Source organism: Notamacropus eugenii, chromosome 4, assembly GCF_028372415.1.
Source record: "Notamacropus eugenii isolate mMacEug1 chromosome 4, mMacEug1.pri_v2, whole genome shotgun sequence".
Lineage (NCBI taxonomy): Eukaryota > Metazoa > Chordata > Mammalia > Diprotodontia > Macropodidae > Notamacropus > Notamacropus eugenii.
The window spans coordinates 78,656,786-78,797,371 of NC_092875.1; the positions used below are offsets into that span (position 1 = coordinate 78,656,786).

At 46.6% G+C, this 140,586-nt stretch overlaps 5 protein-coding genes across 16 annotated transcripts in view; 3 read left to right on the forward strand and 2 right to left on the reverse strand.

The window, feature by feature from the left end:
* Positions 1-6,137: 6,137 nt before the first annotated feature.
* Positions 6,138-58,665, forward strand: DOCK6 (dedicator of cytokinesis 6). 8 transcript variants are annotated; one of them, XM_072602303.1, is made up of 50 exons: positions 6,138-6,297; positions 19,320-19,407; positions 21,380-21,555; positions 21,649-21,717; positions 22,429-22,558; positions 23,240-23,452; positions 23,752-23,837; positions 25,232-25,298; positions 26,068-26,217; positions 27,352-27,432; positions 27,761-27,917; positions 30,582-30,706; positions 30,895-30,988; positions 32,063-32,225; positions 37,856-37,973; positions 38,541-38,611; positions 38,886-39,024; positions 39,238-39,339; positions 39,725-39,811; positions 40,491-40,722; positions 40,862-41,023; positions 41,305-41,468; positions 42,154-42,258; positions 45,300-45,380; positions 45,883-45,978; positions 46,587-46,727; positions 47,588-47,701; positions 47,887-48,057; positions 48,195-48,334; positions 48,485-48,654; positions 49,487-49,641; positions 49,937-50,119; positions 50,380-50,506; positions 50,683-50,767; positions 51,028-51,124; positions 51,325-51,459; positions 51,760-51,912; positions 52,043-52,201; positions 52,305-52,405; positions 52,556-52,748; positions 52,853-52,996; positions 53,186-53,317; positions 53,665-53,679; positions 55,294-55,419; positions 56,057-56,146; positions 56,367-56,603; positions 56,740-56,883; positions 57,150-57,256; positions 57,395-57,562; positions 58,379-58,665. In XM_072602303.1, the coding sequence occupies exons 1-50, from the start codon at positions 6,254-6,256 to the stop codon at positions 58,419-58,421; spliced, it is 6,330 nt and encodes a 2,109-aa protein (XP_072458404.1). In that variant the 5' UTR covers positions 6,138-6,253; the 3' UTR covers positions 58,422-58,665. The 8 variants fall into 8 exon arrangements, with proteins under 8 accessions (XP_072458404.1, XP_072458407.1, XP_072458410.1 ...); XM_072602302.1 differs by having other exon boundaries at positions 6,155-6,297; positions 19,320-19,410; XM_072602306.1 differs by lacking the exon at positions 45,300-45,380.
* On the reverse strand, positions 32,460-34,495 carry ANGPTL8 (angiopoietin like 8). Its single transcript, XM_072602317.1, has 4 exons — positions 34,117-34,495; positions 33,720-33,881; positions 33,060-33,169; positions 32,460-32,930 (listed from the first exon to the last, which is right to left on the reverse strand). Exons 1-4 carry the CDS (start codon positions 34,405-34,407, stop codon positions 32,903-32,905), a joined length of 591 nt encoding a protein of 196 aa, XP_072458418.1. The 5' UTR covers positions 34,408-34,495; the 3' UTR covers positions 32,460-32,902.
* An 816-nt stretch (positions 58,666-59,481) lies between the features above and the next one.
* On the forward strand, positions 59,482-86,856 carry KANK2 (KN motif and ankyrin repeat domains 2). 5 transcript variants are annotated; one of them, XM_072602314.1, is made up of 13 exons: positions 59,482-59,642; positions 61,807-61,963; positions 64,286-64,450; positions 64,939-66,480; positions 71,545-71,700; positions 72,015-72,120; positions 73,812-74,048; positions 75,329-75,416; positions 76,375-76,594; positions 77,235-77,377; positions 82,134-82,334; positions 82,503-82,595; positions 84,504-86,856. In XM_072602314.1, the coding sequence occupies exons 3-13, from the start codon at positions 64,414-64,416 to the stop codon at positions 84,561-84,563; spliced, it is 2,883 nt and encodes a 960-aa protein (XP_072458415.1). In that variant the 5' UTR covers positions 59,482-59,642; positions 61,807-61,963; positions 64,286-64,413; the 3' UTR covers positions 84,564-86,856. The 5 variants fall into 5 exon arrangements, with proteins under 5 accessions (XP_072458415.1, XP_072458416.1, XP_072458413.1 ...); XM_072602315.1 differs by having other exon boundaries at positions 64,341-64,450; XM_072602311.1 differs by having other exon boundaries at positions 59,601-59,690; positions 64,341-64,450.
* A 7,166-nt stretch (positions 86,857-94,022) lies between these two features.
* On the forward strand, positions 94,023-106,321 carry SPC24 (SPC24 component of NDC80 kinetochore complex). The gene is made up of 5 exons (XM_072602316.1): positions 94,023-94,716; positions 103,754-103,898; positions 105,219-105,323; positions 105,815-105,891; positions 105,980-106,321. The coding sequence occupies exons 1-5, from the start codon at positions 94,557-94,559 to the stop codon at positions 106,084-106,086; spliced, it is 594 nt and encodes a 197-aa protein (XP_072458417.1). The 5' UTR covers positions 94,023-94,556; the 3' UTR covers positions 106,087-106,321.
* A 12,940-nt stretch (positions 106,322-119,261) lies between these two features.
* LDLR (low density lipoprotein receptor) overlaps positions 119,262-140,586 on the reverse strand; it is a 37,203-nt gene continuing 15,878 nt past the window's right edge. The window contains exons 3-18 of the mRNA XM_072602319.1: positions 139,524-139,646; positions 138,239-138,616; positions 134,722-134,844; positions 134,151-134,273; positions 133,525-133,644; positions 132,296-132,421; positions 130,957-131,128; positions 130,550-130,777; positions 128,252-128,370; positions 126,667-126,806; positions 125,387-125,528; positions 124,931-125,083; positions 124,423-124,590; positions 123,696-123,773; positions 122,658-122,815; positions 119,262-121,483 (exon numbers count right to left, since the gene is read on the reverse strand). Coding sequence (XP_072458420.1) covers positions 121,448-121,483; positions 122,658-122,815; positions 123,696-123,773; positions 124,423-124,590; positions 124,931-125,083; positions 125,387-125,528; positions 126,667-126,806; positions 128,252-128,370; positions 130,550-130,777; positions 130,957-131,128; positions 132,296-132,421; positions 133,525-133,644; positions 134,151-134,273; positions 134,722-134,844; positions 138,239-138,616; positions 139,524-139,646 — 2,387 coding nt within the window. The 3' untranslated portion in view covers positions 119,262-121,447. The remainder of the gene's footprint in view (positions 121,484-122,657; positions 122,816-123,695; positions 123,774-124,422; positions 124,591-124,930; positions 125,084-125,386; positions 125,529-126,666; positions 126,807-128,251; positions 128,371-130,549; positions 130,778-130,956; positions 131,129-132,295; positions 132,422-133,524; positions 133,645-134,150; positions 134,274-134,721; positions 134,845-138,238; positions 138,617-139,523; positions 139,647-140,586) is intronic.

Below are 140,586 nucleotides of genomic sequence, written 5' to 3' on the forward strand. Positions count from 1 at the left end.
CTCTTGTTGATGGAGATGAGAGAAGTGTGTTTCATCCACTATCTCTTGAAATCAACATTGGTCTGACTTTCATCTGAGTTCAGCTTTGATTGTCTTCACCCACTTCTGCTTTCTTTGCTCTGTATCAATTCATACACATACCCATATTTCTCACAATTCCTCTTATAGAGCTATGACACTTTGTGTTTACTAATATTTAGAGTATTATAGTAATGGCAACAACCCACATTGGTTCCTGTATTGCCATCCCTGTTAGGGCAGCTAGGTGGTGTGATGGATAGAGTACTGGATCTGGAGTCAGGAAGACCTGAATTCAAATCTGACCTCAGACACTAGCTATGTGACCCTGAGCAAGTCACTTAACGCTGTTTGCCTCAGTTTCCTTATCTGTAAAATGAGCTGGAGAAGGAAATGGCAAACCACTCCAGTATCTTTGACAAGGAAACCTCAAATGGAGTCACAGAGAGTTGGATACAACTAAAACAAGTGAATAACAACATGTCAAGGAATTGAAAAACATTAATAGCATCCCTTCTAAGAAATGGTATCCAATGTACAAAACTGATACTAGATAAAGCATAGCTATATATTTCCTTTCACCACATAAGAAATGCTTAAAATGACAGATTCATAAGTGCAAATTAACAGATACTTAAAACATAAAAAAGGAATTTATCATCCTATTACAGTTATCCCTTCTACATCATGACTTTCCCCACCACAGTTTTGATGTATCTAGAGTTTGCATAAGAAATTAAATAGGAATTTGAGGGGAGTTTTGTGATAACAGCAGATGACATACAAAGGCCAGCAGGCAACACAGAACTTATGACCAAATACTTAACAATTTTACAATAAGATACTGTAAACATCCCATAAAAGAACAAGAAAAAATTCAGGCTTCTTCTCTCACGTGAAAGGAGGGCCAAAAAATTTCACACAGATTTTCCAGATCCCAGGGGTGCCATACCCCTAACTCCCATTATGTGGAAGTGATAACTGTATATTGTTCTAGAAGGAAAAGACAGCTCTGTGGAACCTGCACTCAGCCCTTCACTGTCTGAGCAACTGACTATCATCTATATCTATAAGTCAGCCTGGTATGATACTCCTATTGGTGGTCATACATTAGGAAGTAGGATACATCAGGAAGCATCTCAATAATCACCTCAGGAACCCAGGAACCCTCAAACTCATGAGGCTGAATGGAAGCGTCCAATCTATGCAGTGTTAATGTTCAGCAACTTGTACACAGAGAAAGCAACACAAAACAGCAGAGGCAGCCAGGGTCTTAAGGGAAGTCATAGAGCATTCCTTAACGGCCTACTATGTGTTAGGCACTGTGCCAAGCTCTGGGGATACAAAGGAAAGCAAAAGACAGACCCTGCTCTCAATGATCTTCACCGTCTAATGGGAGCCAACATGCAAATAATTATTTACAAACAACCTATATAAAGGATAAATTGGAAATAACCAATATAAAAAAAGGGGAAAGGGAACAGTTTCTTGCAGTAAGTGGGACTTTAGCTAAGACTGAAGGAAGTCAGGAGGCAGAGATGGGGAGGAAGAGAGTCCCAGCCATGGAGGCAGTCAGTGAAATGTCTTGGGATTGGGAGATGGAGTGTCTTATATGAGGAATGGCAAGGAGCCCAGAATTACTGGGAGTAAGGTATAAAATGCTGGGAAAATGAGAAGGGGCAGCTAGGTGGCACAGTGCATAGAAATCAAGGAGACTCATCTTCAAGCGTTCAAATCTGGCCTCAAACACTTAATAGTTGTGTGATCCTGAGCAAGTCACTTAAACCTCTTTGCCTCAGTTCTTCCACTGTAAAATGAGCTGGAGAAAGAAATGACAAGGCACTCCAGTATCTTTGCCAAGAAAATCCCAAATGGGATCACAAAGAGTTAAAAAAATGACTAAACAACAAAAAGAAGGAGCACGGTTATGAAGGACTTTCTAAGCCAAACCATTACTTTATATTGATCTTGTGGGCAATAGGAAACTACTGGAGCAGATTGAAATCGGGGTGGGGTGACATGGTCAGATCTGAACTTTAGGAAGATCAATTTGACAGCTGAGTGGAGGATAGAATGGAGTAGGGAGAGACTTGAGCAAGGAGATCAACCAGCAGATTAATGCAATAGTCCAGGCATGAGGTGAAGAGGGTGGTGGCGGTGCTAGAGGAGAAAAGGGGCATATAACAGAGATTTTGTGAAGGTAGAATCAACAAAACTGATTGGATGGGAGGGGGCAGATGGAGAGAGAGAGAGAGAGAGAGAGAGAGAGAGAGAGAGAGAGAGAGAGAGAGAGAGAGAGAGAGAGAATGTGTATGTGTGTGTGTGTGTGTGTGAGAGAGAGAGAGAGAGACAGACAGACAGACAGACAGACAGACAGACAGAAGAGTCAAGGATGACTACTAGGTTTCAAGCCTGAATAACTGGGAAGAGGAGGTTGCCTTTGAGAGTAATGGAGAATATTTGAGGGGAAAGAATTGAGGTCAGTTTTGGACATGGTGAGTTCAAGATGTTTTTGATATGTCTTAAGTTTCAGTCTCAGACTTACCTAGAAAGGCCCATATTCTCTAGCCGTGTGCTTGAAGCCAGTTATCATTGCTGCTGGGGGCAGATAGAAAGAAATCCTCTGACTCCCTTTAACTGAAGTCCCAGGGATATCTAGCAGAGTCCCAAAAATGACAGAAGGGTGCTCCAGAAGGGTCAATCCCCCATGATGCTCAGTGGCTAATCCTCTTTGACATGACCCCCAGTCACAGACAGGAGCACGCACTTGGCTCCAGGAGAAATCCACTCCTCAACAAATCAATCAATCAGCAAGCATTTATTAAGCACCTAGGTTTACAAAGACAAAATTGGAATAATGTCTGCCTTCAGAGAGGGTCTTCTATCAGGGAAACAACTTGTCCACATAGAAGGAGACACCTAGTCTATCCAGAGATCAGGTCATTTTTGTGTAGGAGGCACCAGCAGTGTGGGAGATGAGGAAAGGCTTCACTTCTGCTCAGCTTTGAAGGAACCTAGAAGTTCTAGAAGAGCAGGTGATGAAAAGGGAGTGTATTCCAGGTCTGTGCCAAGGCACCTGTACTGAAGATGGGATAGTGAGTAGATCCATTTGGCTGGAGTGTGTGAAGGAGAGTAATGTGTGATGAGTCTGGAAAGTCAAGCTAGACCCAGTTGTGAGTCTGAGGCACCCAGCAACCTAATGGGGTTTCTTTTTTTTTTTCTGCATAAAGCTTTATTGATTGATTGATTATTGATGTTCATATCTTTATACAAAGTCTATCACCAGAGGCAGTGAAAGAGTTATACATAAAAGGTGCTGTGAAGATAAAAATAATAAAAAACATAGTATTTAGTAACTGATTAAATATGTGGGGTGAAACTGTTTTCAGAGGTCCCCAGTGAGGTCCTAATAGCCTTTTTTTTAATTTTTTTTGACTTTTTCTTTTTATTATTATTATTTTTTTTAATGTTTTACAATCACTGCCATAAAATTAAGATTTTATCTCCCCTACACCTACCCCCCACTACCCCCCTCCCTCCCCACGACTGCATACAATTCTGTATAGGTTCTACATATACTTTCCTATTGAGTACATTTTCACTATAGTCATGCTATGTAGTCGAACTAAAATAAATGGAAGAAATCATATAACAAATCAAAACATGATACACAAAAACACACACACACACAAACATGATCTGCTACATTCTGCCAATGACTTCCATATTTCTTTCTCTGAGTGTGGAAGGCATTTTGCCTTAGAAATCCACCATTGGGATTTTTTTTTTTAATAAGTTCTTGGGTTATTATGAAATTCCAAGTCTACCAGAAAAAACTCTCACACTCTGTGGTCGTTCCTGTGCACAAAGTTCTCCTGGTTCTGCTCCTTTCACTCAGCATCAGATCATATAAGTCCTTCCAGGCCTCTCTGAAGTCTTCTTGTTCATCATTTCTTATGGCACAATAGTACTCCATTACATTCATATGCCATAATTTATTCAGCCATTCCCCAATTGATGGACATCCCCTTGACTTCCAGTTTTTGGCAACTACAAAGAGTGCTGCTATAAATATTTTTGTACATGTGGGACCCTTTCCCATTTTTATGATCTCTTGGGGATACAGTCCTAGTAGCGATATTTCTGGGTCAAAGGGTATGCACATTTTTGTAGCCCTTTGGGCATAGTTCCAAATTGCTCTCCAGAATGGCTGGTGGGGCTCACAGCTCCACCAGCAATGAATTAGTGTTCCAACTCTCCCACATCCTCTCCAGCATTTGTCATTTTCTTGTTCTGTCATGTTTGACAATCTTATAGGTGTGATGTGGTACCTCAGAGTTGTTTTGATTTGCATCTCTCTAATCAAAAGTGATTTAGAGCATTTTTTCATATGATTATAGATATCTTTAATTTCTTCTTCCAAAAATTGCCTGTTCATATCCTTTGACCATTTATCAATTGGGGAATGACTTGTATGATTATACATTTGAGTCAGTTCTCTATATATTCTAGAAATGAGGCCTTTATCCCCGAGCTTAGCTGTAAAAATTCTTTCCCAATTTACTACATCCCTCCAAATGTTGGTTGCATTGGGTTTGGCTGTGCAAAAACTTCTCAGTTTAATGTAATCAAAATTATCCATTTTGCATTTCATAATGCTTTCTATCTCTTCTTTAGTAAAAAATTCTTCCCTTCTCCCTAATGGGGTTTCTTAAGCAGAGAAGCAACATGGTCAGACCCGTGCATGAAGGATGTCACTGTAGTCACAGTGGGGAGGATGGAGAGACTGAAAGTACACCCTGATCTAATCATGTCACCTCCCTGTGAAGTGTGTCTTCTATGACCTCTGAGTTCCACTCCAAATTCCTCTTTTCAGCACTTGAAGTCCTTCATTTGGCTAAGCCTACTTTCCCAGGCTGATTTCCCATAACTTCCAGTCTTAGACATAGAGTTCCCATACTTGACATCCCATTCTCTGTCTCAAGGCCCCAGCCTTTGCAAATGCTGTCACCCATTCTAAAACACATTCCCTCCTCCCTTTCCTAGGTTCCTTTAATTTTTAGTTCAAAAAGACCTTTCCTGATTCTCTGGTTTGTTTGCCTTTCTTTGTATCTCTAGAGCTTAGCACAGTGCCTTGCATATAGTAGGTGCTTAATAAATGTTTGTTGATTTGGCTGGACCTGACCTTCCTCAAAGTGATCGGAATTTATGGATCTGTATCTATGCTTACTGTCAGTAAAATGCACGCAGCTAGGTGGAGCAGCGGATAGAGAGAGCTGGGACTGGAGCCTAAAAACCTAGATGGATCCTCTCTCAAACTTTTACCGGCTGTGGGACCCTGGGGAAGTCATTTAACCTTTATCTGCCTCAGTTTCTTCAACTGTAAAATGGGTATAAAAACACCACCTATCTCCCAGGGTTGTTGTGAGTCTCAAATGAGATAATATTTGTAAAGGGCTTAGCACAGTTTCTGGTTTAAAAAATGCTTTTCTTCCATTCTTGAGGCCAGAGGTTTTATCTTTGCAGTGGAGAACCACTTGAGATGGCTGGGGTGGGTGGGTGGGTGGGTGATTTGTGCTTTTGGAGTGAGTCAATCTATAAGCCTTTATTAAGAGTTTATGCTGCGCCGAGCACTGGGCTAAGTGCTTCGGATACAGAGGAAGGTCAAAACGTGGTCCTGCCCTCAAGGAGCTCCCAGGCTCATGGGGGAGAAGGCAGGGAATCTCCGAGAGAAAGGTACTGGGGGTGGGATGGGGTGGAGGGGAGACTGGGAAAAGCCTGCTCCCGGAGGCTGAGATTTGGGAGTGTCAGTTTGTCAGCCCGGTGGAAAAGGACTGGAATCGAGTAACTTCAACACACATTTATTACTGGAGGATGGACGGAAGGATGAACATTTTTGAATGAATGCCCATCGTGGGGTGGGTGGCACGTTAGAAAGACCCGTGGGCTGGGGGATCTCGACCTCGGCTCGGCCAGTTTCCTCCGCTGCAGGGGTGCTGCTCGGGGTGGCAGTCCGGGGGGCGGCGGGGCCGGAGCGCGGGTCTGCAGAGGGCAGCACGGAGCCGGCCCCAGGTACCCGGAAGGGCCCCGCCCCCGGCCCGCCCCGGCCCGCCCCGTCCAGCCCGGGCTGGCCGGCTAGGAGGCAGGCAGGCGCGGGGAGCTGTGCGGCAGCTGGAGCGGCTGAGAGCGCGGAGCTGCGGGGGGACGGGCGGACGGACGGACGGACGGCGCCCCCATGGCGGCCTCGGAGCGCCGCGCCTTCGCGCACAAGATCAACAGGTAACGGCGGCCCCCCAGAGCCCCTGCGGACGGGGGGCGGGGCGGGGGCCGAGCCCCCGCCACGTGCCTGGAGCCCCGCCTCCCTCGCGTGGGGGGCCCCGGCCGTGCGCCCCTTCTTGGCTCTGGCGGCGTGCGGGCGGCTGGAGCCGGGGGGTCGGTCCGATCGCGCCCTGTCCTTTCCTCGGCGCCGTCAGGTTCCTGGGGCCGGGAAGCCTCCGCCCTTCACCCCCAGCCGCCGCCCCCTCGGGCCCCGATTGTCCCAGAGTCGCGGGAGGAAACCGGCCAGTCCCTCTGTCCGTCCGCCGGCGCTCCGGCCTCCCCCGCTCTCCTGCTCCTGTTTCCTGCTCCCTTTCCTCCCGAGCCTGTCCTGGAGGGAGGGACGGAGGAGGGTAGCCTCTGCACCGCCCGGGGACCAGCTGCCGGTGGGGGGAAGGGAAGGCGTCTCCAGGGACTTCTTTGCCCCTCTCTGCCCCCTCCTCGGGTCAGGAGTGAGCCCCGCTGTTCCCCCAAGACTTAGAGGGGGCTTAGCCCAGAGTACTGAGGCTGGGGAGGGGCTGGGGGTCTGTGGGCCCGGGGGAGGCTGGAAGAAAGTGGAGAGAGTGACAGTTTGGGAAGTGGCTGCAGCTAGGGAAACAGGAATGGCCCCGTTCTTGGCCCTTTCCCTATCCCTCAGTGGGTCTCCCTTTCTTTTCCCTCCTTGGAATCCTGGCTTTTGCTTTCGGTCTCCAGTTGCCCGGCCCAGTTCAGAGGAGAGGGAAGGTGGAGTCTTGTGATTCCAAAAGTTGCTAAGACCTTGAGATAGTGATGGTCTAACTTCTAACCCCTGGCTGGGATGGGAAAGGCAAAACCTCCCAAACCAGACTGAATCCCTGAGCCAAGACTGCAGAGTTGCCCCACACCCTTCACCTCCAGAGATGCATCTCTTGGCTTCCCTCCACCTCCAACCAGTACTAGTAAGGGTAGAAAGGGTGATATGCCAAGGTCTCCAGCTTCTATATCTCAGTTCCGGGGATGATCTGGCAGAGAAGGAGCTACGCTAGGCCCACCCATTAGGGACTGACTTTATAGTCTGGGGGACACAGAAGAAGCAGGCACTTGATCTTACAAAACTCATAGGCTTGGGAAAACCCCAGAAACAGTTGACCTGGGTCCTGCTCCCAAGAAGCACACAAGTCAGAAGGACACAGAAGGAGCAACTTGGGTGAGCAGGGAAAGAACAAGCCTAGCTCCTCCTCATAGTCTGAGAAAAGTGACCAGCCTCTGAGACAGGATGCTGTGATCCAGCAGTCCCTAATGAGGTTCAGGCAGTGAGGGGGATGGGGAGGGAGGCTGTGTCAGGACCAGCTGGCCAATGTGGGGGATGGGGAATGGGAGGCAGGGGGGGAAGCACAGGCTACAGTCACCAGCTGCCTCCTGGGGGCTCTGGGCACCAGGCACCAAGGGGTACAATAAGCTTGCAGTGTACAGGGTGCTCATGGATACAGGGTCTCATGTCTCCAGTATCCCTGGGGGCTGAGGCAGGAAACAGATTTTAGTATAAGCACATGGAGAGTTATATTTCATGTTCTTTGACTCATCTCTGTCCCTCTTGGTCTGAAGTGCTCTCTTTCCTTTTCCTAAGAATATCCTGTTGTGGCTTAAATTAGGGTAAGAAGGAAACCTTTTCTACCTTCCTGAAACTTAATAGAAAGTGCCAATGTAAAGGTGACGGACGAAGAGCTTGGGGTCAGCTGAGATAGCAAGCCACAGAAATCAGACCCCATTGACTCTCTCCTCACTAACCTGTTGGCCTTTCCCACACTTGAGGCCTCCAGAAACGTGTTTTCCTTCAGATCCTCTAGAAGAGACTTCAAAGCTGTGTAATTTAAGCCCTGGGTTTTACAGGTGAGGAAGCAGACTCAGAGAAGTCAATTGACTTGTCTAAAGTCACACAGCTCCCTGTGCCCTGTCAGCAAACATTAAGCCCCTCCACTGTGCCAGGCAGGGGATACAAAGATAAAAATGAAGGCATCCCTGCCCTCAAGGGGCTTATGTTTTATTTGGGAAAACAAAGTGGACACATATAAGCAAATAGGATCTGGACAGAAAATAAATCTAAAGTCCTTGGGCTGCAGAAAACACTAGTAACCTTGGTGGGAAAGAAAGGGCTTGTGTAGGGAGTGATGTCTAAGCTTCAAAGGAAGCTGGGTGGTCTAAGACTGGGAGGAGGAGGTTGATTTCCGGCATGAGGGACTGACTGTCAAAATGACATAAACTGGGGGTGGAATACCGTGGATGAGAAGCACACGATAGGAGGGCTGGCTTGGCTGAAACAGGGTGTGCAAAGGGAAGTAACCTGGAACGATTAAACTGGGAGCCAGAGTGTAAAGGTCTTTAAATGCCAAACAGGAGGTTGAATGTGACCCCTAGGGATAATAGGGAGCCATTGCAGTTTATTGAGCAGGGGGGTGATGTCCTTGAAGAAGAATCACTTTGGTAGCTGGGTGGGGGAGGGATTGCAAAGGAGAGAGAGTGGAAGCAGGGAGACCTGTTACTGAAGTCCAGGGGAGAGCTGATGAGGGACTAAGCTGGGGCCAGAACCATAGATCTGGGAGTGTTCTACATAGAGATGATCGTTGAACTGAAGGGAGCTGATGAGCGGCACTGAAAGAGTGTGGAAAGAGAAGAGAGCTGGGCCCAGGACAGAGCTGGGGGGGTAGATCAGAGTGGGAACAGAGCCCATTCTGGGGGGAACGGTGCAGGGGGGGAAGACGTGTAGACGATGGCCTAGCAAAGGGGAATTGGCAAGAATTCGCCAGACATTCAGCAGGAGAACCAATCAGAAACAGTGTCACAAAAACCCAGAGAGAAAAAAGCAAGAAGTGGGAGAGATGAATGCCTAAGAGATGCCCGTAATAACAGCAATCATTTAGATGGGGCATGAAGGTTGCTGAAACGATTTATACATGTTAGCCCAATGATCCTCCCAACAACCTTGGGAAGTAAGAGCTTTTATTTCCTCCTTTTTACAAATGGGGAAACTGAGGCAAACAGGTTAAGTGACTTGGTCAGGATCACACAGCAAGGGAATGTCTGAGACAAGATTCATTCCACTTTACCACCTAGATGAAGGATGAAGGCTGAGATAAAGCCTTGGGGTTTGGCAAATGAGAGGTCATTGGTGGCTTAGGAGAGTGAGCTTCAGAGAAGCTTCAATTAAATGGTGACTTTGGAGGGTCGGGAGTGAGAGAAATGGAGGCTGGGAGTCTAGACAGTTTTTTCTTTTTTTGTTTTACAGTGAAAAGAAAGACATAGAGCTTGAGGGGATGGGAGGGTCAAACAAAGGCTGAATTTAAGGGAGAGCAGAGCTTGTGGTTGCCCTGAGAAGCTGGGGTCACAAGATCCCCAACTTTAGAGCTTGTGGGGGAGGCTTAGGGAGATGCTCTGGTCCAACACCCTTCATTTTAGAGATAAGGGAACTCAGGTTTACCGACCTGTCTTCAATTACAGATAGTGAGGAGGTCAGATTCACACACACACACACACACACACACACACACACGAAACGCTGTGGACTTACTGAATGCTAAACTGTGCCTTAGACATTTGGCAGCTGTTGGATGTACCAGGCCCTTTACAAATATAATTTCTTTTGATCCTTACAGTAACCCTGAAGGTACGTGTTATTATCTCCATTTTACAGATATAGAAACTGAGACAGGTTAAGTGACTTGCCCAGGGTCACACAGCTAATAAACTGAAGTCAGATTTGAACTCAGATCATTTTTACATAATTGATTTATTTTTAGTTTTCAACATTTACTTCCGTACAAGATTCTGAGTTTTTAATTTTCTCCCACTCCTCCCCCTCCCCCCTCCACAAGAGAGCCTGCAGTCTGATATAAGCTCCACTTTTTTAAATATATTTTCACATCAGTCATGATGTAAAGAAGAATTGGAACCAATAGGAGGAAGCACAAGAAAGAAGAAGCAAAAGAAAATAAGAGCAAATAATCTGCTTCCATCTGCATTCAGACTCTTTTGGAGTTGTCTTAGATCCGTGCATGACTGAGAAGAGCTAAGTCTGTCAAAGTTGGTCATGGCACAGAGTGGCTGTTACTATGTGCAGTGCTCTCCTGGTGGTGCTCCTTTCACTCCAGATCATGAACTTAGATCTTGCCCCCAGGCCTGGGTGTGCTCTGGGCACGCTGCCCTCTTCTCTATAATTAGCCCCCTTCCTTCTTTAAAAAAAAAAGGTTATTTTTTTTTTATTCCAAATTCAGTCATCAATAAACATGAAACAAACTTCCAGTGGTTCCCTATTGGCTCAGGGATAAAATAAATAGTCTGGCATTTTCACGCCCTCCCTGAAAAACATGGAAATTTGAATATCCAAAGAACAGAAGAAAAGATCATGGTCTCCCGACCTGTGACATACAGCTTTTTAAAGTACGCTTTAAATTTTACCTGGTGGTAATACAGTTGGGTTTCTTTCTCGCCTTTTTGGTTTCTTTTATGTATCTTTAAATATGTAATTGATGCCTTTTCCTTTCCTTCCTCCTTCCCTCTCTCTTTTCCTTCTTTCTCCTTCCTTCCTCCCTTCGTTTCCTCCCTCCTTCCTTCCCTCTTTTCTTCCTTCCTTTCTTCCCTCCCTCCTCCCTTCTCTTTTCCTTCCATCTTTCCTTCCTTCTCTTGTCCTTCCTTTCCTCCCTCCTTTCTTTTCTTTCTCTTTTCTTTCCCTCCTTCTTTCTTCCTTCCTTCCTTTCTTTCTCTCTTTCTCCTCCTCTCTCCCTTCTTTCATTCATTCTTTACCATGACTCATTACACCCCTTCTTACCACATACAAAGCTTCTCATCCTTTGCCTCCTGTGAGATCCTCCTGCTCAGTCTCCCAGTTCCCAGTCTGTCCCTTCTCTGATCCAACCTCCACATAGCTGCCAGAATTCTCTTCCTAGGGTTCACTACCATGCCATTTTCTCCTTCTCAGAAACTTCCAGTGGTTCCTCATTGGCTCAAGAATAAAGTACAAACTGCTTAGTGTGGCATTTGGAGCCTTCTGTGACCTGGCTTACACCCACCTTTCCAGCTTCACTTGGTATTCTCTCCCTCATACCCTCCCCCCGCCCCATCTTGTAAATTATTTTGTAACCATTTCCTTGAGTACATGGTGTACATCATAAACACCGACAAACTAACTGGAAAGTCACAGTTTCATGTACAATCTTCTTCTGTTCTACTGTGTTTTATTGAGTATTTAAGTTTAGATTAAAAATAAATAAATCAAATGAAGAACGTAAACTCCTTGAGAAGGGTATGGTTTTCAATTCTGTCCTTATGGAAGAAAGGATCAATGACGATCTGGCCTTGGAGCTAGTTCAGACCCTAGGCAAATCAGTGACCGCTAGGTATTCTAGCAGCTCTTTTAAGACCTAGTTGTGTAGAAGATGCATGCCTCCCTTGTCTGGAGGAGTTTCTTCTTTGGGAAGTTCTGAAGTCATTGAAATTGCAAGTAGACCTATCCCTACCACGTAGTGGGTGCTTTAATAAATGTTTGTTGAATTTTTGAACTTGTTCTTGCAGTCTAAGTGGAGTGAGTGCTCCCTATTCCCTGAAATGGAGACTCCATCTGCATTTGTATGGGTGGTCCATGTCTTGCCCCCCCCCCAACCCCCACCACCCCTACCTGGAAAGAGCTCCTGGCTCATCCCCACCCCTAGAAACCCTGTGTGCCTCTAAGGCCGAATTCAGATGCCAGTTTTCCACTGTGTATCTCCCTCTCCCCCCAGTTGCTAACACTCCCATTTGCCTCCTCCATTTTCCTTGTGTCAGTCTGATTTATTGTTCCCTCAACTCCTAGTCCAGTGTCTGGGACACTTGATAGAATATTTAATTGATTTGGTGAATTAAGAGATCAGAAAAAAAAGCCAAGGGCTGGGTTTTTTTAACTGACTGATGGGGAAGGGGAAATGCTACTGATGCAGTTTACTTGGATTCTTAAGCCCACTATTGTTAAAGTGGCCCATGCTGTTCTTATGGAGAAGATGGACAGATGGGATCCAGCTGATGAACTGGACCTGATTGGACAGCCAGACCCACAGAGTAGCTAGTAATGGTTGCAGGGCAAATTGGAAGGTCATCCTCAAGGGAATGTCTCAGGAATCGGTTTTTCACCCTGATTTTTTAATGTGGCTGTTGCTTTTTAAAATCAGTGACTTGGATAAAGGTGTAGCTGGCATGAGGCTCAGATTTACAGGTGACATAAAGCTGAGTGATGACTACCACACTGGATGAGAGTCAGGATCTAAAAAGATCAGGGTCAGATGGAAGAAGAGAAAATATAATAGAGAGAAAAGTAAAATTTGGGATGCAAAAAAAAAAAAGATTCCCCAAGTTCAAGATGTATGAATTATGGTTATACTACAAGAAGATCTGGGGGTTTTTGTGAACCAGAAGCTCACTGAAAATGTCTGTAGTATGATATGATAGCTTAAAAAAAGAAATAAAGTTCATGCTCTCTTAGGCCACATTGAGAGACTGAGCTTTCTGGAACCTGGAGATGATTGTGCTGTCCTGACGAGACCACATCTGAGATATTGTGGCCAGTTCTTTGTGCCATATGTTAGGAAGGTCATTGGTCCTCTGGAGCATGTCCAGAGGAAGGTAATCTCAATGGTGAAGGCTCTTGAGTTCAGTGAGAATCAGTTGAAGGAAATGGGAATGTTTAGCGTGGAGAAAATTCAGGCGGACCATAGATTGGCAGTCTTCAAGTATATTTGAAAGTATTTGAAAAGTGGAGGAGAAAATTGCTTTGATCCATTTGGCCCCAGAAGGTAGGGGTAGCGACAGTAGGGAAAGCCACAAAGGGGCTGATTTGGGCTTGATATCAAGGAAAACTTTTTAATCATCAGGGCCTTCCCAAAAGGGAAAAGGCTACCTCTGTCCATAGGAGTCTCCCTTTCTTTGGAGGTCTTCATGCAAAGACTTCTGGGATGCACTGGTGGAAAGATTGTTTTTCAGTGATGGGCCACTAAAGGGTTTCCTTTCAGTTCTGAAATCCTGTGTCTGTGAAATCTCTAATTAGGGAGTGGGAAGAAAATGATGACCTAGTGAAAGAGACTGAGGAGGAGGAATCAGGTAAGAGGAGAGAATTTCAAGAAAGTGTCATAGAAACCAAGAGAGGAAAGCAGGGCTAAGTACTACAGAAAGGTCAAGAAGGTTGAGGATTGGGAAAAGATCACTGGATTTAGCAATTAGGAATTCATTGGAACCTTGGAGAGACCAGTTTCAGTAAAGCAGAGCCCAGAGTATTCTCTTGCCAGTAGTAGGCCCTATTGCCTGTCTCTCAGCCAGCAGCAGACAGGAGCCATCAGTCTATCTATGGGTGAGAAGCCCCTAGGTCCACTAGCTCTGTGACTAGAGTCTGCCTAAAAGTCAACAGATAGCAGTCATCCTGGGCTGTGTCTACACTGGAGGGAAAGGGAAGGTCAGCCCTAATGGAGAAAACAAGGTGGAAAGTGTCAGCTTCTATCCTGGGGCTTTGCTGCCTCCCCCATTTGGCCCATCTCAGCCCCAGCTCTTGGGGCTGATAGGAAAAGAACTTGAAGAGCTGGGAGCAGCAGAGGGAGCTTGGAGCTTGGAGGGATAGAGGTGGGGTGAGGGGAAGGGGTCCAACCAGCAGGAGCTCACAGGTCACTAGAGAACCAGATTCTGAGGCCCTAGTGGAGGGTGGGGCAACCCAGATGTTCCCTGAAAGCCTCATTTTGGTGGTGGAATCTCTGCAAACCCCTCCCTATCCTGTCCTGTGTTTGGATAAAAACATTCGTGTGTGTGTGTGTGTGTGTGTGTGTGTGTGTGTGTGTGTGTGGGAAAAACCATACACATTCCAAATTCCTATTCATTCCTTGTCCCCTGGGTAGATAAGAGACTATATCTTTGATGAATTCACTAATTAGGAACAAGGAAATCCCTCAATCCTCCACTTGTCTTCCCCCACCACAGAGGCCTAACCTTCTAATGGGGTGTTGTAGGAAGAAGACACAGAGCCCATTTCCTTATGTGCTGGGTTCAGGACATAGTGCAGGGTTCCAGGGAGACAAGACTTTCACAGTCTGATCCCCGTGGATCTTTGGGGAGTGATACTATGCAGCAGAATAATATAACCACTCCAGACCCTGGGGGTCCAAACTGGGAGCCATTCAGAGGGAGGGAAGATTGTTTAGGCCCAGTGGAGGTGGAATTAGGGCAGGGTCTTAAAGGTTGGTTAAAGCCTGGATTCCAGGTGAATGTAAGCTTCCTCAGGGCAGGTACTGTGCTTCATGTAGTAGACCCCCAATCTATGCTTTTGTTTAATTGGAATAATTTGACAAGGTTGTTGTTTTTAGTTCATGAAGCCTGGAGGCTGCCCCATAGATAATGGCTGGACTGCTAGATCAGCTCTGAGGTCTCTTCTATTGCTGAGATTGAAGAGCTGGGTTCTCCATGGACTATGCCCATTAATTCTGTGGGAATGGGCAGAGTCCTTAGCCCCATTTGCCAGCTGGGGAGAGGGTAAGCCCAGCACAGTTGAGTTTGTCATCCCAGCTCATGCAGTCAGGCTCCTGAGGCAGGCTGAAGGGGCTCAGGAAGGAAGCCTCTTGGCTATCCATCTTGTGCTGGAGTCTGGTTTGATCTCAGCCCATGTGTGGGGTCAAAGCGGGACTCAGAGATCTCCGCATTGGGGCCGTGTTGGCTGGCGCTTCAAAGGGAGGGGTGAATAGCTGTCTGAATTGGGGATGTTTCGCCTCAGACCACCCATGGCTTAGGCCATTAACTCCTCTGGTCCTGTCCCCCTCCTCTTTTCATCATACCTCTGTTGTCATTCAGTCATGTCTGACTCCTTGTAAACCCCATTTGGGGTTTTCTTGGCAGAGATACTGAAGTGCTGGTCATTTCCTTCTCCAATTCATTTTACAGATGAGGAACTGAGGCAAACAGGGTTAAGTGATTTACCCAGGGTCACACAGCTAGTAAGTATCTGAGGACAGATTTGCCCTTAGACTCTCCGGCCTCCAGGCCAGTGCTCTGTCCACTGTGCCACCTAGCTGCCTCTTTGTCATACTTAACGGCCAACTAAAATAAAATGTCTCTTTCTGACCTTCGACTCTATTGAGAGTTCCTTGTCTAACAGCCTTTTATGTCCTTGTGTTTCCCCACCTACCCTCTGCCACACAGATGTGGCTCCATCTTCCAGGGTTCCCAGGAGCAAAGACCTCCAAAGCTAGAGCACTGTCCTCAACTTTTCTTTCCCCAGGTGTGACAGAGAGAAACCCTAGGCCCAACTAGGTTTAGGCTGTGTGTCTAGGCTGGCGAGACAGCCACCCTCAATTCAGTCATGCTGTGAGGATTCCCATGTTTCCTTCCACCCTTCTGATTCTACCTGCTTTTCTAATTCCATCTAGAATATCACCTCCTCCAAGAAGTATTCCTTGACTGATCCTAGCTCCAGGGCATCCAGATCATCCATTCAGAGTTGGAAGGGACCTGGAAGGCCATGTAGTCCAACTTTCTCATTTGACAGATGGGGAAACTGAGGCATACAGAGGGAAAAGGATTTGCCTGAGATCACATAAGTGGTAAATGGCAGAGCCGGAATTTGCACCCAGATGATCCAGCACCAGATTTGACACATTTTTGTGGTTTTTTTAAATATACCCCTGGGGAATTTCTGCTCTTTCTAAGCTGCTCCAGTCTTCAAAATCTCAGCCTTTTGTTGAGAACGTGCTGGCAAATTCTGACCCCAGTGTGAGGTCAGGGGCCTTGTTTGACCCTATCTCCCCCTCACTGTTTACCTGAGCACAAGGCTGACTGGGCCCACAGTTTGGGGGCTGAAGGACTCCACCAGAGAGTTGAAGGATCAGTTAGTGTGTATGCCCCCTCCCCCACATAGGGGCTGGTTGAATACAACATGGGGTGGTCTGAAGGGCCCCTCCTATGGCCAGGACACTGGAGACTGTCTTTGAAGCACAGAGGGCCAAGGTAGGGCCTTCCTGGAGCGCACCCCAAAGCCGGCAGCGTGGGAGAGGGCTGGCCTGACTTCCTTTCCAGCAGGACTGGTTGTTTTCTGAAGGGTCCTGTCCTTGGACCTCTTCCTGACAGCTTGGCCCTCCCCCTCTGCCCCCCAGGCTTAGCCCTTTGCCTAGGACTCCTGTGGGGAAGCAGAGCCTGGAATGCCAGAACCCCTCCCTTCCCAGCCTGGCAGCTGCTGGGGTGGGGGTGGGGGGGCGGGGGCAGGAGGAGGAAGGAGGAGGAGCCATGCTCTGTTCCCATTGTCTCAGAAGGCCTCAGCTCAGCCATTCAGCTGGGGCCCTGAAAGCCCCTGTCAGTCTCCTTCCTGCATCCTCAGAAATCTCGTAGAGTGCCTGAGGGATCCTGGTAACAGCACCTTGGGAGGGAGCTGAGCTTGGTATAACTTCATCCCTGTACCCTTAGGTGTGTGTCTTCTGATGCCCTGAGGGTGCAGGTTCAAGGCTTGATGGGGGAGGCAGAGAGAAGGGAGAAAAGAATCTCCTTAGGAGGGGCAGGCTCCGGAATGAGAGAAAAGCTTTCCAGGGTCAGCTGTGCTGGTGAGGGGTGGATGGTCCCCACGGCTGGGGAAGGAACCCTGGCTTTGAAGCTAGAGGACCCAGGCTTGAATTGTACTTCTCTTATCTCTTTCCTACAAGACACAGAGCTAGTTGAAAGAAACAAACAGAGAGACGGACAGAGAGAGAGATAGAAAGAGAGAGACAGAGAGAGAGAAACAAACAGACAGAGGTAGAGACAGAAAGAGAGAGAGAGAGGGAAGACGAAAGACAGGGGAGAGAGAGAGAGAGACAAAAAAGAAGGGAAGGAAGGGGAGAAACAGAGAGACTAGAAGAGACAAGGTAGAAGGGCCCAGAAAGCAGCATTGTTTTGCTGATGAGGCCTGCCGGACAAGGCTGGTACTCCATCCCTGTCTGTTTGCTGAGTAACTTTGGACAGCTGTTTAACTACCTATATAATTTTGGGCAGACCATGTGACCTCGCTGGCTGTTTTCTCATCTGTCAGATGAGGCGGGTGGCCCAGCTGGCCTATGAAATCTCCCAGTCTCAGAGGCTGTCAATCTGAGTCTGATTCCTGGGGGGAAGGTGCAGGGGGTGGGGGGGAGGCCACAGTAAGAATGGGAGCAGGCCCTGAGGGGGCCGAAGGACAGATCTGACCCAGAGAACCCTTTTTTGTGTGTGTGCTCCTGGGACTGCTGACCCTTTCAAAAAGTATCATCTCTTTTCTGAAGCTGGGAAGTGACTCCCCAGGGCCAAATACTATCAGATATCATACTATAGTATAGTATCAGATACTATGCTACCAGATACTATCTCCCCCCCCAAACATGGGGTCACACACATGCCTATTTGTATACATAGACAGGCACACACACACACATACATACATTTGTGCATGTGGATAGGACTGAGGATGTGAGATCCTGTGTTCAGCTCAGGCTGTCACCAGGAAACAGCCCAGGGAGAAGTCTGGGCAGCTATTGTCCTGGCTTGATCAGGCAGCCGTACTCTGTAGGGGGCTAAGGGGGGCCCAGGGTTGATTTACCACCTCCCCTGCTCTAGTGCTGGGGCCAAGGTAATGCAATTAAAAGGGGGGTGGGTTGGTTTGGCAAGTGGGGAACAAAATCCAGGGACCATGAGACCTGGGCTGGGTCTGCAGGTAACTTACTGTGTATGTTAGGACCACTCTCTCCCCCTTCAGTTTCTTAGTCTATCAAATAGGGGTAATTCCACTCTCTGCCCCTCTCCCCAGGATGCAGCTCTGAGGAGCTGAGATGTCTCTGTAGTCATCAGTCTGAGGGCTACCTGGTTAGCACTCTGGCCAGTGTTCTGATCCTGAGTGATAATTCCCCCTCGTGCCTAAGGGGTGGGGAGGTGGGCAGTTGTCCCAGAGTGTGAGTGAGCTGGGCACAACTGCCCCCAACGCCCTCCCCCATAACCCAACAATGAGCACTCAGGCCGCAGGCTGTCAATGACATATCCAAGGGGATAGCCACTCTGTTGTTTCTCTACCCCATCCCCCACCCATGGGGAGGCCATTGTGTTCATAAAGCTTTGCAGCTGGTCAAGGGTGAGGGGAGCTGTCACCCCAGGGTACTGAGGGACTCCCTGGGAGCTTGGGCCAGGTCCTGAGCCTGAGCCTGTCCCCAGGCTGAGCTCTGGGCAACACCTCTCTACACACCCCCTAAGAGGGGAGGGCTGTGTTTTACCCCTGGGAAGACTTAGACTCAGAGGCAAGAAATGACTCCTGCTCACACACACGCACATGCACAATCACACACACAATCACATTCACACACACACAATCACACTCACACTCACATACACACATTCGGTTCAGTAGAATGTAATCTCCAGGGAAAGAGCCATCTGTCTCACTTTTGTATTCGTCTGCCTGTTCCTGGTGCATAGTAAATGCTTAATAAAAACAAGATGACTGAATGAAATTACCAAGGCATGACTAGAACTCAGGGCCTCTGCTCCCAACCCTGGACTTCAGCCCACCATCCCCTGTTTCCCGTGGTCTATATAATGTTTCACCTTGGAAGGAAACAGAGGCCAGGGAATTCGAGGAGCCAAGAGCCCAAATTTCCCAGCCCACAACTCCCTGGCAAGCTGTTGTCTCAGAGGCAATACCAGTTTGGGTTGGGGCGCAGTGTGATGGTGTCCCACCTTTTCCTCTACGTGTAAGTAAACAGTGGGAATCTGGAGGCTGGGTCATTTTTTTCAGGGTTTCATGCCCCCTCATGCCTTTCCCCAACCCATCCCTGGGGAAGGAGGTGGTGGTAACTGGCATCCATTCTGGTTACTGATGAGGTACATGCAGGGGCATCTCCTCCTGGTTTTGTTCTTGACTCTCCACCCCCCACCCCACCGCAGGAGCTTGGGGTAGTCCTGAGCCTCTTATGGGAGGCCCAGTATGGAAGGAAGAGCCAGAGCCCACCCACCCCTCTGTCTTTCTGAGCCCTGCTTGTACCCTGCAGGACGGTGGCAGCGGAAGTCAGGAAGCAGGTGTCCCGAGAGTACAGCAGCTCCCCTCAACTCTGCAAGAGGAGAAGCAGTTCCCAGCAGGTTGTGAGTCGGGCCCCAGGGCTGGGGGTGGGGAGGTGACCAACAGCTGCTGTGACAGACCCTAGTCTGGGGAACTGGAGCCTGTTGCCAGGTGGGGGCAGATCTGGTTACGGCTGCAGGCTGGCCTGGGAGCCCCTCCTGCTGCTGCCTTGATTTAGTCTTACCGCAGCCAGAGAGAGGGACATGCAGGCATGCTTGTTTCATAATACACATAGGGATGTTTATGCCTGCATGGATGAGCGCCTGTGTGGCTCTGCCCCACGAGGATGCACCTGCATGCCCAGGCTTACACGGGCCACCACGGCCATCCACCAACTTGCAGAGCTGCCCTGATTCCCGACAACAGCGGATGTGGCTAGGGTTCCCACTCGCCAAGAGCTTGGACCTCAGCCAGTCATTGGAAGCTCCTCACAAACCTATGTCCTTCCCTTACCAAGTCACCGAGCCCCTGGAGGGACAGAAACCTCTCTTTTCCCCATATCACATATGGGAAGGCTGAGGCAGCTGTCTGGGACCAGGCCCTAGGCGTTCTGATTCCTGGGGAGCATAGGCTCCTGGTCTCAGCGTTCTGTCCAGCTTGGGAGGGATAGCGGTAGGATATTTGAGTCTCGGAAGAAGAGGAGGTTGGTCCAGGCTGGGAGATGTCTGGCCCAACATCAGTCCCAGAGAGTTTGTCCCATTGACCCTGTGGTGGAGGGGAGCAGTACAGAACAGACAGCTTGGGTTCGTGTGGGGGGAGGTAGCATTTTGTCATACACACACACTCTCACACACACTCACTCACATACACAGCTTTTTCTCTGCTGGGGGGTAGTCTGGGAAAGGGGAGGGGAAGGGTGGTTCACAATCTGACTGGAATAATCTAATAGAGGGCCAGGAATAGTTAGAGAAAAGGGAAAGGAGACTGGTGTTGATGTTTGATGCCTCAGCCAGGTCTGGTCTAGGGCTAAGGTCCCTTCTTTCCTTCCACTCTCCCCTGTGGTTGGTGTGGCTCTCCACCCACACTTCCTCCTGCGGTTTGGGGATCTCTGTCTGTGGGTGGGGAAAGGGAAGCCTCCTGGAGCTCCAGGGCCGCAGGCTTATTCCATTTAGTTGTCAGGCTTTGGATTTGCAGAAGAGATTGCCTTGGCTCCCATGGTCCCCTGCTCCTCATGTCTCAATAAAATGTATGTTAGTTCCAGTTGTAGGGTCTAAGGAACAATTCTCTTTCAGTCTTAAGGCCTCTTCCCATTCAGCCAGGGCTAGATTTCCTCCTTCCCTGCCCTTCCTGAGTTCCCAGACCCTCCTCCTTCCCCTTCCCCCCTTCTCCTCCTCTTCATTCATTTGTTATCAGCACTGCCCTCTGCTGGTTGGGTTGAGATTGACAAGTGGTGAGGGATAGACCTCCTCTGGGATAAGCCCCAGCCCTGGTTTTTTTGGGGAGGTGGATGACAAGGGGGACAGTGAACCACAGAATGACTGAGCTGCAAAAGGACCTTAGAGACCTGCAAGTCCAACCTCCTAATTTTACTGTTAGGGAAACTGAGACCCAGAAAGGGAAGGAGATTTGCCCCAGGTCATACATCTAGTAATTCTAGTCCCAGGCTGGCTTGAAACTCTGGGCTTGTCATGGGGAAGAATGAATCGTGTTCTCTTTTGCCCCAGAGGGCATGACTAGGGACAATAAAGGAAGTGACAGACAAGCAGATTTCTGTTTGACATGAGGAAAAGAAGTAGCCTAAGGAGCCTTGGATGGCAATTAGTTCCTTCCCTGTGACTGGGAGTCCTGAGGGAGAGACTGAATGACCCTGGTTGGCTGTAGATTAGTTGGGATCGATCCCTGCCCAGGGACAGGCTGGACGAGTTGGACTGTAAGGACCCCTCCAGCTCAGACTTTCTATATCTCTGTGTCTCTTAGGTCAGCCCTCTTCCTGCTCTGGGAAGTAGCTGACCCTCAGTTGGGGGGGGGGGGGGTGTTTGCTACTGCCCCCAGGTCCCACTGACAGAAGTGGTAGAACCTCTGGACCTGGAAGATTTCCTGCAGAATCATCCTTTGGATGCAGAGCCTGGTCCACTCCGGGACCTCATGGAGTTTCCAGCCGATGACCTGGAGCTGGTGTTGGAGGCTCGAGAGTGCCGGACCACAGAGCCAGGGATCCCTGAAGAAGGGTGGGTGGCCTCCCCCCCCCACTGTCTAGCCTTGGATCTGGGCTATCCACTCTTGGCCACTGATAATCCTGCTTCTTATATCTCTTCCAACAGGAAGCTCGATGCTCGGGTGAGGGATGCAATTGAAATCTATACCGAGGATTGGGTCATTGTCCGAAGAAAGTAAGTGATCAACTAAAAGTGGGTCTGGTGGATGGAGCTCTGGATCAGGGCTCTGGAGACCTGAGGACTAGACCTGGCCCTCCTACTGAAAAGGCATTTAATCCCTCTAGGGTTCAGTTTCCCTATCTATAAAATGGGCTAATTATTCATGACAGTTGGAAACTAAGGTGGACCTCTTCTGGGTGGATGGAGGAGAGCAGAGGCATTTTGGTGATATTTGGGAGATTTCAGCTGGTCCCCCCATGAGGGTCTGCCTCTCCAGGGGAGTAGAAGAGAAGGCCCCCACAGCCGAGCCTGTTTTGAACTGAGCTCCTGCCCTTTTGGCAGAACTCTGTTGACTTCTCTGGCTATGACCCAACGCCCCCTTCTTATCATCTCCCACCCCCAAGAACCTTCCTTCTTGTCCTTCTGCTGATCTGCCCACCAGCTCTGTAAGGGGAAGTGGATATCAGGACATGGGCAGCCTGACCTAGGTCACCCAAGGCCTCTGGCCTGAGCTGATGCCACAGTTGTATATTCACGGATGAGTTTATGAGGGGGAACCCAGTACACGTGTGATCGTCTGAGGTCAGGTCCTATCCTCCAAGCTGGATGACACGGTCTTTGTACACTGTCCTGCAAGTCCCAAGGAAGAGCTAGGGCTAAGGGACCAGAACTCCCTGCCATGGGACCCTAACCATCTCCTTTTGCCCCTACCCTCACCTCCACCAGGTACCAGTCCCTAAGTTCATCATACAGTCCCAACACCTCCGAGAGGCAGAGAGAGCGGCAGAAGGGCCTGGTCCGGCAGGTCTTCGAGCTGGATTCAGCCTCGGAGGAGAGGATGGGCTCTGAGGACTTGGTGAGGCCCAGGCTGGAACCCCCTCCCTTGACCCCTCTCCATCTAAGTTGTACATATGTACTCTGACCCTGCGGGGCTGGGCATGCCTAGTGTAAGAGGTCACTAGGTGGCCCCGTGCTAGACTTGGAATTAAGAAGACCTGAGTTCAGATCCAACCTCAGACATTTAATAGCTGTGTGACCCTTGGCAAGTCACTTAACTTCTGTTTGCCTCAGTTTTCTCATCTGTAAAATGTGGCTGATATTAACACTGAACTCCCAGGGTTGTTGTGAAGATAAAATGAGATAATATTTGTAAACCACTATATAATTCCTAGCTATTACTATTTAACCCTTTTCTGTCTGGATGAAACATGCTTACTTTGACCCTGTAGAATTAGACATGCCTACCTGGGCCAACTCCATCTTCTCTAATGCTACAGGGTCAGTGCAGCTAGTCCTGGGATCAGGATTGTTTACAATCCACCTCTAGCTATTCAGTTTGGGAATTCAGTTTAGTAAATTCTTCTCTTTCAGGGACTGTCATCCCCAGCCAGCCACATCTTCCCATAGCTAACCAGCAGAATCTCTGGGCATATAAACTTGTTTTGATATTTATCATTACATGAAGCATCTAGAGAAGTACTCATAGAGGCGTGGGTGACTCCCTCAGCATGTCTCTGCTTCCTTCTTGTCCCCCAAGGATGACCTGAAGCATTGCTCAGCCTCCCTGGATGACACACCTCGGGGGAGCTGGGCTTCCAACATCTTCGACCTGAAAAACTCTGCTGCAGACTCACTGTTGCCATCCCTGCTAGAGCACACAGCCCCTGATGAGATTGACCGGAGGAATGAGGAGCTCCGGCGGCAGAACCGATGTCGAGACCTCCTGGCCCTCTACCCTGCCCCAGATGAGGTGAGCCTTGCCAGAGTTACACTTGGTAAGTTGTAAGGCTCTGGCCTCCAGGGCAACCGGAGGAGAGTGGGGAAGAATCAGAGGAGCTGAGTGTAAATCCTGGCTTCACAGCTCTGTGACCTTGGACGTGATGCCTCACATCTCTGGTGGGTTGGCCTAGTGTTTGCAGATAGAGGCCTGGCCACAGAATCTGCCCTTTTGCCCTTTACGGAGCTCTTTGTTCTGGATCCCTCTGTTCAGACCCTGCCAATCTATGTCCCTCTGGGGTGGGCGAGGATTACTTTCTCTGTTCTTTATAGGATGAGGCCGTTGAACGTTGCAGTATTCCAGAACCTCCCAAAGAACACTTTGGACAGAGAATCCTTGTCAAGTGTCTGTCTCTCAAGTGAGTGTGGGTGGACTTTACCTTCCTTCCCCTGCCCCTCACTGCCCCCACTGCCCACTGGGGTCCCTGGGCACCTTAGTGGAAACTCAGGTGGTGGTAGCCCTTCTCTGAGGGTCTCCTGTGTGCAGGGGCCCTCAAGACAGACACAGAGACTTCTTCTAGCCCTTAGGTGACTCAGAGCCTGTGTGAGGGGAGCAGAGGAGGAATAAGAGCTAGACACATAACGCAAGGCAGAATGGGCCTTGGAGAGATACACAGAGCTGGGGAAACTCAGGAGAGGCTAAGATCACCGAGGTGGAGAGATCAGAGAGGGCTTTCCGAAGGAGGCATGTCCCCTCTAACTGTTATTAAAGGCCTGTGCAAATGTGACATGCCATCATCCTCAGTCATAATGACTCTTCAAAAAAGTTCTAGTTCTATCAGTGTGGGCACGCCTTCCTGTCCTGATCACCCACCACCACCACCATGCACTCTGTACCTGTATCATGTGGTAGGGGAGAGGGAATGTGAGATGTATCTTTCTAAGTTATAATTAGACTAGGTGGCTCAGTAGATAGACAAACCATTGGACTTCAGAATCAAAAATGCCTGAGTTCAAATCCTGTCTCCGGTGCTTACTATCTGTGTGACCCTGGGCAAGCCATTTACCTGCTATATGTCTCAGTTTCCTCATCTGCAAAATAAGGCTAACCCTATGTGCTGGCCTGGTGATGGGACTGCTGATCTGGTGAAAATTCAAGAGGATCCTTCCCACCATCCTGGCAGCCAGGAGAATGATTATGTTTTGGCCACAGAAGCTGATGCAAGATCATCCACTAGAGCAAAGGGAGGGCTGTGCACTGGCAGGTCTACAGGATACCTGTAGTGGTTAAACCCATGTCTTTAAATCATATCAAGAAATCCAGGATATTAGAAATTCAAAGGAGAAGGATGTCAGTGCTAAGAGGACTCAGGATCGGGGCAGCTAGATGGTGCAGTGGATAGAGCACCAGCCCGGGAGTCAGGGGGACCTGAGTTCAAATCTGACATCAGACACTTACTAGCTGTATGACCCTGAGCAAGTCACTTAACCCCCATTGCTTCAGCAGCAACAAAAAGACTCAGGATCCAGGCATCAGCTTTACCAGTGTGAAAGGTGGAAGGCCTTAGTTTCCTCATCCATAAAATGGGCATTGACTTTCTAACTCTTAGGACCATTATGAGGAGAGCTCTTTGTAAAGCCTTAAAAAAAGCACCCTGTAAATGTGGTGCTTAGGGAATCGTGCTAGAAATCTTCTGGAAGGGCTGCTGGGCTTGCTGGGTTATTGTCAGTGTTCAGGTGCCAGGGGGCCGAGGCTGGGGGTCTGGGGAGGGGAAGGGGCCCGAGTTTGCTCCATGTGTTTGTTGCCTTCCAGATTTGAGATAGAAATTGAGCCCATCTTTGGAATCCTTGCCTTGTATGACATCAGAGAAAAGAAGAAGGTAAGCAGCTGTCCTCCCTCTTGGGCCTAGTACCCCCTTCGACTACCCCCAGGAGGCCCTGCTGTCCTGGACCAGCTCAGTCCTGGACACCTGTTATATAGTGCCTCCCCTTGCATGGGACCCTCCCCTGATTCCTGGTCCCCAGCCCCCAGCTCAGAATACTTTGCGTTTACCAATTTCTATACATGAAGTAGAATGGAACAAGTATTGGGCCTGGAGTCAGGAAGTCCTAGCTGTGTGGCCCTGGACAAATCATCAGTTTTCTTATCTTGAAAATGGACCAGTGCCTAGAATAAAGCATATTGGCCCTACCTGATGTGGTTATTGGGAGACTCACATGAGGCTCATGTATTGTTCGTACAGCACTTTGCCAAGTTGAAAGTATTTTCTCTTATTAATTATGATCATTGTCTAGAGGCAGTGTGGTACAGTGGAGAGGGGTGGCCTTGGAGCTGGGCAGATTCTGGCATGAACTGCCTTGAAGGGAGATCTCCTTATCCCACCAAAATCACAGGTCTGGTCAAAAATTAATAATGTTAAGTAATAGTACCACCACCAGTTCCTAGGGGCTCTAGAATCTAATGTCCTAGATTGAGGCAGGGAGCCATTTCATTTCTAAGGTCACATCTCCATCGCCTAGCATAGAGCTTTGCTTGTAAGTAGGGCATTTATTAAATGTTAGGATTGAGTTGGGCCTGGGTGACAACCTGGAGGGCTCCCTGGAAACTGTGACTACAGCTGCTTCTCCCGTAATGTCTCCTACCTACAGATCTCAGAAAATTTCTACTTTGACCTGAACTCTGACCACATGAAGGGGCTGCTCCGGGCCCATGTGGCACATCCAGCTATCTCCACCCTGGCACGCTCTGCTATCTTTTCCATCACCTACCCCTCCCCAGATATTTTCCTTGTCATTAAGGTGAGTGAGTACTGGGTCCTTTTCCCTTTTCAAGGGTTGGGGGCCCTCAGGAGCTGTGGTATACCTTCTCCCAGGCACTTCAGGCCATGGGATACTCACAGAATGAAGGGTAGGAGCAAAGGATTGGATGTGACTAAGGAGCAGGCTGTGCAGCCCAGACTCTGGGAAGGAGGCAGTCACTCTGAAGAGGGGCACCTTCGGCTGAGTCTTGAGGGAATGCCCAAGACTTGGATAGGTGGAGAGCAGTAGAGACGCCATTTGGGGCTAGGATGATGGTATAGAGGAAGGAAGGAGATTTGCATATTTGGGGATGGTGAGGACCCTGGCCTGGTTGGACTCATGTTGGGAGGTGTGCTCTGTTGAGAATGGTGGGTAAGGCCAGGCCATGCAGAGTTTTGAATGGGTAATATGGTAGGAAGCCTGTCACTCAGTCAGTGGGCATTTATTAAGCACATATTATGTATGTGCCAGGCATTATACTGAGCACTGGGCAGGGTTAGTGGAAAGGAGACATAGATAGGAGCGGCTGTGAAGGTAGAAATGATGAGATTAGATCTATGAGATGAGGGTTAATGCTGGCGTTTGAGTCAAAGGGCCCAAGTTCAGATCTCAGTTCTGTTGCTTACTGTTGTAAGTTTGTAGGGCAAGTCATTAACCTGTCTAGACCTTGGTTTCCTTATTGGTAAAATGGAGCTAGATTTCATTCTCTTTGAGGTCCCTTCCAACTCTAAATTCTGTGATTCCTATGGTTTCTAATCTTACCACTCCAGAAGTCTACCACCTGGTTCACTACTATGTCTCTATGGGCCAGGGAGCCATGGTCACCCTCCCCAGCAGTGTCCCCCCAGGTGAGGGACATCCCCAGGCTCCTCCTCAGTGACTCACTGGAGGGTTTTGTCTTGGGATGGTTCCACACCCTTCTCTGGGTAGCAGCTGGCAGTAACCAGATGGCCAGGAGAAATTTTGCTCATGACCAGATCTAATTCTCTGACCTTAGTATACAAAGTCTGACCTTGTTCCTTCTTCATCCCCTATTTGTCTTTTTGAACCAAAGAGGTCTCATCTCCCCTGTCTGCCTTCCTCCTCCTTGAGTTATCTCATCCTTCTGTTCTCAATCCTCCATTTTCCCACCAGCTAGAGAAAGTTCTACAGCAAGGTGATATTGGTGAATGCTGTGAGCCTTACATGGTCATGAAGGAGTCGGATACTGTGAAGGTGGGAACCTGGCAGATGGAGACTGGAGATGGGGGGTAGGGAAGAGCCCTGTAGGTTCCTATCTCTCACCACCCACCCGAGAACATCCCAGCCCTGAAGCAACCATAGCCAGCATTCTCTATCCTTGGCCATGGATGTCCCCATTTTATAGACTTGAAAGATAGAGACCCAGAATGACCCACCCAAGATTTCATAGCCAGTCACCAGTGGAGCTAGAGCTGAAAACTCAGCTTTCTAACTCCCAGCCCTACTGAGCTATATCAGAGTGAGGAAAGAGGGGTCCAGTGTTATGGCTCTAAGGGGAAACCATGTCTCTGGCCGGGCACAGAACAAGGAGAAGCTGGAGAAGTTACGTAATGCCGCGGAACAGTTCTGTAGCCGTCTGGGCCGCTACCGCATGCCATTTGCCTGGACCGCTGTGCACCTGGCCAACATTATCAGCAGTGCTGGCTCCATGGACCGAGACTCCTCTGATTCTGAGAGTGGTGAGCAGAGGGAGACCATTGGGGCACAAGGTGTGATTGGTGGGGGAAGGAGAGAGGGGATAGCTGTGGTATGAGTACCCTTCTGGGCTCAACATTCCAGGGCAGGTGTGGAACCTGTGGCCTTCTGGCTACATATGACCTTCTAGGTCCTTAAGTGCAGACTTTTGACTGAATCCAAATTTTACACTTAAGGATTTAGAAGACCACATGTGGCCTTAAGGTTGCAAGTTCCCCACACCTGTTCCAGGGTAACTATTGTCCTTACTAGATGGAGAAGCTGATTCTGGCCCCATCGAATGCACAGAGTGAGGGGATTCCTCTCAGGATGGTTGTCTATGGAGGGCCTTCAGTCGGAGGCTAGGTCAGTCAGCATGGGCAAGGACATAAGCATGTTCAGAGGATAGGACTCTACAGCCAATAAGAACTGTGTAGTTAGAGAAATTGGGATAAGAATTAGACCCAGTTGTGGTCATGACTTCGCTAAGGTGGGGCAGCTTGGTGATACAGTGGATAGAGACCTGAGTTCAAATTTGGCTTCAAACACTTAATTACTCTGTGACCCTGGACAAGTCACTTAACCCTGTTTGCCTCCGTTTCTCATCTGAAAAATGATCTGGAGAAAGAAATGGTGAACATGACCACATGAGGTCATGAAGAGTTGGATATACTGAAACACCTGAACAACAGGCGCAAACTTATAAAAACTAACAGGGACGCTTAATCATAATAGCTTACGTTTATATGGCTCCTGCTGTATCCCAGGGCTTTACAAATATCATCTCATTTGATCCTCACAACAACCATGGAGGTAGGTGCTGTTATTATCCCCATTTTACAGTTCAGGAAACGGAAGTGAAATGACTTGCCCAGGGTGACACAGCTCCTACGTGTCTGAGGCTGGATTTGAACTCAGGTTTTCCTGACTCTGGAGTCAGTGCTCTGGGCTTTGGGTCCAGGATAACTCATAACTCAGGACTGTAGGGGTGGATGACTATGATTCCTTTTAGGAGGGAAGAGACTGCCTTTCAGCTCTCCCACTAGGTCACTCTCTCCTCTTCTCGGGTCTTCTCAGGCTTTCGAAGCCAAGCTAAGGTCTTTTAGCTAGTAGGAGCTTCAGTCCAGGGGTCTGCAGGGCTGCCTATGTCTGTTCCCTTAACTAGGTGCTGAAGTGGAGGGACACTTTCAGGGACCCCTTCTTCAGTTACTTTTCTTTAATCCTTGGATGTGCAAAGCTTTTCATACAGATTTTCATCACTATAGACTTTGAGGGCAGTAAAGGGCTTGCCTTTGAGGAGTTTACCACTCCCCGGTAGTAGAGGGAACCCGAGAGCAATGCAGCCTCCCCCCATCCCACCCTTTACACAGTGAAGGATGTTGCTGGTCAGCTCCCAGCTTCAGAGCTTTGCCTCATCGCGTCAGCTCCTAACGTCAAGTGCAGAGCCCTCTTGTCTCTAGTCAGCTGGCATCTGCTGTCGTCCGCTGTCATCATTTTCTCAGCTCCTTTGGTTTTTGTCACTTCCCAGTTTCTCTGAGTGTCTTTATTCCTTGACTCACCTGCTTATGAAATCAGAGCCTCCTGAGATGGAGTGACCCACCTCTACCTTACATTGAGAAACCCCAAATCTACTTTTCTGTGTGGTATGACACAAATAGTTAATAATACAATTTCCCCATCGTCCCTAAACATTTCATTGATTTAGAGGTTCCCAGCATTGAACTTCAAAATCTTAAAGTAATCAAATTCAAGTTAGTTGCTGGGAAACAGTCCATTACAGCCATCTCTCCTGTCTGTGGCGACTTTTCCCTCTGAGGGGCAACACTTTCACTTGGCTCCTTCCAGAGCTTTTGTCCGAGATGATTCAGTTCCTCGCAGAATGGCTTACATTTTTCTTCATGTGACTTTTTCTATGTTTCTCACAAAAAAAATGTCCTTTTTCTGCCCCTTTCAATAAAATATCCACAAAGGAACAGTAACTATCTCAAGTAGCTTTCCAGGTTTGATGTTCTATCTAGGATGTCTATGCCCTTTGTCCTGAGCTTTTTCTGCATCTATTTTAACCCCACCATTGGTTCTGGGGGGTGGGGTCAGGACTGGGGTAGAAAAGAAAATGTAGTGGATTGGTGCAGGTCCCATACCCCCCTCTCCATCCCTATCCCCACACACAAGCATACCTGTGGCCAGATAATTCTCCATCTTTCTTACTGTGTCTGTTTCTGTTTCTATTTCCTCTTTTCTCTGTGTGTGTGGGGGGGGTGGGGGGGGTGTATCTCCATTTCCATTTCTGTCTTTATTTTCACATCTCTCTCCTCATCTCCCATCTCTCCCTATTTCTTGTTCTCTCCTTCATTCTTTGCCTTCTGCTTATTTCTCTTCTCACCATCTTTCGTTCTCTTTTCTCTCTTATCTTTGTGCCTTTCTCTCCATCCATTTTATCATCTCCATTTCTTTCTTTTCTTCTCATCTCTCCTTTTCTTCCCCTATCTTGTTTTCTCTCTCCTCTTCTTTCCTTCTCTTGTTTCCTCTTCCATCACTTTCTCTCCTTCCCTTCTCATTTTTCTCCTCTCATCTCTCTCCTTCCTGTCTCTCTCTCCATCTCACTGTCTCTTGCATCTCCCTTTTCCCTCCCAGCCTTTCTTTTGACTTCCCACTGCCCTGCATTTCAGAGCGGAAGTCCACTTGGAACGAGAGGAAGAGGAAGGCCTTTGAGCGGGCCAGCATGGGGGACGATGCCTGTAGCTTCTCTAACTTTCGCCCAGCTACGCTGACCGTTACTAACTTCTTCAAACAGGTAGGGTGGTTCATAGGCTGAAGTGAAGCCTGGAGCCTCTTGAGGAAGTTCTGGGGTTAGTAGAGAAGATTCTCTAATGTGAGTTTGATGGGAGGGTTAGAATGAGGTCCAGAGAACGCTGGGTGTTGGGCCTGGGATCTCACAGCAGGGCAGAAACTAAAGCTGCATATTCTTGGCCCACATTGTAGGAGGGTGACCGGCTGAGTGATGAAGATTTATACAAGTTCCTGGCAGACATGAGGAGACCATCCTCAGTGCTGCGGAGGCTACGGCCTGTCACAGGTACTGCTTGCCTCATTATTTCACCTTCTGTCTCCTGCCACCTCTTTCCCTATCTCTAGATCCCCTCGCCACCCTGTCCCCAGTGATTTCTCATCATCAGACATCATTGTTCTTATCCTCCTGTTGCCAGACACCTTTCTTCCTAAGAATTCCCTATTCATGGGCTCCTCATCCCTCAACGTCCTCGTCCCCAGCAGTTTCTCAGTCCCAGTGACTTTTGTCTCTACCTCTATATTGTGGAACCATCCCCCCAACACACACACACACACACACACACACACACACACACACACACACACACTCTCCCACAACACCAGCTGAACACCAGCAAGCAAAGAAGCTGTTTGTAATGCAAACATGGGCGAGTTTAGTGAATTTTGATCCCCCCACTTCTCCAAAGTAGATTGCCCTGGGACCTAGAAATGTCCTCTTTGGGCCAGAAGGGTCTAAAAGCAGTTTTTAAGATTTTGTTGGGGGAACTCCTGAGAACTACTGCTGACTGCTTTCTGCTGACTGCTTTCCCCCCATTCTATTAATTTTGTTTTTTTTAAAATATTTATTATTTGTTAATTTTTAACATTCTTTTCTTTTTAAATTTTGATTTCCAGATTCACTCCCTCCCTCCACTAACTGTTCTAACCTCCTTGCCAAGAATATTTATTTATTTTTATGTTACTGGACTGACTTTTAGCTTTCTCCCTGCAGATAAACCAATGTTTATGATCGTAGTAAAAGGACTGTTAGCCAGAATCTTCGAGGTCTGGATCCTCCATGATGCCAGTTATAGGGTGGTAACCTAAACACCCTCCTCCTCAGATACCTCTGTCCCTGGGCGCTCAGTCCCAGGAATCAGTCATCCAGATACTCTGTCCCCAGGCCCAGTCTTGGCCCTGTATAAACCAGTTTGAGTCAGCTTAGGTAGAGCTAAGAGCAGACACTTAGGGTCCAGAGACAGAAGAAAGCCCTCTGTGGGCCAGGGGAAGGCTTGCTAGCACAGGTAGGATTGAGAGGGCCTTCCAAGATGGAGCTGTATTAGCAAAGACCTAAACATTTGCTCTACCTTGTTACCTGCAGCCCAGCTTAAGATCGACATCTCCCCAGCCCCTGAGAATCCCCATTTCTGCCTGTCCCCGGAGCTCCTGCATGTGAAGCCATATCCTGACCCCCGTGGCCGCCCCACCAAGGAGATCCTGGAGTTTCCAACCCGAGAGGTCTATGCCCCCTTTACCAGCTACAGGTGGGTCCTAGTGGTGAGTTCTGAGGGCTCTGCCTTATTCTGGATAGAATTTCATGTCCCAGGCCCTTCTCTGTCTGCCAAGTCTATGGCCTCAATTTTTCTTCTGTCCTGCTTCTTGGACAGGACTCAGAGGCAGGTTTGGAGCATTGGGTGTGCCTGGGCCAAGAGGTCCCAGTGAAAGCCTTAGGATTGCGTAGTTCCCCCTCCCCTTCCCAAAAAACAGTCACAGGCATCTGCTGACTAAAACAATGGTTTAATGTCAGCTTGGCAGCCTGCCTGAGGGCTCTAGCCCCCTGGCTACCTCTCCTCTGACCAGCTTCCCTGCATGTCAGCTTCCTTTGGCCAGCCTTCCTCGGTCAGCCAAGTTCTTAGGCAGGGTCACTGCCACAGAGGTCCCTTGGGGATCATAGGGTCATGATCAGAGCTCTGCTGAGGACCTCAGGTCATCCAGTCCACTCTCCTCATTCTACAGCTGAACAAACTGAGGTGCAGGGAGGTTGTGACTTAGCTGCAGATAGTAAGTGACATCCAGCCTTTGAACTCAGGTCCTCTGAGTGCAGAGCACATTCTCCAGACGTTCACAGTCAACAAGGATCAGATCGACCTGTCTTCTCCCCTTCTAAGGCCCTTGTCCCAAGGGCCATCATACTTGGGTTCAGTCTTCCTTCCCAGCTAGCTCAGGATGGGAGCGTTCCAGTTTGGAGCCTAGAGGAGAGAGGGGGCCATTAATCACACTTAGACATCTCAGGACATGGCTCTCTAGGATTCAGGGTGGGAGGGCACCAGGGTGTCCTAGTCCTCCTTTGTCCTCCCCCACCCCGGCCCCTTCCTCACCTTTCCCGAATGTGAGACAGCTGCTGCTGCTGCTGGTCAAGCTCTCGCTGCTGCCGCTGGATGTGACCCATCAAGGACCAGATGATCTGGCTTTGTTTATTCGCATAGAGCTGTGGGAGCAGGGTTGGGTGTTAGCTCCAAGCAGTGCCCATCCTGGCACCTACCTATCCTGCTTCCAGCCCCAGACTGAACTCAACCAGCAACTGCCTTTCCATGACTGTCCTTTTGATATCTCAGAAACTGGGGTCCTCCCTCTACCTCCCCTTCTCTTAAGTCAGCCTAAACTGGAGGGAGGAGACCATAAATTCATTCTCCTTCTCCTGCCTCCTGGTGCTTAGGCACTCCCCAAAGCATTTTCTTCTAGTGAAAGCCTCAGGGCAGGGTTCCTACTTGACAGATGGGAAAACTGAGAGCATTTGTGGGACTTGTCCTAAGTTGCATAGGAATTCAGTGCTACTGGGTTTCAGCTCAGGATCCTTGCTACAGCCCCGCATGTTTTTGGTAGCATTCAAGGATAGCCCTGGCTTTATTTCCCTGGGTATTTCTGTCCTTCTGCTTGCCTTTGACCCCAAGAGAAAAGGAGCAGTCTGGATGGGGATGGGGCTCTGGAGCTGGTATCTGCTCCCCACAATTCCCTGGTGCACTCTTAGGGGCTTTTACCTTTAAGTCCTCAAGCTCCTTCTGAGTGTGGCTGGGCACCACAGAAGCCAGGGCACCCTGGAGCTTGTCCACTCTCTGCTGAAGAGTCTGGTGCCCCTCCATTACTTTGCTGAGTGCGATCCCAGCTCCCTGAGCTTGTAACTCCAAGTTCTTCTCTTCTGCCTGTGGGAGCAGAGCAGGTGTTGAGAAAGCTGAGCTAAGGGAGATGCCTCCTGATGGAATAAAGGTTCCAGAGGGTGCAGGTAACCTTAATTGGTATAGGTGGAAAGGGTCTATTAGGGTGTTCCAGAGAAGGGCAAGAGCCCTATGGGAATGTAGTATTCCTAGCTCCATCTCCCTAGCCAGCATCGCCCCTCCCTGTTCCCTGAGGTGCCCACTTCCCCCTGCCCTCACCTACCTGGATCTCCCCTAGACTCCTCTTCAGCTCTTGCGTCCGTGCCTGGGTACTGCCCAGATCCTGCTGCAGCATAACGACAGTCTGCTCGTAGAGACCCAGGCTGCGGCTGGCCTCATCAAGTTGGGCTTCAGTGGTTCTATAAAGGCGGTTGAGGGCCTGGCCAAACTGCAGGACGCCATGGAGAAGGATGTTGACTTCATCTTGCAATGCCAGCTCCTGGCTTGGTTTGGGAGGTGTGGGCATGGGCAATACCAGACTGGGCAGCATAAGCAGGCACAAGAAAAGCGACATGGTTGCACTGGGAGAGGCAGCTAGAGGCTGAAGGCTGAGCCCAGAGACTGCTGTCTCAGGGCCTCCGGCCTTTCCCTTTTATGCCTTGGACACTGCCCACTGGCTGGCCTTCAGCTTAAGCTCTCCCCCAGAGATCAATCGTTAACTTGTAGCATAGCAAAGAGGTGGATCCAAGCTCAGCCTTCTCCTCCCCTCAAGCAGGCCCTGAATTGTGCAAGGCCAGTATGGGGTGAGAATTGCATCAGGGGCCGGGGGCCATGAGGTCTGTGCCAGCTGGACCCTTCTCTAACAGCTGGTCTGGGGTGGAGGTCAGGCAGTGACAAGCCATGCTGGAGTCACGCCGCTCACCAGGGGAACATGGACTGAGCTGTTTGGTACTCCTACTCAGTCCCCTCCTCAGGGCCCTAGGGACCTGGCATCCATTCTCCTCCTTCTTACTATAGCCTATGATTCAGGTTGAGGGAGTGGAACCCCATACTCCCCCACCCCCTTAGAGGCACTGGTACATGGTCAATGAGAAAGATGGATGAGCCATCTTAGTGGCTGCCCCTTGTCATCTTGTGCCCATTCTGGAAACTGAGATCCAGACCCATATCCATTTATTTCTTATAGTCCAGTGACCCGGGCAATAGCTGTGACCAGTCACTTCAAGGCCCCCAGTGAAACAACAGGACTTCATTCTCTTGAAAAACTAGTTCTTAAGGAAAGTTCCTCAGGACCCTCTCCCCCTACCCTATATCCTGCCAGGGGGGTGGGGGGGCAATGGTATTGCCTTGTCTTGAGGCCCTGAGCTACAGGGGGATGGGCCCAGAATTGGAAATTGAGAGGGAGCCGATCCCTATCTACCAAAAATGTGCCATGGGATGTTGGGGGATGGGGGCAAAATTTCCTTTAAAATTTTTGAATCTATATTCATCAGAGAGGCAGTGCGGTATAACAGAGTTAACAAGCATTTATTGAGCGCTAACTGTGTGCCAAGCTCTGGGGATATAAAAATGTTAACGGCAGAAACGCAATCCCTAGCCTCAAGGAGCTGGGGTTGAAGCGGGGTGGGGGATGAGGGAGGAAGCCCTTGCTATGTGCCAGGCATTGCTAAGCAGTTGAACAAATCTTGTCTTATTTGACTTGGGGGAGATTTCATTTTACAGCTGAGGAAACTGAGGCAGGCAGCGGTTCACCCAGGGTTACACAGCTAGTAAATATTCAAGGCTGCATTCAGACTCAAACATTCCTGATTCCAGGCCTAGCCTTCCACTCACTGTAGCACCTAGTCGAATCCTGCTTCTGACGTATTCTAGCTTTGTGACCCTGGAACAGTCACTTGAGCTCACAGTGGTCTAGACAGCTCCCTGAGACCATGAGTTACAGAGACGGTCCAAACTTGCCCTGGTACAGAGAACTTTCTCTCTCAGCAATTCCTCATACTGATCAAATCACGAGTCTGGTTCCAACCTCTATCCCTATTCCTGAATAATTTATTCCTTAATAATTTTTTTTATTCAGGAATAAAATTTCCTCAGTGATTAATTCCTTAATCTCAAACTTTCTCCTCACAGGACTCCGGTGTTAGGACTTTATTTGGCTTGTAAAAGGAGCTTGACAGTGTTTTCTATTTAGTATTTCTATTTTTCCCCAATCACAGGTAAAAATAATATTTAACATTCGTTTTTAAATTTTTGAGTTCCAAATTCTCTCCCTTCCTCCCCCCCACTGAGAAGGAAAGTAATTCCATGTAGGTGTACATATGTAGTCATGCAGAACACATCCATAATAGTAATGGTATTTTTATTTTCTCTGTTTTTGAGAATAATTTGTGTAGTCTAGGAATTGTGCTTTAAAAGTTTGCTAAAATTCACCTGCAGCTCCATCTAGAACCGGATTTTGTTTTCTTGACCCAGTAGTTATGACTTTCCATCTGTCTGGGCCTCAGTTTTCCCATGTATCTGATATAGATACAAAGGCCCCCAGGTGCCTGCTTACTGGAGTGGCTTGAAATTGAGTAGCTAAAGACAGGTGGTGGAAGGTTACAGTAAAAGTCTGGTTTTAGTGAGAGGCAGAGGACCCTCCCCCTGGGTCACCGAGGTGATGTGGCATGGGCCCCCAGGTCCTGCTTAAGCACCTTGGGAGGGGGGCAGTTGCTGACGTGAGTCTTGCCCCATTAAGCTATGCCAAGTTGGCTCTTCTGGGCACAGGCCAGGGCCACCCCCCACAACCCTCGCCCAGTCCAGGGCCTCTTTCCCTCTTGCCTGGACTGTTGCAACAGTCTCACCATTCTCCCTGCCCCCATCAATCCCCTCAAATTTCATCCTATCCTGCTTGCCAGTTAACCTTAAAGCTTATATCTGGTCACGTCCCACTCTGACTCAAAATCCTTCAGGGATTGTCCAAGTGCTTTCTTCATCCCTGGAGGTCGTTAGGTAGGGACTGCATGGCTACTTATTGGGGTCATAGTGGGGATTTCTGTTGAGTAAAGGGTGAACTGGTTGGCCTCTGAAGCCCTTTCCAACTTTGTGATCCAGTGATGGGAAAACCAAATTCTTACCTGTCATGCAAGGCCTCATATGTTTCTGGGCCAGTATTGTGTTTTTCTTTTTTTTTTAATTTAATTTTTTTTCAATTATAAAGCATTTTTTTCCCTTCCTTCCTGCTCATTGTCCCCCTACCCCACCATCCAAAACCCTTGTAACAAATGTGTCTAGTTGAGCAAAACAAATTCCCATATTGACCTTGTCTAAAAGTGGATGTCTCATTCTTCACCTTGAGTCTATGACCCTCCTAGCTCTAAACTGAAGGATTCCTTTGAACTTTTTCTAACTCCTACCCATCCTTCAAGGCCTAATTCAAACCCCCTCCACCATGAAGCCTTTCCTTATGACCCCAATCCCTCCTTCCTCCAACCTGTTATATTGTAGGTCTTAGTCAAGCTCTTATCTCCCTGTGACACTTTGACCACAACTGAGTTTAAATCTCAACTGCCCCTTTTGAACTGGGTAACTTTGGGAAGGGCCTTCTCTTGCCTTAGTTTCTACTGAAAAAAGAACCAGTGAAATAAGGAAGCCAGATTGGGTCATGTCTAAGATATCTTCAATACTGATAATCCTCTCTCCATCCTGAAATGAGGGTTGGAATTGGGGTTAGAAAGATCTGAGTTCAGATCATCTCCCCAGTCCTTAATGAGCTGCATAGTCACAGGCAAGTCACTTTTTACCTTAAGGAGCTTGGTCTTCCCATCTGTAAAATGGGGGCAGCAGTTCCTGTAGTTTTACCTGCCTTACAGGATTGTAAGACCCAAATGAGATGTGGTGTGTGGGGTGTCTAGCAAACATAGAACACCATACAAGTGTTTGTCTGTTGTCACCGCCTGATCCCATGGTGTCAGCTCCTGCATGAGGAAGAACCAAAGGAATTAGCTTTAACCCCTTACCTAGTTCTTCTCTCCCCCTACCAGAAACCTGCTGTATATCTATCCCCACAACCTCAACTTCAGCAGCCGTCAGGGCTCAGTCAGGAACATCGCCATCAAAGTGCAGTACATGGCAGGAGAGGATCCCAGCCAGGCTTTGCCGGTCAGTGTGTGTGCATGTGTGTGTCTGTGTGTATCTGTGTCTGTGTGTGTCTGTGTGCACACACGCACAGGCCAGTACCTCATGGGAGATAGTATTGTCATGGAAAGAGCCCTCTGCTTAAAGTCAGGACAACTGGTTCTCAATCCCAGCCTTTCTCTTTGTAGGCAGGTCTGAGTAAGATTGAGAAATCCCTTCCCTTGTCTTGCATTAGCTCTCTAAGGGCCTTCCCAAGTCTGATCTGTTAATAATCCTATGATTTATGTCTAAATCCAGAAACTACATTCGGGAGGGCCAGAGGATATAGTTACTTGGGAACACTGGGGCAGGAAATGCTTGGGGGCCTCCCCTTTTTTCTGTGCCCTTTTAACTCTGAGCTCTGTCCTGTCACCTCAGCTTAGGGTCCTCAGAAGGAGTAGGGGTGACTCCTCTATAGAGGTCACTCAGTCCAGCTTCTAACCTCTGGCTATGGGCAGAACGACACAATCTGTCCTCCTCAGTCCAAGGTGGAAGGAGTGGTATGTGAGGGAAGTGTTACCACCCTAAACCCTGATTCTCCTCACCCCCAAGGTGATATTTGGGAAGTCCAGTTGCAGTGAATTTTCCCGAGAGGCCTACACAGCTGTGGTGTATCATAGCAAGTATGGGGGCCCAAATGGTCAAACCTGTTGGGTGGTGGGAAGGTATTTGTTGGGGGTGGGATGCTGAAAAGGCTGATGTGGGCACAAGGAATTGAGCTGGTCTTAAGGGACTTGGTTAATCAGGGTGGTTAAGAGCATCCATCACAACTGGTTGGAGAATCAGGCTTTAGCTGACCTAGGGTGGGTCCCTGGACCTAAAGAATGTTCTTTGGAGATGGAGGGCAGGGTCAGGAGCACCTCGGAGCTCATCACCCTACTTCCCCCTGCCCTCCAGGTGCCCCATGTTCTATGAGGAGTTCAAGGTACAGCTCCCAGCCAATGTGACAGAGAACCACCACCTGTTGTTCACATTCTATCACATTAGCTGCCAGCCGAGGCCCAGCACACCTTTGGAAACACCTGTTGGCTACACTGTGAGACTCAGGACCCCATCTCCTCCCCACCACCAGCTGGGCCATTCCAGTTCTGTGCATGCATACCTCCAGAGCTTTCCTCTCCCCACCCCCCACTCTGACTACCTCTCTGCTCCTAACCCTTCCCTTTGGGCCTCCAAGATGGCAGAGGTATGGGTGGGAAATGACCTGTTTTCGGTGGGCTCATCAGCTTTCACTATGTCCCTCCCACAGTGGATTCCTCTCCTGCAGCACAACCGCTTGAGGACAGGCCCCTTTTGTCTGCCTGTGTCTGTGGACCGGCCACCTCCCAGCTATTCTGTGCTCACACCTGAAGTGAGTGGTCATCCCCTGGCCCAAGGTTCTTTGCTAGTGTCTGGCACACTTGAGACCCCTTACCCCAGACTAGCCTGGAGTTTCCGAAGCTACCCCAGGATGGGGAGGAGCTCCTTACAATACAATGGGTCCATCCTTCTCCCTACCCCCATCCCACTGTGGCCCTGACTTCAGCCTCCAGCCAGGTAGGGCTGGACCCATCTGATGTCGCAATGCCAGCAAGTGGGAGGAGGTGGGTGGGGTTGCCCAGAGCGTGATCAGGCCCCAAGGAACTGGCAGTTGATATTCTAGGGAAGAGAGTTTCTTGCCCATCCCCACATCCCCTAGTTGGCAGGCAAGAATGGGCTCCTAAGGTCCACGGTGGCCCATCTCTCCCTTCCTCTAGGTTCCACTTCCTGGCATGCGATGGGTAGATGGTCACAAGAGCGTGTTCAGTGTGGAACTCACAGCTGTGTCTTCAGTACACCCGCAGGTACCTCTGACTGGGGGAGGGCAGGGCATGGGGCCATCTGCCCTGGGGGAGGGACCAAAGAGAAGGGCAGACCTACAGAGGAGTCCAGGAGTGACCACAGGGACCGTCTCCTCCCCCCCCAATAAAAGGCTTTCTTAAGGCAACCCTAAGGTTCCAAGCACCTAGGACGCTCTGTGGACTGTCACATGGCCCAGAGGCCCATGGCTTTCAGGCCTAGCATTAGGAGCTTGGCCCATGGACTTGGCTGGCATCCATGGCAAAGTGTGAGTGACCTGGGGAAGAAAGAAGAATGGGGTCACCCCCACCCCAGGAGCTATTTTTGACTTGGCTGCTGACTCAGGCCTTGGCTCAAAAAAGGTGAAGGTTGAGAAGGCCATTCATGGAGAACCGATCTGTTCAGTCAGTCAGTAAGATGGTGCTGGCTCACCAGGCTCCTGTACCACTACCACCAACTCCCCTAAGAGAGAGAGTGCTTGTACTGCTCAGTCTTAGGACCAGATGAGCCCAGACAAAATAGAGGCTTATGGGCTGAGCTGGGCTGAGTTGGCCAGAAAGAGGCTTCCTGGAGGAGGCACAGAGGGTGGGGAACAGCAGGGTACTTGTGGATTGTCTGTTTGGGATGGGGCTGAGAGCAGAGCAGGCCCCTGGAACCTGCCTGACTTGGCCCTCCCACCTCCAGGACCCCCACCTAGACAAGTTCTTCACGCTGATTCACGTCTTAGAGGAGGCTTCCTTTCCCTTCCGCCTGAAGGATGTAATCGTGAGTGAAAACAACGTAGAAACGGAACTGAAAAGCAGCGTGGGGTCCTTGCGGCTAGCCAGCCCCGAGCCCCTCGTCGCCTTCTCCCACCATGTGCTGGACAAGCTCATCCACCTCATTGTCAGACCCCCCGTCATTGGCGGCCAGATAGGTGAGGAGGAGGGCCACCAGGTTGACCAGGCTGGGTTGGTGGTGCTCTGCCACCTTTCTGGGCCTGCACTTTCCAGGCTGGAAAATGGAAAGAGGGAGGGTAACAAAAGCTGACTCGGTGATCCTCCCTTCCCCTGCAGTGAACCTGGGCCGGGGAGCCTTTGAAGCCATTGCCTTGGTGGTCAGTCTTATTCACAAGAGCCTGGATGGAGCCCAGGACCAGAGAGGTCACAACCAGCTGCTGGCCGCCTATATCCACTATGCCTTCAGACTGCCTGGCCCTGAGCCCAGCCCTTCGGGTGGTAAGTGAGCTACTGCTCACCCTCAAGGGGGGGCCTAGTCTGTCACCCCAGCACTAACCACTCCAGCCTGGCAGCACTGAGTCCCTGACTGCTCTCTCCCCAGCTGCAGACCCCAACCCAGGCTGGATAGTTAAAGAACAGGGTGCTGGAGCCCAGTGTTGGAGTGGGGGCTAGAGATGCCCAAGACAATGGGATCTGATTGGCCTTTGAGAGAGGGTAGAGGGTGCAGGGAGAATGTCTGAGAGCCCTTCTGAGCCTCACATACCCCGTCTTTTCCCCAGAGCCTCCTCCACTCCCTGTGCAATGTGCTACACTGTCTCGTGCCCCTGGCCGGCCCTCCAGCCTCCTCCTGTCACGTTCCAAGAGCATCAGCAGCAGCAACCCTGATCTAGCTTCCTCTCCCTGCTCCCCAGATGAGGAGGTCACTCGAATCCTGGCCTGCAAGGTGTGGGCTGGGGCTAGGGAAAGTGGGGAGGGTCACCTGCATCCTGGCCTGCAAGGTGTGGGCTGGGGCCAGGGAAAGGTCACCAGCAGGCCAGGGGAAATGGGTGGGAAAGAGGAGGGTAACCCACCTATTGGACTACAGGGGGATGAGAGGGCGGGATGGGGCTTGGGAAAGAGAACTGAGTACTCAGCATCCTTTTGTTGAGGTTGGGATGGGGGGCAGGATGTGAATTGCCCTCATATCCATAGACCTGAAGAGGGATAGATTCATTGAGGTGGCCTGGTGATTGGAAGTCAGCAGTCCCCAGGTTCTAATCCTGGCTTTGCTGACCTTGGGCAGGTCACTCTCCCAGTGTGGACCTCAGTTTTCTCCTCTGTAACATGAGGGGTCAGGACCAAATGAGTTCTGGAAACCAAGTGTGTTACCTCTCCCATTCCCCTACCCACAGACATAGACCCTAGCCAAAGCTAAAGGCTTTCCCAGAGCTAAGCGGGTTTCAGGGGTCGGTGTGTGGGTTCAGTGTGCATGCATGTTTGTACACACATTTTTGTGCGTGGTTCTGTGTGTGCTGAGATGCCGTGGAAGCCTGTGCTTGGTTTCACCTTGATTTTCCTCTCTCCCATGTCTCTGGTGCCCCTCTCCGCACCCCTCTCCCTGCACCTCCTCACCCACCGACCGGCTCTAGGGTGTGGATCGCTCTCACTCCTGGGTGAATTCTGCTTATGCCCCAGGGGGCAGCAAGGCCATCTTGAGGCGGATTCACCCCCACTACAGCGCTGACCTCAAACAGGTGCCCCACCCTTCGTGCAGCTTGCACCCCCAGGGCCCCGATGCATGCCCTCTCACCCTGGCCCTGCTTTGGCATGAGCTCTGCTACCAATTAACATGAGGGTCTGCCCAATGAAGTCAAGGAAGGGGACCCATATTTCTAAGTCATGTCTGTTGGAGTAGGAGGACAACTAGCAGTTTTTCCTGTCTGACCTGGGCACCAGGGCTAGGCAGGTCATCCGAGGCAGTCTTCTGCCTCTGTGTGGACTTTCTCCAGGCTCTCTGGGGTCAAGGTCAGTGACAACAGCTAGAGGGACAGACAAGAGGTCCAAGGGTCAAGCCTGCAACTCGAAGCACATTCAAGTCATGAGGGATTCCTTGTATCTTTCTTACTGTTTTCACCTCACCTGGAATGCATACCACCCCACCGTTTCCCATCCCAGATGCATAGTTTTATCTGTCATTCAAGGCCTGGACCACTTCCAGCATCCTCTCTGATGCCTTTCCAGCTCCTTCGGGGCTTTCACAGTCTGAACCACACTCTGGCCGCAGTCATGCTCAGTCTCACCCTCTGATCCTCTTTCCTTTGGAGTCCTGTTTCTCCAGTCAACTAACAAGCATCTATTAAGCTCCTTCTGTGTTCCAGGCAATGTGCTTGGCAGTGGGGTTACAAAGACAAAAGTGAAACACCTCCTGTCCTCAAGGGGATTATAATCAGGAAAGATGTATACAATATAGAGGAAAATGTGAAATAAATACTAGGTGGAGGTGATGGGGAAGGGAGCTTCTGGCAGAAGGTGATTCTGGAGCTGATTCTTGAGGAAAACCAGAAAATCTGAGGCCGAGGTGAGGAATGAATTCCAGGCAGGGGGACAGCCCGTGCAAAAGCTCGGAGGAGGGAGACAGTAATAAGAACCAGCTTTTTTTATGTGGTACTTTGATCTTGGCAAAGTGCTTTACAGAGCTCATTTTGTCCTCACAGCAACTCTGAGGTAGGTGCTGCTATTACCTTCCATTTTACAGATGTGGAAACTGAGGCAGGCAAGTGACTTGCCTAGAGTAACACTCTATGAAGGAGGCAGGATTTGAACCCCTGTTGTCCTGACTACAAGTCCCATATTCTATCCACTGAACCACCTAGCTGCCCATGGAGTTTCTCCTGTGTGAGGAACAGTAAAACAAGCCAGCTAGATTGAACCATAGAGCGCCTGTTGGGTTGGGTTGCAAAAGGTTCATACAGGGGAGTTTATGTTTAATTCTAGAGGCAATAGGGAGTCATGGGAGTTTATTGAGGTCAGACCTGTGCTGTAGGCAAATCATTTTTGGTAGTGGTATGGGGTGTAGTTTGGAATGGGAAAAGAGATGATAAAAAGGCTTTAGTCCAAGAAAAAGGTGCTGCAGGCCTGTGTGAGTTTAGAGATGCAGAACTGGAAACTACGAACCCTTGGGTCATCGATTTATACTGGAAAGGACCTCGGGGATCAGTAGTCCGACCTGCTCATTTTGCAGATGAGGAAATCATGGTCCAGAGAGCTAGTTCCCTGGGGGAAGGACCCAAGTCTCATCCTCTTGGCTGCCCCACCATGGAACAGAGTCCACAGTCCACACAGGATAGAATCCTTTGAGTTGCCCCATCTTCCATTTTGGGGGGAACAGTGACACCTAGTGGTCCTCGGGGGCTCTGCCTCGGGCGAGGCATTCAGTCCCTCCTCTCTGCCCCCACCTCCTTCTTACTCCACCGGGATTGATCTGGCTGGCTTTGTGCGGAGGAGTAGGCCTGGGGTCTGCCCTCAGGCAGCACACAGTTAGGAGAATGCATAACTCCCCAAAGAATGTAAGTTCCTAAATTTCATTTTAGTCTTTAGTCACAGCAGCTCAGTCTCAGAGGTATAGTAAGCACTCAGTACTTGCTAATTAATTCTCTCAACTAAGCAACTAGGTAGTGAAGTGGCTAGAGTTTTGGACCTGGACTTGAGAAGACCTCAGTTCAAATCCAGCCTCAGATGCTTATGAACCAAGCGATCCTGGGCAAGTCATGGACTTACCTGGGCCTCCGTTTCCTCATCTGTAAAATAAGAATCGTAACATTTGTAAAGAAACCTTAAAGTGTTATATGTTTTCATATATATATACACACACATACATATATACATGTGTGTTTACATACATGTTATATGCTACTTATCATCATCATTTCTTGCCTCCTCTCACCAGCTACCTCAGATTTGCTTCCCCTAAGTATTCCTTCCTCACTCCAAAATAGCTTCTTTTTTCTTCTCTGGAGATGGAAGCTCCCAGTCCCAGCCTGAAAGTTGATCTGTCTCTCCTCACCTCACTGGGTGGGTGGGGAGGACCTTGTTTTGGAGATCCCAGAGGACCGCAGTGGCCCCTTTGTTAGAGATAGACTAGGGTCGGCACAGTCTTTCCTTTGTTGCCAGAGACTACGGAATATGGTTCTATCAGTAGAGGGTACAGAGGGGGGAGACTAGCATGGACTCAAGAAGGTAGTGAAGATAAGTGGGGGGGTACAGTGGGGCAGTCAGAGTGTGTGTGTGTGTGTGTGTGTGTGTGTGTGTGTGTGTGTGTGTGTGTGAGAGAGAGAGAGACAGAGGGAGAGATTGTTGAGTAGACTGGCCTGATTCAAGGTTTTGGGTTCTACGGTGGGAACTCTGAGTCTGCAGTGGTGGGTGAGGCTAGCAGTGGTCATTTTGTTGATCAGAAAAGATGCAGTAGAAATTGAAGGGAGGCATTGAATGCCAGATTGAGGTTAGAATTGAGTGTTATAGGAAACAGGAAATCATGAGAGTATTTTGAGCATGGTAACCAGGTTTGGGGATGGCAGAGCAGCTATGCAGACAGAGAAGGACCATGGGACAAGGGCCCAGGTAAGGCTGTTTCCACTGAAGAGGTCAGTTTCCCCCACTGGATCATCCCATTCAGTTTCTCTCCTCACTGCTGCTCCTCCTTCCCTTGTCCGCTCCTTCTTTCTTCCTTTGTGCTATCCACACTAACCCTCTCCTTCATCCTTTCTTTCTCTTCCTCTCCATCCCACTCCATTCACAGGCCATGGATCGAGCTTCCTCCTATCTTGAGGACTCCTCATCTCTCCCGGCAGCCTCCCAGCCAAGACCTACTAGGAGGAAGGTAGCTTGGCAGAGGGGGCCCTTACGTTTCCTCCTGATTGGCCTGGCATAGGGGCTTCCCCCTCTCCAGGGCCTGGCCTGGGTTGGCACATGGGGAGGCTGGGAGAAAAGGCCTGTTTCATCCCACCTCACTCTCCAGCCTTTATTCTATCCTTGAGCCCTCTTGTTTGAAATCATCCTCCTGTATTATCCATCACACCACCTGTCAAGGGGCCAGGGGCAAGGAGATGAACATGGAGTTTGGGGTGAGGAAGTCCTAGGCTAGGAGTCCAGAGCGGGCAAGGAGCTGACTGGCATCACAAAGCACAGAGGGTAGAGCCTGCATTTCTGGGATTAGTGATAGAAAGAAAAGACTAGAGGCTCCCCTCCTACCCCCAGGAAGAGGTCAAAGAGGGTGGAAGCTTTGGCTGGAATTGTGCTCCCTGAGTGAGTGGTGTGGGGAGGATTAGGGGAGGGCAGCTTGTTCTGCCTATGACCCCTCCCCTGTACCCCATTCCTCGAAGTTATTGCATGAGGAGCTGGCCCTGCAGTGGGTGGTGAGCGGCAGTGCTGTTCGGGAGGCTGTCCTGCAACATGCCTGGTTCTTCTTCCAGCTCATGGTAAGCCTCTGGCCCAGAGGGAGAGTGACTTCCCAGGATATTTGTCTGTCTTGGAAGAATTGGGGGGACAGGGGTTTCATTGGAGAAGAAAAGATTCGGGTGGGCCCTCATAAGGGGCTTGCAGAATTGGAAGAGGGATTAGATGTCAGATCAGAGACTTCAAGCAGGGCAAGACTTTCATAGTCATCTGGTCCACCATCCCCATGCCACCTCCATTTCACAGAGACGTACCGTTACTTGTCCTCAGTTACACAGGGTGGAGGTGACCCAGCCAGGATTCAAACGTGGGCCCTCTAAGTCATAACTAGGAATGATGGGAGGCAGTTAGAAGGAACTAAAAAGGATCAATGATGTCTGGAAAACCTAACTGAAATGTCCTGAGTTTTCAAGACAGAGGGTGTCTGATGGGTTGCCTATTGGCTCTATTCTAGCGGAGATGCCTTGTAGGATGCAGGCCAAACTCAGGGGTCACTGAGGTCCCCCCTTACTCCAAAATTCTGTGATTCTTCTAGAGGATCCATTTACACCGATGTGTGTCATCCATCCAGTCCACAAATCTCTGGACTTTTATAGCATCCTTCTCCCCTCCCTTCTGCCCCTTCCCTCAGGTAAAAAGCATGGCCTTACACTTGGTGCTGAGCGAGCGTCTAGACACTCCCCGGAAGCAACGCTTTCCAAGCCGTTTCATGGATGATATATCAGCTTTGGTCAATTCTGTGGGACAGGAGGTCACTGCCCGTAGCCACAAGGTAGGGGCTGGCCTATAGGGACCAGCTTCTGGGGCAAGGACAGCCCCCAGTGACAGATGGATCATCACTAGTCAGTACCGACCTTATAATCATGGGGTGACTTAGGGAGCCAAGCTAGCTCAGGGCTGTGGATTGCCCTTAGGGGATGTGATTGGGGTAAACATGGGCTGGAAGGTGTAGGAGCAAACTATACCAACTTAATATTGATTAGTACCCGCATATATCTACCTCCATGCTCTGGTAGTGAGGAGAGCCAGGAGAAGTAGACCCAAGCTCTGCCTTCACAGACCTCACAGCCTAGGACAGATAGAAGGAGCAGACCCAGGTTCTACCCTCATGGATATCCCAGTTTGATTGGGGAAATGGAGTATATACATGATCATAGAGATCTATGTATGACTGAGTCCATTACTGAGCATGGAGAGATCAGTGTGGATTATAATCCTGGACAGCTTCCTGGAGAGGGAAGCTCTTGAAGGATGAGGGAGATTTTAACAGGATGTGAGATGGAACCATTGACCACAATAGGGAAGTCAGTGAGGTGAGCTTGTGGGAAAAGCAAGGAGATGGCTCTCTCGTTTGAACATAAGTGTCAGAGCTCAGCAGGATGTTCAGGGTTTTAGGACCTAAGTTTCTAGGATTGAAGGAAATAGTTTGGGATCATTTACTCAGGGAAAAAAATAAAGTTGTGCAAGGGGATGCCAAGAAAGAATGGAAGGTTGTCTTCCCTACTTAGAGAGGTCAGAGAGACCATCATGAAGGAAATCAGGGATAGATCTGGCCCTGTCGACCCATTCGGATGAGCTCTGCAGGTCCCTGCTGGGTCCTAAAACTGATATCATTCCCTCTGCTAACTGCAGGACTCTGAGCTAGCTGAGCGGCTCAACACCAGCCTGGCCTTCTTCCTCAGTGACCTTCTGTCCCTAGTGGATCGAGGCTTTGTCTTCAGTCTCATCAGAGCCTATTATAAGCAGGTAGAAAGGAGAGGGTTGTGGGCTGGAAGAGTACCCCTGGGAGGAGGCTGGAGGAAGCTAGGAGGGCACCGTGGTGGTATTCGGGTGGATGAGGAGGAGGTATGTCTGGGAGAAAGGAAAGGAAGAGATGGCCGTGGGGCAACACTTCCTCTGCCAGCCCCACTGACCGCAAAAGCCTTGGACAGGTGACCACTCGTCTGCAGTCATCCCCCAACCCCAATGGGCTGATAACCCTGCGTATGGACTTCACCCGGATCCTCTGCAGCCACGAGCACTACGTGACTTTGAACTTGCCATGCAGCCCCATCTCTCCCCCAGCCTCCCCTTCACCTTCCGTCTCCTCTGCCACCTCCCAGGTAAGGCCAGCCTTGATCCTGACCTTGACCCTGACTCCTGTTTACCACCTCCTCCAAAGTGGACCTCAACCCTTGGCATCCAGCTTTATCTGGGGTCTCCTGGGTGCCAAGCCCTGAACTTACAATGTCCCCCTTAGAGTTCAGCCTTCTCCAGCCATGTCCAGGACCCCAAGGTGATCAGCATGTTTGAGCTTTCAGGCTCCTTCCGGCAGCAGCACTTTCTGGCTGGGCTCCTACTGACTGAGCTGGCCCTGATTCTAGAGCCTGAAGCTGAGGGGTAAGTGAGGGGCCCCTCCCTCTCCTGAACCCCCTTTCACTCCAGCCCAGCCCACAAAGGCTCCTTGGATGCCAGGCTCCAGCCGAGGGGGACCAACGTGGGTGAGAGGGCAAGGGCTCGTGTGACTGCTAACCCCCCAAACCTCCCCAGGGTGTTCTTTCTGCACAAGAAAGCGATCAGTGCTGTGCACAGCCTCCTGTGCAGCCATGATGCTGATGCCCGCTATGCGGAGCCTGAGGTCAAGGCCCGAGTAGCCCAGCTTTACCTGCCACTGCTCACCCTCGTCCTGGATACACTCCCCCAACTGCATGACTTCTCAGGTCAGTCTTTCCACCTGGGAAGCAGGTGGAGCCTCCAGCCAGGTGGCCCAGTGGGTAGTGTCAGACATGAAGGAGGAAGGAGGTGCAGAGGAGGAAATAAGCACTTATTTAGCACCTACTGTATGCCAGGCACTCTGCAAAGCACTTTATCTCATTGGACATTCACAATGACCCCTTGAGGTAGGTGCTGTTATTTATTCCCATTTTACCATTGAAGAAACAGAAGCAAACAAAATTTATGTGACTTGCTCAGGATCACATAGCCAGTAAGTGTCTGAGGCTGGATTTGAACTCAGGTCTTCCTGATTCCACTGTACCACCTAGCTGACTTGGAGTCAGGAGAAGCTTAGTTCAAATCCTGTCTTAGATACTCACTGTGTGACCCTGGGTAAGTCACTAAACCTCTATGTGCCTCAGTGTCCTCATCTATAAAGTAGGGACGATAATACTGGCACCTACCTCACAGAGTTGTATCAGATGAATTAGCATGCCAAGCACTTCCTGTGCTCCAGCTGGGGAGCAGCACCTCTCTCCTCTTCTGGGCATGGGCTCGCTCTCCACTCTTCCATAGGAAGCATCCTGGCAGTGCCCTGCCCTACAAGTAGAAGGAGGGGGAGACAGGTGGAGGGCTCTCCAAGGAGAGCCTTTCCTTTGCCAGGCCCATAGAGCTTAAATGTTCTTGGCCTGGCTGAGAGGGTTTTCTTGGGGCCCCAGCGAGGGGAGATAGAAAGAACTTTGTTCAGGATGCCCCTCACCCCCCTAAGAAAGAAGACTTGGCTTCTCCCTACCTCTCCCTCCCAACTTCCAGTAAAATCTGTCCTTTCCTCTGCAGAGAGCAGTGGGCAGCGCTCCCGACTGGCCTCCATGCCAGATGTGGATATAGATGTGGATGGGGGCAGTACCATCAGCCCATCTGTGGCCATGGCCATAGCAGGGAACCCCCTACCCCCAGGTCCACGGCCCAGCATCTCTGCGGGGCCTCCACCTGTAAGTACTGAGGGTGGAGGGGACTGAAATGCCAGTGTGTGTACAGGGGTAGGGAAAGGCTGGACCCCAGCTTTCAGAACAAGGAAAAGGGTCAATTTGCTCTCCCAAAGATAGCTTCAGGAGAGATTTGGGGAAGGGGCTGAACTGGTAGATCGAGGGTGAAGGATCGAAGGGATGAAGTAATGTCCCTGCATCTTTAGTCTGAGGAGATGGCCCAGAGTCCGGGACCAGGTTGCCTGGGATGGGGCAGGGACAGCCATGCCCAATCCATAGGTCAGCCTTGTCCTGCTCTCAGGCCCCCCGCACAGTTAGTCCCCTGGCTGCAGATACGAGCCGGACCCTGCTGATTTGTGCACTGTGGGTGCTGAAGAATGCGGAGCCTGGGCTCCTGCAGCACTGGACCAGTGACCTGGGCCCTGGGCAGCTTGCCCGCCTGCTGGACCTCCTACATCTTTGCACATCCTGCTTTGAATACAAGGTCTGTCCACTTCCTCCCTGTGTGACCCCAAACAAGTCAGTTCCCCCCGGCCTTCGGTTTCTACATCCCTAAAATGAAGAGTTTGTGCTCAATGACCTCCAGCCCTAGATCTGTGACCCCATGGTCCCATCTCATCCCTTAAAGGGGCCAGACCCACAAAAAGTTGTGGGACAAATCTGCCCTAGACAAAACCTACCAGATCAGACCCCCTCTTTCACGTACCATCCACCCCTTAACACACCTCCCCCCACCACCACCAGGGAAAGAAAGCCTTTGAACGCATCAACAGCCTCACTTTCAAGAAGTCACTGGATATGAAAGCCCGACTAGAGGAGGCTATTCTGGGAACCATTGGGGCCCGGCAAGAGATGGTGCGGCGAAGCCGGGGTAAGCTGGAGATTCCTCTCCCCCTGGGCCAGCCAGACCCCTCCCTTTCCCTTAGCTCCTCTCCCATGGCATGCTGGCACGTGGAAGGGACCCACTGAGCCCTGCGCATACATTGGCCAGCTCAGAAGGGGCACTTTCCCAGTGACAGTGTGACTGTGTCTGTACTTGTGTCTCAGAGAGAAGTCCGTACGGAAACCAGGAGAACGTGAGATGGAGGAAGAATGTCACGCACTGGAAGCAAACGTCAGACAGAGTGGACAAGTGGGTGGGGTAGAAAGAGAACTGGGCTGGTGGTGGGGGCAGGGGAGAGGGGTTCAAGAAACAAGGCAAGGGGTGGTGGTGGTTAGGAGTTCCAAACCTGGACCTGAGGCAGCCCTCCACAAACCCATTCAGGAGCCATGGAGGCAACCCACCTGGCAGGGTCTGGATCTGCTTGATATCCTTCCCCTGTGTACATATGGTCCAAGACAGACAGACACAGACACAGACACACACACACACACACACACTTTTCTCTACAGAACCAAGGATGAGATGGAACATGAAGCCCTCGTAGATGGGAACCTTGCAACAGAAGCCAACCTCATTGTACTAGACACGCTAGAGGTCATTGTACAGGTAGGAGTCCTTGGGCAGTGAGCCCAGGGAAGATGGCTTCTGACCCTGGGGCTAACGGTGACTCTTGACACCATGACTCCCATCCCCCAGCCTTCCCCCTTTATCCCTACATCCTCCTTCATTACTGCTATCCTTCTCCCATCTATAGATCTGCCTGCAGTCCATGCACCTTTTTCTCCCCCATCCATCTTTTTCCCCAGACAGTGATCCTGTCGGAGGCCAAGGAGGGCCTTCTAGGAGCCGTGTTGAAGGTTTTACTGCACAGTCTAGGCTGTACCCAGAGTGCCCTTTTCCTCCAACATGGCCTGGCCACGCAGAGAGCTCTCGTGTCCAAGGTGAGAGGGGCCCAGGCATGTATCATGCATCTGCCCCCACCTGACCCTTAGCCCAGTGTCTCTGCCCCTGCTTTCCACCCAGGACCTTTGCCTACGTCTAGGAAAGAGCTGCAGAATTCGCCCAGAATCCAGTGCCCAATCTTTTTCCCTGGACACTCCCAGAGTGTGGGGGTGGTCCTCTGCACCCCATGTGTTCTGGGAAGGAGCCCAGGCTGTGTCAGCTCCCAGGAAAAGATGCACACATGAGTGCACACATGCATGTGTGTGCCTAACGTGTATGTTGGGGGGTGGGGGCGACAGTTCCCTGAGCTGCTGTTTGAAGAGGACACAGAGCTATGTGCAGACCTCTGCCTGAGGCTCCTTCGCCACTGTAGCAGCCGAGTCACCACCATCCGCACCCATGCCAGCGCCTCCCTCTACCTCCTCATGCGCCAAAACTATGAGATTGGAAATGTAAGCAGGGATGGGTGGGGATGGCAGGGGCATAGAGAAGGTGGGGGTGGGAGCAAAGGAAGGAAGAAAAGAAGGGAAGGCAAGAGAGATGCATCCAGCCCTCACCAGCTCTCATGGGGCTCCCCCACAGAATTTTGCCCGGGTGAAGATGCAGGTGACGATGTCCCTGTCGTCCCTTGTGGGGACAACACAGAACTTCAACGAGGAGCACCTGCGGCGTTCGCTCAAGACCATCCTGACCTATGCTGAGGAGGACCTGGAGCTACGGGACAGCACCTTTGCTGAGCAGGTGCCCAAGGCCTGGCCCAGCCCTTCCCTCTCCCTACCCTACTTCCTCCCCTCCCTTCCAGCTGCTCCCCTGGCCTCCCTCCAACCCCTGCATTTGCCCCCAGGTCCAAGATCTTATGTTCAACCTGCACATGATCCTGACAGACACAGTGAAAATGAAGGAGCATCAGGAAGACCCAGAGATGCTCATTGATCTTATGTACAGGTGAGGGGGTTGGGAGGTTAGGAGGCTGGCCAGAGGGGATAGGCAGGCAGTCAGGAGGCTGGCAAGGTGGGACAGGTGGGTGGGACTGGTGAGGGGCCATGGAGAGATGAGGGGGATGGGACAGACCAGGTGCCTCCTGCTTGATACTAGGATTGCCCGTGGGTACCAAGGCTCCCCAGATCTTCGGCTGACGTGGCTTCAGAACATGGCGGGCAAGCATGCAGAACGGGGAAACCATGCAGAGGCAGCCCAGTGCTTTGTCCACGCAGCCGCCCTGGTGGCTGAGTATCTTGCCCTGCTAGAAGACTGCCGACACCTGCCTGTGGGCTGTGTCACTTTCCAGGTGGGCAGGGGGCAGTGGGAGCATGGGGGCTATAGGGCTGATGGTGAGGAAAGACACACCCGGACTGAGCCCTTCCATGGACACTGGGTCACCTTCTTGCCTAGAGCATCTCATCCAACGTGCTGGAAGAGTCAGCGATCTCAGATGACATCCTTTCCCCTGACGAAGAGGGGATCTGCTCTGGCAAGCATTTCACTGAACTGGGGCTGGTGGGGCTACTGGAGCAGGCGGCCACCTCCTTCACCATGGTCAGCAGGGTTCAGGGGAGTGGGCTGTTGGGAAGGAATAGGGGAGCAGAAATCACTGAGGGAACCCCAAGGAATCCCATAGATAAGGTCAGAGGGAGAGGGAAGCCTGGGAGATTAGCCCAACTAGAGACCCAGCAAGGAAAGCCCAGGGATGTGTCTAGCTCTGTGTCTCTGCTCCCCGTGGCCCAGGGTGGGCTGTACGAGGCTGTCAATGAGGTCTACAAGATCCTCATCCCCATCCTGGAGGCCCATCGGGACTATAAGAAGCTGGCTATTGTTCATGGGAAACTACAGGAAGCCTTTACCAAGATCATCCATCAGGTCAGAGCTGAACCCCATCCCTCTCACCCTCCAGATCTTGAACTATAGCCACCTTCTCTAGATCAGTAGCTGATGCCAGGACCCTCCATCCATACCAACATTTTGGTCCCAATGGCATCCCCTCACACTGGCCCCCTGAACAGACTGGGCTTCCACACCCCCAGCCCCACTCCCTGCCTCCACCCCTCCCCAATACAGGCTGGCCCCCAGGACGGATGGGGAGTGATGAAGATAGAAAAGTAGCCACCGGAGGTTTGGGGGAGATTTGGGTGGGCAGGCGCGGCGTGACGGAATGCAGTGGACCTCAGCACCTTTCACCTTCTCTCTCACTTTGTTTCTCCCTTCAGAGCTCTGGCTGGGAGGTAAGCTGAGTCACAGTCTCCTCCCTGCCTGAGCTAGACACCCCCCATGGAGCCTGCTGGGATAGCCCTACAACCACCAGGGGGAGCGCAAGGAACTCAGCACACCCACACACAACCCCCACTCCCCAGGATCAGAAGCAGCTGTGGCTTGGCAGGGGGGAGGGGAGGCATTAAACCCTATCCAGTCTCCACCCCCTGCCTGGCACAGCTGTGGGGTGGCCATTGCCAGGGTCATGATCCCCCTCCTCCCCTCTCTGGTCCCATGGGCAGCGCCTGAGCCTAGATGACTCAACCCAGCTGTGGCTGCTGCCTCTGGGGAGTCCCCGAGTGCTTGGGGGAGGGGAAGGGCCTCCCTGGGCACCCTCTTCATGTGGGCAGTACCTACCACCCCACCCCCATCCCCACCCCACACACACACACACACACACCACTCCCGGCCTGGTTCTGGGGCTGTGGTTGGGTAGTCCAGATAGGGTGACAAAAGACCATGCCAACATCCCAGCAGTTGCCTTACCAGGGCTGAGGCTGCTGGCACCAATCAGAGCAGCCCTCCTGAAACCCCAACCCAGAGTAGAAACCCCCTCCAACTCAGTGTAACTCCTTCTGAAGCCCTCCCCAACCTCCAACCCAGAACAAACCCAACTCCATCCAGCTTCGAGCAGCCCCCCAGAAATCCGCCATCTAGTTAGCAGCCCTGAGCCTGTTTCTCCTCTGATTGTCTCTCTCTGTGTCTTCGGTTAATCACAGCTGGTCTTCTCAGCTTGGCCCCCCCACCCCGGGTTATTTTTAGGCCCCTCTGGGGTTCTGAAAGAAGTTTCAATCCTAACATGGTTTTGGTGTGGTTTGGGCACTGAGGCCACCTGGAACCCCTGGGCCTTCCCCTACCCTCTCCTTTCCCAGAGCTACTTGCCTCAGGCTATCTCTTGGAATGGGTTGATTCCAGGGCCCCTGGATTTGGGAGCTTCTTGTCTTTTTGGGGTCCCCTACTTTAAGTCCAGGTTCACAAGGAAAGGGACCCTGTGCCTCAGGTCACACATGGATGTGTTCTTTCTCCTTCTTCTTTCCTCCATGGTCCCTGTGACTGGCTCTTCCCTTATCTGGACATGCCATTGGTGAGTGAATTAATGTCAAACCCAAACAGCCCACTCCCAGAAAAAGAGAACAGTTAACATGTGTGTGTTCTAGACTTCTTGGAGAGAGGGAAGGCCAGGAAACTGGAGTCTGGGGTTCTAGGTTTCAGGACATGGCCTCCATGGATGAGGGTGGATTAGGGCATTGTTTTTGTATTTGTTTCTCTTTCTCCCTGTCTCCCCATCTCTGTCTCAAGTTCTGGTCATCTCAAATCCCATCAACCCCAGTTTTCCCATTTCTGGGATTGGAGGGTGTTTCCCCCTCTCCCAGTCTGAGGGTGCCTCCTTAGTCAGGGGAAGGGCTCCTGGTTTAACCTGGCAGCCTTGGGGAAGGGAGGGCATTAGGATTCCTGGGTCTTCCCCAGCTGATGGAGGTGGCACTGCCATAGAGTGCCCTGAGGCCAGGCACCAGGAGAAAATTACTTTCCCTGAAGTAGGTGTGCTTTCCTGAGCCTAACTCCTGACCCCTAACCCAGGTCTCCAGCGCATGTTTGGGACGTATTTCCGCGTCGGATTCTATGGTTCCCGCTTTGGGGATTTGGATGAGCAAGAGTTTGTATATAAGGAGCCTTCGATCACAAAACTTGCTGAGATTTCCCACCGGCTTGAGGTGACTTGGGGGTTGGGGGAAGGATGGCCAGGGCCTGCCCTTCCCAGAGGCAGGGGCATGGACAGACTGACTCCTTCCTGGAGGCTCCTGGCTCCCTCCTCGTCCTACTTCTCTGAATTTCCCTCCCTCCTCTCCCCATTCTCCCTGGCTCGTTAGTAAGGGAACTTAACAAGGTGCTGGTGATGAGATCCAGGGGCCGGTAGGGCCTGGGCAGGCCCTGGTCCCCACTCAACAGCTTGGTATTCTGTTCCCCTGGAAAGGGAGGGGGAGAAGGAAGGGGTGGTACCAGCTCATGGCTAGGAGGAGGAGACTCTCAAAGCTGAAGGTTGAGGGGGAGCAGAGCCCAGACATTTGTTATCAATTTAGCAGTGAATTCCAGGGCCCAGGCAAGCCTGGGCTACCCACGTGATGAGTGAGGGAAAGGGGGGCTGGTATGATGACTCAGGGTAGGGGGGATGCTGTGGGCTGCGGCTGGGCCGGCCGGAGCCGGGCTCATTAACTTTCTGACCATTCATGAAGGGGGAAATTGGGGGTTGGGGAGAAATCCTGGGCCCCCTTATCCCCCCTGCCCTGCCCAGGCCCAGTCTGGCCCCATTCCCTTAAGTGTCTCCCAAACCCTTGACCTGCCCTTCCTCAGGAATTCTACTCAGAGCGTTTTGGGGATGATGTGGTTGAGATGATCAAAGACTCTAACCCTGTGGACAAAGCCAAGCTGGAGCCCCACAAAGTAAGAGGAGACACCTAAGCATCCCCTCTGGCATCACATACCCTTCAGCATTTCTAAAGGATAAAGCAGGGGGTGTCCAGGAGGTGTGACCTCTGGGGGTGCCTCTTGGCAGCCATCCTGAGGGTATTTGGGGGAGTGCCTCGGCTTGAGTCATGTTGGGGGATGGTGATTCTAGAGCATTTGAGGGCCCCTCATGGCCTTCTCGCTTGGCTGCTCCCAGGCCTACATCCAGATCACCTACGTAGAGCCCTATTTTGACACATACGAGCTGAAGGACCGAGTGACATACTTCGATAAGAACTATGACCTCCGCACCTTCCTGTTCTGTACACCCTTCACCACCGATGGCCGGGCCCATGGGGAACTTCGGGAGCAGCACAAGCGAAAGACGCTACTGACCACAGCCCACGCCTTCCCCTACATCAAGACCCGAATCAATGTCATCCACAAGGAGGAGGTACCAGGGCCTCAATCCTGGGGCTGGGATAAGGACCCTTCCAGGGCAGGGCAGAGTCAGCAAACCCCCAGTTTCCCTATGTCCCACCCAGGCTCCCCTTGTCATTCCCAAACCCACCCCAGTCGTGTGTCCCCAGACTGTGCTGACACCCGTGGAGGTAGCCATCGAGGACATGCAGAAAAAAACGAGGGAGCTCGCCTTTGCCACAGAGCAGGAACCACCTGATGCCAAGATGCTCCAGATGGTGCTCCAGGGCTCCGTGGGGCCCACAGTGAACCAGGCACGTCTATCAGAGGGTGGAAATCTGGGTTGGCTGGGAACACAAACAGACTGAAATGGGTGGTATTGTTGGACCAAGGCAGATAACCAAGCATGAGCTCGAGGACCAGTGTACCAGGTGGGAGACCAAGGATGGAGGATACTGAAGTGAAATAAGGCTAGGCATGATCTCTGCCAGGACTCTTGAAGTTTGGGTCCAGGGGTAGTCATTGCAGGCCTGAAGTGTTAACCAAACAAGCTCTCAGCTCCCTCTTCATCTACAAACAGGGTCCCCTGGAAGTGGCACAAGTGTTTCTGGCTGAGATCCCTGAGGATCCCAAGCTCTTCCGACATCACAATAAGCTCCGTCTTTGTTTTAAGGACTTTTGCAAGAAGTAAGTGTCCCCATCTTCCCTATTCTCCCCACCTCTCCGGCCCCACAGCCCCTACCCCTGGTTTGGGCCTTCCTACTTCACCCCACCCCATAAGCTCCCCAGCCACCCCTAGAGCCTGAACCCCACTTCTGACTCCAGGTGTGAGGATGCCCTGCGGAAGAACAAAGTCCTGATTGGCCCTGACCAAAAGGAATATCACCGAGAACTCGAACGGAACTACAGCCGCCTGAAGGAGGCACTACAGCCCCTGCTGATGCAGCGCATCCCACAGCTGTTTGCCCCTGCTGCCTCAGGCCCCAGCCCCAGGTAAGGAAGAATAGGGCCCTCAAGCCAAGGAGACATGATGATCCATGAACATCAGGATGTTCCATCACATTTCTATAGGGTTTTCATGTTTGCCAAGTGCTGGGAATACATGAGCTCAGTTAGGAGCTGTTATTACAGACAAGAAAACTGAGGCTCAGAAGGTTTAAGGGGCTTAGGAGGCAGCCAGGTATTGTAGTGAATGAAGTCAGCTCTCACCATCTGTGTGCGCCTGGGCAACCCCACTTTCCTCATTTGTACAACAGGGATAATAACACCTACCTCACCAGCTTTTTATGAGGGATGATACAGATAAGGGGCTTTACCCATCTTAAAACCTGTATAATTGTTAGCTGTTGTTTTGTTTACTTGCTGAAGGCTGTAGAGCTATTAAGTACCTGAGGTTGGATTTGAACCCAGGACTTCCTGACCCCCAGATACATTGTCTATTATCTTCCAGGATGCCTTCCAACACATGGTCTGGGAGTCTTTGAGGAACCTAGTGGGAGGGCATAAAACTTAGAAAAGGCTGAAGGGGGAGGGTAAATATTGGGCAAATTAACTTAGATGCCAGTCTTTTACCTTTTCTTTGTATGTCCAGCTTTTAGCACAGTGCAGTAAGTAAATATTAGGAGCTTAAATGTTTATTGACCGGGTGCCAGTGAACCCTATTGATGTAAGAAGGGAATAATGGGGGGGGGGCTCCCTGGAGGAAGGAAGAGGTAGAGGTTTTTGTAAAAGGAAACCTTGGGGTAGGGGGCAGACATACACTGTTACTCTGATGTGTTTCCCTCTCTCTCCCTTCTCCCCCCACCCCAGGAACTCTTTGAACAGAACAAGTTTCAGAAAATTTGAAGGTTGATTGAGAAGGATGCCAAAGGACAGAGGCCAACCCAGGAGCTTGGCACCCCCCTGCACACACAATGGAGACCTGGCCTGGGGTGGCCCCCCTTCCCCCCTCAGTGGGCCACTCTGGTGCTTTTGTGTCTTCTACACCCTCACCCCTGCCCCCCTCTGGCACTGGGCCAAGTTGGGGGAGGAGGGGTCTACACCTGTGTTTACGTTTTCTTTTTTTTTTTAATTTAAAATGACTTTTTAAAAAATCACCCACTGAGCATGAATCCTCCCTTGAAGAGGGCTGGCTGGGGGCGGGTTTCCTGTGGTCTGTCTCTCTGTGGGAGGGTACTTGTAGGTCACACCTTGTCTACATAGTCCCGACCAGGGTGCTGGGGAGCATGTCCAAGCTGGGTTGGGGTGGCCGGGGAGGCAGTGGCCCCATCCTGCTAGCTGGACCTGGCCTGGGGAAAAGAAGAGGGGGGCAATAGTGGGGGCACTCCGCCCACTCGTGGCCCGCCCTCTCTCCGTTTGGATTGGGATGTTAGGAGATGTTTTGGTAACTTCGTCTCCGACACCGCCCTCCCCCCAACAGCTGGGCCGCTGTGGATAAGGAAGGAGAGAGCTACCCTGGTACAGAGGGTGTTATCGCAATTTGGAAAGGGTGGAAGTTCTGGCAGAACCCCAGGATGCCCCGACATTCTGCCCCACACCCCTTCTCCAGGAAATGGAACGGGCCCTCGAATTTTATCCCCGTCGGGCTGGCTTCTTTACTCGCTCCTTCCAGGAGGGAGGCACCCCCCGAGCCGGGGAGGGGGCCCCCCGAGCCGGGGAGGGGCCCGAGAAGTCCTCCAGCCCCCAGTCCTTCCTTGCCGTTTCGGAAAGGTGCAGAGGAAGCTCCTCCCACACACACCTGTTCTGCAGGTGGAGCCCGCACCTGTCCCTTGGGCAAAGCCACCTCCACCTCCCCCCACCCCACCCCACCCCTGGCCATGGGCGCAGAAGTTAGTGTACTCGGGCTCTGGGAGGGCGGTGTTCTGCGGGGAGGGGAGCGGGGAGGCGGGGCCGGGCTGGGACGGGAGGGGGGCGGTTTGGATCTCGCACCGCCCCTCCAGCGGCCGGAGCCGGGCAGGGGGAGGAGGAGGTAGCCTCCGAAGCTGGGAGCTGAGCGAAGCCCGCGCAGACGAGACGGGCCGGGCCGGGCCGGGCCGGGGTCGGGGCTGGAGAAGGAAGCGAGGGGCCGAGCCAGGTACCCGGCGGGTGAAAGGAACGGGAAACATCTGGAGCTGAGAGCGAGGTCCCAGCGTGGAAATGTCGTGCGTCTCGGACTGTCCCTTCTCTCCGTCTGTCTCTGCTGCGTTCGGGCTCTCCCTCTCTCCTTTCCTACTTAAGTTTATTTCTCTCTCTCGTGCACTGTGTGTCTCCCACATTCGCCTCAGCGTCTCTAGGACCCTTCTGTTCCTTCTTGTCTCCCTGTCTCGGCTCATCTCTCCTTTTCCAGCCCCGTTTCTAACTACCTTCGATATGTGAACGTCGCTCCAAATGCCAACCTCTGTCCAGGGCAGAGAGGTTGGTCGATGAGGGGCCAAAAGGCAATGCTGAGGCCAGAGGCCTCCCTGTGGCCTGGGCTGGGCTGGGGCCGGAATTGGGGAGGGAATAGGATCCAGCTGTTTGCTATTAGCTGAGGCTGGCTAGGAGGCCCTGAAACCCCATCCTGTCTGGTAGTCCCCTGGTTGCCCCACTCAGGCCTTAATCTGTCCCTCCCAATGCCCTCATGCTACCCATGAGGCCCAGCCCTTCTCTTTTTCTATCCCATTTCTAGTCCCTGGTCAGGTGGGGACCCCAGGGAGCTGGGGGGAGAAAGAATAGGGCCAACCCCACATACTGAAGCTCCCTCCTCAGCAGCCTCATCCCTAGAAAGAAGCAGTTTGAGACCCAGGGCAGGCTTGTCATCCAAGGAAAGCTAACGGGAAAGAAGAAACTGTCCCATGACTTGGAGAACGGAACTCCAGTATTCTCATTTCAACCGTGCAATCTGTCCTTTGCCCGTTATCTCTCCACTCAAATTTAACAGAAGACCAAGAGGAGACCTAGTAGACTCCCTCTGAAAAGCCTAGATGGCATCATGCCAAGAAATAGGGGGATAGAATGAATCCCAGTGCCCATCTCTAGTATGGGGGATGGGACAAGGTTCAGGCCAGAGAGAGGGGGTGTCCAGGCTTAGGGAGAGGATGTTTTGCCAAAGAGAGTATGTCCTGGGAGGATGAATCAAACCAGGAAAGCCAATGTCTGAGCCAAGGAGAAGGTTTTGGGAGCCAGGGAAGGTGATGTGTAAACCTGAGGAAAAGCTATCCCACAGGAAAGGGGTATCCATGCCCAGGTAACTGGGGGTATCTGGCCAAGAATGGGGTGTTTGAGAAAGGTATTCTGCTCGAGTAGTGTTTGGGTCTGGGATAGGGAGGGAGTATGGGGATCAGGGAAGGGGTATCCAGCTGAGAAAAGGATATCTTGGTGCCCAGAGGGGGTGTCCAGTTCAGGTAATGTTGTCAAGTAACAATTTCCTAGGGAGGGGCTCTGATGGGGGAAGGGGCATCCAGTAGGAAAAATTGTCTGGCCAGAGAGGGAGTGTCCAGTGTTAGGGAGGGGGAGCCAAGTTAAGGAGAGTGGGGGAGCCTGGCAAGGGACATTGAACTGGAAAAAGAGAGCCTGGGGAGGGGGTGTCCGGCAGTTCTGGGGCAGGGTGTCCGTCCGGCTCAGACTGAATGACCCCATTGAGGGAGGGGGCGGGCAAGACCAGGAACTGGACAATTGGTGCTTTCAGGCCCCTGCAGGGGATTTCCTCCCCCTGAGCCCCTAGCCCCTGTCCCTCCTTTCCTTAATTCTCCATTTGTCTCTCTCCCCCAGTGTCTCTCTTCTCCTCTTGCCACTCTGTGTGTCTCTGTGTCCAAATGACTGAAGACTTTGAAGAAGCGTCCCGACTCCCCTCCCCTTCCTTCACTCTTCATTTCCCCCAGTTTAATCTTTTTCCAAACCCACTGAGGCAGGGCAGGAAATCATGGTCCTATAGATCAGAAGACTGACCTTGCCTTTAGGCCCCCTCCCTTTGGCTCTTACAAGCCCCCTCCCCCTCCAACATCTGGTTTCTGTTCCGATCACACCATACATCTGGGGGTCTGAGTCACTGGCCACTAGGTGGGGGAAGGGAAAGCTAAAGAAGCCCCTGCTCTGATTACTGGGACCCTGGAGTTCTTCTGTCCTTGTCCCATAACCCAGACCTTGATTTCCCATGTGGGGATTGAGGAGATGGGAGAAGGAAGGGTAATGAGGCTGGGGAGGCAGACCAACAATTCTCTGACCCCCAAAGGGTGGGAAATTTGGTGGAAGCAGGAACAGTCTGTTCCCCCATGTTCCAGGAACAAGAGGGACTGGAGGATGTAGACAGAAAGTCAGAGACAGAGAAAGAAACCGACAGAAAGACCTGGAGAGACAAATCGACTCGGACAGTGTGGCCAAGGAGAGAGGACGCCCAGCCCCGGCCCCAGCCCTGTCTGCCTTTCTTTTCTGTCCCAGGTATGGGCCTGCATGTGCAGAGCTGGGCTCGTGGGGCTTAGAGATTAGGAAGTTGGAGTAAACCTCTGCTGGGGGACAGTCTGAGCCTTTTCCCCAAAGCCACAGGCATTTCCATCAGACTTGAGGCAGGGGATGCAGGAGAGGCCCAGAGCAAGGTCAGAGGAGCTCTGCCCCCCATTGCCAGGCCTGAGCAGGCTGCCTGACCCACACACTTGAGATGAGAGGGGATGGCCCCCCACTGATCTCCCAGGGCTCCTTTGGGTTCAGGGTCCCAGGAACTGCCTTTGGCCAGGAAGGACAGTGTCCTGGGCCAAGGGCCAAGGAAAAGGCTTCTGAAAAGCCTCACAAGGCCCTTCTCCACCCATGGCTGGAGTTTTTCCTTCTTCCTTTCCTCCCCTCCTCCCAATCTGTGTCTCTTCTTTCCCCCCACAGCTGCCCGCCCACCAGGCCCCCCAGTCCCTGCTTTCCCCTGGGGTGGGTGTGGCTGAGCCCTGAGCCAAGACTTGTTCTGTGGTGGCAGGAAGTTCTCATGTAGCCGAGGCAGCGAAACTGTTTATTTTTAGAGAAAATTGTTTCCATATAGGGGAAAGGCCTCATTCCTTCTCACCCTCAGTCCCTCACTTCTCTCCTGCCCGCTGCCCCTGCATGCTGCCTCTCCCGCTCATCCACTCTCTCTTCTGCGTTTCTGCTCTGGTTGCCATCTTCTTGCCTGCCTGTGACCATGACCCTGTCTCTCTCCCTCTCTTTCCTCTTCCTCCTGGAAGAGTAAAAAATGCCCTATCTAGATGCCCATTCACCCTCTTCCACCCCCACCTCCTTCCCAGGATGTCCCCTGAAAGCAGCAAAGGTGTCTTCTCTCCCCTTCAAAGAACAGATTGGGGGCTCCAGCCTTCCCTGGAGGGGCAGGATCAGGGCATGGTTGAGGTTGGGGCAGAGTGAGAGCAACCTGCGGGGGGGTGGGGGGAGGTTTGGGGGCTGGGCAGGGAGAAGGGCAGGGTGAGGTGCTTCCCCATAGATGGGCATCTCTAGGAGGAGAAGGAGGCCCTTGCATGGGGAATGGGGCAGGGGGGGAGTTGGCTGAGCCTGAACAGAGTGGGGTGGATGGGTATTATGGGAGTAGCTGGAGTCTGTCCAGGAAAGGCTCAGCAGGACAGATTTGAGGGAAGTAGAAGTAGGGAGGGCTGGCCAGCAAGGCAGTTTGTTTCTTAGGGAGATGCCCTCTCATCCCCTTCTGGCCTCTTGTCCCAATTTCTATCCCTGTGGAATATGGGGTGTGTGTGTGTGTTTCAGGGTGGGGAGGGAACAAGAGCTGGTTGTTCATTCGCCTCTTGTTTGCTTCTTGTTTCCCCATGCCCACCCTGATCTGTCCCATTTAGGCCAGAACAAACACTAATTCCATGAATCTCATGGAAAACAAACTTTGAGTCCAACCCACCCGGGAGGCTTTATCAGGCCAGCTGTTGGAATGTTCTTCCTCAGGGTAGAGATGGGCACAGGAACATTCCCTACCCCTCAGTACCCAGGGGACTCACGTATGCCCTCCGCTGACCCCACCCAGACACTCCTAGACAACCCCTAGAATCATAGGACTTAGGACTCAAGGATTTTAGAAACTATCAGGTTGAACTTATTCAAGGGAAACTAAGGCCCAAAGGAGGGAAGTAACTTGTCCAAGGTCATAGAGCTATCAAGTAGCAGGGACAAGATTGTCGTCCAAGCCCTCTGCTCTCTCCACTGCACCGCCCAGCTCTATCCAGGCCTCCCACCCCCCCTCTCTTTTTTCCTGCAGATAGCTCAGATCGTTTGACAGTACTTCCATTAACACCACTAGAAGCTCACATTTTTGGTCCTTGGTGCCCCAGGATCAGCGCTTGCTAGCCTTCTCCCCTCATGTACTCGTCAAGATATCAGACTCGGCTCTGGTGCCAGGTGGAGGTGATGTTGAGTATCCTCCCTCACCCCACTCAGGACAGGCACAGGACTGAACAGATCTAGTTAGAGGCAGGGTATGCCCAGGAACCCTAACAACTTGCTTAAGCCCCAGGGGCAAAGACCCAGAAAGAAACCCAATGACTCTCCCTACCTTCCCTCTGCCCATCCCCCTCCACACATGCCACACACACACACCACATACCACACACACACACACACACACACACACACACACACACACCCCACACACATACACATACACACCACACACACACATCTCATGATTGTCCTGAAAGGATAGAGGGGGATCAAAGGTATGAGAAGAATGTTAAGTGACCCTTGTTGGGCAGGAGGGAGTGCTGCCAGCCTGGATTTCTGTCCTCTGCCCAGGTTCCTGAGGGGTGCTCATGGTCTCTGATTCCTGGCTGTTCCTCTCTTCCCCAAGAGGCCCTCAGTGCCAGAATCTAACTCCACATTAACCTGGTGACCCCAAGAAGAGGGAGGCTGAAGGAAAGGAGATGGCCCAAATTCTGCACATGGAGTCTGCCTTCCCAGGTCAGAATTCACCTCACCCCTGTCACTCACTCTCACTTTCTGGTGTACTCAAGCTGGGGGTTGGGGTGAGAGAAGGAAGGGAAGACCATCTGCTCCCAAGCTGGAAGTCTCAGTACCTTTATCTCTGTGGCTATCCCCCTACCTTCCCTGGGATCAGCTCTTTAGAGCTCTAGACACTGACCAAGAGTAAACCTGTTCTAAATGGGAAACACAGCCCATGTCCTGGTGGGGAGATGTGGGGGGAGGTGCCCAAGTTCAAGGGAGGAGACCCAAAGTCATTTATCTAGCACGTGAAAAGGAATTTGGTTCTAACATATCCATAAGCCCTGGGAAGGCTCTAGAACTAGGTGAGATTGACCAAGGAGGGCTTCTCAGAAGAAAGATTCTGTGGGAAAAGGAGGGGGTGGAGCATCTGAGATGTTAGCATCCCTAAGCCCCAGGGACACAAAAAAATGATACCCCACCATCCTTATCTTGTACCACTTCAGGGAAGCATGGACCTACATCCCCTACAACTTTCCCAGGGAAGGATCCAGAGCCCCCCTACTCAGTTGAGACTCCCTATGGCTACCGACTAGACCTGGACTTTCTCAAATATGTGGATGACATTGAGAAGGGCCACACCATGAAGCGGGTGGCTGTGCACCGGCGCCCCCGACTCAGCTCCCTACCCCGAGGGACTGGCTCCTGGTGGACCTCAACCGAGTCCTTGTGTTCGAATGCCAGTGTGGACAGTCGCCACTCGGCCTACTCCTACTGTGGCAGAGGCTTTTACCCACAGTATGGGGCCCTTGAGACTCGAGGGGGTTTCAACCCCCGTGTGGAGAGGACCCTGTTGGATGCCCGCCGAAAGCTGGAGGACCAGGCAGGTGGAGAGTGCAGTCGGCCACAGGCCGGGGGTCTGGGCAGCCTCACCCCCAGTGCAGCTGGTTCCACAAGCTCCCTGGCTGGAGCCGGGCTACCCCCACGCCTCTTGTCCACCCACAATGGTGGCACACCACTGAGCTCCTCGGGGCTGTCCACACCTGTGTCACCCACACCAGGCCACCTACAGCACGTGCGAGAGCAAATGGCTGCCGCCCTGAGGAAGCTTCGTCACCTGGAGGAGCAGGTGAAGCTTATCCCCATCCTTCAAGTCAAGGTGTCCGTGCTGCAGGAGGAGAAGCGGCAGCTCAGCGTCCAGCTGAAAAGCCAGAAGTTCCTAGGTCACCCTGGGACCCGTGCTGGGGCAGGAGGCCGTGGCCGAAGTGAGCTCTACCTGGACCTGCCAGAAGCTGCTGAGTCTTTCTCAGATTTGGACATAGATGGGGAGAAAAAAGAAAGCCGCTCTGTGGGCGTGGGGCCAGAGGATGCCAGCACCCAGAGAAGTGTGGGCACTTGGGTTCGGGAGAGGGACCTTGGGGCACCCGAGGGCCAGGCTGCCCTGACTGCCAAAATCGCTGTTCTGGAGACACAGCTGAAGAAGGCCCTGCAGGAACTGCAGGTAGCCCAGGGGCAGCAGCCAGTTCCAGCATCAGCACCAGCTCTTGCTCCTACCCCTGCCTCGGTGAACCCCTCAGGGGTCATCCAGGAAGGCCCTGAGTTTCCAGAGGCAATGGGAACACTATCTGGCCAGTATCCCCCTAGGGACTCCCAGATCTGGCCACCACCAGATGGGCCCATCAGGGTAGACACGGTAAAGGTGGTTCAGGTGCAAGGGGAACCTAAGATTGCCGCCAGCACAGCTACTGGCACCCCAGCCCAGCGGGCCCAAAGCCTGGAGCCATCTGGTCCTGCAGCACTTCGAGCTCTGGTGACGAGGAGTCCTGAGGGGAATACCTGGAATCAACCCTCTACAGCTGTGCACTGTGCCCGGGAGGTGGTGGAGACCACCTTCCCAGGCCCTGTCATTCCCGTTGTCCCTGCCAACCTGCCACCTAGCACCTTCCACGTGGTAAAGAAAATCAGTATTACCACTGAGCCCTACCGGGACGGGGAGAAAGACCAGGAGACTGCCCCTGGCCTAGGTCCTGGCTGCAACGGACTGGCAGGTGAGCCCTGGGGAGGTGGCAGAGAGGCAGCCATCATAGCTGTCACATTTTTGTGGTCAGTCTGGAAAAAGCACTTGGATTGGCACTGTCTTAATACTTCTAACTCTGGTTGGTCCACCAGGATGGACTCAGGTGTCTGTCTGCCTGGTCCAAACTCATACCCATGGGGTCAGCCCAAGATGGCATACTGAAAGGGTAGGTGAAGGTGATATTGATATAGAGAGGCTATGAGGCAGGGAAAACAGTGTTGCTGACACCTTGGGCTGTCGCATGTCACACGTACTAGACAGCTTCTGCTAAGCTTGGGAAAAGCTAGGAAAATGGTGTTAGAGGTACAGAGGCAGATTTAGAATTGACATAAAGAAAAACTGTTGTTTTGTTTTGTTTTTTTAAAAATACTTAGAATTGTCTAAAAGTAGCATGGATTAACTCCCCATCTCAGGAGGTCTTCAAGCAGAGGCTAACAAATCACTTCTTAGTGACACTGTTGAAGAGGATTTGCCTTCAGATATAGGTTAGTGTCCTTTCAGGTCCATTTTAGCTGGAGCTTCTGCAATGGACCTGCATCTTGAAAGGGGGGACACCAGTGGCTTGGTAGATAGGAGGAATGGAGGGGGTATACCTGGATAGTTGAGGGTTTATGGAGAGTGAGGAGGAGCCCACCCTGACCCTTATCTTCCATTCATTCTCCTGGCCCCAACCTCAGAATCTTCCACTCAGTGGGATGGCAAGGGCCATGGCCCCTTCCCTCCCCAAGCCAGGTCTCAGGCAAGGGCCAAGTCACACTTTGAAGAGAGAGTGTATAGAGAGGGAGAGGAGGAGGGAGGAGGAGGCCACAGCTGTGTTTATTTATTTTTCTTCTGGGAGGGAGAGATGTGTGTTTATCCTGGTCTCCCCCAATTCCAGTATTTTTCCTGATCACCTCCTAGGGTTCAGGCAGCTGTGTCTATCCCAAACAGGATCAGGCATAGCCTGGTATCTCAGGTTACAGGTCCTGCTGGCCAGTTCCTTGGATTAAGGACACTCTGTCTTTCAATTTCTAGAGGTCATTCAGTCCCTGTCCTGGCTTCCAGGCAGGAAAGCAGATGGGAACATGTTCTGAGATAGCTGTCCAGGCTTCTCTCTAATGGGAATGGCCCCCTTCGAAGCAGTTTGAATCCCATTTTAGCTTCAGCACATTTCATGTGGAATGAGAGGATACCCCCAAAATGAGAAGACCCAGTTAGGGTCAATGAGGAGGATTTAAGGATGTAAATGAATTGGATTGGCACTGCCTTAGTACTTGTCAGGTCCTGCCCCCTGACCAAGTGAAGTCATTGTGAGAAGCCTGGGTGGAGGCAAGAGGACTACCTAGAGGAAGGGCATTAGGGAATTAGCCCCAGAGGGGGTGGCAAGCATGAACAGCTGGATTCGGCTCAAACTTCCTATGAGTTTGTGATGACTGCTTTCTTCATGCACCATGACTAATAGGAACAGGCAGTGGTCTGGAGGGGGGTTGCAGAGTTCTTGAGGCTTCCGGGGGGGTAGAAGGTCGGGGGCCAGGGGGTTCTCAAAGAGCTCCAGCTCTCCCCAGGGGCTCCTTGGCGCCAGCAGCCTTGCTGGGCTCTGAGAAGGGTGAGGAGGAGGAGGAGGAAAAGGGGGGACCGTCGCTGGGAGGGCTGGGCCAAACTAGGCTACTTTCCCAGAATGCCAGGCAGAAAAGTCAGGCAGCTGGCCAGGGCTGATTTGTTCTGGCCCTGTCCCCTCCCACTTTCCCTCCTAAGCTCTGGCCTCCGCCTCCTGCTGGACAGAAAGGAGAATTGGAACCCAACTTTCTGTTCCAAAAGGACCAGAGCCTTTGTCTTGGATCTGCTCTGAGTGTGCTTTGGACCCTGCCTGTGTGCACACTCATCTTTGCTGATGGATGAGGGGAAGAGGCATGTGATGGGGCACAGGGACAGAACAGAAATAACCCAGAACCTCCCAATACCGCAGCTGGAAGATGCCCTAGAGGTCATATTTTGTTCAACCGTCTTCCCTTGCAGATGGAGATATGGAGACCTGGGAGGTCAGTGACTTAGCCCAGGTCACCCAAGGAGTAACAGAGCCCAAGATTTGAACCCAGGGCTTCTAGCTCTCAAGGTTCCTCACAAATCTAACCCCCCCTCATTTTGCAGATGCAGAAATCTAAGACTTTCCCAAGGTCTCAAAGTCAGTCAACCAACAGACATTTGTGCCAGGCACGAAATGTGCCAAGCATTGTGCTAAGAATTGGGGATACAAAACAAGGCCCAAACACAAGTGCACCCACGGCCCCACCCACAAGGAGTTCACATTCTAATGAGGGGAGATGATATATAACCACAACATGTACATGCATGTAAATACAACATCTACATACAAGATGTATGCAGAGTAGATGGAAATGAATCTGAGAAACACACTAGCCACTGGGGCAGGTCTGGAAAAGTCTTCCTTCATCAGGCGAGGTTGGAGCTATGTTTTTAAGAAAGACCAGGACACTGAGCAGTCTAGAAGAGGGCACAAAAAGTCAGGATTTGAAGTCAGGTCCTTGAATTGGAGATGCAGGATTTATTTCACTATCTCATTGCCTAAACAGTACCAGGCCACTTGCTCTAACCAGACAGCAGAAATTTAAAGGCAAAATTAATTTTCTCACAGCTAATATGTGTATGGATTTGGGGGAGGGGGAGTGGAGGAGGAGGCCACCCAAGCTGTAATCAGAAAAAATAGGTCCTGTTGCCATAGGTGACTTTATAGTGTCCAAAGTGGTTTCCTCAGAACAATCCTGGGGACCACACAAATATTCTTCTGCCCATTTTGTGGCTGAGGAAACTTGGTCTTTATTAAATGACTTAGGGCCATAGATGAGAATTGCTTAGGGGCAGCTAGGTGTCCAGGTCTGAAGTCAGAAAGATCTGAGTTCAGATCCAGCTTCAGATGCTTACTGGCTATGTGACACTGGGCAAGTCGCTAACTCTGTTTGCCTCAGTTTCCTCATCTGTCAAATGAGCTGGAGAAGAAAATAGCAAACCACTCCAGTATCTTTGCCAAGAAAATCCCAAATGGGGTCACAAAAAGTCAGACACAACTGAACAACAAAGTCCAAAGTCTTCCTCCTGCAGAGGAAGAAACTAAGACCCAGAGTGAGTGATGACTTGTCCAAGGTTACCTCAATACTAAGTGACAGAGGCAGGACTAGCAGCCAACATCATGTAGCTAGTAAGTGGGGCTAGGATTTAAAATCAGGTTTTGAAATCAACTCCAGATCCAATGTTCTCTTCGTTCATTTTGCCGTAGAGCTGTGAAACCTTAATGACTTCTCTTGAAAATGTAATTTGTAGACTGTTTCTAGATGACTTATGACCAGTTATTAAAGTCTAAAAGTATTGCTATTCAGGTGTTTTCAGTCAGATCCGACCTCATTTGGAGTTTTCTTGGTAAAGATACTGGAGTGATCTGCCATTTCTCTCTCCAACTCATTGTACAGCTGAGGAAACTGAGGCAAACAGGGTTAAGTGACTTGTCCTGGGTCACATAATAAGAGTCTGAGACCAGATTTGAACTCAGATCCTTCTGAGTGCTCCAGCCACTACGCTAAAATTAAAGAGTTTCATAGAGCTGGGATGGATCTTGGAGACCACTGATTGGGAAAATGAGTCTTGGAGGTGGGGGGGAATGATTTTCCCCAAATTCAAACAGAAAGCTAGTGGTGTGGGGAATGTGTATGTCAGGAGGCACAGTAATACTAGCTAACATTTATACACTGCATTAAGGTTTGCGAAACACTTTACATGTAATGTTACTTAATTTTATCCTCATAGTGACTCTGGGAAGCAGGTGTTATTAGTGGCCTCACTTCACAGATGAGAAAAGTGAGGCAGAGGTTAAATGACTTGCCTAGGGTCACACAGCTAATAAATGTCTGAGGCCAGATTTGAACTCATGTCTTCCGACTCCAGGTCCAGCATTTGCCAGCTTCTACAGAGGAGAGATGGCACCTAGAACTGAAAGGAATCTTAAAGTCATCCAATTCTCAAACTTCTTGGTCTAACAACCCCTTTATGCACTTAAAAATTTTTGAGGACTCTTCTGTGTTTTTAAAAAATGATTGAGAATCCCAAAGAGTTTTTGTTTCTGTGGATTATATCTGTAGATATTTACCATGTTAGATATTAAAACTCTCTATTTTTACGATATTTTAATAGTAATTAAATTACAATTTAATTAAATAATAAACCATTATATGTTAACGTAAATGATATTTTTATGAAAAATAATTACATCTTCCAGAACACACAAAAAAATTAAGAGAATAGCATTGCATTTTTGCAAATCTCTTTCATGTTAGGTGTAATCGAAAACACCTGATTTCTTAGATCTCCTTCTGCATTCAGTCTGTTGTGGCATGGTGTTTGGATTGATGTATATTAAGAAAATCCAGCTTCACACAGATAATATATATATATATATATATATATATATATATATATATAGAGAGAGAGAGAGAGAGAGAGAGAGAGAGAGAGAGAGAGAGAATATATATATAGAACTATATATATATATATAGTTAGAAAAGGGAGGAGTATTTTAAGAGGCATATTTGACTTAGTATCATTGTGAAAATCATTTTGACCTCGAGAATCTTGGAGACTTCCAGGGGTTCACAGACCATATTTCAAGAAGCAGCCTCCTAATTTTATAGACTAGGAAATGGAGAATGAGAGAAATAAAGCGACTTGTCCACATTCATGCAAGTAGTAAGCCATCAGCCAAGGAAAGAAGCATTGTTAAGCACCTACTATGTGCCAAGCACTATGGTAAGTACTTTGCAAATTTCACGTCATTTGATCAGAGGCAGATTTTGAAGCCTGGATAGAACAGTGATGTCTCAGGACCTGAGGAGAATGGCTCCTTTTCCTCAAAGGGAAATGTGAGAGAACTGGATGATTCTTCTCAAGACAGAGCCTTGCTTTTCTTGGATGCTTGGATACCATGCTCCTTTATTCCTTAACCATTCTTGATACCTTCCTTTACTTTATTTTTCCCTCCCCCCTTCTCCAGCTCCCTTTAGGGGCCTCACTAAGCCTTCAGAGGTACCCCCAGGGCCAGCAGCCACCCTTCCTCCTCAGTCCCCAGGACAGCTGAAAACAACATCCATCAGGGAACGGAGCAAGAATGTGGCACTGCATGGGAAGGAGGAAGCTGAGGAAAGTTCAGGTAAGGAGGACAGGAAGGACCTGGGGGAAGGGAAGGAGGCCCTGGCATCATGGAGAGACAAGCTCAGGCACCAGGTTTCTCTGTCCTGTTTAATCTCACCATTCCTGCCAAGTAGGGTTGCGGGGGTCCCCAGGGGTCTTGGGACAGAAAGTGGAAGGAATGACATCTTCTCCCCTCCCAGATGGCAAAGAGAGTCTGGCTCCAGTGTGGCCCACCCTGCACTCCCCATCCCTATGACACAGAGTGCAGCAGGGTGTGGGCAGGGAGAGATCTGACCCTTCCCCTTTCCTCCTTTCCCTTTTCCCCTTCCCCAGCAGCCCTGCTACAAGCAGAAATCAAGTCCATCATGAAGAGGAAGGAGTCCAGCACAGACCCTGTGTCCAGCAGGAAGAACCTTCAGTTCATAGGTGTCAATGGCGGGTAAGAAAGGCCCTTGGTTCTAACTGCTAAGGATGATGGTGCCACCTTCTTCCAGAGACTTGGTCCTGGTCCCACCAGAGCTGTCCTGGGGGCATGATCACTAGCGCACAAAAGTTGCCAGTGCAGGGGAGCAGGCAGGTGAAAGGAAAAGGGTATCATCACCTGGTGTTCCTGCAGGTAGATGGACAGCCCATCCTGTGATGCCCTGACTCTCTCTCCTGTATGGCACATTCTCCAAATGAAGCACTGTTGATCTGTGATGTCCTCTCCCCCTCTGAAGCTGGTCCTTATGGACTCTCCCATCATAGCTTACCTGGACACGTGTAGTAGAGGAGGACAGATCTAGTCAGTGTGGCTTACTGCCTACTCTGTCCCCAGGGAGGACCATGACTTCCCAGTGGTTTGGTGCTTCATTCATTTATACATTCATGCATTAAACATTTATTAAACGCCTGATCTTTAAGTAAAACCTATAAAACTTAGGTAAGACAGAGTCCCTGCCCTCATGTAGCTAATGATCTAATAAAGGTTAAGACCCAAACATAGATCACTGTAATATATAACATTATTTTAAGTATGTTAGGGAGGCACAGTCCAAGGTGGAGGAAGGTCACTACCAAGCTAAGGAGGGGTCAAGGGAGGCTTCCTGGAGGAGGCAGCTTTTGAATCTGGCTTTGAAAAGAGGCAGCAGGCAGGAGTACTGAAAGAGAACCTACTTAGGGATCAGGAAGACCAGGTTCAAGCCTCACCTCTGACTCATTCTGGCCCTGGGACCCTGGGCAGCAAATTATTTCATTTCTTAGCACAGTAGTCAATCTCCAAGGCAGAGAAAGTACAGCCCTGAATTGGTAGAGTTTGCTGACTCAGAAGTTCCCTGTACCAGTAAAATCACAGGGTCATTTCCTACCCCCTAATGTTAATAAGAGGCCGTGTGTCATCATGAATAGAACTAGTCTCAGAGCCAGGAAGCACTGGGTTCAAGTCCCACCTGGAGCAAATACTAGCTTTGTTTCTCGGTAACCTAGGCCAGTGGTGTCAAATTCAAATCGAAATGGATGGGCTACCTGTTGGCTTAAAAAACCACAAACTAGCCTTATCTATGTTGTATTGTATTTCTATTTGTTTTGTTAAACATTTCCCAATTACATTTTAATCTGGTTCTGTCTACACTTTAAGGTCTGTGGGCTTTGTCCTAAGTAACTCATTCAGTCTAAAAGTCTCAGAATTTCTGAGACATTGGTAAGGTATAAAGCAATTGCCTTCCTTATTCAGGAACTCCCATTGGGTATTCAGATGGGGTGGGCAAAGGATTTCAGGGATAAGGAACAAGAAGGGGAAAAGTAGGGATAAGCCAGTAGGGCACACATTTCAAGGACAGAATGGGCCAGTTTGCCGGAAGCATAACTGACATCGAAATGAGAAACACAAGGCGAAGCTAGGCATGTAGGTAGCATGGTATCAGATTATGGAGGGATTCCAATGCCACATGGAAAAGCCTGAATTTAACTTCTAATACTTATCACATAGTAGGTGCCTGGCACATAGTAGGCACTTACTAAATGTTTAGTGAGTGAGTGAGTGATTCCCAGGCAGTAGTAAGTCCTTGAAGATTTTGGAGCAGAGAGATCTACTCTTCTCATCCCATCTCTCCACAGGCCACCCATTCCTGACCTGTCTTCCCTTTTCTCTAGGTATGAATCTACATCATCTGAGGATTCCAGTACGGCTGAGAATTTCTCAGACAATGAGAGTACAGAGAGTGAATACCATGAGGCCAATGAGGGGCTCCCTGGGGCCAGCGATGGAGGCCTGTCTAGAGCAGGGGACTCAGTGACAGAACCCATTTGGGGAGGCAAGGCTGGGACTGTACAGAGGAAAGAGCCTGTGGCTGAGGCAGCCCCTAGCCCAAAGGTAGAGGATGAAATCAGGTAAGTACTATACCTCCAGTGGGCTCAGGCTCTACCCAGGACCAAGGAGGGTGAGGAGAGGCTGGGCACAAACCTGGGTGCCCCAGACACTCTCTGGGACTGAGACAACAGAGCAGTGTTTACCTTAGGCCATACTAATCCACTGATGGCAGCTGTCTATATGTTGAAGCTTGTTTGAATGACAGTAAGATGGCTCCCCCACAAAAAAAAGATGGCATGGATATACTTCACTGCCTCAATTACCACTATTGGAAATTCTGGGGCTAAGAGTTATTCACTAACCAACTTTGTGTTTTAAAATGCAGACTCCAGAAGGTAAGCAGGTAAGCATTAAGCTAAGCCCAGTCCTTTACACCTGAGCATGAATTAGTTTATCAGATCTCAGTCTTTGGGCAAGATAATTTTTTTAAAATTTTAAATATTTTGTTTTTCCTCCAAATACATGTAAAAATAGTTTTTAACATTTGGGGTTTTTAAAGTTTTGAGTTCCAAATTCTATCCCCTCCTTCCCTCCGCTTGCCTGTGAAAGAGGCAGGGACAGCAAGTCTTTCCCATCTTGTGGAGGTCAGTTCCTCCAGTCATTAGGAAGGTAAAGACCTTGGCTGGGTAGGTGTCAGAGCTCAGCTGTTTTCTGTCAGCCATAGGCATCTTGTAGTCTAGCTGTGAGAAGGCCCAAGTTCAAAACTGCTTTGTCCCTTGCTAGCTGCGTGTGACTAGGGTCAGGCAACCTCTTGGCAAAACAGGGAAAATTAGCTCTGTTCTACCTTCCTCACAGGATAGTTATACTATAGCACTGTGAGCTCTGTTATAACCTCTAATCCCATTTGAGCAGCTGGGTCACACAGTAGGTAGAGCAACAGGTCTGGAATCAGGAAGATCCAAGTTCAAATCTGGCCTCCAACACTTACTAGCTGTGTGACCCTGGGCAAGTCACCTTACCCTGTTGGCCTAAGTTTCTTCATCAGTAGAGTGAGCTTGAGAAGGAAATGGAAAACTGCTCCAGTATTTCTGCCAAGAAAACCCCAAATGGGGTCATGAAGAGTTGGATATGACTGAAATAACTGAACAACAACCAGTTCCCTTGTGATCTTTCCTGCTTCCCTCCTCCAAATCCACTCTCATTCTGTCAGTCTCATACCCTTCAGTATGAATGTAAATCCCTAAATTCTCTTTCTGAAGGGATGGAGGGATGGAGGGATCACAGTGCCCGTAGGTAGGTTTAGCTGGGAGATATACTTCTGGCTTTCTCTGACTCTGCCTCAATCTTTCAATCCTACCAGATTGGAGCTTAGCGCAGACCTCATCTCTGCCTGTCTGACCCTGCAGAAATACCTGGAGAGTCCAAATGCCCTCACTGAGAAAGAGATGGTATGGAGGGCACGGTGCAGGGAGGATGGTGTGGGGAAAGGGACAATGGCTTCCCAGAGAACAAATACCCAAATACAGAATCCCAGTTAAGGCTCTGCCAAGGATGGGTGACCTTGGGTACATCCTCTCTGGGCCTTGGTTTGACCTTATATAGAGTAAAGCATTTAGCCTGGAGGACCTCTGAGATCCCTTCCAGCTTGGAGGTCTTATGCTGAGGAGAGAGGCCGTGTGGTGCAGTGGGAGGAGAGTTAGGCCTAAAGTCAGGAGACCCAGGTTCATATCTCACCTTTCATGTTTACTAGCTGTGTGTGCATGATAAAGAGGAAAAACAAGATTCCACCTTGGAGTAATCCTGAAAATTAGGACTGTGTGAGAAGTACATTTCTAAAACAATTTTTCTTTTGAGTTCCTTTTGATTTTATAAGAATGTGCTTCTCCTAGCGGCCCTAACGGTCAAGACTGTTCCAAGATGGCGCAAGTTTTGTGATTTCTTTTCAGTGGGCATGTCACTTAACCTCAGTGGGCCTGTATAAAATACATGTTTAAAATAAGAGGGGTGGACTAGAACTCTGGGGCGGGGGAAGAGAGAAAGAGAGAGAGAGGCACCATGCACAGCACTATTAAGTATTGAAGGGACCCAAGGAATCTGACCTAGCCTAACCCTGGGTTTAGGGAGATAGTTACCACCTGCTACTTACTCACTGCCCGGTCAAGTCCCTTCCATTCTCTGGGCCTCAGTTTTACCATATGTAATATGAAGAATGTAAAGTAAAAGACATCCAAGGTCTCTCCTGCCTTTAAGTCCCATGAACCCTGAAGGGATTTTTTTTCCCCATGCAGAGCCCATCCTGGCCTGCATCCTCTGCACAGCTCTGACCCAAGCCAAGGGGAGTGGGAGGGAGCCACATCCTGCCACATGCCAACCTCTGTCCTTCCCCCCCCACACCATGATGCCCAGAAAGCAGCATACAGCACAGTGCTTCAGGACTGGCTGAGGCTCTCCTGCCACAAGGATGCACACCCAGAGGTGGTCCGTAGGCACATGGTTACATTCCGGGCCATGTCACCCCAGCTGCTCCAGTTCATCATCAACATGGCTGACAGCAATGGCAACACTGCCCTGCATTATACCGTGTCCCACTCCAACTTCCCTGTGGTCAAGCAGCTGCTGGACACTGGTGAGACCATTAACACTGTGGGTGAAAGAGCACACTACAAGCAGAGTCTTGTCACAGGCTTCCTTTGGGGTGAGGTGGGGAGCAGTTGAAGGAGAGGAATTCAGAAAAAGGCACAAAAGTAGTCACTAGCCACAGAGCCCAGGCTGAGGGAGAGAGGAAGAAAGCATGGAAGGCGCTGACCGCCAGGCACTGAACTCCAACCACTTTACAAATATGATCTCATTTGATCCTCACAATAACTCTTCAATGTAGGTGCTTTTTGTATTTGGGAGCCACAGTTCACTAAGATCTAGACCAGTGGAAAGTATAAAAATCCTTCAGAAATAGTTGTGTAGATTACTAAAGTATGTAGAGAGGGGAAGTGAGTTCAATCCAATTTAACAAGGATTTATTAAGCATTTACTAAGATTCAGTGAGGAAAATCCCCTGCCCTGAAGGAGCTCATACTCTGCAGTCTTGGGATGAGGTGGATAAAACCGGAAGGTTTCCTGGAAGCCTTCCCTGGAAGCCTTGCCTGGAATGCACTAGGGGCCTGGAGGAGGGGCTGGAGGTGGGGTAATCTGTGTGGCCTGCCAAGACAGGCAAATGGCCTGAGCAGGAAAGATGTCCAGAAGGTTCATTGACATTTTACTCCCTCTAGGCCTCTGCAATGTGGACAAACAGAACCGAGCTGGCTACACAGCTATCATGCTGACTTCGTTGGCAGCTTTTAGGGCAGAAGGAGACATGGACATCATCCTGCAGCTGCTCAGACTCGGGAACGTCAACTTCAAAGCCAGCCAGGTGCATAGACATCCTGCGGGAGTCTAGAGGATGAGGTGGGAGGTTTCAGGGGGTGGGTGGAGGTGGACAGGACCCAGATGGAAGTCTTTGGGCCCTCTGTCACGTTGCTTGGCAAAATCACACAATGCTTGAGCTGGAAGACACCCAAGCCCAGGGGTGGGGAACCTGCAGCCTTGAGGCCATGTGTGGTCCTTTGACTGAATCCAAACTTCACAGAACAAATCCCCTTAATAAAAGGATTTGTCCTATGAAGTTTGGATTCAGTCAAAGGGTCACATTTGAGAATCTTGGAGGCCACATGTGGCCTCAAGGCTGCAGGTTCCCCACCCCTGCCCAAGTCCCTCATTTTACAGAGAGGAGAACTGAGGCCAAGCAAGGGAAACTTCACACCAAGTTGGTGGCACAGCTGGGACTCAGATCCATGCCTTCCTAGCTTCCTACCTGTTGCTCACCCCCATCTAGTTCATCTAGATGGGGTAGGGGATAGAGTATACTTACAGCCATTTGACGCTGAGCAAGAGGTTTCCTCATCTGCAAAATAGGGAAAATTATAACCCCTACCTTTGTGGTTGTGAACATCAAATGAAATGACGCACATAAAGCACTTTGCAAACCGTAAGGTGCTATGTAAATGCCGGCTAATATTCTCTAGCCTGGTCCATGAGAGGGAAACTCCCCCTCTCTCTCCTCGTCAGCAAGAGATCAGTCACTAAAGTGACTCCCATCAGCCCTTCACTCTCAAGTTTTCAGCATTCTCCAAATCTGTACCGCTGTGGCCCCCAAGACCAGAACCCTCAGGGGTCCTGCTATCCCTGCTTCTCTCAACCAATGTGTGGGTAAGCCTAACCCCCTTCTCTTGTTTTGATTCTGCTGAAACACAAGGTTAGCTATTGTCAAAAGGCATTTCAGTTAGTAAGCATTTATTAAGCATTTATCATGTGCTACTGAGTTAATAGCTAGAAAAACAAAGGCAAAGGACAGTCCCTGTCCTCAAGGAGTTCACAGTCTAAGGAGGGAGACCAGGAGCAAGCCTGTATGTGCAAACACAAGCTGTATGTAAGGAAATAATTAACAGAAGGGAGGCACTTTAATAGCTGGGACAGGGAAAGGATTCCTATAGAAGGTAGAATTTTGGCTGGGACTGAAAGGAAGCCAAGGAGGTCAGTAGGTGGAATTGAAGGGGAAGAGCATTCCTGGCATAGGGACAGCCATAGAAATTGCCTGGAGCCGAGAGATGGAGTGTCTAACAGTGAAATGGCCAGGAGGCCAGTTAATGTGTAGGAGGTAAGGAGGTCAGATTATGAAAGGCTTTAAATGCCAAACAGAGGATCACCTAGAGGTGATCGGAAACCACTGGAGCTTACTGAATATGGCGGTGACATGACCAGACCTATGTTTTAGAAAGCTCTCTTGGGTAGCTGAAAGGATGATGGACTTGTGGCAGGCAGGCCATTACAGTAGAGGTCATGAAGGCCTGTACCAGGGGGGTTGGTAGTATCACAGGGGAAAAGGGGATATATTCAGGGGATGGTACCAATGTGAGAAAGACAGGCCTTGGCAACAGATATGGGGGGTGAAGAGGAGGTTGAGAGATAGTAAGGAGCTGAGGAAGATGCTTAAGTTTCAAGCCTGAGAAACTAGGAAGACGGGGAAATGTGGAATGAGGGAGGAGTTCAGAGGGAGAGATCATCAGTTCTGTTTTGGACATAATGAGTTCAAAATGTCTACTAGATATCCAGTTTGAGATATCTGAAAGGCAGCTGGGGATGTGAGATTGGAAGTCAGCAGAGAAAGAGAGAGAGGTAGATTTGAGAATCATTAGCATAGAGATATTCATTAAATCCAGGGGAGTTGATGAAATCACTACGTACTACAGAGGGAGAGGAGAAGGTTCAAGACAGAGACCTATAGGATACCCATAGTTAGTAGACATGACCTAGAGGAGGATCTAGCAGTAGAGACTGAGAAGTAGCAGTCAGATAGCTAGGTAGGAGGAGAGCCAGGAGACACTGGTGTTCTAGAAACCTCAAGAGAAGAAAGATCAAGGAGAAGAGGGTGATTATTAGTCTTGGGCGACAGAAGAATGAGGATGAGAAAATGCCATTGGGTTTAGCAATTAGGAGATCATTGGTAACTTTGGAGAGAAGTTTCAGTGGAATGATAAGGGTGGGAACAGAATTGAAAGGGGAGAAGAGAATGAGAGGAGAGGAAGTGGAGATTTCTATTGTAGGTGGCCTTCTCAAGGAATTTTGCCATAAAAGGCAAAAATGATATAGAATAATAGTGGGGGGGGGGTGCAAAGAAGGATCAAGTGAATTTTTTTTTGAAGATGTCGAAGATAAGGGCATGTGTGTACAGTAAGGAAAGAAACGGGAGACAGAGGTTGTAGATAAGTGAGAATGGGGATGACAAAGGAGGTAGTCTGGAGGAGACAGTTTGAATGGAGTGGCTTGTGTGGGTAAAGGAGTTTGCCTTGGTAAGAAGTAGGGCCACCTTTTTTGTATGAAATGGGTATAAAGGAGGAGATAGTGGCAAAAGGTATCCGAGTGATAGGAGATGAGAAGGAGAAGAGGGAAGTCTTAACAAATGACATCAATTTTTTCTGTAAAATATAAGGCAGGTTTCTCTGCTGCGAGAGCAAGAGGAGAGGGAACCATGGGAAGTTTGAGAAAGGTTTGGAAGTGGGAGTGTGGAGAGTGGGAGAGTGAGTTGATAAGGGAGGTATACTAGGATTGCCTAGCAGCAACTAGGACATAGTTGAGATTGTGTAACATAAGTTTGTAGCGTATCCAGTCAGAAACGCTTCTTTATTTTCTCTTTCTTTGTTTAGCAGCACGTGTAGTAGGATGGAAGATGGCAAATGGTGTGGGTGATCCACAGCTGAGATTTGGCTGGGTATAACTGGTGAAATGATAAGGCTAAAGATACAAGAGAGGAGGATGGTATAGAGTTGAATTGGTTCACCAAGGAATCAAGATGGAGAAAAGAGGAGAGTTGCTAATACAGGGAGATGTTTTGGAATGGAGAAGTTAAACTGGGGATGAAGGGTAGAATTTTGTAAGGGAAGGCTGAGAGTAGGCTGAAAAGCCAATAAGTTATAGTCAGGTAAGGGTATTTCAGAATTCTTGACATGGAGGTGATACATTTGTGAGGTGATGGTGTATGATCGTCTTTGTGTTTGGCTGAGGTGGGGTGAAAGAGTAGGTCATGGAAAATGAATAGGTTGTGGAACTGTGGGATTAGGACATTTGAGAAAGCGTCAGTATGTATATTAAAGTCCCTTAGCATGAGGGCAAGAGTTGAGAAGGAGAGAAAGATTGTTGTTAAGGAAGGCAGGGGAATGCTCTGGAGGTCAGTAGACAACCACTAGGATTTTAATTGTGTGGAAAATGTGGATTGTACATACTTCCAAGGAGAGGTTATTGAATCGTGGAGGTAAGGGGAGAAACTGGAAGTGGCAATGGGGAGCAACTCCTCTTAATAAGCTAAAGGGAATAAGTGAAGGTATAGCCAGTACTGGAAAGAGTGACCAGGGAGGCTCTTGTGATCAGGGGGGTGCCGGGTCTTGGCAGTCTTATCAGATAACTCACAAAGAAGTAAAAACAAGCAAAATGCAAAAGCATCTAATCCAGAGGTGCATAACCTGAAGGAGTCTGTGAATAAATGTCAAGGGAACTGTGAATTTTTTAATATATTTTAATAACTATTTCAATATAATTACCTTCCTTTATCTTATTTTATGAATTTAAAAACATTATTCAAAGAAGGGGTCCATAGGCTTCTGCCAACCACCAAAGGGTCCATGACTCAAAAAAGATTAAGTACCCCTGATCTGATTGATTAGATGCTTCAGAGCAAGGAGTTTTTTGTTTTGTTTTCTTTTGTTTTCTTAAGGCAGTATTTGGTAGGGATATACATAAGGAATATACTGACCTCATTTTATTCATCTAAGGGACTGTACCCCAAAGCCCTCTTCTTTGACCTTGAGTCCTCCCCCTACTTCCAGGGAAGGGTTCAGTGTTGTCCACCTAATACTAGACAGAGGGTTGTATGAGCCTAGGCAAGTTATGTAAACCTCTCAGAGTGCTGTGGATTAGATGACCTCCAAGGTCATGCTTCTTTAACAATAGGTAGAGTGAGAAAGCTAACAAGTCAAGAAAGAGATCCTCACCCTCCTCCAGGGTATGTACTGACAAACAGGATACATGGCAGACACCACTTCCCCTTCATCCTTCCTCCCTAGTGAAGGATAAAGGGTTCTTTTCCTGGACCCTCCTATCAGAGAATGAGGTTTGACTAACTGCTAGGAGAGCATTCAAGGAGGCGTAGTGGAAAAAATAATGGAAACAGAGTCCAAAGACCCTGATTTGATCCCAGCTCAGCCCTTGATTACCTGTGTAAACTGGAGCTAGACCCATCACTTCCCTAGGCTCACATCCTCACCTAGACATGACAAGGTAATGTATAAGACAACCTCAATTCTAAATTGATGATCCCACGATCCCACTATTAGATGGTTTCTTGGGTTCCTTCCAGCTCTGAATCCCACAATCCTATGATGATATCACCTAAGAAACCCTTTCTTAGTCCAGCACCTGTTCACCCATCTCCTTAGGGAAGAGTGCCAGGAAATGCCTAGCTCTATCTAGCACCATGCTGGTTATAGAAAGATGTATCATCTGTGCCCTTTATAGAAAGACATATCATCTAAAGGCTTCCTCAGAAGCTAAAGCTGCTTTCCCTGCCCCTCCTGTAGGCAGGGCAAACAGCACTTATGCTGGCTGTCAGCCACGGTCGGATTGACATGGTCAAAGCCCTGCTGGCCTGTGCCGCTGATGTCAACCTTCAGGATGATGATGGATCTACTGCCCTGATGTGTGCTTGCGAGCATGGTCACGTGGAAATCGCTCGCCTGCTTCTGGCTGTACCTGACTGTAACACAGCACTCACCGACCATGTGAGTTCAAAAAGATGTTGTTGGGGTGGGGGCCTGCAACAGGGGAGGGTTGGAAGGCCATGGGGTTAGGGTAGTAGAGAGCTCACATAGAGGGTTGACACAAGGCAGGAGAGTGTGGCCGTGCTTCTTTCTCGGTCAGCGCTCCCAGCCCAGCCTTTTGCTTTTCAGGATGGCAGTACAGCTCTCTCCATTGCCCTTGACAATGGGCAAAAAGACATCGCTGAGATGCTGTACACCCACATGAACCTGACCAAGTCCTCGGTGAGTCCCAGGTTCATGATCCTGGTCCTCCTCCTCACTTTCTTTCTCCTGCCCATGGATTCAAGTCTAGTCAGGGATGGGTATTCTAAACCTTGCAATAACCTGGAATTTAGGCTTGAAGCCAGATACTTTACAAATCAAGGAGGAGAAGTAGACGTCATGACCTTAAGAGAAGGCAGTGTGGTGTTGGGGATTGAAGGCCAGCCTTGAAAAGAGGAAGGCCTGTGTCCAAGTCCTGTCCTTGACACATACTGGCTATGTAACCTTGGATAAATCACAACTCTCAGTGCTCGCAGGCTACTATCTAAGACAATTAACATTTGAATTGCCTGCATTCGTGGTGAAATGGACAGACCGAGACAAGCATAGGCAAGAGTCAATTGAGAATTTGGGAGCGTCTTTATTAGCTGTGGCTGTCCTCAAAAGAGGCAGCCCCGAACAAAGGTGTGTGTGCCTTTTAAGCATCTTAGCACCTCCCGGTACAGCCTTGCGGTTCCAATAGCACACATTTTTCACAGAACAGTTTTGACAGGGGTTCCTAGGTACTGCTAGGCAAGGGCGCACAACAGAGAGGGGGGTCCAAGCAGCTGCTAGGCAAAGGGGTACAACAGAAATGGGGGCCCAGGCAGCTGCTAGGCAAAGGGGTACAACAGAAATGGGGGCCCAGGCAGCTGCTAGGCAAAGGGGTGCAACAGAGTGGGGGGCCCAGGCAGCTGCTAGGCAAAGGGGTACAACAGAAAGTGTAGCCACTAACAGAAAGTGGCTACTAGGCCCAACCCTGCCTAGAAACTTAACAGACATTATCTCAACCCAGGGGCTCCGGTGGGGTGGGGTGGGGGGGCCGAATAATGTCCATTTCACTGGATGGAATTTGCCCACAATGATGCAATAACAGATCCAGGACCCTCTTCCCCCAAAAAGAGGTGAAACATGCTAAAAATGGGAGACAGTTTAAGGAGGATGTCAGTTAATTAATGGATGATAAGTGAATAATTAAAGGGAAGTGTAAGGCTTCTATATGCCAAAGCTATGAGAATTAATGTCATAGGGTTGAGATCAGCAACCACATTCACCCCAAAACTGACCTGTGATACCCCTTTCAGAGACTGTACGGGCCTAAATACAATATGGATGAGGTGCCATACAGCATTGCTCAGGTTTTTAGAAATCCCCTTAAACACATGACATTTTTTAGCTTCTTAAAAACATAGTGGGGGAAGGGAAAGGCAGGACATGATCATCTTCCTGTAGAAGGAGGACCAGACTTCAACTTGGCCCCAGAGGGCAAAACCAGGAGTACAGGGAGAAGTTGCTAAGACATACTTAAGCAGTGTAAGGGAAAATGTCCTGATCATTCGAGTTGTCTAAAAGTCTACCTTTGGGAGTAATTGAGATCATCACTAGAGGTCTTCAAGGAAACATTAGATGGCCATTTCTTAGGAGTATTCTAGAGGAAATTTCTGATCAGGTAGATAGATCGGACAAGATAACTATTGTTACCTAAGCATGGTGTAGTGCATGTCTGTAATATCAGCTTCTGGGGAATGCTGAGCCTGGTAGATGGCTTAAACTCAGGAGTGCTAAACTGCCTTAGGGCTTAAAGTCAATCAAGCGTCCGTATAAGTGCAAAACTGTTAGGTTAAGTACCTAGAAGTGGAGAGCCACCAAGCTGCCTAAGGACGGATGAGCCAGGCCAGTTCAGAAAAAATAGAGTTAAGCTTTCTTGTGAATTCGTTTTGAGATTAGCCTATGCAGGAAGACTTAGTCTCTTTTTAAAAAAGTGACTGTTGTCATTCCTTCCAGCTCTGAGCTCCTAAGATTCCTCAGCTGCTCCTTATTTACTCGGCATAATCAAAAGACTTCTAACAAAAAGGTTAAAACCTCTCAAATGCTGGCTTGTCCTTTCAGGGTCCTACAAGGCAGGTGACAGTCAAGAGCACAGCTATTTCATCCAGCAACACTCAGTAGAAGCAATAGAACCTGCTGGCAGGACAGAGGACACAGAGCATCTGCAGTACCTGTCCATCAGAGGGAAAGAAGGGATGATGCGGAGGAAATACTTGGGAACGCTCATCTACCCTTAGGGTGGAGAGCTAGCACTGTGACAGAATCCTATATCACACCTTCCCATCTTGTCCTATGTCCCTGACTGCTTGGCCACCTTGGCCTCACCCATAACGCCCATGTCCAAAGAGCAGTTGGACTCTTTGGAGACCTGCTTCAAGCCACCAAGGGAGAACATGGTGTCAGGTGAAAGGGTTTGCAATTTCTTAATGCTTTCTTTTCTTTTTTTCCCCAAACTTGCAAACCCAAGCCAAAGCAAAGATGTCTGTGGATGGAAACTGAGTTGTGCTCCCACTGTGCAAGAATTAAACAGCAGGGACCTAGGCCTGGGCATAGGGCGTTACCCCCAGCAGCCAGCCCCATGGGCACAGGAGGCATTGGAGATGCCCCTTTCAGAGAAATAAGCTTGAAATAGTGAGGTGTTTGAGGAAGTTGTGAAAGATTTTTTTTTTTTTAAATAAGAAAAAAGCACTATGTTAAAGCCTGAATTTTATATTAAGGATTAAGCTTGAGCTTTATATTATTAGGGTTTTATGAAGTTGTGCATGGTTTAGAATGGGATTTTGCACATCTGGCTGGCATTCCCTCTGCCTGCATGCCTGTGGTCTGTACACTCAGTCTTCAGAAGTATGTTTTACAAACTTCTTTTTGTATCTGTTTTTATGCCAAGCATAGCAGAGTCAGTCTGGATCAGACTGGGAGGAGAACTTGGTCCTTTTCTCCCAGTCCTTTTTGTCCTTTCCCTGTCTGACCCAGGAGACAAGCCCAGGATCCCACCAGAGACTAGGACAGAGGAAGCTCTGCATTTAGGACCACCTGGAATGTGGCAGAGCTCAGTACAGGAGCAAGAGGCAGCAGAGGTTACTGACCGAGCTGGGCATCTACGCACAGCACTCTGTTCCTTAGAGCATTAGACAAGGGACCTTCAAGGTCAGCTTGTCCAGCCTGACAGTTTTACAGATGGAAAGATGAAATTAGATCCAGTGACATAGCCCAAGCCACAGATACCTCACTGGAAACACTGTCTGACAGAAAAGGCAGAGATAAGAGTAAGTAAGATAAAAGTAGATGCTCTAAGGGTGGAGAGGCAGTTCTCAGGTCTACTGGTCAATGCTTGGATGTGACCAACGAACCCAGGCTTCTCACAGGTGCAAAGGCAGACAGAGTGTTTTGGAAGCTCCTGAGGTCATCAATTTGGCAATTCTATATACCAGCCAGCCCATGTGGAAAGACAGGTTTACAGAAGATATTAGCTTTTCAATACCCTTGCTCCTTTCTTTTGTGACTTGGGTCAAAGAAGTTTGAGAAAACCAGGTTTATGGAAGTACATGCTCCTCTACCATGTATCCTGTCTCTGGAACCACAAGCTAGTCTTAAGTCAGGAAACATATTCCTCACCTGATTGTGCCTAGTGTATAGCAGATGAAACTCCAGCCAAGCATATGTCCTGCCATTCACCATAGCCAATTTGCGTTGAATTGTTTCACTGCCTTGGGATTGGAAGATCTGAGGACAGAAATCCCTGCCAGTCTGGATTTTTTTTTCCCCCAGCACAGTAAAGAAAATAAACTGCCCAGAAATGTTGGCCTCTTTCCCAGGATCAGAGTTTCTATGCTGGATTTAACCTGGATTGTTGGGATTTCAAACTGACCGTGTTAAACAAGAGGTTAGCAAATTCTCTATAACATAAATTCTATGTGTGAGGTGTTTGTGGAAAGGGTTTGGTCTTTGCTTGGCTTTTAGAATTAAAACTGAAAGGGTGGGATAGTGGGAAACCTGATTCTGGTCTAGTGTTGCCATGCCTTGATGGATGTCTAACAAAGGTGACGGATCCAGGTTCTCACTTAAGAAATGGTACATGCCAGTGTGTGCGAGTTTTTGTGTATTTGTGTTTATGTGTGTGTTTGTGCCCACATGTTTGTTTTAGATTCTTAAGACATGGTAGACACTTGCCTTGAGGCATGTACCATTCCCTGGACAGGTCCATATTTATCTGTTTTGTACAGTCCCATACAACTGACTTGGCCCAGCATGCTGTGGAGGTTGGCATTTTGGTTTTTGTTCCTGCACTCAGTTATATACATGGGTCTGTTCTCACTATCCTGCATTGGTATTTCCATAAGACAGTATTACACTTAAATAAAGTATTCATTTTATAATCCTAAAAAAGTAAATGAATAAAACTATCTAAAATTACTGTATGTGAGTATATGCAATGCTATTTTTAGCTTGATTCGTAAGAACTTTTTTATTAACTGCCATGAAAAGTCACTTGCTGTGAAAGTGACCACGTCTGGGGCTTCACACTTCAGAACTGTTTTAAATGCCTCCTTCCTCCCTTCCCTGTTTTTTTTTTTTTTTTCAAAATCCTGGATGTGCTGACTTCCCTGTTGCATAGGGTCAAACACAGAAAACTAATTAAGGGCTTATATCGCATCCTTTGTTTTATACAACTTTGGGCATTTCATTCCCTAAATATAGCTTAGGGACATTACTTGTTTTAGCTTGGTTCCCTCTCTCCCCTGAAAGAAGAGCCTCAGTGTGGCAAATCCCTAAGGGGTTGTTCCCTGGAGTTTACTATCACTTAATTGCAGTGTTGTTCAAAGTTCTGATAATCTGCCAATCATAGTATTATTCAGCCTCATTTTAGAGATGGGGAAATCAAGGCCCAGAGAGGTGATAAGTTTTTCAAGGTAAGAGAGGAAATGACTAGTAGGCAAAGTGTACAAACTATGAGCTAAAAAGAGGATCTTGGAACTTAAGAGTAAGAAGGAATCAAACAACTCATTCAATAAATGTCTCTATTATGTCCAAGAATGGAACATAAAAGCAAGAAAGTCCCTGTGTCTGAGATTCCTGAATGGATTTGTTTAATAAATGCAAGGTAATCTGGGAAGGGAGAAATGACTTAACTGGAGGAACAAGGAAGATCTCTTGTAAAAGGTGGCACCTGAGTGGAAGAAAGGTGGAGATTTTAATCAGGAGAAGTGAGAAGGAAGTGTCTTATCTGAGTCTAGAGGGAAACAAAAAAGTCAAAAGCAGCCCCTGCTCTCAAGGAGCTCATCATCTAATGAGAGGATACATGCAAACAACTATGTACAAATAAAATTTTACAGGATAACTTGTAGGTAATCTTAGAGGGAAGGCATTTGCAGTAAGGGCAACTGAGAAAGGATTCTTGTAGAAGGGGGAATTCTAACTGGGACTTGAAGGAAGCCAGGAGAGAGAGAAAAGTAGCAAAACCATTCTAGGCATAAGGGACAGTCAATAAAAATGCACCACATCTGAAGAGGGAGTGTCTTGTGTAAGGAACCACCAGGAGGCTAATGTCTCTGGATCACATGGAGGAGAGTAGGGTGTAAGAAGACTGGAAAGATCAGAAGGGCCAGGCTATGAAGGACTTTTAAAGCCAAATGGAAGACTTGATATTTGATCTTGGAGGTAATAAGGGAGACACTGGAGTTGACTGCAAAGGGTTGGACCTATGCATTAGGAAGATCAGTTCCTAAGTAGAGGATGGATTGGAATGAGGAAGAGACTTGAAGCAAGGAGATCAATCAGCAGGCTATTGAAGCAAGCTGGTGTGAGGCAATGAGGGCCTGAACCAGAGGGATGAAATGTTCCATTGTGTGACCCTGGGCAACTCATTTAACCCTTTTGCCTCAGTTTTCTCATCTATAAAAAGAGCTAGAGAAGGAAATGGCAAACTCTGTCTCACTTAAATCCAATTATATGCAAATCAAAAGACATCATCCATAACATTTTACTATTTTTACCTAATCAAGGGCCTGTAGCAACAGGCAAGTAATGAAGCAGCAGGTGTGGATATCCTGGGAAATGTAGTCACAACCCTGCATCCAGGCAGCTCAGGTCATAGAATCATCTTCTCACTGGATTGGAGCAACAGTGGGATTCAGCAGCCCCCTGGCTGCAAAAAGCAGCCTTTTTGAAGGACTGAGCTGCTCACCTCCTGGCATAAGGAAAGCGCTAGAAAAGGTGCCCTAAAAATTGTTTGCTTCACTCAACCCTGGCCTTCTGACTGTAGCAGGGATTCCACCCTGCAGTGGAAACACACACAAGAAAAAAATGTACAAAAACTTTTGCAGATGATTCCACTCATCTTTGGTACATCCAAATGCTACCCCTGAGTGAAATAAGGCTAACAAATGAAGGCCAGCTTACCAAAGTCAGAGCTGGATACACGTTTTTCTGGAGTGGCTGTAGTGAAGGGGAGCCCAGTGAAGCTGGTGTAGGTTTTGCAATCAAAACTAGTCAACAAGCTTGGATGCCTACCAAAAAGTAGGCATAACAGTGTGATTGCCACTTGCAGTAAAGCACCATGCCACCATGATCAGTGCATATGCTCCTACCATGATGAACCCTGATGAAGTCAGAGAAATTTTATGAAGATCTAGAGACCCTCATCATCAATGTACCAAAAGAGGACAACCTTATAATTCTGTGTGACTTTAATGCAAGAGTAGGTACAGATTACCAGACATGGCAGTGAGTCCTTTGGAGGAATGAAGACTTCTTATCACCAACACTGTCTTCCACTTCCCTAAATGCAATACAATTTTGTGGATGCACCCTTGCAGCAAACATTGGCATTTAATAGAACTGTATCATTGTAAGGAGAAAAGATATACAGGATGTAAGAGTGACTGAGGTGATGTGTGCTGCAAAGTGCTGGACTGATCATAGACTTATTCTCTACAAGATAAATATTCACATTCAACAAAAGCAGGGACCCCAAGGCAAGATGACTACCAGAAGACTTAATGTCAACAGATTATAACACCTTTTCTAGTGCTAACTTGCTAACTTGGAGGGAAAACTGAGCCAAACCACAAAGGGCAATGATGGAACAGAAAAGGAGTTGAGTAACTTTCAGAGATTTGGTGTACAATACTGCATTTACTCATCTGGGCCAGAACATCAAGACTGGTTTGATGGAAATGATGAAGAAATTTAGAAATTGCTAAACAAAAAACAAGAATGCCATAGGGTTTGCCAGGAGGATAGTTCATGTGGCTCTAAGAAAGCAGCATTTAACTCCATCAAAAGTTAAGTACAAACAAAGCTTAGAGAGATGCAGTATTCTTGGTTCAGTAAGAAGGCAGATGAAATTCAGTTTTGTGCTGATAGTAACAATCCAAAGTGCTTTTATGATGGCCTGAGGGCTATTTATGGCCAAAGACCAATGGGGCTTCTCAACTACTCAGTACTGATGTAGTCACATTGATTAGTGATAAGGACTTGATCTTGGAGAAATGGGCTGAACACTTCTATAAGTGTTCTCAACAGACTGTCATCCATCAGTGCTGAAGTTATTGACCATATACTTCTGGTTGAAGTCAATCCCTCTCTAACTGAATTTCCAAATGAAGAAGAGGTTTTGAGGGCCATTAGGCTCCTCTGGTGTGGCGAAGTACCCGATGCTGATTCTATTTCAGCTGAGATTTACAAGGCAGGGAGTATACCACTCATACAAAAGCTGACTAAAATTTTGCAGGTTATTTGGCAAGAGGAGTTTATCCCCTAAGAGTTCTAGGATGACTCCATTGTCCATCTCTGTAAAGGTCAAAGAAATAGATTGTTGTAATGCTTGTCCATTAAGGGAAGCTTGAATAAGGGAGATGTTGTTGGAAGTCCCACACCTTTTAATTTCTAATAAGGAACTGGTTCTCAAGGGTTCTCAAAAGTGATGCCCTCTGGCTCTGAAGTGTATATATACTCTGAGGTGAGGTTTTGTTTTGGGGCTTACTCTTTGGAAGCGTTTCCTTGGCCAGACAAGCAGCTGCTAAGGAGCACCCTCCTCCCCTTTTGAAAACCCAGATGTTGGTGCTTCTCTCTCTGGTAACTACGTATAGGCATTGCTTATGGTCAGACAGTTGGAAGCCCTGTCGATTTTTATTTCTCTGTATTTTCTCTGAAGTTCAGGGTACTGATTTTTTCCCCTGAATTATATGTGCTTGATTAAAGTAGATTGTTGACCCCTCAAAAGTTGCTTTCCTTTTAGAAAAGCAGATCTAAGAACCTATACAGCAGGCCCTCCTGTGTATGTCAGGGTCCTTGCTGTTAAAATTGTCCTGTGACAGTCATGGCAGGGAGGAAGTGATGGGGTACAAGCCCAAGTCAAGATCTTTTCCCCTTGGATCGGGAGGGCTTTTGTCCCATTTGTCTGAAGGACCCCAGAAAATCTGGCCTTGGGGGGGTCCTTGGATTCCCCTTCCATTCCTCCCAGCCCAGATTCCCCCATCTTATCACCAGTTAGTATTCTCTTCCTTTGATATTGCTGACTACTTAGCATTCTCTTGAAGTCCAAGTTGCCCAGCCTGGATAGTGGATTGTCTAGACTACAGGCCAGTCCCATCAGGATCCTCCTTGGATTTGATCTACCCCAGACTACTTGGCGACACTTGGATTCTTCCCTCAGTCTTTTTCTGTATTTAAGTTCCATCTCGCATCCATGAAGGGGTTCAGGTCTAATCCAGCACAGAGTCTGTCTAGCTGAGATTCTATCTGACCCGCTTGTCAATACGAACGTTACAAAAGGTTAGGCTCCTTAAGAGTCAACCCAGTATGGCAAATCTTTAATAAACTTTGTTTTTCTTTGGTTTTAAGAAGGCTGTGTGTTTGCTCCCATGGTTTTTAGCATTGGGTGAAATCAGGTTAAGTGAAGACCCCTCAGGCATGAATTCCCCAAAACCCCCACACTTTCTGCCAAAGCTAAAATAACTAAGTACCCCCCTTAGGCAAATAAAATGCTCCAGGATGGAGGAGAACCACCAAAGTTCTGGTCATGTGACCTGGTGTTACCCCCCCCCCCCTTCACCACCCCCTTAATGCCACATCAGCATTTTTTCCTTAAGTTCCAGATTTGGTAACAAAAACCCTTACTGGTGAGCAACAATCTTTTCCATGTTCTTTGTCTCTGGGGTAGATTCCCACACTTAGACTGTGTGCCTGGATTCCCAGTCAATGGGAAGAGAGGCTAGTGGGCTTCCACATTAGGGACTATATAATGTTGTACTCCGCTCTGCTCAGACGCACTTCCTTGCTGACATTGCCCATGGTGTCGGGGGAAGTGCCCCTTCTCATGTAATAAATTCCTTTTTTGCTTTCTACCTTGAGAAGGCTCTGAGTTTAATTTGAGTAAGGGTCGCTGTATCCCACACAGCATGATGTTTTCAGCAGTATTGTCAGACACCTTCAACGAGACGGAAACAGCATCAAGGTCAGCTACCACATTGATGGCAAATTATTTAACTCAAAAAGGCTACAAGTCAAGACTTAAATGGAGAGAGATGATAATGGAATTCATAGAAGCTGATGAGATTACCAAGTGAAATAGTGTAGAAGGAGAAGTAGGCCTTTGGAGATACCAGTGGTGAATGGACACAACCTGCAGATCCAGCAAAGGAGACAAAGAAGGAGCAGTAAGTTAGGAAGAGAACCAGAGAGAGAAGTGTCATGAAAACCTAGAAAGAAAGCATCAAGAAGAGAATAAACAACAGCATCAAAGGCTAAAGAGAAGTCAAAAAGGATAAAGACTGAAAAAGAGCCCTTAGATTTGGCAATCAAAGATATCATTGATAATTTTGAAGACAGCAATTTCAGTCCTACTTGTGCTTTTAAGAATATTTGGTCACTCAATAAACAGAAGCACCTACTATGTACTAGGCACTGTGTTAAGTACTGGAGATACAAAAAGGAACAAAAGGCAGTTCTTGTCCTCAAGAAATTTACAGTTTAATTGGGGCGACAATGTGCAATTACACAAGCTAGATATAGAATAAATAAGAAATAATTAACTAAGGGAAGTTACAAGGATTTAGAGGGGTTGAGAAAGGCTTCCTGTAAAAGATGGGATTTTAGCTGGGACTTAAAGGAAGACAGGGAAGTCAGCAGACAGAGTTGAAGTGGAAGAGTACTCTAGGCAAGGGACACAGTCAAGCCCAGGACCAAGAGATGGAGTGGAGTTCATGAGGCTGCCAGAAAGCAAGTGTCACTGGATCAAAAAGTGTCAGGGCTTATAGTATAAGAAGACTGGAAACGTAGGAGGAGGCAAAGTTATGGAGAATTTATGAAGGTTATGAAGGAGAAACAAAGCATTTTGTATTTGATACAGGGAACCACTGGTGTTTACTGAGTGGAGGATTAGAGGATTGGGGAGGGTGACATGGTTGCACCTGTGCTCTAGGAAAATCACTTTTGTGGTTGAATGGAGAATGATTGGAGTAGGGCAGATCCTACTTGCACTTGTGGCAGGCAGACCCACCAGCAGCTATTGCAATAATCAAGGCATGAAGTGATGAGAGCCTACACCAGAATGGTAGCAGTGTCAAAAGAGAAGGGAACATATACAAGAGATGTTGCAGAGTTGAAATCAACAGGCCATGACAACAGATTGCATGCAGGGTGTGAGAGAGAGTAAAGAGCTGAGGATGACACCTAGGATGGAAGTCTGAAGGACTGTAAGAATGATGCTGTCCTCTACAATTGTGAGATATAAAATGTTCAAGGGACATAATTTCTGAGTAATCATTTTATTGTGATGAGCGAATAATTAATAAAAGGATGGTCATTTGGCTGTCTCTCATGAACCAAAGACAGATCATGCCAGTCTACTGATATTTACATGTCCTTGGAAGAGTGGGTACTCTCAGCAGATGGCAATCAACTCTGGTTGGTTAACAATTAATGAAAAGAATGAGTATTAAGAGAGGTAGACCTATTCTAATAAGGGGCTAGGGAGAATAGGACTTTTATTACATCACTCTCCCAGACCACTCCCAGGCCAAAGTAATCTAGACAAAGGATCTAACCCCCTACTCAAGCCGGAGTAGAACACCATGGGCCTTCCTAGTCCGGTGGCATCTGAACAAGACTGAGGAGAATATTAAATCCAGTTTCCTTATCCGCCCTATTCTTCAGGGGCTGATTTCTGAATGAAGAAATAGGGGGAAAACCTTAGTCCTAATTCAATAATTAGCTATTAATAGGAGAGAAATAATGTTTTTCATTATAACAGAGAAGTAAGAAAGGGATAGGGCTTGGATGGGAAATAACTTTTGTTTTAAGATGTCTACCGGACATCCAGTTGGAGACACCTGAAATGCAACTGGAGATGCAAAACTGGAGGTCGGCAGAGATTAGGGCAAGGCTTGAGCCACGTTAGTCTGAGAAGGGATGAGAAGGTTTGGAAGAGAAGCCACCTAGCAGGACTGCCCAGCTGGGGTAGTGGACCGTGTCTCAATGCACCTGGCCGAAGGGCAGCGCATGCTGAAGGTTGGCTTGGGAGATGGGGGAGGGGAGGGCAGGGAGCTAGGAGCCGTGTGCAACGGAATTACCTCACCCAGAAGTCAAGATGGGAGCCAGGGGGCCGAAGGGAAGGCAGGAGAGGTGAAAAAGCGCCGGGTAAGGGCTGGTTTTCAATCAGCAAACACTCGTGAAGCACCTACTACGTGCAGGTGTCACCGAGAAGGAAAGCCACCACCTCTGGAGGTCTCCATTCCACAAGGGACTGGAGCCAGAGGAGAGCCCCAGTTAGGAGACTCTGGGCCAACTCGAGCGCAGAAGGGTTACCCTCCCTCACAGGAGGGCCCAAGGTTATTTAGCTGGCGGTCCCCGGGGGCAGGAGGGCCGCCAGGTGGGCAGAACCACAGCCAGTAATACGACCTCCCGGGCAGCAACCGTTCCCGCAGCGGTTAAGAACACGCATGCGCATCGAGAACAGCTCCGCCTCCTCAAAGACGATTGGCTAGTTTGTACGTCTGTCGCGCGGGAAAACCAATAGAAAGCCAAGGAAACAACCGAGGCCGGTCGGCGATCGTTTTGAGTTTGGGCGGGCTTGGGGTCGCCGGGCTTCTCTGGGGTTTTCCTGCTCGGGCCATGGCGGTATTTCGGGACATGGAGGAGGTGAGCCAGGGGCTGCTCGGTCTGCTCAACCCGAGCCGAGCCGGGGCGCGGGTGCGGCGACTTCTGGGGCGGCAGGAGCGGATCATCGAGAGGCTGCTGGACACGAAGACGTGCCTTCACCGGCTCCTCTCAGGTGCTGGAGCTGGGCGCGAGGGGCGGGGTGGGGGTGGGGTAGGGAGGACGCAGGGCGCAGGCGCAGGGGGCTCCGGCCTGGGGGGCGGGGTTGGGGGGGGGGTAGGGAGGACGCAGGGCGCAGGCGCAGGGGGCTCCGGCCTGGGGGGCGGGCCCTGACCTGGACCCACCTGTGTTTCGCCGCTGCCCGTTGGATTAAACTCGTAGTCCGTTCTTTGGCGTTTAAAGCCTTTTCTCATTACTATCCCGTGATCGATCGATCAGCAACTATTGATTAAACGCCTGCCAAGTACCTAAGACTGTCCTAGGTGCAGGGAAAACAAGTACAACGAATGACACCTGGACAAGTACATATGAAACAATGCAGCCCTCCTAAAGTTAAAGTATCCCAGTCCGTGCGCAGGACTGTGCAGCTCCCCCACTTGTTGTTAAACAGAGTAAATGCTTGTTGATTAAGTTTTAGTGGTCATTCTCTTCTCAGATTATTGTCTGTATGCTTGTCTGTTTACACGCGGAATATCAACTCCTTCAGGGCAGGATCTGGTTTTTTGGTTTTTTCTGTGTATTTGGAATTTAGTTAATAAATACTTTTTGGGCTGGATTTGTCATAAGACAGGGACAAAGGAAGGGACTGAGAACTGATATAGCACCTGCTCAGCACTAGGCACTGTGCTAAATGCTGTACAGACCTTGTTTCATTTGATCTTCACAACAACCTTGTCAGGTAGGTGCTGGTATTATTCCCATTTTACAGTTAAGTAAACTGAGGTAAACAGGGTAAGTGAGTTGCCCTGGGTAGTAAGGATCTGAAACTATATTTGAACTCAGGTTTTCCTGATTCCAGGCCCTCCAGGTGCATATTAACCACACCACTCAGCTGCCTTTATGTACCTTTCAAGCCAAACCCCTGACTTTACAGAGGGAGAAAGTCATCTGTAAAAGGGACTTGCTTATGGTCACCATGAAACCAGTTAATTATTGGCAAAGTTGGGATATGTGCCTAGGTCGCCTGACTCCCATCCTAGGGTTCTTCCTATCCTATCACAAAAGTCTTTTCCGTAGTCATGAAGTGTCAGAGCCGGGGAAAAAGTCATAAGACATATATTCAGAGCTAGAAGAGACTTTAAATCCCCTAGTCCAAACTTATTTTACAAATGAGGATACTGAGGCCCAGAAAGGTTAGTTGATTTGCACAAGGTCACACAGGCAGTAAGTGGCATTGCTGAGATTTGAACAAGGTACTCTGATTCCATATCTAAGGCTTTTCACATTCTGTAAGGGAAGAATTATAGTCTTGTGGGAAGTTATTTCCTGCAAATGTTACTACTACCACATGAAAGTGAATTTTCGATCCAGATGCCTGCTTTCCTATTGCTGCAAAATTTGAAAATAATAATAGCATTTATGTAGCACTTTAAGGTTCGCAAAGTGCCATACATGTGTTATCTCATTTGACCCTGTGACAGATACTAGTATTATCCCCATTTTATAGATGAAGAAACTGAACTGGAGAGGTTAAGTGTCTTGCCCAGAGTCTCACAGCTAGGAAATACCTTGGTGGGATTTGGTCTCAGGTCTTCTTGACTCCTAAGTTCAGTGCTCTTACCTACTGCACTATCTATCTAGCTGCCTAATCTAGGCATGTGTCAAGGGCATAGTTGGTGAATTTGCAAATTATAGTTTATAGCATACTAAATCTTTAGTTGCATAACTGATTGAAAAGTTGAACTAATACAAATTCTACTGTGCTTTTTGTTTGTTGATGAAATGTTTGTTTGGCAAAGCAAAATGCCATCCTAAAAGCTCTACTTCAACAAGATGTCTCATTCATTTAGCAAGTTTTTTGAGGTGCCCAACTATATGCAAGGCAATGAGGGGATACCAGTCCATTCCCTGAAGGGGCTTCCATGGGATGGGGGGGTTTTAAAGGGCAAAATGTCATTCTAAAGACTTTCCTTCAACAAGGGGCCTCATTCATTCAGCAAGACGTTTTAAATGCCTGCTGTATGCAAGGGAATGGAAATACCAAAGCAGAAGCAAAAAACAGTCCGTTCCTCAAAGGAGCTTACCCCCTCCCAGATGTGAGTGACATACATACATTCAGTTAAGTAAATAGAAATATGTATAATGTCATTTGGGGAGAAGATCACTAATAACTGGGAGCTGTATAGAACTTGTAGAAGTTAGTACCTGAGCTGAACCTTGAAGGTCAGATAAAAATTATCTGAGCGTCTATTGATGAAATACTTCCGTCAGCCACTGAATCAATGATGCAGAGATAGTGAACTGCCCTTTTATCATTATACTCACAGTGTGGGCTCAATTGAGTATCCAGTGAGGCCAGAGCATTCAGCAACTTCATATAGAATGAGAATATTTTTAAAAAGTGGAATTTTGCAGAAAGCAGGTGGGAAAAATAAGAGTAAGAGTGACGAGTAATAGAAAGAAGGAATAAAGGGCACCTGAAGCTTGTTTCCCAAACCTGGTTGTGCAGGTGTGGTGCCCTTGTCTCTCTAAGGAACACGGTCTGGAAGCTGAAAATGGAGACTGGGGCAGTACCCTCGTATCATAGTGTTGACAAGAAGCCTGAGATAGAACTTCTTTCCCCTCAGTCTTTCTCTTATCACAGTCATAGCAAGAGACCTAGGACAGAAACTCTCTTGTCACAGAGGAATTCTGAGATTCCAAGATGCAAAAGTGAGAGGTGAACAGAACTCTGGGCATATGGGACAAGTGGGACAAGCTGTTCAAAGGCATGAGTGCTGAATGTGTCATGGCTTATCAAATAATAAATAGCATAGTTTGACTGGAAGGAAAAGCATATGAAGGGGAGTAATGTTTTTTAAAAAAACCCTGAAAAATAGCTTGGAGTTAGATTGTGAAGAGTTTTAAGTGGAGAATTTGCCTTCTGTGGAGCCACTGAAGTTTCTTTTCATCAGGAATGCTTGAAAGTTCTTTCTTCAGTTAAAAATCCATTTTTCCCCTTTGTCATTATGCTCAGACTTTCAGGGAAAGTATTTAGTCTTAGTTATAGGCCTACCTCTTTCACTTTTTGGAATATTGCATTCTAAGATCTTTCATTTACAGTAGAACCTGCAAGGGCTTGTGCATTCCTGACTTCGGTTGTATGGTACTTGAACTCTTTCTTTCAGACTGGGTTGCAGTCATTTTTCTTTGACCTGAAAACTCTGGATTTTGGTTATGACATTCTTGGATGTGATCAGTGGATTCTTTCCATTTTTTACTTTGTCTCTTAGCTGAAATAGGTCTAAGCAGTTTTTGTTTATGATTTCTTGAAAAAGAGTGCCCGGGTTTGGGGGTTTTTTTAATCATGGTCTTCGGGGAATTCAGTGATTCTTAAGTTATTTTTCCTTGACCTTTTTTCCCCAAGTAGTTGTTTTTGATATTAGATGCTTTTTAATTTCTTCCTTTTCAGAATCTTTTTTTAAAATATTTCTCATCTTACAGAGCCACTGATTTCTGTCTGACCTATTCTAATTTTCAATGAATCTGTTATTTGAATAAGATTTGCCATTTTCTTTTCTAAGCTGTTTATTGTTCCAGTTCTTCCCTGCAGCGTTTTTATTTCATTTTTTATCTTTCATTTCTTCCAAGTATTCATGCAGTCCTTATAGATAATCTATTTTTTTTTTGAGTCTCTCCTTGCAGTTGTCATAGAGTTACTGTGTTCTAGGTTCTAGGATTTTTTGGTGTCTCTGGATCTATAAATCTTTATAGTGGTTGGTGTCTTCTTTTAGTCATATATTTAGTGTTATTTTTTGAATTGGGACATTGTGCCAGGGCCAAACTTTGTCCCTGCTGTGTTTTGAATGGGCTGTTCCATCCTGCTTGGTCTCAGCCAGGGTCACCTGTGTTGCTGTGCTGATCTGTACCTCCCAGGGTGTGTCTGCTCTAAAAGTGCTAGTAAGTTTCAGGACCCCTCTATACACACAAACCTCTGGGTCTTTGGGGTTAAAAAGGGCTAGATCTTCAGAGCACTCTGTGGTGTCTCAGGACAGAGGATCTTGCCAGTGTCAAGCTCTGTTAAAACGTACATGGTTTTCCAACGTCCACACTGAGGAAGATTTTCAACAGCCCCGGACCTTCTTGTGGAAGCCTTTGCTCTTGCTGTCTCAGAATATAGAGCCATGTAGGCTAATCCATCTTTGGTCATGCTGGGCAAACGTCATCTTGTTTGCTGACTCTGGTTTTTCTGTTGCCTCCTGTAGGCTTCTGGCTTTTTGTACAGTTCTGGAGTAGGTAAAGTAATTTGTTGCAGTTGCTAATTATTGATCATATTTTTTGTGTAGTGCTTTGTCCAGGTTTTGCTGAAATAGGTATGTGAGAACTTGTCTGCCTATTTCTATTCAGGTAGCTGTCTTTTCTATTCAACATTCGTCCCCCCAAGTTTCTTCAGCAGGGAATTAACATGGCCAAGCTTGTGTATTAGCAACATCATTTTGACAGACAAGAAGGGCATATTTGAAATGAATCCTTTTTTTTTCCATTCTTCTGTGTATGTGGAAATGTTCATGTTTGGTAATGACTGAAATTCAGAATAACAAAAAGAAAAAAAAAAGGAATATCAGCTTGGCAGCTGGGGGTAGAATGGTTTGGGGAGGAGAGAGGCTGGAAATGAGGGTGCCTAAGTGAGGTCAGGAGACTTTAGTCCAGGAAAGAGGCGATGAGAGTGTGAAAGACTCAGATGTATTTGAGAGGTGTTGTGGAAGCAGAATCACCCAAACTTGGCAACTGATTAGATATGAGTAGTGACAAATGACTCGAGGATTGGAAGTCTGGATGGCTGACCTTTGATAGAAATAGGAGGTGAAGAAGTGGAGCAGATTTAGAGAGAAAGAGAATTGAGTGCATGTTAATTTAACAGGATTGTTAGGAGGCTCAAAAGAAATAATGTATATTATATCAATAAATATTAAGTGCCTACTATGTGCGAGGCACTGCACTAAGTGCTACACATAAAAAGAGGGGCACGAAGTGGTCTCAGTCTCAGGGAGCTCACAATTGAATGGGGACAACAACGTGCAAACGCATGTATCCAAAGCAACCTAGCAACAGAAGAAACAGGAGAGAATTAACAGATATTTTACAAACCTTAAGAGCTGCAGATGTTATTATTCTCCTGCCTCCTCTTGAAAACCTTGAGTGTTGGAGAACTCAACTCTCTCATGAAGCAGCCTATCCTATTTTTGGAGAGCTCTAATATTAGGAGATTTTTCCTTCTTTTCAGCCAAAATTTCTGAATTTCCAGTCATTGTTACTAGTTCAGCCCTCCGGGGCCAAGAACTAGTCTGATTCCTCTTCCAAGCATTCGCTTTTCGTACACTTGAAGACAGCTGTTTTACTTGCTCATAGCCATAGGGCTAATAGAGGTCAGGCATAGGCCTCAAATTCTGGTCTTTTAACTCTAAACTCAATATTCTTTCTCCTGTAACATGCTGCTTACCCATATCATAATTTGCATACTGCCAACCAAGTTCTACCCAAAGGGCAGTCAAGCCAAACTCACTGAAGCAGCAAGACCCCTTGAGGGAAAATCAGGGAATAAGGAATGGGAATATACATTTATTAAGTGCCTACTGTGAGCTACACACTGTACTAAGCACTTTATAAATGTTATTTCTTACTAATATTTCATGTTTTTGTAAGTGCTTTAAGGTTTGGAAATATGATTTCAGTTGATCCTCACAACAACTTTGGGAGATAGGTACTGTTATTATTTCAATTTTACACTTGAGGAAACTGAGGCAGGCAGAGGTTAAATTACTTGCCTAGGGTCACATAGCTAGTAAGTATCTAAGGTTGGATTTGAACTGAGGTCTTTCTGACTCTCGGCCCATCACTCTATCTGCAATACCACTTACTTGTTAGATCAGAGACAGCATGGGCCGGGCAGGTCAGACCACCACCACTACCACTTTGCCCAATATCTCCCCTCAGGCCCTGTTGGAGACAGCCAGGATCCTGAAACTAAGAACCCTGATAACAGTAACATTAAATAATAACATCAGAGAATGACCATCCGCTTTGCTGCTCTGCTCCTCAGGACCATGGAACCTTTCCATCTAACTTACAGCTAGAACCTTCCCTATGTGTGGTCTTCCCCATCAGAATCTGAGCTCCTTGACAGCAGGAACTGTCATACTTTTCTAGTTGTATCCCTAGCACTGAGCTTAGTGCTTTGTTCATAGTAAGTGCTTGTTAAATGTTTCATTCATTTGAATGAATGAAATTCATTGAGATTGATCACTCTTGTCTAAACATCTGCATTTAATTCTCACTCATTGTGCCTGGAGGAGACCTTGGGGTTCTTAAAAACTCTTGGAGTGGGATACCACCTCTGGCAGGTCCCACCCAGATGGAAGAAAGCTTCAGATAGGGCCCCAGTAGTGGACAATGGATGTGTCCTGAGGACTAGTCTAGTTAGGATTTATAGACACTTCTTACTAGAAAGCTGGCCACAAGATGATTTATTTCAGAATTCCAGAGTCTAGGAATTGGAAGGGTCTTGAGAAGCCACATAGACCAACCCATAGGCAACCAAGAGCTCCTTCTGCAACATCCCAGACCAGTTGTCTCTCCTTGAAGCCTTCCAGGGTAAGGTATCTCACTGCCTCCAGGGGCATCTCATCATTGGGTAGGGTAGTTCTGGTGTTTTGGAAGTTTGTTGAGCCTAAACCTGCCTCTGGCTACAGAAGCTCAGGATATGGCCTCCTTAAAGACAGAGCTCTGAAGTCTGGCACAATGGAGGGAACACCCAAACCAAAGAGATCAGAGGCCCCCAGAGTACTAAGGTTGGAGCATTTCTCTCATTTCTCCTTGTTAATTTTTAAACTCTGTGAAGACAAAGGCTTTCTGATTTGTCTCCATAATTCACCTCAGCACTGTGGCACACTGCTGTCCACTCTGCCTCTGCTGCTCTGCCTGATCTCATTTCCATGGAAGAAGATGCCCCCTGGTCCTCTCCCTCCTTATCCTCCCTCACTTTCCTGCCTCCTTTTATGTGTTGTCTCTCTACCCCTGTTATATTGTACTCTTCTTGAGGGCAGGGACAATCTTTTTACTTATTGTATCCTCAGCACTTAGCACAGTGACTGGCACTTAGTTTGTGTTCATCCTTCGTTGCCGAAGAAGACCATGCCATCAGAGAAATGATGACATGACTTGCACTTGACTTTGTTTTGAGTGAGGGAGAGCTGTGCAGGTCACCAGCCTCACTTTTCCTCCAGAGCCATCTGAATCCAGTGACCATATATTCATCAGGATGACAAAATAAATGTATTTTGGATTGGAAATAAATATTGCTGCTTACTCAGCTTTTGAATGAATGAATATTGCAAACATAGGACAAGAACACTTCAAGAATTCAGGGAAAGGAGAGGATCATTTGTGACTGAAATAATCAGAGAATCTTCATGAAATCTTCCTGGTACTTGAGCTGAACCCTTGAGGGGAGAGTGGAAAATGGACAACCATCAAGATGGGGGAGCGTAGGGCTTGAACCTAGTGCTCTTGCTCCTAAGCCCTTAGCGTAGGGACATCCAGAAGTCATTTTAACTACCTTTGGGGTAGGGAGGGTAGATAGGAGTGTCGAGTCCTGCACCCTCTCCTATCCTACTCCTTTTTCCCTGGTACCTGGTACCAGGCCTGCTCAAGCTGCTTGTGGCCCTCAACCAAGAGAGGAATATCCCCAGACCATGCCCAGACCATCTTAAAGGCAAGATGAAGGAAAGTCTATCTTTGGGGAAAGGCATTTGAAAATGCCTCACCAAACAAGAGGTAGAAAGGTTCACAGGAGGTGAAACAGATAATTTTGATTACATAAAATTTAAAAAAAATTTGCACAAACAACCAGTGGGAACTAAAATTAGAAGAGCGGGATAGTGGGAGGAAAATCTTTGCAGCAAGTTTCTTGGATAAAGGTCTTATTTCTCAAATATATAGGGGACTGAGCCAAATTTATAAGAATTAGTCATTCTCCAATTCATAAATAATCAAAGGATATGAATAGGCAGTTTTCAGAGGAAAAAATCAATGCTACCAATAGTCATATGAAAAAAATGTTCTAAATCACTAGTAGTTAGAGAAATGAAAATTAAGACAACTGAGGTACCACATCATACTCATCAGACTGACTAAAATGACAGAATAGGAAAGTCACAAATCCTGGAAGGATGTAGAAAAACAGGTATGCTAATGTCCTGTTAGTGAAGCTGTGAACTAGTCTAACCATTCTGGAAAGTAATTTGGAACTCTGCCCAGAAAACTACTAAAATTTGCATATCCTATGACCTGGAAATAATGCTACTATATCTATACCCCCAGAGAGATCAAAGAAAAAAGAAAACAACTCATATGTATAAAAATATTTATAGTATGTCTTTTTGTGGTGGCAAAGAAGAGATGGTCATCAACTGTGGAATGACTGAACAAATTGTAGCATACGATTGTGATAGAATGTTATTGTGCTTTAAGAAATAGTGAAGGGGATGGGTTCAGTAAACCTGGGACAACTTGTATGATGCCAGGTAAAGTGAGCAGACCCATGAGAACATTGTACAAAAACAGCAGTATTGTAAAGATAAGTAACTTTGAAAGACTTAGCTACCTTGAACAGTACAATAATCCAAGATATTTCCAAAGGACTCATGATATAAAATGCTATACACCTCCCAATAATGAACCGATGAACTCAGAATGAAAATTGAAGCATTTTTTTCTCTTTCTTTTTCTCACTTTTTTTCTGGAACATGACTAATGCAGAAATTTTTTGTGTGACTTCATTTTTAATAGGTTTTGTATTTCTTACCTTCTCAGTGAGGGGATGGGAAAGGGAGACAATTTTGAATTGAAAATAAAATTGAATTTTTAAAAAAGATGAATGCCTCTTATTTGTACTGTACATTTCCTGAATAGTTTGCTGGGTGCTTGTTTTCCCAGAAGGAAAGGGAACCTTGGCTATTCACTGTTTTTCCTAACAAAGCTTCTGATGTTGAATATACCCTCTGGTCTGTCTGCAGAGATCCTTGCTGTGGAGGAAGAAGTGGCCCAGAAACTAATTGATGAGAAAGAAACAGCACAACGTGTTGAAACCAAGTTACAGAAACTGGAATCTGAGCTTCAGAAGACCAATGAGAAGGATGCCAGTCTAAAGGCTGATCTCCAATATCCTTGTCCTTTTTCTTTTAAAATACCGTGTTGATTTTTTTTAATATCACTATAACTTTCCAATGACTACCCCCATGTCTAGAGAATTCTTTCTTTTTTATTTATTACAATAAGTAAGTAAAGATAGGGACTAGGCCTATGATTTCATTGATATAGGGATCCCCTGAATGAGAAAACTCCCTCTGCCAATGCAGGTCAGCACCTCTCTGTAACTCTTAGTCTTGAAGAGCTGCCTACAGTACTGAGAGGTAAGTGATCTGTCCAGGGTCACATAGCCAGTACATGTCAGAGGCACAGCTGGAATCCAGGCCTTCCCGCTCTTTCTCTACCACACTAAGCTGCTCCTCTAACACACGAATGCATCATGGAGAAACTAATCAAACCATTGACTGTGTCTAAAAGTATCTACCTCATTCCACACATACAGTCTGTTACCTCTTTACTGAGAGGCAGGAGAAGGGTTCCATCCTCAGTCCTCAGCAGGCAGGATTAGCTACTGCATCGATCAAGAATTCCAAGGTTTCCTCTGCCATTTTCCTTTACATGATTATGGTCATCGTGTCACTTGTTCTTCTGATTACACTTATTTTGCTCTACCTAAATTCATACATGTTTTCTCATGAGTAGGAATTCTTCATATTCTTCGAACATTTTCCAAATAATGGCTCTCTACTTTTCTTCCAGTTGTTTATCACTTCAAAAAGTGCTGCTAAAATATTTTTGTATATATGGGACCTTTCCCTCTGTCTTTGACCTCCTTGGAGTATATGTCTAGTCGTAGAATTATTGGGCCAAAAAGTTAATACACTTCAGTAACTTTTTAAGTATAATTTCCAGTGATTTTCCAGAGAGGCTGAAAAAATGTATGCCTCCATCAATAGTGCAGTAGTGCACTCATTTTCCCATAGCGCCTCCAACATTTATCATTTTCATCTTTTGTCATCTATATTAGTTTGGAAGTGAGATGAAACCTCAGAGAGATGAAACCTCATTTGCATTTATTTTATTAGTGATTGGCAGGATTCTTTCATATAGTTGTCGATAATTTATGTTTCTTCTTTTGACAACTGCCTAGTCAAACTCTGACCATTTATCTTTTGGGGTAGCTTCTAATATCTTTTTCCACAGGTTTGAGTTCAGAGCCAACCTTTAGCAAAGACTTATCCTTTGAAATAGACAAGTTAAGAGTTTCTTGTGAATTACATATGTTTATGGATTTAGGAGAAAGGTTCTCATATTAGAGACCAGGATTGCAATTTTGATAGGACCAAGATAGGAGAATTCAAAAATGAATAGCTCTTTAACTTCCTGTTGGACTCTGTTGATGAAACAGCTGGAAGAACTCAAGGAAATGGAACAAGACCTCACAAGGAGAGAAAGAGAAGTGGATGAAGATACTACTGTTGTGATCCCTTCAGCTGTGTAAGTGTCCCATAATGTACATCCCCAGGAACCCATGGTCATGTTAGATTGATGTGTTTGACCTAATAAAATGACATCCATTTTTAGCAGATATTCTTGACAGGAAGTCCCTCTTTGATGCCTCATCAAGTGACTCTGGGTTCTTGGGAGTTATACCAGTGGAGCATGAGCTCTATCAGATTATACCATGCTGGTTCCCACAGCTAATCATCATTCAAGAAACAGCCAAATTAAGTACCGAGATCACCAGAAGATTGGCTACCGCAACTCATGGAACTGTCTGTTAATGCTTGGAAGTATCATAGAATTTAGAGCTGGAAGGAACCTTAGAGATCATCCTGTTCTCTCATTTTGTAGATGGGAAACTGAGGCCCAAATTGGTTAAAGAAATCAAAATTTCTTTCAGTGGATGAAACTATACGTAATAATAACTTAAAACTAGAATATTAACGTATTCCCAATTACCAAACCTTTTGTATTTTCTTTTGCAGATATGTTTCTCAACTTTATCATCGAGTCAGTAAAATTGAATGGAATTATGAATGTGAACCAACTATGATCAAAGGCAGTATCCTTCTCTGACTGTCAAGGGGACAAGGGTACCAATGGGAGTGGTTGTAAATAGAAATTTGTTTTCCTTTACTTTGGCTCTTCAGTTCATCATGGTCCCAGTATTGCCCAGCCTATCCATTTTGACATTACCCAGCACTCTAAGAAGTTTATCAGTGACTATCTCTGGAACTTGGTGGATACACAGTGGTGACCAATCCATTGACCTCATTGGTGTGTGTTTGGGAGGCGGGAGGTATGAAGTGGAGGGGTGCTGCATTAGGGTGGATCATCTTAGGGATGTTCATTTATGTGGATGCTATACCTTTTGGTGCATATGTATTTAATATTGTTATTATTATTTCATGGTCTTTGATACCTTTCAGCAAAATGTAATTTCCCTGCTTATCTCTTTTAATTAAATCTATTTTTGCTTTTGCTTTGTCTGAGATCATGATTGCTACCCTTGCTTTTTTTACTTCAGCTAAAGCATGATAGATTCTGCTCCAGTCCCTTACCTTTACTCTGTGCGTGTTTCTCTGCTTCAAGTGTGTTTCTTGTAAACAACATATTGTAGAATTTTGGTTTTTAATCCACCCTGTTAAATGCTTCCATTTTATGGGTGAGTTCATCCCATTCACAGTTTTGATTACTATATATTTCCCTCTGACCTGTTTTTTTTCCTGTTCATCCTTCCCTCTTTCCTTTTACCCTTACCCTCCCCACCAGTATCACAGAGAGATTAACCGAGGGTTTGAATCTATGACTTCATTTAACATTATATCCAAGATAACATCCACCAGCCCATCAGCTCCCTGAGAGTAACTGGCAGTTTGAGACCTCAGTTCTCCAGATTAGGCTGCAGAGTAAAAATGGCCACTTGATCATTTTTCCTAAACTCATAGCTCACTATCCAAGGAAAGGACTAAGCGCCAAGTCAGAAGTATATTCCCAGTGTCAGAAAGGACAATTAACTAGGGCAGGAGCTGAACGATCTCTTGGCTTCTAGCTTGCTATCTAACAGCTGCCAGGAGATGGCACTAAGAACAAGGTCCTGAGCCCCACTGTTCCCTTGTACTTGCAGGGCAAACTAGCCAACTAGCACTTATTCAGCACCAATATGCCAGGTGCCATGCAAACCACTGAAGTCCATTGGATTTCCCAGCCCCAACATGGGACTTAAGAGTGCTGGGAGAATAGTATGATTTAATATCCCAAATGATTCTTGCCAAGCAAAGAATTCAGGCCTAACCCAGAGGACTAGGTGTTATATTAAAAATAGCATTAGTGACTCCTTTTTGCCTTTACCATTGTGTGAGGCTGTTTCTGCTGCTTCTAAGTCATCCAGATCTGGAGAAGTCACAAGATTATACCCCCTCCCAAAGGTCACCCAGCTTAAGGAATGTCACAAAACTACCCCTCACCTTTTTACCTCTGTCTTCCCCAAATCCTCCATGAAACCAGATCTCTCAGTCCTCATAATCCTGTTTTTCCTTCCCTCCAAACTGCATGTTAAACTGAATAGAAACCAACCTTCAGGGTCCTTGCCTCCAGAGAGCCTTGGTCTCCATTTGTTTTGTAACTGCATGTGTTCCTAAATAAATTGTTTGTCTGGATGAAACTTGGTTTCTTTATTCCACTGTAACATTAAACAAAGAATCAAACCCAACCCAGGGGACTGGGTTCTGTGGGGATACAAGCTAAGGATGTGATCTGCAGAGACGTTAGGCTGGTTCCCAAGAGATAATTTTTTTAAAAAGGGAAATATTCCATGTTATTGGCCTCTGGAGCCTGATTAAATTATAGCTGGGGATTACCTGAACCCAGAAGACCTAATGCTTCAAACTTGCATGTCCCCAGCAGGGTTCTACTCTTCTCTGTTCTCCCAAAGGGAGCTATGAGAAGCAGAGCAGGGTGACAACTAAACGCAGCTTTTCCACAATCCCTGGACTCTGAGGGGATGCCCTTCAGATGGAATCTGCTGACCAGTTAATAAAAGTCAGTGTCAGATGACACATGCAGGGGGTTGGCAAGGTCCAAGTACTGTGGAGACGTGCAGCAGCCAGGGAGGGACAAGGAATGTACAAGTGAGTGAGGAATGTGGCCTGGGCTTGGTCTCCAAGAGCATCATTCCCTGTGGCCTCATTCAGAGAGTTGCTTGGTTTTGATGATTGTGAAAGAGAGGTAGATATCCTCACCGAGGGTTAGGTGGGAGAAGGGACAGATGTGTATGTTTCAGTATCTGACTCACAGGGAAGCTATGGCCCCTAGTACAGGCTGGCACATTACTCCAGCCCAGCCTGTCTCTCCCCACTACACCAGACAAGACTTTCTTCTGCCCCTACTCCACAGCCTGGGATCTGGGACTACTCTAACAGAAGGGAGAGACTGGAAGCTATCGTGCTCTCCCTCAGGAAACTGAGCCTAATAATTAAAGACCCCCAATGCCTCAGAGATGGAAATAGAGCTGAGTTCTAAACTTCCTGGATGAGACACTGTATTAGGATGCAAATTAAACCTGTCCAGCTGTTCAGGCTTTGAATAGTCACCTATGACTAATGTTTATTAAGCATGAGTCACATCCTCTTCCCCCTGGGATTATGGCTGGCTCCACCCACATATTTCACTAAACCCACCCTCCCGGGGTCCTGGGCAGGCTTCGCTGGGGATTCAAGCTTTAAGAATTGGAACTGGAAGGGATCTTTGAAACCATCCATTCCAATTCCTGCATTTTATGTGTAGGGTGCGGAGTTTTTACATGTGTGTGAGGAAATGGCCAGATGAGGAAAGTGGCTTGGCCCATATGAAGTGGGCCACATATGAAGTGGACAAAGCTATTGTTTGAACTCAGGTCCTTTGACCTTCCACTGCCCAGGCCAGGGTGGGTGATGGTTGGTTTCTGGATCATGACTCATTAGTAGGACACAGTTGACCTTTTCTCTGGGGCTTAGCTAAGGTGTTTGGAAGGTGCTCTGATGTGAACTGCCCCAGGCTGAGGGTTAGAGCCAGGGCCTGGGTTCAAGTGTGAGACAACAGTAGGAACTTGTCTCTCCAAGATCCTTTTCTTGGGGGTGGAGCAGGAGCTCTAGCAGCCCCACCTCAGAATGAGGTGATGTCCCTCCCTTCACCTCCTGGTGTGAGGCCAGGGTCCAGCCAATGACTACTCTGAGATAACCCTTCACTTTGCCAATAGGGGTGGGGCAGGGTGGGAAAGAGAAGAGACTGGTAGGAATGTGCAATCTGAAATCTATCCGCCTTGCTTGAGCCCTCAGGAGAAGAGGCCACTGGAAGAGATAAGTGGGGTCAATTCTCTACCTTGACAACATCTCCTCTCCCGATAATGGTTTGTCCCAGGTAGCAGCTGCACCAGCCTCTACTATCCCTGACTGAGAAGGAAAGGTGCCTGGTATTTTCTCCCTTCAAGTACTTGGGGTCCTTGTGCCACCCCTGGGAAGGGTGGGGTATGGAACCCTCTCCTACCACCCATTAGGCACGTGGTCTTCTATGGCCTCAGCAGTATGGAAAGGCAAAGCTTCACTGGAGATGGGAGACTTTGGCTGAGAAGAGGTCCTGGGCTGATGAGACAATGATTAGGATCAAAGACAAAGAGATGTGTCAGAGAAGGAGAGAAAAAGTATTTAAAGACTGATAGGTCACAAGCAAATTCTGAGCCATTGTCTTCCTGGGGGGCTTGGTACTACTGAGTTCTAACACCTGAAAGAAAGTTGGTAGCTAATTGTTTCCTCTTTCCCCCTCCTATCTTGCTGCCCTTCTTTTCCACCTGCCCATCCATTCCAAGGGCACAGGGAGGCTGCTGAATTAAGACTACAGAGCAGGAATCTGGAGCTCAACACAAGAGAGTGTTGTTCTGGGCTCACCAACACAGCTAATGATCACAAAAGCTCTGCTGGTAGAAGTTGTTCTTTCAGGGAGTTAAGTGCTTCAGAACCTGCCATTGGTCTGAAGCAGGTATGGCTGGATCAGGCCAGAGGCTCACAGGTGTTCTCCATCCATGCTGAAGGGGGCTGTCTGGTGCCCTGCTGTACCTGGAATTCCCTCCCTCCAAATGCCTGCAGTTCTTGTACCACTACCGATGAATGACCCACCCAGGCCTGTCCTGTGCATGCTGCTTAAGGTCCTGGATTTACTTTGCCTGTGCCCAGTCTCTTCAGGCAGGCCCTATCCTATGCGGAATTAGGGAACTATGTCATCTTGGCAAAGGTACTAATTAATACATTCTTAGGCTGAAGCTCCATGCCTCCCACTTCTCCATGTATCACACCTTCCCCCACTCCTTAACATTTTTAATTCAAGAGGCGCCTTCTGAAGATAGTCTTCTATGAAAAGCAACAACTCTTTTTGCTTGCCCACATTTATCTGTTATGAGGGAGGATTTTTTTTTTAAATTGTTTGGGCGGAGGTGGAGTCAAGATGGCAGAGTAAAAGCAGAGATTCATCTGAGTTCTCCCAAATTTCCCTCCAAATAACTTTAAAATAACACCTCTAATTGAATTCTGGAGCAGGAGAACCAACAAAAAGCCAAGGTGAAGCAATTTCCCAGGCCAAGACATCTTAGGAGGTCAGCAGGAAAGGTGTGTTTCAGTGGAGTGGTAGTTAGACCAGCTCAGAAAGTGACAGTAGCAGATCTTGGAAGCAGTCCATCGACAGTAGCAACTTTAGGAGTTCTCAAGGGAGTCAGACAACTGGTCAGAAGGACATTATAGGCAACCCTTTGTTGGCACTGGGTGCTAAACTCTGTCACATTGCCTATATTCAGTTCCTGGATACAATCCCAGAACTAAGAAGACCATTAGCTCACTAGCACTTGAGACTGCAAGCACACAGGGACCCTGATCACAATTCCAAGGTGGAGAAGAATGCTTGTAGTTGCTCAAAGACTTGGAGAGTAGTAGACACATCTCTCCTTAGGTCGTACCACCTTGGAAGAACAGAAAACCTACAGGGTCCTAGAACTAGCTCTGAAAACAGCAGCAAAAAAGACCTAAAGCTTGGAACAATGTCCTCTCCATCACAGGAGTAGAGCCCAACTTTAACATAGAATTATAATCAAGAAATAAGCTGGGAAAATGAGCAGACAACAACAACAAAAGAAGCTGACCATTATAAGTTACTATAGTGACAGGGATGATTAAGAAACAAACTCAGAAGACAACAAAATAAAACTGCTATATCCAGAGCTTCAAAGAAAAATGTGAATTGGTCACAAGACCAAAAAGAATTCCTGGAAGAGCTCAAAAAATATTTTGAAAATCAAGTAAGAAAGACAGAGAGAAAATTGGGAAAAGAATGAGTGAAGCAAAGAATTATGAAAAGAGAGTGAAAATTATGAGGATAAAAAAAGCTTGGTAAAGGAGACACCAAAAAAAAATTGAAGAAAATAATGCCTTAACACAGAATTGGCTAAATGATAAAAGAGATACAAAAATTCACTAAAGAAAATAACTCCTTAAAAAGTATAATTGGCGAAATGGAAAAGAAGATACAAAAACTTCTTGAAGAAATTATTTCCTAGAAAATTTGAATTGGGCAAGTGGAAGCTAACGACTCTATGATACATCAGGAAACAATAAAAGTCAAAAGAATGAAAAATAGAAGAAAATATGAAATATCTCATTAAAAAAACAACCAACTTGGAAAATAGGTTGTGGAAAGATAGCTTAAGAATTATTGGGTTAGGGAGTGGGGAGGGAAGGAGGAAGGACGCTGAAAACAAAATAATTTAATTTTTAAAAAATTACTGGATTACCTGAAAGCCATTATCAAAAAAAAAAAAAAAAAAGAGCTTAGACATCATATTTTAAGAAATTATCACAGAAAACTGCCCTGATATCCTAGAACCAGAAAATAAAATAGAAACTGAAAGAATTTATTGATCATCTTCTGAAAGAGCTCCAAAATGAAAACTCCTAGTAATATTATAACCAAATTCCAGAGCTCCCAGATCAAGGAGAAAAATATTGCAAGCAGCCAGAGAGAAACAATTCAATTATTGTGAAGCCACAATCAGAATACAAAAAGATTTAGCAGTTTCTACATTAAAGGATTGGAGTGCTTGGAAAGTGATGTTCCAGGGGTAAAAGAGATAGGATACAATTTAGAATAACCTACCCAGAAAAACTGAATGTAATCCTTCAGGGGCAAAAAATGAATATTCAATAAAATAAAGGACTTTCAAACATTCCTGATGAAAAGACCAGAGCTGAATAGAAAATCTGACTTTCAGATACAAGATTCAAAAGAAGAATAAAAAGAATAGGAAAGAGAAATCATAAATAGTTCAATAAAGTTAATCTATTTAGATGCCCACACAAGAAGATGATACTTATTATGCCTAAGAACTTTATCATTATTAGGACATGTAAAAGGAGTATAGATAGACAGTGGGTAAAGGTGTGAGTTGAATATGATGTTATCTAAAAGAAATAAAATTAAAGGGTGAACAAGAGAGATCCACTGGGAAAAGGGTGAAGGGAGAAGTAGAATGGGGTAAATTATCTCACATAAAAGACACAAAAAGAAGAGCTTTTACAAATGGAAGAGAAGAACTTTACTCTCATTGAAATTGGCTCAAAAAGGGAATAACATACTCATTTGGGTATAGAAATCTATCTTACCCTACAGGGAATTAGGAGGGGAGAAGGATAAGAGAAGGAGGGGGGAGTTAGAAAAGGGGAGTAGTTAAAGAAGGGAGAGCAGATTGGGAGAGGTAGGAGTTAGAAGCAAAACAGACTTTTGAGGAGGGACAGGGTAAAAGGAGAAAGAAAGGAAAGGATAAATGGGGGAAAATAGGATGGAGGAAAATACGCAGTTAGCAACGATAATTATGAATATGAATTGGATGAACTCACTCATAAAACAGAGCCAGATAGCAGAGTGGATTAAAAAACAGAATCTGACAATGCGTTGTTTACAAGAAACACATGAAGCAAAGAGACACACAGAGTAAGGGTAAGGGTCTGGAACAGAATCTATTATTATCAACTGATGTAAAAAAAGCAGGGGTAGCAACCATGATCTCAGACAAAGCAAAAGCAAAAATAGATTTAATTAAAAGAGATAAGCAGGGAAATTACATTTTGCTGCAAGGTATCAAAGACAATGAAATAATAATATCAATATTATATAAGCACGGAAACTAAATTTTGCTAAAAGTTCCCATAGACAATGAAGTAATATCAATACCAAATATATGCACCAAATTCTTAAAGGAAAAGCTAAATGAGTTACAGTAAAAAAAAAAAATTGATAATAAAACTATACTAGTGGGGAACCTCAGCTTTCCCCTCTCAGGACTAGGTAAATCTAATTAAAAAAATAAACAAGAAAGAAGCTAAGAAGATGAATAGAACTTTGGAAAAGTTAGATGTGATAGATCTCTGGAGAAAACTGAGTGAGACTAAAAAGAAATATACCTTTTTCTCAATGGTACATGGCACCTATACAAAAATGACTGCATTAGGTCATAAAAACCTCACAACTAAATACAAGAAAACAAATATTAAATACATCCTTTTCGACTATAATGCAATAAAACTTATATTCAATAGAAGGCCAAGATTAGAAGGAAATCAAAAGACTTGGGGGGGGGGATGGGGCGGGGAATTTTTGAAGCAATTTCCTCTGATAAAGGCCTCATTTCTCAAATATTTAGAGAATTCAGTAAAATTTATAAGAATATGAATCATTCCCCAATTAATAAATGGTCAAAGCATATGAACAAGTAGTTTTCGGAAGAAATTAAAACTCTCTATAATCATAAGAAAAAAATGCTCTAAATCACTATTACTTAGAGAAATAGAAATTGAAACAACTCTGAAATATCATGTCACACCTATGAAATTGGATAATATGACAGAAAATGAAAATGATATATGTTGTAGGGGATATGGAAAAATTGGGACACTAATGGACTGTTGGCAGAACTGTAAACTGATCCAGCCTTTCTGGAGAACAGTTTGGAACTATGCCCAAAGAGCTATAAAACTTTGTATACACTCTTTTTTTTATGATCCTTCAAATGCTTCTATTTTTTTTTATCATTTTATTTGTTTTCAGTGTTCTGCAATCACTTAGATTCTTTTCCCACTCCCTTCCCCACCTCCCTCCCTGAGACGGCATACAATTTTATATAGGTTCTACATATACATTCCTATTAAATACATTTTTACCTTAGTCATATTGAATAGAAGAATTAAAATGAATGGGAGAAATCATAAACCAAAATGTAATACAAAAGAAAATGATCTACTACATTCTGTGATCAAATTCCATAGTTCTTTCTCTGGATGTGGAAGGCATTTTGCCTTAAGAGACCAGTGGAAATTTTTTAAGTCCTTGGATTGCAATGAAATTCTAAGTCTACCAGAAGAAATTCTCATACACTGTGGTTGTTTCTGTGTATAAAGTTCTCCTGGTTCTTCTCCTTTCACCCAGCATCAGTTCATATAAGTCTTTCCAGGCCTCTCTGAAGTGTTCCTGTTCATCATTTCTTATACCACAATAGCATTCCATTACATTTATATACCGTAATTTATTCAGCCATTCCCCAGTTGATGGGCATCCCCTTGATGTCCAGTTTTTGGCCATCACAAGAGTGCTGCTATTAACATTTTTGTACATGTGGAACCCTTTCCCATTTTTATGATCTCTTGAGGATACAGTCCCAGAAGCAGTATTGCTGGGTCAACAGGTATGTGCATTTTTGTAACCCTTTAGGCATAGTTCCAAATTGCTCTCCAGAATGGTTGGATCAGCTCACAGCTCCACCAACAATGAATTAGTGTTCCGACTCTCCCACATCTTCTCCAACATTTATCATCATCCTATTTCGTCATGTTAGTCAATCTGATACGTGTGATGTGGTATCTCAGAGTTGTTTTGATTTTCATCTCTCTAATCAATAGTGATTTAGAACATTTTTTCATATGACTATAGATAGCTTTTATTTCTTCTTCTGAAAACTGCCTGTTCATATCTTTTGACCATTTATCAATTGGGAATGACTTGTATTCTTGTACATTTAACTCAATTCTCTATATATTTTAGAAATGAGGCCTTTATCACAGACACTAGCTGCAAAAATTCTTTCCCAGTTTTCTGCTTACCTTCTAATCTTGGTTGCATTGAGTTTGTTTGTGCAAAAACTTTTCAATTTAACATAATCAAAATTATCCATTTTGCACTTCATAATGTTTTCTATCTCTTGTTTAGTCAAAAATTCTTCCCTTATCCATAAATCTGATAAATACACTATTCCTTGTTCCACTAATTTGTTTTTAGTATCAATCTTTATACCTAGATCATGTACCCATTTGGACTTGTGTATGGTTTCAGGCATTGGTCTATGCCTAGTTTCCGCCACACTGTTAGTCATTTTTCCCAGCAATTTTTGTCAAACAGTGAGTTCTTATCCCAGAAGCTGGGGTCCTTGGGTTTATCAAACAGTAGATTGCTATATTCATTGACTACTATGTCTTGGGTACCTAACATATTCCACTGGTCTACCCTTCTGTTGCTTACCAAGTAGTTTTGATAATTGCTGCTTTATAATACAATTTGAGATCTGGTAGAGGTAGGTCACCTTCCCTAGCATTTCTTTTCATTAGTTCCCTTGATATTCTGGACCTTTTGTTCTTTCAGATGACTTTTGATATTATTTTTTCTAGCTCTACAAAATAATTATCTAATAGTTTGGTATGGCACTGAATATGTAAATTAATTTAGGTAGAATTGTCATTTATATTATATTGGCTCAGCCCATCCACGAGCAACTGATGTTTTTCCACTTACTTAGATCTGACTTTATTTGTGAGAAAAGTGTTTTGTATTTGTATTCATATAGTCCCTTGATTTGTTCTGGCAGGTAGACTCCCAAATATTTTATAGTGTCTACCGTAGCTTTAAATGGGATTTCTCTTTCTATCTCTTACTCTTGGGCTTTATTAGTAATATATAGAAATGGAGAAGATGTGTGTAGGTTTATTTTGAAACCTGTAACTTTGCCAAAGTTGTTTATTATTTCAAGTAGTTTTTTACTTGATTCTCTGGTATTCTCTAAGTATATCATTATATCATCTGCAAAGAATGATAACTTAGATACCCTTTAATCCAGCAGTATCACTACTAGGTCTGTATCCCAAAGAGATTTTAAAAAAAAGGAAAAGGATCTAGATGTACAAAAATATATTTACAGCAGCTCTTTTTGGGGAGGTAAAAAATTGGAAATTGAGGAATGGTTGAACAAGTTGTGGCATATGATTGTAATAGAACACTATTGTGCTATCAGAAATGATGAGCAGGATAATTTTAGAAAAACCTGGAAAGACTTACATGAATTGATGCTAAGTGAAGTGAACAGATCTAGAATATTGTACACAGTACCAGAAATATTGTGCAAAGATCAATTGTGAATGACTTAGTTATTCTTAGCAATACAATGATCCAAGACAATTCTGAAGGAATTACTATGGAAAATATTATCCACCTCCAGAGAAAGAACCAGTGGGGTCTGAAAGCAGATTGAAAAATATTTTTTTAAACTTTATTTTTCTTGGGATTTTTTCAGTCTGTGTTTTCTTTTGCAACATGGCTAATATGGATATATGTTTTGCATTACTTTATATTCATAATCTATGTCAAATTGTTTGTTTTCTCAAAAGGAAGAGAGGGGAGGGAGGGAGGAAGAGAATTTGGAACTCAAAAGTTTAAAAAATGAATATTAAAAATTGCTTTTACATGTAATTAGAAAAAATAAATTTAAAAACTAAAAAATATTGTTTAGAGTGAAGATGCAGGGGGTAAAGAGGACTAGTGATGGTGATGCCACAAAAAAAAAAAATAGAGTATTATTGAAATGTTTTTAAAATTTAAATCTAGATATCTTTTATTTTTATCACTAAAATTTTCCCCAGTATCTCACTCACCACATCCCAAAGAGTCATCTCATATAATTTTTTTTAAGGAAAAGAAAGAGAAAAGAATGTTTGAAAATATGTGTAATGTACCACACCCACGGACTTCCCTACCTCTGCAAAGGGCCAGCCTTGTTCTTTACAATTTGCCCTACTTGCTTTTGTTTGCTTTGTGATTGTACTTCTACTTACATTGTTGAGGTCAAAGGTTGTATTTTTCCCTTAACTCTGGATTCATCCATGTAAATCTTTGCATATAAAATTTGTGGGTTTGTTTTTTAAAGCACTGAGAAGAAAGGAAGGGGGGGTGGTGAGAGAAGTAGTCCAGCTTTAAAACCAATATGTTGACTTTCTTTTATAATTAAAAACAAAACAGATTGTATGAAATAGAGAGTAAAGGTTACATTTACAGAATTCTTTCTCTTGTTCTTTGTATATGAAACCATTCATATTTGTTGATGTTTATCAAGTTCAGAGTAGCAAAAAATAAAAATGTACAACAAAAAGAAAAATAATAAAAAGCCATGAAGGAATGTCTGACTCTGGGAGATTGGGGCGATGGTGGTATTTTGGGGGGGGGAGCAGTACCTCCCAATTCATTCCATCTATCTCTTGGCAAACTAACATGCATATAGCCTCAGGACCTGGGGAGAAGGCTTTTGGGATAGAGCCAAAAGCCATGCTGTGCTTTTTCCTTGGCTGATGTACCCCACCCTGGAATGTGTATTCTCTAAAGCTATTCCCAGGGCACAGTGATAGAGGAGAGAACATTGCTCAGGAGATTAGAGGGGATGTGTTTGCCCCTTTATATAGTCTGTTCTTTGAACAGAGAATCCAGGGTGGAGGGTAATGTCTTTGGAGTACCTGGTCTAGAAAACTCATTAGTCTGATCACAGTGTCAGACATGGGAGCAGTCTTTTTCTTAGATCTACCACCACCTTTTAAAAATATATTAATTTTTAAATATTTTTATTTTTTATCTCTTCCTCCTACTGTCCCCTCCCCCCCACAAAAAAAATCCTCATAAAAAAATGCACATAAATCCAGCAAAACAAATTCCCATGTAAGTCACATCCCAAAATAGATCTCATTCTGCATTTTAAATCAGCCATTTCTCTGGCAAAAGGGTAAGTAGCATGTTTCATCTTAAGTTCTCTGAGCTTGGGTCTCCCACCTTCTCAGCTCCTTTCCCCATTCCCAAACCTAAAAGCTGGTTCAAAGAAGGCAAACTAGTCCCACCCCTGATAACTCTTGCTAGGCCTCCATTTCTGAGGCCCCTACTGGCTAAGAGACTGAGGTGGGAGTCTTCCAACACTTCTTACTTTTGGAGGTCTTGTCCTAGATTAGAGCTGGTTCACAAGTAGAAGCTGGTTCCCCATTTGGCCCCCTGACCCCAGTCCATTCTTCAGGCTCATGATCTCTCACATGGCTTCTTAAAACTTTACATCATCCCTTATCTGAAGTTAAACCTCCTTCATTGCAATCAGTTACATTGCACTGTAACCTTCTTTCTTTGGGTTTTCATCTGGGCTTCTTCCAACTGAGATGAGAAGAGACCAAGAACTGGGAGTAACCATTCAGGCCCACACCCAGAAAGAGGCACAAGAAATTGAACAGCTAAGCCCAAGTAGGACCTCCACAGGTCAGGCCAGCTGCCGTCTACACTCCCTACTTTTCCTGCCAAGAAAACAAAGCAAGCAGCCTCCAACATCACTTCCTTCCTTTCTCCACAGCTGGAGGCTGATCTATCAGCACTCAGAATTCAGAATCAAGTTTTCTTAGAAATTACCCTTTCTGTATTAAGCAAGATAATCTTGCATTTCTCCAGAGGCTGATAATTTATGTAGATCATGCAACTGTTGAGGGCTGTGGTTAGGAGGCACCCGATGGTTGGTGAGTAGCTCAGGAGCACAAGAGGACTAGAATAACAGAACATCTCACTTAGGTGAGAAAAAACAAGTTGGTGCCTAAAGTTTATTTGAAATAAGTTTCTAGAGCTAAGTAGGTAAGTCCCCCCCCCCATCCCCTACTTTTTGGGTAGGGATTTTATGCATTAAAACCACCACCCCCTTCAGAATTGAGAGGTTTGGACATGGAATAGGATTCCAGTTCCAAGGTTCAAAATCCAGATTTCTGATAACCTTTGAGGAGCCACTGCCAATGGGAATCCAAACAAGAGATAAGAAAGGCTTTGGCATTGGACTGTTAGCTATGGAGCAACAACCCACTGCTAGCCAGGTATATGGCAGCTGGGCAGTAACCAACTAAGGTTGGGTAGGCTCTCTAAACAAAGAAGCAGGTGGGGTTTATTGCCTCAGGACGGAAGGGGGATGGTTCACTCTTCTAACAGACACTCCCCTATCTGGGCAATGTCCCAGGTCCTAGGGTTCTCCTGGAGGACTCCCACAGACAAATGAAAGTAAGGTAGGATTGAGTGGAAGAGGAAACACACATTAACTTAAAACTTAGCACTTAAGAAATTTAATTGATCACAATAAAACAATCAGGCTACAAAAACATTTTGTACATACAGTTGTTTAAAAAGTCTGACACCCTCCCATTCCAAAGGCGATCAGTGTTTCATGTGTGTGTGCAAATGTCATTTCTCCAGGAAGCATCAGCCACAGTGGTGCAAATGTCATCTTTAGATACAGGATGAGGAAAAAGACCCAGAAAAAAAATCACTCCAGACACAAAGGGTGGTCCAAGAAGTTAAAAAAATAAATAAAGTGATTTCTTTTTAAAAAATGAGTGACATTGTGTGCAAAAAAAAAAGAAAAACCAAACACACAAACATATAGCCTACTGACTATACATGATTTAATTTATTTACAGGTTTTAGAATGTCTTTCACAGCTTCTGGCAATAGAGGGCTGTAGTGCTTTCCATCTTTCCTTGGTCTGGTCTTTATGCCCCGTTCACTCCCACTTCCTTTAGACTCTGTAAAGGATGGGGAGGGGCGAAAGAAGAACTAACATTCACCAATAGGGAATGATAGGAGTTTGTCAGGCTCTCTCCAGTGTTCAGTTAACAACAAACATTGAGTCAGGACCCATGAAGTGCAAGGCAGACGGTCTGATGGCTGGCTGCTGTTGTTTCTTTCGAAAAGCTTCTAATTGAAAATATAGAGCTGAACCCATCATAAGGATCGCTAGTCCTATGCAAATATTCTGGGCACAGGGCACTGATTTGAGATGTACTGAGACAGCGCATCTCCCTAAGTGATGTATTCAATTGTGTGGTCTAGAAGGATTCATAAGAAACACAAAGGGAGCAGACTTATCAAATAGCCCATTAGATGTGAGCTAGAAAGATAATGGATGGCAATTATAAACTGTATTTTAAACAGTCCTGGCTTAGCCTTCCTGATCAACTCTTCCATTTGGACAGACTCAGAAGAACACACATACATACATACATATAAACACACACACACACACACACACACCCCTTCTCATTCACTGAACAGTATACAAAACATAGCAAATTCACAAATACAATGAAATCTTTTTGTTGGCAGTTTGCAATTGGTCATCATGGCCAAGTTCTCATTAATAGTCAAAATAATATATACAAAAGAAAACAGTGCAAAATCATAATAAAAATATAAAATTTACAAATATACAACCCTGAACTGAAAAAGTGCAAGAAAAGAGATACAAAATTCACCCATGAAAAGAAAGAGGGGTGAGTGAGAAGGAGGAAAGTGTTGAGTGGGTGGGGAGAGAACAAAAAAACTTCATATAATAGCAGACTACAAACTCCCTGGAACAAACTGTTCTTGTTGGAGTTCACTGGATAGTGTCTGATACACTGTGGCACATTTATAGGATGAATGATGGCAGGAGCTACTGTAAGTGAGTGGTTAAGTGACTGGAGTCAGGCTAGTTTTAGCTCAAGCTAACCCCACAATTGATCACTAGTCATCTCTGAGGCAACTTAATGGCTTAAAAGAAGAGCACAGATGTGCTCTGAAGAGGCCAAGTTTGAGATTATGGGAGGACAGGTTGTCTACCAACTCCAAGGTAGAAGTAAACACTTTCACTCCTGAGATAAAGGGAGTGGGGAAGGGATGGGGTGCAGCACCTGACCAGGAGAAGCACCTACTTCCATCTGGAAGCCACTGTGCTTTTGTGCAGTCCCCAAGTCTTCACATAACTGCATTCCTCATCTTCACCCCCTTATCCAAAAGACTGCGGCAGAGAAAGCATCCAAATCACACCGGAGAAATATTGCAGCCTTACATCCAGAGAATCGTCTCCATCTTATTTTGTGTTTCTCTTCTCCTTCACATGTAAGGGAAATTACCAACAAAACCCATCATCCAAGGGACTGAACCATCAGAAGCTTGACTGCCTTGCCTCCAAGATGAATAAATATATAAAACAAAACTCTCAGCAGACAGTCAGCTTAGCCCAGACACCCCCAACAAAGCCCATTCCTCTGGGGTTGAGTGGGGGTAGTGGGTTTTCTTTTGTCTTTTCTTTCTTTAGGTAGGAAGATATTATTCAGGTCCCTTGGGAAGTAGCAGCAGTGGCTGCTCTGGGAAGTGAGCAGTTGATAAAGGAACTGGGAAAGACAAGGCATTTTCCTCCGATAAATAAGCAGCAACTTTTGATAAGAGGTACTTCTTGTGGCAACCGTTCATGCAATATCATCTTCCAGGCTCACCATCTGTCTCTGTAAATGGAAAAAAAAGAGCTTAGAAAGGGCCATATTGTTTTTTCTACTCAGTTGTCAAAACAGCCCCTCTAAAGTCTTCCCATATCAGAACAGGGGAGGAGGTTTGGCTCTGATGCCAAGAGCGGGACAAATGATCCATGAGACAGCATAACGTGGAGGGCAAAGGCACCGAAAAAAGCCTTGCACTTGTCATAAGTCACTTTGTGACTTTGGACAAATCACTTAACCTCCTTTCAAGGAAGGGAAGGAAGAAAACAATACTCAGTACCTACTATGTGCCAGGAACTGTACTTTATAAATATCTCACTTGACTCTCATAACAACCCTAAACCTAAATATAAGCACTATGATTATTTCCATTTTACAGCTGAGTAAACTAAGGCAGACAAGTTAAGGGACTCATCCAGGGTCATACAGCTAATTGTCTGAGGCTAGATTTGAACTAAGATCTTCCTGGCTCTGGGTTCATTCTTCTATACATTGCACCACCTAGCTTCTTTCAAACTGAAGGATTTCCATATGTAAAAAAAAAAAATTATAAAAACTGTTTTCTATAATAGCAGGAAAAAAAAAGAAAGAAAAACTAAAGAGTTGGCTAAACAAGTTATGGTATATAAATGTAAAGAAATACTATTGTGCCATAAGAAATGATAATAAAACTGTTTCAGAGAAACCTGTTAACACTTGTAAAGTGAGCAGAATGATAAAGAAAAACTTTGAATGACCTAAGACCTGATCAATTTAACGTCTAACCATGATTGCCGATGAAGCATACCACCTGGCCCCAGAGAGAGGCGAGGAGAGACTCAAGGTGCAGAGTTAGACAAACATTTTTGGACATGGCCAATGTGGAAATTTGTTTTGCCTGATGATGCATATTTGTTACAAGGGTTTTGTTTTTCACCGTTTTTTAAAAGAAATAAGAGTAGAGAATGGGGAGAAAAATCAATTTTTTTCATTAAAAAACCATGTATGTAATAAAAAATTGTAAAGGGTTAGTTAAAATGATCTCTCTGGTCTCTTCCAGCACTTTGAATTACACCACAGATGCCCCTACAAGGAAGTCAAAGTCTGCATATCATAATGTCATTGATCAAAGGACCTCGCGCACAATGTATATTCGATGAACATTTGTCAGACGAGTGACTGAATGAACAAACATGCCTATTACCGAGGGGTATGTGTAGCCATCTTGACTCCTACAGATGTGAACTTCATCCTCTGTTGTCTTTTGATAGACGGGATTATCAAAGTTTATACTATTGATGTTCCGGAGTCGCCAGTTCTTCCACAGCAGGTATGCTCCGAAACAAAACAAAGCGATGATAACTGGAGAAAGGGAAGGAGAAGCGTGATGGAATATAAACTGCTTTAGAGCAGGAACCACTTTTCATTTTGTCTCCCCAGAGCCTAGCACAATCCCTAGCACTTAGTAAATATTGTGGGATCATATGGGATTATCTTTTAAAAGTCAATAAATTGTGCATACCCTTTGACACAGGGAAACTCCTACTAGGCATATAACCTAAGGAGGTCAAAGACAGTGGAAAAAATTCCATATCAAAGAACTAAAAAGAAAGTGAGTATACACCAACTGGAAAATGGCTGAATATATCATAGAGAAATATGAATGGAAAATTAACATAAATTATGAATATGAAGAAATTTGAGAAATTTGGTAAAATATGTATGAACTGATGCCTAGCAGAACCAGATCAGTTTTACATGATTATACAGATGATACAGAAAAGAGACTGAAAAACTTCAGAACTCTGATCAATATTGTGACAATCAAGGCTTGATCAAAAAGTCTTCATTAGCTTCTTACTGCCTCCCAAGTAAAGTTTTAACTCCTCAGAGCTCTCCACAACTTGGCACCACCCTGATCTCATATTATTCCACTTTATGCTCCATATAAACCAGGTTATTTGGTAACCCTCGAATATTACATGTACTTCCCTCCCTCTATGCCTTTGCTTAAGTATATATCCTCCCAACTTCTCTTTATCTGTGGAACACTATATCCATTCATGAAAGTTCAATTCAAATGCCATTTCCTCCCTAAAAGCTAACTTAGTGTGCACTAAATAAAAATTTGTTGATGTACTGATGCAATACAGACTTTGCTTGGTGGGGTTGGAAGAAGGGCTAAAAGAAAAAATGTTCTGAGAAGAGGGCATCTATCCCTGTTAGGATATCTGTGTCTTACCTATTGGTAAAGCAATGGATAGTGCTTTGGATCCACCTTGAGGTTCTTCACCATCTTTCATTCGCAGCTGACTATGAACTGTTGAGGAGGAAACACAAAAATAAACCACATTCCAAAGGAGGGAAATGAAAAACAACAATGCATTATTAGTTTCTGAAGGCTAGGACTTGAAAAAGTATACTACTGTGCTTCTTTTAGAAATTCAAATGATCTCATTCCCATCTACTAAGAAAAAGTAGACTCCCTCAAGCTGAATTACCTTGTTGGGTCAAAGTGGCCAATCTATAGAGTCAGCATGGCATAGCAGGTGGAATGCGGGGTCTAAGGGTCAGGAAGACCCAAGTTAAAATCGCACCTTTCATAGGAGGTGTGTAAACTTGGGCAAATTTGACTATCAATCAATAAACATTTATTAAATACCTACTGTGTGCCAAGAACTGCGCTAAGTATTGTGTCCCATGCAACTCTCTAGGATTTATCTACTGTCTAAGACACCATAGAGGAAAGTGGGCCATCAGGGATGTTTGGACTGGGTGAACTCTTAAGTTTCCCTTTCCCTCTCAGGTTCTGTGACATTCTCATATATTTAGGGAAGATTGTAGAAAAGAATTCCATGCAAGGAGATCTCATTCATTTTCAACCGTCCCAGTGACCATGGGGAAAATTCAATTTAAACCTGTAAAGTTGTCAAGGTACTCTTGATCCTACTGGACAACTAGAAATATACCTTTTTGGGACATTGTAACCATTTCTGCTGTGGTGAAGTCAGGAGTGCCATGTTTGGGGGTCTGCTTCCGAGTTGTTACAGCTGTTAGTAATCGGCTAAGAGTGGTTGTTTTAGAAAAAGCCTCCTTTGTTGTGCTGGTCATAGTAGAAGTAACAGGTATAATCGCTTCTGCAAAAATAGAAATGTCCTAAGTATCAACAAGATTCTAGTAACACAACTCTGCTAACACAAGACCAACACAGAACTTCCTTGAAATTTGATGCATATCCTGGGCTCACTGAATGCCAAGGACTGTAGTCTACCGCATCAACACTATAATTGGGACTTGGGCAGAAAGGGGAAACCCAAAGCAGAATATCAAAGGTGTAATGAAACCTCAGAGTTTTTTGCTAAGACAATGGGAAACCATCCCCCCTAAATCAGTTGCTCACCCAGTGAAAGTGCAGCCTGGGTAGGCTTAACAGTCCCCTTGAAAGGCTGGTGGTCAATGATTCCTGAAGTCTCTTACCTTTGGTACACCTTCGCATATCTGCAGCCAGGTACATGCCATCAGGACAGGCACAGGTGTATTTGGGGGAGTGAGAGTTGATTTGTGGAGCTGGAAGGCACAGATACTGGCAGCCACCATTGGGGAGAGAAGTCTTCTCACACCAGTTCACCCCTGAAAGGCCGGGAAATACAGAGGTGAGCATGCACTGCAATGCACCATGCACTCATTGAACACTCTCTACAAACCCTAGGCACTGCGTAAGGCACAGGGAATGCAAACACAAAAATCAAAGCAGTCTCTTGCCATCGTGGAGCTCATGTTCTTCTTGGAAGAGACACATCTAGCACCATGAATAGGTGAAAATGGAAGAACAACTCCCTTCCCAAGGAGAACAGCAAGATATGCAAGGAACAGAGGGAAAACAAAGGAAGAATTTCAAGATGCCATGAAAGCCCATAGAAGTCAGTCTAGTACCTGTAGGCTGGGTGAGGTTGTGATAGAGAACAATGTCCTCAGGAGACAGCAGATCTTCCGCTACCAAAATGATATCAGATCCCGTGAGGCGATTTGCACTGAAAATGGCTTCGTTGATAATATCTGTCCAGAAGACCTTATCCTAAGGGATCATTTAAGAACAACAGATCCTCTTAACCAATAGGTTTTCTCCAGAACCCAGGAAATCCCTATGAAGCTCAAATCTCTCTGTCCCTCAGGTAGGCACTGATATGCACATGCAAATATATGCTTGTACAGCAGGCTGTCTGTCAGGAAAAGTCAGGTCCTTCACCTCCAATGGATGGCTTCCTTTTGTTAAGGGCATGACAAGTAGAACCCATGAGCCATTAAAAGTAACAGAAGGAGCCGCTAGGTGGCACCCTGGAGTCAGGAGGACTGGAGTTTCAAATCTACCCTCAGACACTGGACATTTAGTTGTGTGACCCTGGGCAAGTCACTTAATCCTGACTGCCTCAGTTTTGCTCCCCCCCTCAAAAAAAGGATAAGAGAAATTCCAAGGACTGGCCCCCTCCCTTCCTCTCTCACAAATATAATTACATCTGAGCAAGGCTGTAGAATCAAAGGATCATGGAACTGGAAGGGACACCCCACTTATTTTAGGAATGGGGAAACTGAGGCTGGGAGTAATAATACTACCTTATTTTTTATAGCACTATAAGAAGTGCAAAACACTTCTGTACATATGACCTCAACTGATCCCCACAACAACCTTGTGATATAGATGCTATTATTATCTGCATTTTATAGTGGGGGAAAAACAAGGCTGAGAGAGGTTAAGTGACTTGGCCAGGGTCAAATAGTCAACAACGATCTGAGGAAGAATTCAAACTCAGATCATCCTGACTCCAAGTCCCATGCTTTATTCAGATCAGATCAACAGGGGTAGAATTCAAATCCTGGTCCTTTTACCCCAGACTTAATGTTCTTTCCACTACATAGTCCATTTTCCTCTAGTACAAGGGGCTAACCCATAAAAGGTAGGAAGAGGTGGTATAGTTTGCAAATAACTTAAATAAAAAAATAATTACTTATGTGCTGTAAGATGTGGATGGGGAAAAGAAAAAAGCTTATTTAAATCCCAGTGGGAAACACCCATTGCCAAATCCCTGCAATAAAGCTTATTTCTTTTCATAATTAAGCATCCAAAAGAAACCTTGTTTCTTGAAAAGAGACTTGTTTATAAGCAAAACAAGTTCCTCCCCCCTGCATTATCTACCTAAATTGCCCCAAAACCTCACCTCAAAGATTGCCAAGGAGAACGGGTGTGCGAGTTTATTTTTATCCTCTAATACTGTCCTCCTGTTTCCACCATTGACATCGACACTGGAGATGGAGTGAAGTTTAGAGTCAACCCAGTAGAGGCGATCATTAGAAAGATCTACAGACAAGACAGAGATAAGGTGAGGGCAGCATGTAGACAGTGGAGTACCTGGCTTCTCAAACATTAGAACTGCTTGGCAATGAGCTGCCTTGAAGAAGGCTCCTGTTTTTCTTCTCTCAATGTCTGCTTTAGGATACCAAGGAAATGTAGGATTTCATCACTGTGGGTATTATGTTCACCAAGTCAGATCTCTCCTTCCCTTAACAGATCACCTTCTTGAGTGGTCCAAAATAAGTTGGACTTTGGGGAAGCACAAGTCTGCATTGAGGGAGGCTGGACAATAGCCCACCCTGCTGGGCGTGAGCCTGACTGGGCTTGCAGTTTATGTTCTGTGGTCATAGCCTTCCAGAACTCAGGGTCACTTCCATGCCACAATCATGCATCAAGAGAGGACATTAATGAAGGTCATGATATTACCCCTATGTTAAAAATATCCACATGTGGAAGCAGCTGTTAAGAGTGAGACATATTATAGGAAATGCAGTTGTCACATGTCTCTGCATTTTGCTCATTTTTAGAAAAAATCCAAAATCTAAATTTTTGTGGAATTTTTCTGCAATTTCTATATTGCGTGATAAAGTGGAAAAGTTTTGGTTTTGGGTTTTTTTAAAAAAAGGTGTTACTATCTTCCTCTTAGCAGTAAAAGGGGTGGAGAACTAGGAATATGCACTGGTGCATTCACTGTTGGATGTGGTCATTGAATTGACTGATTTGGCTTAAACGTCTTTCTTTATTACATGGCAAAGCTGAATGCAGGGGTGGTAGGGAGGCATTAAGGGGAGATGAGTGTTGATTTTTAAAAGGTAACATCAGTTTCTTTATCCATAACATGGCGATAATAAATAAAAAGACCCCCTTTCCACTTCTTTGCAGAGGACCAGGACCATAGCTATAGAAAGTAGCATACAATGCCTGATTTTTTCAAAGTGCTGGTTAGGTTTTTTTTAACCTTTTTTCTTTTATTTTTTGTAATAAGGATTGTTTCCTGGGAGAGGGAAGGAGAAAAGGAACATCAGGAAATGAAAGTGATGGAAAAATAAAATATATCCCAAAGAGCGTTTTGGTTGTTTTATTTTTTAAATGGGGTAATTTAATACTGACCTCACAGGGTCAAATGAGGAAATGTATGTTGCCTACTTTGCAAACTTTAAAGCGCTGCATAAAGGTTGGCTATTATTATAGCATTTTTAGCTCTATATAAAGTTTTTTTAAAAAGTAGCAATAAGACCTGAGGAAATACTAACCAAATCTGGGGACTTGCAGTAGCATCATATTGAAGAACTTTGCATTCTATCATCGTCCTTCTTTTATTCCCAGACAACACCTATCTCACTAACAAATCCTTTGGTACTGAGCCAGACGTATTTATTTTTTGGTCCTGTATCGGACGGGGATTGCTTTTTCTGACCAATGTATATGTTTCCTCACTCAGCACAACATACCAAGAGTGATTCCATTCGGCCATTGTATATCTTCAGTCACCAGGGGGAAGCTGTCAACTCCATTCAGACCAGCTTTCCCAATCTTGGCAGGGGTTCCCCAGTCTGTCCAATACATAAAGCTGAGGAGGAGGAGGGAAAAAAAAGGTAGACATGAATATTGACAGAGAATTAGGCATTTCAAAATTAAAAGAGAGTTAGGGGGCCATCTAGTCCAACCTATGTCTAAATAAGAATTCCTTCCACCATATACACCCAGAAAGCTTTGCTTGGGGATCCCAATAAGGGGAAATTGACCACCTCTGACTGTAGCTCATTCCATTTTGGGAGAGCTTTAAATCATCGGTCATAGTAGCACTATAGATTTCAGAGCTGGAAGGGAAGTTAACATTCAGAGAGGAATTTAACTCTCAACTAGTGCATAAATCCCTTTGTGGAAACTAAGAAGTTTTTCATCACAATATGCCGAATGTGTCTCTTTGAAATGAACAGACACCCCAATCCTCCCATATCTGCCTTCTGGAGGCAAACAAAACAAACTTTATCATGCTTTATGCATTGGTCCTTCAAATACTTGAAGGTAGCTATCATGTCTATCAAGTCTTATCTTCTTAGGGTAAATATCTCTATTTCAACACATTCTCCTAAAGCAAGAGCCAGCATAAGGGCCTCATCCAGTACAGAGAGATGGCATGACATGACATCTTCCTTTAATGGCCAATCTACAACTCATTAATGACTCTGAAAACTACAAAGTGGGAGGCAGGAGGTGGGATATTATTAATATGGTTCTTGTAGCCTCCAGTTACTCCTGCTGCCTTGTTCTTTACAGAGCAAGCAGATCCTAGAATTTCAGAGGTACTTTAGAGGTTATTTGGACCAACTTCTGATGCAACATGCATGACTTGCCTATAGAACAAAGGTACCATCTTGCCTTCTTCCAAACATTTCCAGGGGCCCACAGACCATTCCGTTGTTTGAAAATTCTTCCTTAAATTGAAATCTGCCTCCCTACAACTAATTCCTTGACCTTCAATGATCTGACCTAAAGAGTTATACAAAACAAGCCTACATCCCGCCCTCCACAGCAGTCCTTAAAGTATTTCATGAGAGCAATCATGCTCCCCTAAGTCTTTTCTTCCCCAGGCTATTCATCCCTTGTCCCTTCAACTTTTCCTCATATGATGTGAAATCTGGATACTCTGGAGGCGTCCCTCTCTTCTGGACACGCCCTAAGTCAACACTTAGGTGTTGCTAGGTGGTGCTTGAGTACAGTAGGACCATTATTAGCTACTACTGGCTATCTCCACACACTGCTACCTCCACTTCAGCCATCATCCCCACCTCCTTCCCAGGGAAATCTTGAACTCTGAGCTCGGAACCACCCTACTCTCTGATATTTGAGTTTTCATTAGATTTTGTCCAGATAAGAGATTCAACACTACTTCCTAGCCATCTCCATGACATCCTGCTATGCTCCCTTCCCTCCCTAGCTCCCCTTTATGTGATTTCTTCCATCAGAAAATGGAAGTTTCTTAAGATCAAGACCTGTATTGCTTGCTTGTATTTTTATCTCTAGCATTTAGCATCGTGTCTTGTTCATAGTAAAAACCTAATAAATATTATCTGTCTATAAGCAGGACACTATATTTGTGTTAGTGCATCCTAAGATCACTCCAATTTGGGAAGTTTGTTTTTTTTTTTTAAGGAGAGTTTAAACAGTGGCATCAAACTTGCTTCACATCGAACTTGGGGCCAATTAAAATTTTTCATATGAAAAGCTATCAAGCCAGGTCTCCCCCATCCTGTATTTGTGCAAATGATTTTTCAAACTAGGTAAGACTATCTAACCGTCACTAACTGGACGGCTCACTTATATAACACAACAGAAACCAAGGCCTCCTGGGTAGGGATCCTGCCTCTACTACTCATTACCTCTGTGGCTCTGAGCCAAGCACTAAATGTCTCTGGGCTTCATTTTACTTATCTGTAAAAATGGAGAAATAGACTGGATGCTCTTTAAGGTTCCTTCTACTTTTAAATCCTATGGTCCTAAAATGGAACCACCCAAAGTATCAGACTGTCTTCTATGCGCTGGCTGTTTGGGTGTCAAGTTTCTAGGAAGACATCAGTCCTTCTCAGATGATGTGAACCCCACAACTCACTTGGTAAAAGGCTAGCTTTTGCTTTCCAAGGGCAATGTTTCACCCTCAGTAAAACTGCAACAACTATGAATTTCCATCTTCTTTCCTTCACCCTAATACCCCCACAATGCATCATGCCACGTTTAGAAATACATACCCATGGACTGGGTCTACCACAATGGCCCGTGGTTTAGCACCTTCCTGCTTGAAAAGTGTCTTCCTCTTGGAGCCCTTAGTATTGGCGACAGAAATAGTGCCAAGGACAGAATCTGTCCAGTAGAGATTCCCATGGATCCAGTCAACTGCGATGCCATCTGGAGCCTGGATGTTCCCACTGATCACGGTGTCATGAGTGGAAAAACTATGAGCATTGTCAATTTCAGAGCTAGAATGAAACAGACAAAGGGATGAAAGGAATTAGGCAAAAATGCTGATTCCTTCTTTACCCCAAGAGTTACCCTTTGGGCTTAGCTAGTGAGGAAATCTGGGAGGGGGATGTTACCAAACCTATGTAGCTATGGAAATGTAATTTAAAAAAACATATAAAATCCAATTCTCTTTTACCTATAGATCTTCTTCTGTGATAAGTCAGACCAGTAGATCTTATTACTGGCCACTTCCATGTCCAAGGCTACTACATTCTTCAGATTTGGAATGAGGCTGATGTATTCACTTCGGTCCAAAGTCATCTTCCTGACTTCATGGCGGTTGGTGAAAAAGAGATAGGCAATGGTGCCTAGGGCACAAGAAGAAGCAGTTCAGCCTGAGATGAGGGTCCCCTGGACTCCCCAACAACTCTGACCCTAAAATTCTATATGAAGATAAAGATACTTTCTGTCTGTCGAATATCTATGGATAACAACTGTTTCTGAGAATAAGAGAAAAACTGACAACAAAACTCTACAGATCTCAGTATTTTGCTCACTTTTAGAATCAGGAAGAAAAGCAGAGAATGAATAGAAATTTAAGACAATGGTTCTCAACCTCTGTTGAGAATCTTATTTATAACAGGAAGGAGACCTCAGAGGTTACCTAGTCTGACCCCCTCAATTTACAGATGAAGAACCTGATTTTACTCAAGGTCACACAGCAAGTATACAGCAGGGCCAGAATTTGAACCTTGTCTTCCAAGTCCCAATCCAGTGCCCTTACCCAATACACTACTCATTCCATGGACTCTGCAACTTCAGGATTTCCACACAGTAAGAAACCATGAAGAATATTCCATTATTTTCTTGGTTAAATTCCCAGAGTGAAAAGATACCCCTGACAAGTGGCCAGTGAGTGACTAGAGACATTTTCTATTTCTTATATGTACCAGCAACTTCAGTAAATAACTTGCTACATAATCCTAGGAGGGGATATTGGATATTGTATAACAAGAGCTCTTGGGTGAGGAAATTAGAAGATTCTCCTGGCTACTCTAACAATTAGCCAATGCACTTAAACCCTGTGACTTCTGGTTTCCTTCTCTGTAAGACAAGAATAATAACCTCTTCTTCCTTGCCTACTTTTCCCCTCTCCCTCATTGGTTACAGGAGGACCAAGTGAGATAATGGGCAGTGTAAGGCACTTTGCAAACTGCAACAAAGCATCCAAACGTAAGGAGTCACATTAAATGCGGAAACACGCCTTATCTAAGGGCAGCTCCTCGGAACATGCTCAGTCAGGGTGCTCTTCACTAATTGCTCAGCAGCTTTGAAGAGATAGTGTTCCTTCCAGCTTCAGGTCATTCTGATCTGTTGTTTCACTTTGGGTTTCTATGATGCAGTTCAGGTGACGAAATTCTCTAAAGATTTTTTGTTTAACCAGAGCCATCCTCAATATTTCTCTCTTCTTCCTCTGTTGGATTATTTCTCTCCCCATCCCCCTCCACTGAAGAGATCAAGAGATCTGAGCTCACCAATGGCCTTGCAGGTCTTTGTGATAGGGTCAGTTTGGTAACCTTCATTACATTCACACTTGTAACTTCCCTGGAGATTCACACAGAATTGGCTGCAAGTGTCTGGGTTCTGGCACTCATCAATATCTGAGAATAAGGATGACAATAATATAGTAATGGTAGCCGTAACAATAATGGCCAGTATTTATATAGCACTTTAAAGTTTTAAAAGGACATTACAAGTATTATTTCATTCAATCCTCATAACAACTCTGGGAGGTAGGTGTTATTTTTATCCCCATTTTACAAATGAGGAAACTGAGGTAAACAAATGTTAAGTAACTTTCCCAGTTTCACACAGCTAGCAAGTATCTGAGGCTACATTTGAACTCAGGTCTTCCTGACTCCAGGTCCAGAATTCTAGCCAATATACCACCTGTCTGGCTATAGGAGAAAGAGAACAAGGTCATGGGATGATGTCCCTCAAATTCTAGAGGAGATGGAATAGTTCACGTGAGGACAATGGGGTTCAGCAAATTCCAGGTCTACAGAAGTCAAGAACTACTTATCCCTCCCTTGGAGAAGAATGATCCATACTGGGTTCCACAGATCCCTCCCATTTGACCCAAGATGACTGGTAGTTCTAAGGGAACAATTTCAGTGCCAGTGAAATTTTCAATTCAAACTTCTCGAGTTAGGATTATATTCTTGAAACAGAGAAATACAAAATTCTTAGCCAGTGTTGGAAAAGGAACAAGGATAAGAAGTGGACCTATGATTTCATTCATTACAAAGGGTACTCCCAGGTAAGCAAACTCCTTTCAAAATAGATGGGCACCTCCTCCGAAATGTATTAGTCTTAGTGAGTTGCCAAGGGAATCAAATTGTTATATGGCGCAGCCAAATATGGAAGTGTATTTTGTATAACCGTATATCTAAAATCTATAACAACTTGTTTATTTTCTCATGGAAGGGGAAGAAGATGGATGGAGGGAGAGAATTTGCAACTCAGCTTTTAAAGATGAATTAAATGAATGAATGAATGACTAATTAAATAAATAAAACTGAGGTAGAGAAGTTAAGTAACTTGCACAATGTCACAGATATAAGTACAGAAGAAGGATTTGAACCTAAGACTTCTAGCTCCAAATCTAGATCTCTTTCCACTATCCCACATTAGTAAAAATATTCTCCATGAACCTACCATGTCAAGGAGACATGAACAGAGAGAATAACATTCAGAATTTTACCTTCACATCTTTTCTGGTCAACAAGCCGGAAGCCTTCAGGGCACAGGCATTCATACCCTATCTTGAGGTCATTGCATATATGTGAGCAGCCACCTTTGTTGTCCAGACATTCATTGGTTCCTGAGCAAAGAAGACTCAGTGAAATTCAGGACCCAAAACTCTCCCTTTTCTATGCTCTTGCATTTTAGATTTCTGAATTCTTCCTCCCACTGAAGGATTTCTAAACTCTCTGCTGGCCTCGAGGCAGACCTGTCTATTAAAGGCAAAGGAACAGTTCCAAGGCAGAGCCTCCTTTCTACCTGTCTGCAAATTTTTTATACAGGTGAATAGTCAAGGTAAAACAAACAGCATGGACAATTTTCAGGAGGGAAAGAAGTCATAAGATTGTGTGTGGGGGAGTAAGGAAGGCCTCTCACCTTCCAGAATCAGCATCAAGGAAGAAGACTGAATCTGCTAGAGTTATCTGTGACTCCTAAATACATTAAGGACATACCCGACCCAATCTTCATCTTTTCTTCTCTATCCCCCTCAGGCAGAAGGCACCCTCCTCAAGCCCTTTCAGCAGACTAGAAGCCCAGCTCCTATTTCTAGTCTCTAACAGCCAAATTCAGGGGTTTTGGTCTCACCACACTCCTTGATGGGCTCATCAGACCAGTCCCGGCAGTCTCTGGGTCCATTACACACTTTGTCAAAAGTGATACACTCTCCACTGTGGCATTTAAATTTGTCTGGGCCCTCACACAGCGTTACTATAATCAGTAAAAGTAGAAGGGGAGAAAAAAAAACCATTAGGCATAAGAGAGCTGCTGAGATTTGGAGAATCTTGCCATTCATATTTTCTAAAGTCTTCTCAGTAATAGACCCAATCTCAAAGGGGAACACTGCAGAGATGACAGAGAACCAGTTCTGGAATCAAAAATACCTAGGTTCAGGTTCCTGCTTCTGATATATATTGGCTCTTTAATCCTTGGCAAGACCATGACACTAAACCTCTCAGTGCCCCAACAACTCTCTAAGACTAAGTGGCAGAGCCAATGCCAACCTCATTAGGAGTTCCTTATGTGGGTGAAATCACCCATCTAAATAAAATAATCAGCACTGCCAAATTCCCCAGCTAAGCACCACTCCCCTTCCTTATCCATGAGGCTCATGTCCAGAACTCCTGTGGAGCAGCAGTGACAGTCTGCTGGGCCTCACCATTGACACAGCCTATCTCATCGCTCATGTCCTTGCAGTCATATTCTTTGTTGCACTGTCGGCTCCCATGGATACATTCCCCATTGTTGCATTGAAACTCATCAGGGCGGCAGGTGGCTTTGACTGAAAACATGGAAGACAGAGAGATACTTATTTCTAAATTGTTAGCACCAGTGCAGAAATTCTCCAATGAGAATGATGTTTGGGGTTTTCTTAATCCCTTTTTTCAAGAGGGATCACAGTAACCAGGAGGAGGAAAGGAATATGTAGATTTAAAAAAACAAAATTTAGTGTAAGATGTCAGAATAGTAGGAAACATCCTGTTTTCCAGAGCTAAGACCCAGTAAGCAAGCTGAGCTCTGAGCTTGGCATAACAACAATCCTTTGTGCTCAGCCTCGGAATGATCTCACCCTCCGGCAAAAATCACATAATTATTGTACAGCTTTAACCAGCAACAGGTATTCTCTGAGCTCAGACAAGTTTTGGTCATGAAGCCCTGTTATGAATTAAATCTGTCGTACTGTTTCTCGTCATCAAGACTACAGCTCTCATCAGCCATTGATGTAAGTATTGAGATCTCCCCTCATTGCCTTAGGTCCCCCTACTAGGAACTGGACTCCAGCACATGTGTCCTTGCTTACAAGTAACTTCCCTCACTTTGAAATTAAACTTCTGTTTGATTCCTGACTCTCTGGTCTCTAGCCTGCTCTGTTTGGTTCTGGATAGCCAGAGGTTAGAGGGCAGACTGGTCCAGTTGACAAAGGTAATACCATAGTCAGAGAAACATCACACCAACTTCAGTTCTTTATTTCCAGTTCAAAAAACACCAGGCTGGGATGTACTGTGCGTGATAAACTGGGGAAAACGGGGTTGGACAGATTAATCATTTGCCACTAAGGTAAAGGAACAGAAAGAAAGAACGAATTATTCCCTGACTAGGAAAGAAAAGTCCTAGTTTTCATTTCAAGTAGAGAAGGCCTACTCTTGGTTTCCCTGTGGACAAAACTCAGCAACATTTACATTCTAAATGCATTCAGAATGGTGATAACTTGTGTCTGAATTGCAGAAGAGACCTAAAATCAAAGACTTGAAAAGAAGGTGGAATCTTTGAAGATCAGCAGCTCCCTACACTCTTAGTTCACCTACTGGGGAGAAAAATAGGAGGTCTCAGTGTGGGGGGAAAAAAGAAGAAAAATATAATGAAAATGGCTTTAAAGTGAAAGAAGAAAACTTCTTACATAATAGAGCTGTAATGTAGACAGAATTGTGGAAAGGACTCCTGCTAATTTATGGTGGAAAAATAATCCAAGAAAGGAGACAGCAGTTAAGCCATGATCTCACATAAATGCACAAAATATGGATAATAAGCAAGGTGAACCAAAAATGTTAATACAAGAAGGTGAATTTGATATTACAGGTGTCAGTGACACTTTGTCAACTAAAGCCCACTACCAGACTCTGGAAGAGCATACTGTATTTAAAAGAAAAGGCAAAGGAAATACAAATGGGGAAGATGGCTGAGAAGATGTACTCCTATGAGGAAATTCAGAAACCAGAAGCAGGAAGCACAATGGAAAACATCCGGGAGTTGGTCAACAAAGGGAGAAGCAGAAATGATTATTTTTACTGGAGGATACTATAGACCACCTTGATAAAAACAAGCATAAAAACCAGATGAGGAATTGAGTGATGGATGAGCACATGTATGCATCAGTCTGAGCTTCCTTTCTACAAAAAACAAAACAGAAAACAGAACTTCCTGACTTGCTTTGAGGATCAGTTCTTCCAGAAAGGCGCTTCAATTCTGGTCCTAATTCTGCCCCCAAAATGAGGAACTATCTGCCGAGGTAGTAGTGATGGGAACCTCGGCAGTACGTGAACTCTCCACCTCAAGAGTATAAGAGAAAAGGAGAAGGAGCCTGGGTCCAGTCTGACATATATGTAGATTTTAGAAGAGCAGTTTTCAATTAATTCAGTGAATTAGTAGGATTTCATGGACCAAAATTCAAGAGTATAAGTCAGCCAAATTCCTATTTAATTAGATGATTTTTCTCAATCAACCTGTTGAGATTACAGGTCCTGTGCCTGGAGGTGGGCATGTCCAATGGCACTCTGCTCAGAAGTCACAGGCTACTCCTAGGATGGGGGATGCCTCTAAGATGCTTGCACCTTGCTGAGAAAGTATATAGAACTCCTGAGGAGTGGCTGTCTGACAATCAGGAGGATGAACTCTTGTTCAAGGAGCCATCCTTCTGGTGGTCCATAAAAGCAAGCTGTTTCCCCTCTTCCTTGGACTTTGAGGAAAACAGACCAGTACACAAAAGAGTAGATACACATTCTAAGAGGGGGGAGAACCTGTGCTCATGTACAAAGGGCAGTTTCTCTCCCTCAGGAGCAGCAGAAGTTGGCAGACACAGACGTGTGTTTACCTGTAGGTTACAAATCAAATAGTGAAGACACAGAGACAAAAAAATTCCCAAGAGAAAGAAAAGGGAAAAATTGTCTAAGAGACCAAAGTAGATGCACAGGCATTCACAAAGGGAATACAAAGGCAAAAATAAAAACAGGCCCCACCTTTAAGTAACTAACATTTAGATGGAATGTACCAGTGGACTGTATCTAAGACAAAGCAGAATCAGCATTATAAAGCAGTGCTTACTCTCAAGGAATCTTACCAGGGGCATAGGACTTATATACAAGAGTCAATTAGAGTGACAAATGAGGGATACACATGAGTGATAAGAGAATTTGGGGAGGAATCAAGAAAGACTTCTGTGAAGGATACGATACAGAGTTACAAGCATACTGCATTACTTGGGGCAACTGACCCATTTAGGGAACTTTCTCCCCTAAGGTCCCATCTGGAAATATCCTTTCCTTACAGCCACTACCCTATAACTTACAGTTTCATAAGGGCCTATGACTTTTCATGGAACCTTAGTAATATAAAATTCTTATATAAGTCTGCATGTCTTTATTACCGCTGTGATCTTGCTGGAAGTCATTTCACTTTCCTAAAAAATCTTATTAAAATATGAGAGACTGGACTGGATAATCTCTAAGGTTCCTTCCAATTCTAAACAAATCTTATGCTTCTAAATGGGCCTCAGAAGTTGGGAAGAGAACTCAAGACCACTGGAGAGGAGAAAGGAAAGGCATTCCAAGGCAGGGGACCAAGGAAGGAGACCAGAGCCAGGAACTACAGTAATGGGGGTGGGGTGGGGATACAATCTGATGACTAGTTTAGCTGGATAAATGGATGGTGCTTATTGTGTATGCACAGGTAGAAAGAAAGAACAAAGATGGATAGGGGTAGGGCTTCACTGCTAGGCTGAAGAGTAGATTTTGCTCTGAAGGCACTGGAGAGCCATTGAGATTTGGTTTTTTAAATAATTAATTAATTTATTTTTAGTTTTTGTCACTGAGATTTGTTAAGCAAAGGAATGATAGGATGGCAAACTGTGTTTGAGGAAAAGATGCTTATTGTCTATGAGAAATTAAGTTTCTGGAACATACCACAGCCCTCCTCGTCAGACTTGTCCTTGCAGTCATAACCTCCATCACACTTCCAGCTAATGTGGATACACTCCCCACTGCCACAGTGGAACTCCAGAGAAGAGCAAGGCTTGGACTCCTTGACCAAGTTGTGTCCTCCACAGTTGTCAGGCCATTCATCAGAGCCATCATCACAGTCCTGGTCACCATCACAGGCCCACAGCTTGGGGATACACACAGTGTTGTTGCACTGGAATGTAGCTGGATTGCAGGTGGGGTCTGGACAATCCAGCTCATCACTCCCATCCTCACAGTCCCCGTCCCCGTCACAGACAAAATCTTGGGAGACGCACTTTCCATCATGGCATCGGAAATGGTCATGGGCACATGTCTTAGGGGCTGGAGAGAAGGAAATCTGGTGATTTTCAAGCATATCTGTCCTGCCTCAAATACCTCTTAGAATATAGCCATTTGGCTGTTACATTAATTAATTTTCTAATCTCAGAAGCGAACATAATGGGGACTTAAGTGAATCATGCAGCACCTAGCATTTCTTGGGTTACCATGGAGTCAGCATCAGAATAAACACCCTGGGGACAAGTGAATTACTACAGGGTGGTACATTATCTCAAGAAGATTGCATCCTGGATGGGGAGACAGGATTTATACACTTGAAATAATCAGGGGATGGGTACAAGAAGATAGGCAATAAAGTTGTGAAGCAGTCAAATAGTAAGCATTTATTAAATATTTACTATGTATGCCAAGCACCACCCTAAGTGCTGACCCCCACCCCAATAAAAAAGAAAAATGAAAAAGAAAAAAGTATGGAAGGGCAATAGTTTCGGTCAGGGGAGGGAGAACACCCACTGAGGAAATCTGAGATGTGGTGAGACACTTAAGTCTAGCTTAGAAAAGAGGGAGATGAGAGGGGGAATGAAAAAGGAACCAAAAAAGGCCCCCTGAAAGAGGTGGGACTGAAACATAGAGGGTCCTGAAGAATGAGCAGAAGGGGAATTTGTGAATGGAGAAGAGATGGGAGGGTGTTTCAGGAAGGAAATGACTAAGGGTAGTGTTGGAGAGTTGAGGGGGAAATGATACTAAACAGTTCAGCGGAGAGAGTCCCAAATAACCTAAGTTGATGATTTCTGAGACACCAACTGTCACTGGATCCCAGAGACTGCAGTATTTTTGAAAACCACACAAGCCAGCCCTGAGGTCTGAGCTTAGCTCTAATGGATCCAGCAAGTCCTTACAAGAGCCCTCTGAACTACATCCACCCTGCTCAGCACCTTTCCATACTTACGGCAATCTTGTTCATCTGAGCCATTCTCACAATCTGTCTGAGAGTCACATTTCCAGGATAAGGGAATGCAGCGATTAATTCGGCCCCCACAGCTGAACTCTCCAGGTTTGCAGGTCACAGATGCTACAATAAACAGCAACAACCTTCTTTTAAACAGCGAAAGAGCAGGACTAAGAGGCTGCATGGGGTAGTGGGAGGACAGACCTGGGCTAGAGTCCTGGCTCAGCCATTTAGGAATCATGACTTTGGTCAATTCTTCTCTCCACTCCTGAGCCTCAACTTCTGCATCTGTAAAATGTGTGTGTGTGTGTGCATGTGTGCATGCACATGCATGTGCCTAATGATGAGCCTTTTTGGCTTTATGATGGCAAAGCAGCATGGTGGAGTGTTAAGAAGCATGGACTTAGGGTCTAAAGATTTGAGTTTGAGTTACATCCTAGATATTGGCTGTGTGAACAAGGAAAGTCACTTAACCTCTTAAAGCCTCAGCTGTCTCCTCTGTAAAATGGGAACAATTCTATCTCACGAGGTTGTGGTGAAGAAAACACTCTGTAACCTCATTAGAGAAGTGAGAGTCATCATGACAATGGTCCCACAAGTACAACTAATAGCCACCTCACATGACTGCTGTGAAGACAGCATCTTGTAAACCACACAAAGTGTGACTTAAGTGTAAGGAATGAGAATGCCTGGAACAGGTGGCACAGTACAGATGACTTCCCCTTGGAGTGGGGAGAGTCTAGATTCAAGCCCCACCTCTGATGTACACTTAAGCTAGGGGACTGGGGGTGGTGGTGGGGGTAAATCACTTAAGCTCTCAGGGACCCAGGCAACACTATAATATTGTAAACGGCAGAGCAGGCACCTATCTATATCTATGGAAGGGACTTCCCACCATGATGGACTCAGGGGTCTAGACAAAAAAATAAACAAACAAAAAAAACACAAAAAAATCCAAAAAGCAACCAACTCCCCTCCCCAAAATGTATAATTAGTTCTTTAGCTTTCTTTTTCAAGGTTTAAAAAATATATTTTCAAAAGGAAACACCCAATTGCTATTTTA

What these genes read in the sequence shown, in the direction of transcription:
- DOCK6 (XM_072602302.1), top strand. Translation starts at nt 6,254, where the DNA reads ATGGCGGCCTCGGAGCGCCGCGCCTTCGCGCACAAGATCAACAG. An exon ending in CTCGAATCCTGGCCTGCAAG is followed by an intron (nt 41,469 to 42,153) that starts GTGTGGGCTGGG and finishes GACCGGCTCTAG; the next exon opens with GGTGTGGATCGCTCTCACTC. An exon ending in TCTCCTCTGCCACCTCCCAG is followed by an intron (nt 48,058 to 48,194) that starts GTAAGGCCAGCC and finishes TGTCCCCCTTAG; the next exon opens with AGTTCAGCCTTCTCCAGCCA.
- ANGPTL8 (XM_072602317.1), bottom strand. Translation starts at nt 34,407, where the DNA reads ATGTCGCTTTTCTTGTGCCTGCTTATGCTGCCCAGTCTGGTATTGCCC. An exon ending in AGGAGCTTGAGGACTTAAAG is followed by an intron (nt 33,170 to 33,719) that starts GTAAAAGCCCCT and finishes CTGCTCCCACAG; the next exon opens with CTCTATGCGAATAAACAAAG. An exon ending in CTGTCTCACATTCGGGAAAG is followed by an intron (nt 32,931 to 33,059) that starts GTGAGGAAGGGG and finishes TCTCTCCTCTAG; the next exon opens with GCTCCAAACTGGAACGCTCC.
- KANK2 (XM_072602314.1), top strand. Translation starts at nt 64,414, where the DNA reads ATGGCCCAAATTCTGCACATGGAGTCTGCCTTCCCAG. An exon ending in ACACAGCACTCACCGACCAT is followed by an intron (nt 82,335 to 82,502) that starts GTGAGTTCAAAA and finishes TTTGCTTTTCAG; the next exon opens with GATGGCAGTACAGCTCTCTC. An exon ending in TGAACCTGACCAAGTCCTCG is followed by an intron (nt 82,596 to 84,503) that starts GTGAGTCCCAGG and finishes TTGTCCTTTCAG; the next exon opens with GGTCCTACAAGGCAGGTGAC.
- SPC24 (XM_072602316.1), top strand. Translation starts at nt 94,557, where the DNA reads ATGGCGGTATTTCGGGACATGGAGGAGGTGAGCCAGGGGCTGCTCGGT. An exon ending in GTTGTGATCCCTTCAGCTGT is followed by an intron (nt 105,324 to 105,814) that starts GTAAGTGTCCCA and finishes TTTCTTTTGCAG; the next exon opens with ATATGTTTCTCAACTTTATC. An exon ending in ACCAACTATGATCAAAGGCA is followed by an intron (nt 105,892 to 105,979) that starts GTATCCTTCTCT and finishes TTGGCTCTTCAG; the next exon opens with TTCATCATGGTCCCAGTATT.